The sequence below is a fragment of the Lytechinus variegatus genome, chromosome 16 (genome assembly GCF_018143015.1).
Source record: "Lytechinus variegatus isolate NC3 chromosome 16, Lvar_3.0, whole genome shotgun sequence".
Taxonomy (NCBI): domain Eukaryota; kingdom Metazoa; phylum Echinodermata; class Echinoidea; order Temnopleuroida; family Toxopneustidae; genus Lytechinus; species Lytechinus variegatus.
In genome coordinates this window covers 13139984-13284162 of record NC_054755.1, presented here as the reverse complement: position 1 = coordinate 13284162, position 144179 = coordinate 13139984, and the positions used below count along the sequence as shown (strand labels likewise).

The following is a 144179-nucleotide window of genomic DNA, read 5'->3' as shown; positions in this document are numbered from 1 at the left end:
GTGCCCTTCGTGTATTAAAAATGACAATTTTCAGGTCAGTACGTATATACTTACAACCTATATTAGCTCGCGCTCGTACAACATTAACCGGGTAATTTTTTGTGTGAATAAAATGACTGGATAAAAATGTATTTAAATTTCATCATTTATGGAACTACCTCCCGACAATCACGTTTTAAATTTGGGTCTTCGATCGAGGAGTCGAAAGTGGAAGTCAGGGGCAGATCCAAGATTTTCCAAGGGGGGGCACATTTTCCCGAGGAAAAATTTGACAAGCAACTAAGGTGGAAGTTGTCACCCTGTGTCATGCATAGGCTATTTGACGAAGCTGAATCCGAGTCACAAACAGGAGCTTATTTTGAGTTCATTCACTCGTTAATAGTTCATAAATATTAGATATTTCCCAAATATTAGCACATAAAACACGTGGCAAATCCTGCAGCCTTCTAACATTGTTACATTACAGAAAGTACAAATTTGTTCTTTGTTTTGATTTGTATATGAAAAATTGCAGAAATCGATTGAATGAATGAATAAATGGCTTCGAGGAATTAAACTACTTTATCATCGTATTTTTTTTCTTTTAATATGAATGTTTGGATAAGATTGCGTGAGATTGTATTGATCTATATGAAGCGAGTGAATGACAGACCAATGAAGGTCATGGTCGATTGCCACGGTAGAATATTCAGATCAATGTCAATGTTTTTATTTTATCCACTCGCAAGTTAAAGTAGTTATTCGTACTATGTGTGACAGTGACATCACACTTTATCGCACTTGCCAATATTCTTAAGATACGTTATAGCATCTCGACTGCCTATATTTTTTTTGTATTTGATTTTATTGTTTTTTTCTGCATTCATATCAGGCGCTTACGCAAGGGGGGGTTACAGGGTTTAAACCCCCTCATATTTTATTAACCTTTTTTTTTGCTTGTCAATTTTTTTTGTTACGAAATTCTAAAAAAACACCCCTTTCAAAAGTCCTGCGTACGCTATTATTTCATATCATTCGTTTTATAATAATACATTTTCCATAACATAACAAACACGATATATATGATTATAATGAAGTGGGAAAAAGAAAATGAGGGAAAATTAAGAAAAAAAGATGAGTAATGCGTTCCGTTATGTATATGTGTATTACCTTTATTAGTCCATTAAAGGAGAACGTTAATAGACTCCCCCCCCCCTCGGGCTCCATATAGCTGGCATCGCCCCATTAATATAGGCCTATTAGATTTGTTATCCCCACCCGGCTTCCAGTCGGCGAAGCTAGTACTTATAACAATTGTTTCTATTGGAGCTTTCCTTGAACAACATGATTATTGCGATGATTGTCGATTTGCAAAAAAAGTACAAAGCAATAAGGATAAAAATACATAGGCCTAACTTACCATGGTATAACCAATGAAAGATATATCTTTCATCGCAAAAAACATTTCTTTTGCGGACAAAACTTGTCGAGTGGTATTATAATTAAGGCAAATTGGGGGGGGCAGTTTAAAATTTTTCATAATCTGCTAAAAAGTATCTATGAAAAATTGTGCTTTACACTCATTTTCTTGCACACACAATCAAAAACAACAAAAGCATTTATCCCCGCCCTAGCAGTCCCAGACCGGCAATGAAAGACACTTGGCGTTCCATAGTCATCAACAGAAGATAACGATGGATGAATTGAAAGATGTTGAAATTGGGATAAGATAACAAGAGTAGTTAATCAATAACCCAGACCAGCACGATGGCCTGCAAAACATATATGGACTCTGGTAGTATGCGAAAAATCCTTAGGACAGCAGAAACAGCGACCGAGTCTGAAATTGCAAGGAATCTGACGAGAAAAATGCCGCACCTGGAGCAGCAGACGGATGTGTGCGTGATTGGAGCTGGAATCTCCGGGCTAGCGACGGCCAAATGTCTCCGCGAGGCTGGCTTCGATGTTGTCGTGTACGAAAGGACCGGAGAAGTCGGAGGGTTGTGGGTTTTCAGAGAAAATGACTATGGGGTAATGAGGTTTACTCATATGTGAGTATGCTGGAGAATGCAATGAAATGGCCAATCAATCTTAAATTTTGATATTTTTTGAGGCAGGGCAATTGTTATTGAATATTCCACATTTCCTTTTCAAATTTAAGTTAACTTTAAGTCAGCCCAAAAGAGAAGAGCCAATATATCCTACTAACATGCTAACATAAAAAATTAAAGACCTATCATGAAAAAAAAATTAGGCCTTAGGCTTATGCTATGGCATCCAATCTCATGGTGTGTCATAATTTTAAAGGAAACCGGCCAAAACCCAAGAAGTGAAGCAAGCTTCTTGGAAAAAGTGAAACAAGAACAATTTAAATCAAGTTTACTCAAAATCGGTTGTGAAATAAGCAAGTTATGGACATTTAAAAGGTCTTGTATTTCTATGGGTATCCTCAAAATGGCAAACATGCTTCAAAATGGCCGATTTTGTGGACAACCTTCAATTTGTTTTGTACCCAAATTTTCCCCTTTATTTTACATATTTCACATCATTTCCCCGTGAACTTGAAATATGTGGTGTGAATTATATTTTCCCCATGACATATGTTATGCCCAGAAGGAGGCAAGATGCAATTTGAAAGGTTTGGTAATGTGGAAAATCTGAAAAATTGTGTACAAAACAAATGGAGAGTTGTCCACAAAATCAGCTATTTTTTAAGCATGTTTGCCAATTTGAGGATCCCCATGGAAAAAAACAACAAGACCTTTTTAACGTCCATAACTTGCTTATTTCACAACCGATTTTGATGAAACTTAATTTAAATTGTTCCTCTCATTTTACTCTTTCCAATAAGATTGTTTATCTTTTGGGGTTTTGGTTTCCTTATAAGGCAATTCACATTTAATCTTTTAACATGAATGCAATCAATTAGACCTAGATATATCAAGAGTAAATTGACCAAAAAGCAAAGATTAAGTGCACTGTGGACTGGATCGATGCCTGAATAAGAGCTGTTAACATAAACTTGCATCATATTGGCAATCAGATGGACTGTTGAAAAGTGCAATTTTTCATTCAGGACTTGAATTATTCCAACAAGGCCATTTACATGTATTAGAGGCCATTTCTGTTTACTGGACTTTATGCCCCTTACATTGGCCTCAAGATTTAAAGGGGAAGTTCACCCTGAAGGAAATTGTTTCTTCTTGATTAGTCTTTAATTTTTGTGGTAAAAATAGAAAATATACTACTTACTTGGATGTTGAGACGTTAAGCAATATGCTAATGTGCCCCTCGTTGATTTTCTTATCTTTGGTAAGGTCTGTACTTTAGAGGATGGTTGTGCCAAAATTTTTCAAGTCCGGATTTATACTGATTTAGACTAGTTGCACTTACAACTGACTCAGGCAGGGAATTCCAAATATTGCAGCTCATCAATAAGAATTGAATTTTTGGCAAACGGCAGATCTGCATCTCTGCTTCCTTAGTTTCATGCTATGTCCTGTTGTACGGGAATCATGAATTCGTGCAAAGAACAGATCAGCATCAAAATTGTCTATCCCTCTCATAATCTTGAAGATCTCAGACCTTCATTACATAGTCCCATATGTAAATTTTCATGGCAACACCATTGAAGTCTACATGTGGGACTACAATATTTACCGAGAGTAAGTTCAAATCAACTAAATCAAAATAATTTCAAGGAATTATGGAAAAAAGATGGCCTTTTCATGGATTTAAAGATGTAAAATGTAAAATTTTAGCAATTTTTTTCTTTAATTTTTTTTTGCAGGAGCGTGATATTTTGTAAACGTATTGACCCAGGCCTAGTTTCACCATAGATTAATTAATAGCTACACAGCTATTGCATACGATGTTATGAAAAATCTACAATATATCATACATGCATTGTATTGAATTGATTTGAGCTCCTCAAGGAGAGCGATTCTGAGGAGCTCAAAAAAATAAGGAGAGTGATTTATTGAGCTCCACGAAATTATAAACGTGAAGGACTGAGATCTGGATAACTTCCTCCTTTTGTCTTCTGTATGCAAGGATTTGTAGTCCAAAGGCTTTCAACCTGTCCGGATATTCCAGATTTTGAAGATGAAAAAGTTGCATCCACCCTTTGCAAAGGGTGAAGGTTTTAGGAAAATCCAAAAATATTAAGAAAGTTATTAGGATTGTGAATTTTAGATTTGTGGTGTCATATGAGCTGCTGCCCCATATGTTATGCAATATAAAAAGCATAAGTCAAAATTTTGTAATGGTTCGTAATGACTTGTTTTTGTTTTCGTTTTTGAACGGGTGTAAAATGATATCTATTTATTATACAGTACTGAAGGTAGGGTGAAGGCCGTTTTCATTTTTTTTTCTGAGAAAATTACATTTCATTGATTTCTTACCATATGATATTGTAGTAAAGCTGCTCGCATTTGAGGTTGCAAATCAAATAATTAAAATTCTAATAACTCTTATCATTCTATGATGGATTCTTTTCAAACCTTTGGCAATATTTATAATAATTTTTCTGCTATTTTAGCTATCAACTTTTTGTCAGGGGGAACTTCCCCTTTAATATACCCAGCTTCTTTACCTTTCCTGTTTGTGATACATTTATAGACAAGTGATCTTGCCATTGAAAAAAAATATCGAAAGTTAAGGCTTCTTATCAGACGTACGTGTCAAATTGCATGATGGACTATGACTATGACAAGTCTCAACCAAGTCAATTTTGACCTCCTTTCATACAGTTGAAGTGCAATTATATCATCATTATTTGCTCTAAGTCATAGCCGTATGTAAATAGTTTAAGGTACCGTCCAAATCACTACCCTCTTGTTGGGTATTATCAGGTGAGCATTTTATGAACAAACAGTTGGTGATCTTTACCGACTGTTTGTTATAATCTACTGAAATCCTTGCATCTGATTCGTTCAGAGCAAATCTGTAAGTGAAAATCACTGATAAGATGTAGTGTGAAACATGCCCCTGATCATTTACAATGTATAAGAATATAGTTCTCACAAACTAATTATCTCGACATAGATAATAAAGTTTGGTAAGTGGGAAAACAGCAATTTAGATATGCGGCCTGCTTTATTTTTTGTTGATGCATCACCCAAATCTAAAGGTAGCTCACCAATTAGTATAAAAACATGTAAAAAACACTATTCTTTAAAAAAGTATACCTTTTCTGACAGGAAATTTGCTAAGGCTTCCAAGAATGGCATCAATAATTTGGTAGGGTTAACTGTTCACATATTATTACAAATGTTTGACCTTTTAGAATCCCTAATGAATTTCATTTTGAAAATCAATATTTGTTTCTCTATACCCATACCATTGCTCATCAAATTCTAAAACTCCCTTTCGGATAATTTATAACCTAAGGTGAGGTCTTTTTATTTTGCAAATATATTTTTTAAATATCCAAGCATGACATCTTTCACTGAGTTTTTACTATACATTTCTAACAAATCATTTTTTATTGATGATTCTCTGATATGTAGAGGTATGCTATTCAGCTGGTGAATCAGAACCAAACCCAAAACACTAGATATATTTTTCATCAACCCCATTACAAAGTGTGTATCGCTTCTGCCACCCCTCAACTACTCAAGGTTGTGTTCGAGTGCAGTGTCACTGATTTATGTGCATATTCATGCTATCAACCCTAGTTCATCATAATGATTTCCTCTATGATAATTTTTTTTATTCAAGGATTTTCAAGGGTTTCATAATTAATTATCAACCCTAGTTCATCATAATGATTTCCTCAAGGTGATAATTTTTTTTTATTATTCAAGGATTTTCAAGGGTTTCATAATTAATTATCATTAACTGATGAATTTTGAAGAGTGTTGGGTTATTATGGGCCAGGGCTCGCAAAAGTGAAAGTCAATACTGTTACCCACAGATGTGCAAGCCATCTCAGAAAACCATTGAGAAAATATTGCACAAAAACAATAACTGGATTACATGTATACAATCAATTGAATTAATGTTTTTCCCAGGCTAAGAATCTTTTTCACAAAATAATTCCCAAATTACGAATACATTTCTCATGAAACTGGAATGAGACCTTGATACCATATTTACGGTATATATTGTTTTTTCGAACATACGAGTATAGTTTAGTTTACTTATAATATTTCATTATACCGGTAATGTTATAATGTTTCGGGCGCGTCATGGTCTAGTGGTTCTGACTCTTGCCTTTCAAACTGAGGGTCGTGGGTTTGAATCCTAACCATGGCGTGTTTTCCTTCAGCAAGAAATTTATCCGCACTGTGCTCCACTTGACCCAGGTTAGGTGAATGGGTACCCGGCAGGAGTAATTCCTTGTACATGTATGTACTGAGCGCCTGTGATGGTAGCTCAAGCTAAGCCGGGGTAATAATAACAGCGCTTTGTATCCTCAGGCAATAGGCGCTTTATAACTACAGCTATTATTATTATTCTCTCTATCTCTCACTTTTGCCATGATGCAGAAATGTCTCAAAACAGAACTACTGCTTCTCAGACTTCCCTTTTCCAGATGAAACTCCTGAATTCCCTCATAATACCCAGATGGCCAAATACATAGGAGACTACACCCGTCACTTTAACATCAGTGAATGTATTAGGTATCACCGCAGAGTTACCAAACTTGACAGAGATGGTAAGAATGGAAAAATGGTTTAATTAAGGAAAGAAAATCTGTTTGCAATAAAGACTCCAAATTGTCAAATACAACAGTGGAATTTGAAAAAGAAATTTTATAAACCAATATATAGAGAGCTAGGAATCAAGCAAGTACCAATCAGAAATTGCCATTAAAGACAGCTTTGAAACGTAATTGATGTAATTTAATTGGGATGATGATGACAATGATCATCATGAGGATGAAAATGATGATATTAATAGTAATAATCATAATGGTAATAGTAATAATAATAATAATGCATAAAATTTGGTATTGAGCTTATTCCATATCTTAGATATTCAAGGTGTTTAGGAGCAAGTTAGAGAAAGAAAAGTAAGAACAAAAAATACATTATAGGTTCGAACTTAAACAGTGAATAGGCCTACATAAATCATTGTCAGTCAAACAGTAAGTTATTTTGGCTTTTGATATGGATTTTAGTGGGTTTGAATTTTAAATTCTTGACATGAGACTATTTTATTTCTTTCAAATATTCTATTCCATTGTAGGGGAAGGATGGCGTATTACCAGTTTTGCAGTAGAGGATGATGGGAAGGGTGGCGAGAAACTTGGACAAGAAGAAGTACTCGTCGCTAAATTTGTTGCAATAGCAACTGGGCATCATGCCAAACCAAGTTGGCCAAAGTTTGCTGGACAGGACAGTTTTAAAGGTCAGTTGTTCAGCTTTGTAGATATTGATTGTGATAGCTTAATTTTCAAGCTTTAAATATTTCATCCTGAAAATATACAGTACATGTAGGTCTGCATTATCTTAAGTTTGATTCAGGCCATGGTCTAATTCTGTGTTAAAATTATGACAGCCAAACATTTCAAAATAGCATTAACAGTATACTGTATGTTTCCTCTTGGCTCTTTCCTCACAATTTGCTATCCACATTTAAGCCACAACTTAAGATCAGAGATAGAGTCATGTGTACGGAATACGCCAACCTTTGTAATGTACATGTAGATTTATAACTTTGACTCATTGCATTCTCTCCTTATTTTTTGGCAAATGTCCTTTGATAATAATCTTTAAAAGAGTAAAGATCAACTTTGACCCATTGCATTCTCTCATTATTTTTGGCAAATGTCCATTGATAATAATCTTTAAAGGAGTAAAGATCAAGTATGAATAATATGTTTTTTATTGGATAATGATTGGTTATTAGTACTGTATTCATTTTATATGCTTATTAGTTGTATGTGTTTTGTTTTGTAAGATTTTCATGTTTGATTATATATCTTTAAAGCAATAAGAGACATTGTTACAGTGTATTAAGGGGAATGGCCCCTATTCTGAAGTGAGATTTAACTTAGACCACGGTCTAACTCTGTGCTAAAATTATGGGAGCCAAATGTTCAGAAATTCTGTTTATATTGTATATTTCTTATGTTTACTATTTTGTTTCCTTTTGCTTTGATAATGAAGAAAAATACTTCAGTTGCCATTCCCAGACAATTATGAACAATTTGGGTGTCATATGAGTTAATATATTGACTGTGTACTGTTACGGATTTGTGCTCCAATTGGCTCTCCATAGTTGAACCACAACTTTAAACCAGGGTTTCAGTCCAGAATAAGTGCCAATATGTTTTACTTTTCATGAGTAATGCACCATATTGAAACAGATGAAGATCAAGGTCAAGCTGTCATTATAAACTGATGTACATATTTTATTCATTTTATTGACTTTTTATCCAAATTTGGCATTAAAAAGGCGAGATCATTCACAGTGTGGCCTACAAAGATGCCATCACCAACGGAATGGTGGGGAAGAGAGCCCTCATTGTCGGGATTGGGAACAGTGCTGTGGATGCTGCTGTGGACCTGGCGACTGTCGGCAGGTACGTAAGAGAAGAGATAGCGTCGGTCCCAACATGTGGCCGTGCATACATACTACGTAAACAGTTGAGGGATTGAGTCTTGTCCAGGTATATGCAAGACAGTATAGTGATAACAATGAAGTGATGACACATTTCAGTGTCTTTTTTTCTAGTATACAGTAGCTCGCTGCTTGGCGAGGCATGATGAAAAACACACACAACTCAATTTGTTGGAATCGGTCCATGGGGGGGGGGGGCAAGATACCTGTATGACCTCATAAATGCATATTTAGCTCCATTGGAGTCAACATAGTTTTTTGCATGGTTTATAAACTAGTATGAACCAGTTATCGTCCATCATTTCATTCAAGAAATCGGAAGTAGGAGAGGGACAAACAAGTTTTTAGGTAAAACTACGCCCACATCAAGGTACGTTACAAGGTACACGTACATGTACGTTAGAACCAAGTGGATAATACATCATGACGAAAACCTCCGTTTGAGAACACTATACCCCAGTTTTTCTAAATCAATTCTCTTCTCCAAGTACAACAAAACTGTAAGTATCAAAACACCTGTTTCTTGACCTCGGTCTGAAGATAACGCAAAAGCCAGAGTGCGGTCCCGGCAAAGCATGCCGCCATTTTTTATTCACTTTCCTTATTTCGAGGTCGATTTTCTTCGTTCGAAATTGAAAATGGACTAACATTGAATTTCTGAATACAATATGCCTTTGAAAACGTGATTAAATATCGAATACAGTGATTTCATTCCAAATGTCCTACTACAGGCAGACAAGTCTTACGTAATAGCAGAGCTGTTGTTTATCATTTTGTCCCTGGCTCAATGCTCATAATCTGGCCTGTGGAGGTGAAATTAAGACAGCGGGGATTACCTGGCCAAGTGGAGTTGATCAGGCGGGTGTTTCATAAAGCTGTTCGTAAGTTAAGAGCGACTGGTGATCCTGTCTTGCGGTAAATGGTACACACCATTGGCGATGATCACCGGTCGTTTTTAAAGTCGCTCTTACGAACAGCTCTATGAAACGACCCCCAGGGCTTGGAAATGATTTCAAAGACAATTCGGGGTCTATTACCGCAGTTTGCAATCTGAACTGCGGTCTTTCTCCAAGTGGGGGCTTGACGTAATGTTAATTTCAACAGGGTTAATTATATTTCATGAGGTCATATATCGGGGCCCCCATGCAAAGATTCCCACAAAATTTGGGTTGTGGAGTCATTTTATCATGTTCTACCAAAATATGGTGTAAAAATGCTGAAATGCAAAATTTGAAAATTTATAACATATTTTTATCCCCAAGAGATGTATTCAAATGATTCTACAATGTGCATGGAAATTGCCATTTGTCATAAATTGATAATTATAGACACTTTCAATTACACCATTTTTTTTCATTAAAAAAAGGTGAACAAATAAAACTTTTCAATACAGAATTGACAACAGAATATTATGAGCTATTGATTTTTAGGCTCACTTGCTTCACTCACATTGTTCTTAAATAATGCACAAGGAAATCAGAATGTTTCATTTGCATCCAAATTAATTTGTTACCTCAAAATTCTTTACATAATGATCATAACAATTCCCTGTACTTTTAATAGTGTCTTGTTATCTCAGTCTTCGTACTTGGTTCTTCAAATAAACCGAAGTTCAATTCTAGTTTATGTCAATACTACAACTTCTTCAATGTTTGATTGTTTAAAGTGACATTGAAAGTTTGTGATTCTCATTTAATACATGTAGGTAAATGATTTCTGGATTTCAAGATTTATTCATTCCATTTGATAAAAATATATATACAAATTTACATTCAACTTTACAGATTAACATTTGCAAACAATCCAAGTTATGGAAGCACGATAAGGGCATTGAAAGAAAAAAATAAAAATAAATGGAATTGGGTCACTGCAAATGTTCAAAATGACTGGAATTAAGAATTTAAACAATAGGCATATTTTATGGTAAGTAACCATAAAACAATACAAAATAAACAAATTTAAATAATTTGTTGTAAACATATAAAAGTGTCAATTTTTTCTACATGAAATTGGACAATATCCTTTTGTAAACAAAGCAAAGCACAGTGAATTTTCAAGAAAACAAGGAATGCATGAATATAAATCATAATTAAAAAATATTTTGAAAAAACATGCATAATAGATGTTGATGTTGCTGGCCATCCATAGTTGTGATTGATCGGATCAATCGTAACTCTTTGTAAGACAGGCCCCTGGAGTGATAATGAGGAGCATTATCTATGTACACACTTTACAGCATTATTTTGCTATACTTCCGTGCTATTCTTCAACTCACTTCAGCTCTTATTTCTTTCTAATATAACTTTGAATTTTCCCCCTCTTCTCCTTTTTTCTAGGTGCAAGGAGGTTCATCTGAGTACGCGCTCAGGGGCATGGATCGTACCCAACTACCTGTTTGGTCGTCCCATCGACCATTACAGCTGTCGACTGGTACTCAAAATGCCTCTGACGATCATGAACTTTGTCTTTGAGACATTGGTGTCTCTTATACATGGGCATCCAAACATGTAAGTACCTAGGACGTCCAACTTTGGTATGGACAGGGTTTGGCCATGCAGGGTTAGATCCAGGGTTTTATAAAGGCATAAAGGAGTAAGCAAAGGCCCAAAGGAAATCTAAATGTCAAATTTGCAGTCCCAAATAAATGAATTTCTATGAAGTTGACGTTATGAACAAGCTGGAGCAGAGTATGAAGTTACAAATGCAGCTATCAATAAGTATGTTGACATTGTGTTGAAATGTACTTTGAAAGTATTTTGTGAAGAGAAATGCATTTATTGATTTACATGCAACTTTAGCTGATGTGATAAAAAGGGGAAAAACACTTGTCTTGCAATATTCCAGTCATTGCCATCAGTAATAATAATAATAATCCGCTTTTATAAAGCGCTTAATATATATCAGAACGACGTGTCTAAGCGCTTTACAGATACATGTGTATATTATTACACTGGTCATCGGATTCAAACAGTCATTCCCAAACACAATGTATGCTCATTCTCCACTCCCTCGCTAGGGAGTATTCCAGTCAGTCGCTGGTAAGGCGCACACAGTACTGGACAAGCTACAATGACTTTCACATCCTACCGGATACCCATTTAGCACCTGGGTTGAGAGTGGCAAAGTGTGGATTAACACCTTGCCAAAGGACACCAGACCGCGGTGGGATTCAAACACACGATCCTCTGTTCACAAGGCGAGTGTCAGAACCACTACACCACGGCTCTTCCACGGATTATTCTTTGATCATGGGGGAGGGGGGCATCTATTGGTGCGCCCCCCCCCCCACACAAAAGATAAACCTTTGCACTGATGCCCATGATTGCAGTCATTTGTAATGTTGGACACAATGCAAAATAATGTTTTTTTAATGGCTTGAGCATTAACTCTTCATGCGTTACGTTCGCATTATTGCACATCCGTAGGCGTGTTTCGTTCGCATTTTTGCACAACCACACATTTCCCATAGACGTCCCCTGTCCCATTGTTTTTCAAACAATTGCATGCCCCGGAGCGTGCCTAGCTACAATGTATAGCCTGGCGTTTGTGTATACCGTACATGTGTACCGATCGATCGCGCGTGCGACATTAGTTTAGCGTTCGACGGATTATCGCAGTTTACAAATTACAGAATCGTTGAGTTTTCCCAAAAAATCAATACATCCTGATCACAGCCAGGAAGTTCATTGAAAAAGGAGAGGATAAGATTAATAAAACCCTCCTCACAAACAATACCATGGCCAGGTTTATTGTTAGGAGTCTGTGACTCATGGCACAAATGTGAATGAGACCCTTTCAATGGAGTACAGTACCTTGACCAGGCAAAAATTTACTCTCTTTTATTTTCCACTATATATGGGCTATTTTTATCAGATTATCATGATTTTGGTATCAATACAAAGCTTATGTAATGAACAGTCCAAGTGGATAAATAAAAATCATGCCACTAACACAAGAACCAAAGTAAAAGGGGGGCTAAATTTTGTTGGAAGTATTAGGAGAAAGCATTTAGAAAATGTAATTTACTATACATTTTTCCATAATTTATCCAATAAATTTATATACGATAAGAAAGCCCAGGAAACACTCTACAAGTTTGCTACACAACATTTTCTTTCAAAATGATCAGATAAAAAGTTACGACACTCTAAATAACAGAGTGTATTATACTGCGTAGAGGGGATCACTGCTAAAATAATGCAACACAGGGGGTTTACAGGTGAACGCATGAAGAGTTAATTAGAGCAAACTTTTGATTTTACACACTAATTAGCATTTTTGATTAGCAATGAGTTTTTTTGCAGAATTTGACATTACCATTGTGTAGATTATGCCATGGGTATAACGCTCGTGCCAACTTTTGTCGGGATTGGTGGCAGAAATCTAAATCAGGCCCCCCCCTTGCTTCTTGGGCGTCGAAATAGCCCAATCTTTTTAGGGTTAAGATCGTCTAAACCCTACCAGAGAGGATAGAAGCAGGCCAGTGCAAACTGGAATGGGGCAAGTCCAAGAAAAGGTCACCCTAGAAGGCAAAATTTCATCTTTAATTTAAGAAGTTATCTTTGGTGGGGTAAGAAAGCCCAAATGTTGAATTTTAAAATTTCATTAAGAAAAATTTGATAATATGCATATTTATGCTAATTTGGGGCACCTAATTTGCATAATTGGTAAAATGGGCGTTACGTATGGGACAATTATAAAAACTCATAGAAAATAAAAAGAAAACTTGTGAGATTTAGTCATAGGTGGGACATGGACCCCCTAACATCTTATTACTTTTGGGGAAAAAAAAGTGGTGTCATCTAATTAATTATGCAAATTAGGTCTTGTCCAAGGATGGAATGTCCCATACGTAACATTTTGACGATGTTTTTTAAAGTTATTTCTCATAATACAATACTTATATCGTTGCTTCTCTGGGAAGTTCTAATTTATAAAGTATGAAAATGTTATACCCCAAAAAGTTTCAAAAATAGACTTTACCTTTTAATTAAAAGTTAATTAAAAAATTGTTACGTATGGGACAACATGTTATGTATGGGACATTTACACACAATGTCAATGGGGAGATTTGTGTACAAAGTGAATGGAGAAAAACAAATTTCAAGAGTGCTCTAAAAAGTGATTATTTACCTTTTCTTAAGTTTTTAAAGACTGATTTGTTATGAATACTGACTACTGAAAACAATTAAAGCAAAAAAATTGTGAAAATGGAAAAATATGAATAAAATGAAAAACAATAGAAATACATAAGAAATTCATGAAACCATGAAAAACAAGAAAAAAAAATATTGAAATGGCTAATTTCCTCTTCAGTCATATCAAATATGTCTCAATAGAACATTTTAAAAGACAGAAACTCTTTTGTTATTTCCATATTTTAAATTATTTCAATTTTTTTAATTATGGGGAAAATTGTGTACATTCTCTATGGGGACAAAATGTCCCATACGTAACTGTCCCATACGTAACATGTCATTAATTTGTTTAATTAGAGTCTGTAATTAGAGGGATTTGGCTTATGACATGAAACTTGTCTTAGATATACTAGAGTATTGTGACTTCTATCACACTAAGTTACAAGTTGTCAAATGAAATACTTTCAGAGAATTCTCAACTTGAAAAAAATGTTTCAAAAGTTGTCTTTTTTCTGCGTCCCATACGTAACAGCCCATCTTTTCTCTCTAAAAGGTCAAGGTCAAATGTCACAATTTTTTGCATGATTATTCTTCTCCTAGATGTCTACCATCATGAGGGTATTCAATCTAATCAAAGTCAATTAACACTATTTTTCAGGTCATTAAAGCCTCTGAAATGTCCCATATGTAACGCGCGCGAATTCTTGGACTTGCCCAATGATAGACCTTAGCAGCACTTCAGAGGGTCACCAATGAGCTATTTTTCTCCCCTCCCCTTTCTCCAGGTATGGCTTGAACCCTAAAATGAAGATCCTCCAGACGCAGCCTACAGTGAGTCCAGTGTTGTTGAACCACCTCCAGAGGAAACACATCATTGTCCATCCCAACATCTCAAAGATGGAGGAGAAGAGAGTCACCTTCATCGATGGCACTTCGGTTGAGGTCCGTCTCTTTATGCTGCTGATTGCCATGCAATCACAGTACTGCTTCATAAAGAAGAGTTACAACTATAATAGCTTTGCCATTTTATAATAATGATAATAGTCAATTTTTATATAGCGCTTTCCCAAGAAATGCTCAAAGCGCTTTACAGCATATTATCACTTCGGTCATCGGATTCATTTCAACACAGCACGGAAAGAGCAAAATTTCCAATCCCTGGGGAGCATCCCTTCCATTCATTACAGCCTCATTATGGAGCTGGCAAATTCAAACATACTATATCTTTTGCATCCTACCGGGTACCCATTTAGCACCTGGGTCGAGAGTGGCTAAGTGTGGATTAACGCCTTGCCAAAGGACGCTAGACCGCAGTGGGATTAGAACACACACGACCCTCTGTTTACAAGGCGAAAATTAGAACCACTGCACCACGGCTCATCCACTTCCTCTTCTATTGATTTTAACTGCCATGGGAACCTTGATTGTGATTGGCTGCTGAGTACTGTTACCATGGTAGTTGTCATGATGGGAAGTTACAATAGTTGTAAATTTTTATGAAACAAGCCTCAGTTGTTGATATGATCTTAGGCCTCAGTTGTTGATACGACCTTATTGCTTTTGCAAATGTGCAAAGGAAATGCCATATAATATGGTGAATAGAAACAATCAAAAAATTCAACATACATGTATAAAAAAGTAAATAATATATGTAACTTTATTCATTTACCGATCAAATACACCATGGGTGGATAGGTAAAGAGGGCAAAATATATTCAATTAATGCTTGGTGATAATTTGATATTATTGAAAATAATATTAAATGTTTGATAAATGTTTTATGATTATGGTGATATATCGCAGAAAAAACAATGTGACCCGAATATTTTCGATAATGAAAAGTTTATCACTATTCATTGACCACAAATGCAGCTCCGTATTGCTCTAAACCACCTCAGAATTTAGACAAATTGGTACATAAAAGCTCGCTTTTCATGGAGAAGCACCTATGATCGTGAAAGCCTTTCTTTCATTTTCCCCTTTCCTGCTCTCACAGAACCGCAGCCCATGTAATGAAGAGACTCGGTGATACATGTATATTGTGTTATCACAGATATTTTGATAGCAATAATTGAGTAACATTATATATATTCAATTGGTGATGTAATGATATGTCATTGATGAATGCAATTTCCCTGAAGTCATAACCTAAATGAGTATCAAAATCATGATGTAAACATTTTTACTGAAATATTTCATTGTCCATCAAATTTCTTTTTATCCCTTTCATTAATGTGTCTTTTTTCACCCTTATATTATGATGTATTCACAAGTTTGTTTTATTAGGGCATTACAGACAATTAAAAATGTACCAGTAACTCTTGAACTTTTTTCTTTCTGTAGGTTGACTCGGTCATATTTTGCACTGGTTATCATATTGACCTACCTTTCCTTAGCAACGACACCAGGTCACAGGTCACAGAGGACGGCAACAACGTCCTGAAGGTGAGACAGTATATGAGCTGTAGCGATTTTTAATTTTTGATTTTTTTTTCCCCTAATCTTCAATTTAGCAGAGTGCTGAAGTGTGTTGGGATAAATTTTCTTGTTGTGCATTTCATCATTTTTTAACCATATTTTTGTAGGACATGACAAATAAAAAACCGCCATGCACCAAAGTTGACATGGCCAGTCCAAGAAATGGCCAAATGAATGCCTAATACATGTAAGCCTAATTGAAATCCATGTACTCTGTAAATTGGCCCGGTTCATAAATGTGCGACGAATCCAATTTACACTGATTTAAACGGAACTAGGAGAACATGTAATATCTTGCATACATGTATATAGATCTTATTATATTATTTGAGACTTCTTAGTCATTTTCACACCGTCATATTTATCGCTACTCTGCTACATGTAAACATCCTTTGTTCTTTCTGCAGAGGTTTGTTTATAAGTATTATAGATATTAATTTCCATGATAATTCGCATTGTCCTTTCTACCTTTTTGTCAGGCTTTTATCATATCAGAATGGAGAAGAATAACATGTTATGCAGGGCCTGCTAAGAGAACAGTTCATAGGAACTGAAGTGGCAACCCTCAGTAATTTAAGATAATTGGTACATGATCTATATGGGGATATGGGGACGTTGTCGTCTAGTGGTTAAGACTCTCATCTTTCAGTCTGGGGACGTGGGTTTGATTCCCAGTCATGGCATGTTTTCTTTCAGCAAGAAAATTACCCACATTGCGCTGCACTCACCCCAGGTGACGTAAATGAGTACTGGCAGGAAGTAATTCCTCAAAAAGCTGTGAGCACCGGAATCGGTCGACTAGCTTCGCCTGGGTAATATAGGAGCGCCTTGAGCACCTAACAAGGTTGATGCGTGCGGTATATAAATCCTATTATCTATATTATTATTTAATCTCTACACGCAGCTTTACAAGAATGTGTTTTCTCCGAGCATTGGCCCCTCTCTTGCGTTCATTGGCTTCGTCCAGCCTGCATCCGGTGGTGTAATCAGTATGTCAGAGATCCAGGCAAGATGGTTCGCCGAGCTTTGTAAGAAGAAGGTCAAACTCCCACCAGAAGCAGAAATGAGACAAGACATCAAAATGGAAGAGGTACAGTATCATTATTTAAGGGGGAATTTCACCCTGACCAAAAGTTTGGTCTAAAATAATACCAGAAAAAATAATTTAAGAATATTAGCGATGTTTTGAGGAAAGTCCATCAAAGATTAAGAATGTCATTAGAATTTAATTTTTTTTTTATTTATGTCATGTACGAGCAGCTTCCCCATATGTTGTCTATTGTAAAATGCATAAATTTAAAGTTTTTAATGGTTCATAATGACTATGTTTTTTGACAGTTTTATTGACAGTTTTCAATCCCATTTTGCAAAAATTTACATCTTTTTGTGCATATTTTTAATAGAGAAACAAGTCATATTAATTTGATTTGATTTGCTCATAATGAGAATGTTTATTGCAAAATTTTATGTAAAAGTAAAAGTCAGGGGAGCATTTCATGAAAGGACTTGTCGGACGTTTTATCCCACATGTCCTTGTTTATATGACAGTTACCATTAGTAACAATGCTGTCCAACTTTGGCAAAAGGAAGCAAGTGACACCTCAATCACATTTGAGTTATTTTTGTTTCAGAAACCCCCTTTGTATGTTGCACGTTCAGGCAAAATTTAGGGAAGAAATAGTCGTTCTATGGAATGATATTGAAGAAAATATGCAGTTTAATTGCAAAGACGCCTATGGTAATGTCGAACACACATTGCTCATTTACAACAAATGATACATTTGTCACTTGCTTCCTTTTGCCAAAGTACAGCAGAATGCCTCTCAGTCAATCAAAATCAAGGAAAGTTGTCAATTGTTGATGAAATGCTCTCCAGATTGACCAATCATAGACTGCTGTGATTTGGAATTTAATTCATTCTGATTACTAATCAATGAATTTAAACTGAAGTATTCATACATGTTGTATCCTCCTTCAGAACTTTGAACCAGAATGTATGGAGAAGAGTAATAAGACTTTTTTCACCTTTTCTTTACATTTGTCTTGTTCATTTTTATTTCGTTAAAGGAGGAAAGTCAAAAGAGATACCACAAGTCTGCACGACACACCATCCAGAAGGATCCTATTCTCTATTGTGACAGTATCGCCCAGAAGTTTGGTGCTCAACCTGATCCATGGAGATACCCTACCCTAGCATGGAGGTATGTGTATGTTCATGGCCGAACCCTTGTAATTTGTGCATTTCATAATCATCGTCATCTTCGTGATCATTGTCATCGTCGTAATCACCATCATCATCATCCTCCTCATCGTCATCGTCGTCAGTTCGTCACCACCACCACTACCATCACTATCAGCATCATCGTCATCACCATCATCATCATAATCATCATCATGGTATTCATCATCATCCTCATCATGGTATTCACCATCATCACCACCACCATCAAAATCCTCATCATCACCACTTCCACCACCACAATCATCATCAACCTCATCATCATCATTTTTTTTACTATTGAAAAAAATATATGTACACATAAGGTAAAAGAATATGAAGAGCAAGATAAGAAATAAGAGAAATTCATCTCTGTTTCCCAAAGGCATATGAACTCTCACATGCCACTCTGGACGAAAGAAATTCATATTGCACAATGACCAAAGCATTATATACATGTAAGAATAATAACAATGATAATGATCATTATAGAGCAGAAACAAGTCAAATTGTCTTATTTGAGGCTCAGAAAATGAGATTTTTAATTTGAATATTTTAATTATTATACTAATGAGTAATAATGAATGATCGTTTCTTTTCCCTTCCTATGAATGAATGTTAACAACTCCTCAACCTACTAAAAAAAGATGAGATTGCAGTACAGTTGATAAGACTCCTGACAGACTTTGAACCATAAGGTCAAGGGGGCCGTTTCATAAAGTTAAGTTGTTCATAAGTTAAGAGCGACTTTAAGAATGACTGGTGAACCTTTCTTACGTGCCAAACCATCGGCAATGATTATACCATTTACCACAATAAAGGATCACCAGTCGTTCTTAAAGTCACTCTTAACTTAAAAACAGCTTTATGAAACACCACCAGGGTTAAAATCCAATTGCGCCACCCACGTCATTTGGCAAGACATTTACTTTTATTTGCCGTACTCTACCCAGGTTAAGGTAAATGGGAACTCAACAGGAATTTATTGTAGATACATGTACATGTATGCTAAAGCAGGGTGATGAATATGCAGCACTTCGAAATATTCTGTATGAAGTGCTACAAGTAGATATATGTTACATCTTGTTAGTTTATAATTATTTAATTGATCTTCCAGGCTACTATTCGGGACCTGCGGTCCAGCACAGTATCGTCTTCAGGGTCCAAACAAATGGTCCGATGCCGCATCAGAAGTAAGGAAGGTGTCGGTAACCGGACTAGCCCACTACAGTGTGCTGGCAGTTCTCGGACTTCTTATTTCAATGCTAGTATGGTTGATAACGGTCATAGTCTATTAGGGGGTTATTTAATGGGAACAAGATGGTATTTACGATGTAAAGGCCAGTGCTTGGCGATATTTTGATATCAGAATTATGCGATATCAAAGAAATGATTGAATACTCAATAATTGTTTTATGATTATGGTGATATATCATGCTAACAAAGATATGACCAAAATTGTTCATTATGAAAAGTGAATCACTATATATTGACCACAATGCTGCTTTGTGTTGCTTTAAACCAACTCAGAACTTCATAAGTTGGTACCCAAATGCCTGCTTTTTATGAACAAGTTAGGATTGATCCATTAAATCGTAACACTATGGAAATCCATCATTGTCATAATTTCTTTTAAAGGAAATTTGCAAAATGTCCTTTGTAAACAAAGGAGAACACACCAAATTGTCAAAAAAATCATTGAATTTATGGATATACATATACATATCTAGACATTTTTTGGAGCAAGCATGCATTTTTTATATGTTGACTTTGCTGGCTTTCCATAGTTGCGATTGATCAGATCAACCGCAACTCTTTCTAAGACGGGCCCGATATATATTCATACATTCACTGTTTTCTTGAAAATTCAGTATGCTTCTCTTTGTTTACAAAGGACTTTGTGCAAATATCCTGAATTTGAAAAATATGAAGTTTAATGGATTTCCGTAGAGTTGAGGTTGATTGGATCAATTATAACTCTGTAAGATGGGGCCCAGCACTGATAAAGGCCTGCCAAATCAAAGCCATTTAGGTCAAAGTAAAAATGTATGGCCCATATTCTGAAATCAGGTTTAACATGGGCCATGGTCTAAATCTGTGCCGACATGTTGGGAAAATGAAATTGTCAGTCTGAGAATTTTGTATACTTAGAGGGGCTCATGGCTACCTGTACAGGGAAATGAAGATTTGTTTACATTGCTGCATTTTCTCTATTAAAGAATGTAATTTATATTTAATTATATTTGAATCTGTAGTGTGCAATGGACTTTATTATTTTTTTGTTATTACAAGTACATGAACACATGTACATGGGTGTTTCATGTACACTCTTTATTCGTGAAATTTTTATCATATCAAATTTGAAATGTTCAAATGTACTTGCCAAATTTATGAATTATAATTACATTTGTAATTTCTTATTTGCTATATTTCTAGACTAGATATTTATAAATCCTTGTCAAATTTTTGTATTGATGTCTTCCATTGGTCAAGTTTTATTTTTTGTAAAAAGGATGTGAGTCTCATCTAAAAATGGAAGTATGAAGTGAACAAAAATGAGGATCAAATATCTATTTTCTTAATTTGTTGAGGTAGATTTGGATGCGTAAAAATGGTTTTATAGAGATTACAAAAGTTGCTCTTCCTCCCTCCCCTTCTCTTTCTTCCTTTACCTTCCCCTCCCCCCTCCCCCCCCCCTCTTGCTTACGCCCCCCTTTAGCTTTCACTTTCATCATGTATGCTATACAATTTTTATTTGGATAATGTATTTTTTTTAATTCATGTAAAATTCTAATTTATATATATATTTTATTGTTTTATTAATATATGTATCTCTATGATTCAAACCAAAGAATAAACAACTCTGAAGTCTGAATGTTTACGTTTATAAGTGTTTTATTTATAGGAAGGTGATGCAATGTGTTTACATAAAACAATATACATTATACATTTCATAAATCCTCACATTATACAATTTCTTACTTTCAAACGATAATATACATACATATACATCATCAATGGCATTAGTAGCAATGTCATAGAAGAGATACATTGGAACAGTGGCCGTTTTAAATGTAACGAGTGTGTATAATTTTTTCGAATGCCCAAGCACAATGACGCATGTATGTTTTATAAGATAATGATGTGCATCCCTGTTAATTGATAAACAACTCTGGGGGTGTTTCACAAAGATTTAAGTGCGACTTAGAGTCGCTCTTAATTTTGCCGCGTACTTGATATGCAACATCAATTGATCAATACACAAGACTGCACGTCCTCTTGGCATGATCTGACCAATGCCGTGATGTCTTTTATACTGCACGACACTGTTTAAGTGCAACTCTAAGCCATACTTTATCTTTGTGAAACAAAAGTCTCTTAGCGCTCTACAGTAATGCATCATAATTACCCTGGCCTAAGCAGCATTTCGAGGAAAAAATTCCTCCCACTAGCACATTTCATTTTAGCTACACTAAATGTCTGGTCATGTGATATACTCGGCCAATCTTTTTATTAGGATCCAAATCACTATGTCATAACGGTTCTAAACATAATTTATGCTTCAAAAATACAACTTCAAATGAGAACAGATCAACATTACGAAAATTTCCCGTTTGATTCTCGACCTCACTTCGGACTGCAAACTGCGGTTTCATACCCCGATTTGTGTTTGGAATATCTCAAACAACTTTTCCAACCCCGATAAACCTATCTTGGCCAGGTAATCCCCTTGTCTCGATTTCACCACCACGGGCCAGCTAAATGAGCGTTGAGCCAAGGACGAAATGATAAACAACAGCTGTGCTATTACGTAAGACTTGTCTGCCTGTAGAAGGATCTTCGGAATGAAATTATTGTATTCGATATTAATCACGTTTTCAAAGGCATATTACATTCAGACATCCAATACTAGTCCATTTTCAATTTCGAACGAAGAAAATCGACCTTGAAATAAGGAAAGTAAGCGAATGAAAATTACGGTATGCTTAGCATGCAAGGACCGCGATGCATGCATAGTTTCTGTCCGTCCAGCAAGAAAATGGGTTCACTCGCGCAATGATACAGTCTTAACGTTCGAAAAATAGAAGTAATGGCATACCAACATACAAAGTATAATAATCATGCTGCTGATATGCACAAAAATATGAAATCATTATTTTTTTTTACCCCAAAGTCTTATTCATAATTTAAATACAAACTATGCCTGTAACTATTTTTTAATCGCAAACGTATTATCTATGTATAGGCCTACACCTCAACTTTGAGAAAAGGACATTTATAGGCCTCACTACAGATATGATTGGCAAATGCACGTTCTTTAGAGGTGTAGAAAGGGGGTGGATGAAGAAAAATAAGTCTAGAAAGAAAAAAATTAGACAGCCAGACAGAGAGAAAGAAGGAAAGAAAGAAAGGAAGAAAGAAAGAAAGAAAGAAAGGAAGGAAGAGAGAGAGAGAAAGAAAGAAAGAAAGAAAGGAAGAGAGAGAGAGAGAGAAAGAAAGAAAGAAAGAAAGGAAGGAAGGAAGGAAAGGAAGAAAAACTTTCTATCAACGCGTGTATACATGGAACTCCATGCGCTCGCCGGAACACATTGCAATCCATCGTGTGTGGCCCCCTGCTGTGACCGTACGTAGATGCTGGGGTGAATTATCTTCGGACCGAGGTCAAGAAACAGGTGTTTCTATACTTAAATTTCATGCTTGAGGGAATAGGATTTGTATTACTGGGAGAAGAGATTTGATGATAAGGAAAAATGGGGTATACAGCTCTCAAACGCGAGATTTTCGTCATGAAGATGCAGATCTTGAGAATTGGGACCGTGTTATGATTCGAAAGTTGTACATGAAAACATGAATTTGGGGGTTGAATTTTCTAAACATGATTAAATCACAAAGATAGTACTAGTACTTAAATAATACTAGTCAGTATAATACTGGTATTTAGTGAGCAAAGTTGGCTATGTCACATATTCAGTGGGTCTAATGATGTATTTTGTATCATGCAGCTACATCTTTGCCTGCATACAGCAAGCCACCTCACTAAAAACCTGTGAAGCGTCTTTTACAGCGACTTTCCTGCATTCCATACTGTTCTGTCTGCGATGAATAAAGACGTTTGTAGGATAGCTGCAACTGATTTTCGGTAAGGTGCCGAATGGACGGGGCAATGTACTTGTATGACTCGACTTCATTTCCCAACATTTATGATTTGAATGACAGAAAATTAGAATTATGGAAATATATCCTGGGAATTTGCAACCAAATGAATGACAAGGAAAATAATACTATACGAATCAATAAATATACATGATAATAGACTCGAGGCCAGCAAGAAGAATATACATGTATGTGGAGTGAAAACAACATTCATTCAGTTAGTCTTTATGACTGCACATACAAGTACAGTTTAACTATATACATGCATGTCAAATTTGGACAACTTGGTAAATACCAACAAGGATGCTTAATACATGTTCCTCGGTCACATTTGCTCTATGGCGGCCGTACGGCGAGTAAAAAACAGCCGTTTTAACATCTTTGTACCAGCTACATATACATGTAGGCGGTTTGAATTAAAATTGACAGAACAGCTGTTTTTGACTCGCCGTAGAGTGAATGTGACCGAGGTATAATTAAGTACCAACAAGGATGCTTATTTGCATTGGAAAGATCATGCTTAGGGGCACACACTAAATCTTTGTGACCCCCCTGCCCGCTAATAACCATTAGGGAGTTGTCACTAGACGATCAGCCCCCCCCCACTTTTTTCCGAAACCGTGTACAAAAAATGACCATAGGATTGTGATTTTGTTGCATGGTCAGCCCCCCCCCCCCCACACTTTTGGCTCAGCCCCCTCACTTTGAAAACGATGCCGCGGCCCCTGCTGCAGGCTCGTGGAGCTAAAAAAAATCAAGGTTATTAATACTTCAACAAAGTTTTTGAAGTGCATCTACGTACATTTACATAAACTACAGGCTACATGTATGATATGCACTCTACAAGGACAATTCCCTGTCTTGTAATAACATAAAAAAGTAAAATTGATATTTAACAAATAAATATCAAATAAATACTGTGTCTTCACAAAGGTCAACTGGATAAAAAAGTTGTTCAATCCAAGGACAATTCCCTGTCTTGTAATAACATAAAAAAAGTAAAATTGATATTTAACAAATAAATATCAAATAAATACTGTGTCTTCACAAAGGTCAACTGGATAAAAAAGTTGTTAAATCCAAGGTAAAATAAATTAATGCTGAGTCGATACATATCCTCCGTTCAAAGTCAAAAGAAGGTCTATGTGTAATCAAGCTTTTGTCTAAAAACAGAAGCATGTCATTTTTTTTTAACATACATGTATTGTAGCAAACACTCGTACTCATTATCCATATACATGTAAATGTGCATACAACATAGCACATCACATTAATATTACACAAGATCAACATTAAATCACACGACAATGATAGTTTTGTGCAAGTCATAAAGTACAATAGAATACTATAGATATACATGTACACGAATTGTATTTTTTCATAATTCTATCAGTATTATTCACAAATTCTTGTCACATATATATACTGTATCATATACTCTTAATCTCAACAGTGTCTAAATAAATACATTGTGGTTTTTTGTTTGGCATGTGAGGAATACATATTTGAGATCATATATATGTATAATATTTGAAATGTACATGAACATGGTATGATATAATAATAGATATATATGAGCACCTAGTAGATACATGTCAATATATATTGTTTGTACAGTGCATGTAACATCACAATATCAATGTACATGCATCTTTGCTTTGGATACTTCTTGTTACGTTCAGAGCATTTCAGAAAATATAACAATTTACAACTCTGTGAATACACTACTGTACACAAATATTTAATATGATATTGTTTGATATGATACCATAATATGGTAAAATGTTCATTGAGTGCTTTTGTCAAATGGCGATGGGCTTTGTGGAGGTATGATTTATTGAGTTTTGATAATGGGTAAGGATTAATGCTTCATAAATTAGAACAATGTAGAGCCTCTACAAATATACAGTTGCATGTATTTATTGACAGCAGTATGTTGATGAGAAATTTCAAATACAAGCTTGAAAACCCCGAAACATTATGTTAGATGGATGTACATACATGTATACCCACAATGCACACTGATACATCTGCATGTACTTCAACTGATAAAACCATGCATTTAAATGTACAGAGAGAAAGTTTAAGAAGGTATATTTTGATACTGTTGTGATGTTTCTGATTGCTTTTAAACACTTCATGTTTACACCACACATGCACTAATAGCATGTAAAACCATGTGGCTCTGATTCAGAGTTGTGAAATTCCTGTAACAAGACAAATTTTGTGTCTATTTATATTTGAGTTAAGGCTCTCATATTCTTTAAAACACCATTAGACAATAAAGCCAAGTAATTAACATCTCTTCAAAAAAAAGTTTGGGTTTTTTTTAATGAAAATGGGCTAATCTGAACAATTCTTTCTTCATAATGTCAAAATTTGAATTTGTAAAGTTTAAACATGCCTGTTAAACAAAGGACAAGATACAAGAGTTTCTTTGACAACACTGGTTGGAGTTTCATCGAGATCAAATAGTGGGCAAATCTCATGCTTGGGTGAGCCCCGAACTTTGAAAATAGTTTTCTCTTTATTCTTTGAAGCTCTAATTTAATTTCTATATAAGGTCAATCAAGTAATTGTGTGGGTTATTGTGAATCAATTTTGGCAAGCTATATATCATTTTTTGAAGCTTATGTCATTCTTTAAGCTATATAAAAATTGTTGGTTTTGGGATGGCAGGTTGAGAAAACTCTTACCTGTGCTTTAATAAAAACAAGAAAACAATTATATAAACATCCATTGGTATGTACAGTAATACCAATTAGCTAGCAAACAAATGAATCATTCATATTTCAGATATATGTCCCCCCACACATTTTGGTTATGAAAAGCATTTATCCTTGAATGTACCCCCTCCTACTCACAACATATGCAGTCCCAGACATACAATATCATGTAAGCTAACCATAATAGTTGAAAAGCAGGTCTGTAGAGGAATTCTTTACACTGCAGTCCCAGTCATAGAAAGTCACGTTTGCTACCATAATAATCTAATAGTATGGCTATATTCTTCCTTACACTGATGTCCAAGTCATTAAAGAGTCATGTTGGCTATCAAACGCAATAGTAGGTCTATGGAGGAATTCCTAACACTGTAGCCCCACTGCATCTAAATGATGTTGGCCCATCAGGTAATCTTAAACATGAGTGTCTTCAGTCGAGGATGTGCCTCTTCTGTCCTTAATAACCGGATTACGCTCCTTTGCAAGGTCTAAAAGTCTCATCGTTTCCTGAACGTTACTAACATCCTCTTCCTCCGTGTCAGTCTGCGGTCCCATAGCTACAAATTTGTGCTGGGTTGCTTTGAGGGTGGGAGGGGAAGACGTGTCTTGGAGCAGACGGCTCTCCTCGTTTGTTTCCTCGTCGTCGTGATCAAACTTTTCTATCAAGGCATCTCCGACTATTAGACAATAAGATTAATAAGAAAATGGAAGATGCAACTTGATGGCTGGTGTTACCACAAAAGATAGTATTTATTTATTCATTCATTCATCCATTCATTCATTCATTCACTCACTCATTCATTCATTTATTTGTAGTTTTAATTTAACAGGGTAGCACTGTCAGTTTCTAACTGCTTTCTGCAACGGCCCTGTCCGCATGACATACAATTTATTATAATTAATATACAAATGTAATTGAATCAGTAATATTTACATAATCAATAACACAAGCACATATTCACATATACATGTATACATATCTATATATACTATTGTTCTCAATCAGTAAAAATACTGACACAGCTAGAAATCATTATAGCTATACACAAAATTGTACTAAGCACATGCATGAAATATGTATTTTAAGACGCTTGAAATTAATGTAATGTTACTGTAAGTCTTAATTTGAATATTTTGTATTTATCGACAATACATGTAAGTACTCATTAGCATTTGATTTTGGAAGGAAGTGACTTTGCCCCCCCCCCAACAAAAATATAATGCTGAGAGAACAGTTTCGAGAACAAAGGAAGCTACCCTGAGTAAATATGGTGTTACTATATATTTTTAAACAAAAATTTAGAAGACCAATTGTACTCTGGAAGAAAGAAGGTATATGAATGCATTCATATCTACTGTAGATACATGTATAACACAAATGAAAGAGAAACAAATTTAGAGTCAAGAGTTTGGAAATATAAGTATGAATCTGCTGATTGGATCAGGTGAGAGTTTTATAAACTGTTCATAAATTGCAAATGACTTCAAGCAGGACTGGTGACAGTTTCTGGTCATGAATGATATATCCCCATGTATAGCTTATTTAGCACCTAAAAACGTGTTAAAATCACGCTTCATCTTACAAAACAGCTTTATGAAACCCTCACCTGGTTTTCATTGTAATTTTTAATTGGACACCCATCATCATCACCATATTCACCATCAACATCATCATGTTAATTATCATCATCATCATCATCACCATCATCTTTATCATCACCACCATCATCATCACCATCATCATCATCGTCATCATCATCACCATTATCATCATCATCATCACCATCATCATCATCACCATCATCGCCATCATCATCGTCATTATCATCATCACCATCATCATCATATTCACCTTCATCATCATCAACGTCATTACCATATTCACAATAAACATCATCATGTTAATTATCATCATCGCCATCATCACCACCATCATTAGCATTATATTCACCTTCATCATAATATCTCCATCATCACCATCATCATCCTCATCACCATCCCCATCATCATCATCACCATCATCATCACCACCATCATCATCATCATCATCGCCATCATCGTCATCATCATCACCATCATTGCCATCATCATCAACGTCATCACCACCATCATCATCACTACTACCATCATCAACACCATATTCATCACCTTCATCATCACCATCATTGCCATCATCATCATCATCACCGTCCTCATCATCATCATCATCATCACCAGCATCATCATCACCATCATCATCATCATTACCATCATCATCACCATCACCATCATCATCACTATCATCATCATCACCATATTCATCACCTTCATCATCATCACCATCATTGCCATCATCATCATAACCATCCTCACCATCATCATCATTGCTATCATCATCATCACCATCACCATCATCACCATCACCAAATGAAATCCATCCAAACTGATTAACACTCACTATGTACAATTGTATCCATCTTCTCCTTAGGCTCCACCTTGTCTTCTTGTTTCTCTGCCGTCGGTGTATTCTCCTTCTTTTCCCCTTCCTCTGCAGTCGTCACCTTCGGATCGTCCGTGACTGGAGAACTCTCCGTTACACCCGGTATGACCGTGCCTTTCAGGGCTGGGGCCGTGTCGCGACCCCGTGTTGGATGCCTCCGCTGGCTGGTGCTCCGGCTGACGGATGGGAGGGATAAAGAGGAGGTGGCGTTAAAGGACAGTAAGTGGCAAATGGGGGAAAGTTACCAAAAGATTTTACCTATATCCTTTACCTGTAAAGTGCATATTATAAGCAGCCCCTTTAATAAATTCTTCTAATTAAAAAACAACATTATTTCAGTCTTAATTCTTTGATAGTTCATTCCAAACTATGGAAATAAACAAGCTTCACTTAACGTGGGGAAATGGACCCTTACAGAATTTGCTCATTGACTCGCACGTCCTAATCTGTACGTCCAGTGGCGGACCGTGATCTGAAGGAGACAATGATTGGAGGGGCACTGTATTGTCAGTGAACAATGATATGCCCCTCCAATGCTTTGTCTCCTCCAGGTCATGCTTTAATAAAAAATAAGGAGAAAACAAGGTTTGAGTTTGGGGTTCACTCAAGCATGAGATATAATAATAATAATAATAATAATAAAGGTATATTTACCCAGGGTAGCCACTTCAGTTCCGAAAACTGTTCTCCCAGCGGGCCCTGCTATTATTACCCGGCTAAGCTAGGCTACCTTCTCGGTGCACACAGCTTTTTTTGAGGAATTACTTCCTGCCGGTACCCATTTACCTCACCTGGGTCGAGTGCAGCACAATGTGGATAAATTTCTTGCTGAAGGAAATTACGCCATGGCTGGGATTCGAACCCATGACCCTCTGTTTCAAAGTCCGAAGACTAATCCACTGGGCCACAACGCTCCACTATACAGTGGAGCGTTATACAGTATACACTATACAGTATACATACTGTGTGATCTCAGTGAAACTTTCATGCAGTCCGAAAAGAGTAGTTTCCAAGAAACTGTTGTATCTTTCCTTTTATTCAACTTCATGACTTGAATTTTTTACAGTATGAAGAAGAATTTTTCTTTCAGATAAGCTATTTTTCAAATGTTTGGTTTTGGAGACTAAATTACTATTTTGGCTATTTACAGGGAACCTTACCTGGCAACTGATGGTGGTTTGGGGAAGTAGGTCACATATAGTTTATAAAGCAATAGAAATTGGGTACCTGATTCGTTTGGTGTTTTGCCTCCGTGTAAAGCCACGCCCTAGTTTGCACTCTTCATTGTCGACCACGTCCTCTGCCTCAGCCTCCGCATCTGCCTCGGCGATGCATTCTTCCGTGTGACGCAAGCTCCTGCGATTGTACTGGCTGTTGGAGCGAGCGATGCGGGAGGGTTCGGTGGAGCTGTTGGCGTTGAGGTCGGCCTGATCCTGGGGGCTGCCTGTGCTTCGACGGCTTGAGCGACGGGAGCTCTGTCGGCTGGAGCTACGCCGGGAGGTGATTGTGGCTACATGAGGGTGGATGATTGATTAAGTCATTTTTCTAACCTTACAGCGTGACTTCAATAAACATGAGTTAATTTAAAGGTCAAGTCCACCTCAGAAAAATGTTGATTTAAATCAATAGAGAAAAATCAGACAAGCACAATGCTGAAAATTTCATCAAAATCGGATGTAAAATAAGAAAGTTATGACATTTCAAAGTTTCGCTTATTTTCAACAAAATAGTTATATGAACGAGCCAGTTACATCCAAATGAGAGAGTCGATGACGTCACTCACTCACTATTTCTTTTGTTTTTTATTGTTTGAAATATACAATATTTCCATTTTTTACGAATTTGATGATTAGGACCTCATTGCCTGAAGCACAAAATGTTAAAATAATGGAATTCCACGTGTTCAGGGAGGAATGAAACTTCATTTCACATGACAATGACTAGAAAATAAAAATATTTCATATTTCATATAATAAAATACAAAAGAAATAGTGAGTGAGTGATGTCATCAACTCTCTCATTTGGATGTAACTGGCTCGTTCATATAACTATTTTGTTGAAAATAAGCGAAACTTTAAAATGCCATAACTTTCTTATTTTACATCCAATTTTGATGAAATTTTCAGTGTTATGCTTGTTGAATTTTCCTCTTTTTATTCAAATCAAGTTTTTGTTGGGGTGGACTTGTCCTTAATTTTACAAAATATAAACAAAATATTACTAGTGTTTTTGAGGAAAATGAAAAGAAGCCCTAGTCTATACACTCCACAAATTTTTAAGAGTAAAAAAAAATAAACATTTCCAAAAGAAGTTAAAAAAGCAGTACCTGAATTCAACATTGTGAATGACCTATCATTAAACTATAGCTTTAATTTTGATTCTTGTATGCTTTGTAATTGTCAACAATTCAAAATCAATTTTTTAAATGAGGGAAGCTATGTATACATTCTCTCAAGTGCTTTGCTAAATTTCTTGGGGGTAAACATAAGAAAATCTCAAGCCCATGAACCCCAGACCCATCCCAACCATACACAAGGTAATCATATGCTTACAAGTGCTTGTTTTAATAGTTTTCATAAGCCTACATTTACATACACAGAGGTTAACTCTTATGTGATTGAGAGAATTTGGATGGATGAGTTCAGTATGCAATGTGCAAAATGTTAACGTGGTTCCAGGACATTTGCTCCGGTGAACATCGCTCTAAAGGAAAATGTGAACATTATTGAAACTTAATTAACCCTATCTAGGCTGGGGTATTTTGGGAGTTCATATGGCCGAGGGGGGGGGCCTGGGAGCCTAAGATCTCGGCCGTCGACCGCGCGATCGCGCCGAAAATTGGCACGGGTGTTGCCTGGGACATCATCTACAAGATTGTATAGTAATTTATTTCATGCGAAACACTATTAAGTGATTATGCTAATTTATGCGTAATTAGTATGCGAAATCATACTTTTTCCTCTAACTCCCTAAATAAGGCTCCATATGTACTGATTTTTGATGTAGAAACTCTTTGTGGTGTTCTTAGTAAGTGTACATGAATAAAATTGTGATATGGAATCATTTTCTTATTTATTATATTGTTTTTTGCAATTTCTTATGTATTTTTTGTTTTTTCGACCTTTTGTTTTTCATCGTTTTTTCAATGAAATTTGTTGGGGACTCTTCTATGATCATAAAAAGCATAAAATAAATACATTTAGACCAGCAAAACTAAAAATAATCATACATTTATGAATTTTGGTTGAAAACACAATTTGCATTGACTTTGTACACGAAATCACGTTTTTGAGCAATTTTCGGTCTGACATGCACTTACATAATGTTGCGTAATCTCGGAACCACATACCCGAGTGACGCGAGATTGGTCTCAAAAGTTGCACAAGACTTGAAAGTAAAAAGTCATCGAGCGGCACGGTCAAAAAATTTCGCGCAGCGTAAATATCGTGGGATTCGTTGAGGGGAGGGGGCCTCGGAGGCCCCCCCCCCCCGGCCTAGATAGGGTTAAAAACCTAGCATCCAAAACTACATAAACCTTAATCCTAATCTTTACATTATTCTAAACCAAAAACTCTATTACAATCCTAACTCTAACACTATGCTCTCTGGAATATGAATACTAGAGCAAATATTGCAGGAGCAACTGACGTGTCACCGTTAAAGTAATATCATATTCTTTGTAAGACAATGCAATATTATCGGGATAATGATTCTCTCTGACTTATCATTCAAATTGTGCTTAATCTCAATCAGACATCGTGACTCGGTGATTCATTCATGATTTTTTTTTGTGAGTGTGAGTTGCTATGGAAACAGACCTTTTCTAGTTAGTCGTGAGATGATGGAGCTACGTTGCTGGAATGGTGACATGACCTGCATGCCTTCTACGCTCTCCACCCTTTCTCCGGCCAGTGCAACTAACTCGTCTGTGAAACGTACTTGATCTAAAGTGTTAACACAAACAATGAACAGATGGAGAGACGGACATGAAGGACAAACAGATAACACAAAGAAACATCATCAGAAGACAAAAACAACAAAAACAAACGCACAAACAATACAGGCAGCCAGTTATGGGGACAATGTATGGGCCACCAGACAAACAGATTGGCAGGCATGCAAACACATTTTTTTTTTATTGTACAAAGAATGTTTGATGTTAATCGTAGAGCATTTGAAAAGAATTTTTAAAAATTCATGTAGACACCAAGACGAAGTAAAAACAAAATGAATATGGAAACATTACAAAAACGTGTAATAATAAATATCCAGGTGAAGTGACAAATATATAAAGAAAGATTGTAATCATATTTCAACATTTACAGAATACGATAAAAAAAAGTAAACAATGAGTGCAAAACCATAAACAAGGCAATCAGAGAAGAGGTGGGCAGGAAATGAAGAAATAGAAAATGGAAGAAAAAAAGATTCACGAACATTCCACACATATATTACAAAGAAAGAAAGATGGGGAGGAAAATGACAGAACAAACAAATGGAGAGTGCATTTGATTAGTAATGCATATTTGTGTTTTCACCTTATAAAGACATGAATTGATTTCTATCAAATGTAACAATATACATATATTTCATTCAATCATATGATATTAAAATAACATAAATAATGACATTATGAAATGCAGGCATATTTGACTATGCATGAATGTTTGACTATAGATACATTCATGTACATTTTGTGTGATCTGAATGGACTGTATGACTAGTGACATTGTGCACTCTAATATTCTTTCTATTAGCCCTGAAACTACGAAAATATTAAGGCATGTACCTCAAACTGTCTTCGTAATTATCTTTAACTAGAAAAATACATGTATATACAGTTTTTTTAACACTAAATGAGGCAATTTAGTAAACCTTGTGAAAGATTAGCCTAGACTTGAATGTGTAATCTAATAAAGTTTACCACTACACAAAGGCCCGTATTCTGAAGTCAGGTTTAACTTAAACTCAGGTTTAAAGTTGTGGTTTAACTATGGACAGCCAATCGTTACATAATCACTGACAATAGAGATATCATACTTCAGCTCATTCTGCTATCAAATCATTCATAATTGTCTAGGAAGTATAAATAGATGATTGTCTTCACCATCGATGAACCAGGAAAGAGCACAGTGAAAAATTAGAAACATACAACTTACTAAAAATTTTGACACTTTTGGCTTCCCATAATTTTAGCACAGAGTTAGACCGTGGTCTAAGTTAAACCTGACTTCAGAATACGATCCTTAGAGTTCAAAGTGAATCATGTACCATGTGCTTTATACTGTATATAGTGTATCACATTCCTTGTCTTCACCATCCTCCATCCAAAAGAATAATGGAACATGCTTTTTTCGATTTTTTTTTTTTTACTTTATCTATTAAAGTGAAAACACCTTTTGATAGATAAATAGGTGTTTAGTAACACAAAGTCGTATAATATTAATAGCCTTAAAAACAGACATACTGAAGCTTTACGATATGCACTCATCAGTGTAAAATCAAAGAAAAGCTCATTGTAGTAAAAGCTTCAGCATGTTCATTTCTAAGGCTACTTTTTGATAACTCAAATGTTGCTAATACTCTCATTATAAAGATTACAAGGGACTGTATAAAAACGACCCATATCATATTGCAGAGTACTGTTTATCTATTAATGACCTCATAAGAACATTATATTCTTACCTCTGGGGACAAACATGTTGTCTCTAAGATGCCGTAACTCATTACACAACTCAATCATGTTGTCGGACATGCTCTTTGGCGACTGGCAGTGATGACCTCTCAACTTTTGACCTATGTACCTCTGCAGCATGACCTCCGAGTCGGTCTCACAGATCATGCGCAACATCTGAAAGACAATTTGAAAAAAATATATGCCCATGCAGATAACAGATAAATATGCAGGGTGCAATTTCTTATCAAAAGCTGAAATCTTTTGTTGGAAAGCAGCGCCCCTTTTCTTAAATCAGGAGTTACCTCATTGGAAAAACTTGAACATGGATGAGAGGCAGCTATATTTATTCAATTCTATATGCAGTTTTTTTGTAAATAAAGAGGCTTTAATAGGAGGAAATTATGATTTGTAAACAAATTTTCGGCATTATTCCTATTAAGTTGAAGATCCCATGCTCGATCTGTAATGAAAATCATGAGTCAGAAAAAAAAATGGAGCCAGTGGGATTCGAACCTGCCATCTATTACAGTTTGTTTATATTCCAATGAGGAGAGGAAAATGAAATCATTCTTTGCCCAAACATTACAATGATATACCTTACAATTACTGGTTTAAGTCTTTGGTGTAACACAATTATCAAGACTACAGAATATACAATAACATTCTTATACCAACTCTGAACCCATAGAAAGGGAGAATGGGAAGATTGAGGCTGATAAAACATTTTAGTAGAGACAGATTTTTCAAAGAGAAAGGGACACAGTGGTTGAAATATGAAAACCTATCAAATTATGTCAATTTCCATCCGCAGACACATGCCAGTCACAACTGATAACTTCTTTTTTCCCTCTCATTAACAATTTATTATAGTATATCACATTAGGAAAAAGTTCTGTTCTGTTGAAATATGAAAACCTATCACATTATGTCAATTTCCATCCGCAGACACATGCCAGTCACAACTGATAACTTCTTTTTTCCCTCTCATTAACGATTTATTATAGTATATCACATTAGGAAAAAGTTCTGTTTCTATAAGTTCATATGTAGATCATGCTTTCTTGAAGAGCTATGAGCACCGAAAGGTGTACACTTACACTTTTTTAGCAGCCGCTACTATTATTGTTATCTAATGGTGCTCCCTCTTCCCCCAATAAATATGAACGACCCCTATTAAATAAATATAGTTGGTAGGTATGCCATAATAGTCATAATAATTCATGTATCCATAGAACATCAAACAAAATAGCAAGCATACCTTGAATGCAATGAAAGGCTTCAGGAGGACATACAATGGTGTCTTGACAGAAGTTAGAAAATCTAAGAAACTCCAAAGTGCTACTCCACCTGAAATGAGAAAATCATAAATGATAAAAAAATGAAATTTAGAAAATTGTACCAGACCTAAATATTTCTAACACTTTACATTAGATACATTTTGTAGAACATGAATGTGTTAACTGTAACACTATATGAAACTTTATGTAAATGCCATCAATCACCAGTATTTTTTGTTTCTGTTTATACGCAAAATAAAACATCCAGACTTTAAGTTCTCAATTTACACCAATGAATTCAGTAATATTTCTGTATAATCATGCTTCAATGCTTTAACACTGTGAGATTACCCATCATGTGTGATCCAAGTTCCTTGACGACGGTTGCTATGCGATGCCATTCTCTGGCTAACTGTGACTGGAAACAGACCAACATAATCTTCAGACCTGCAAAAAAGAAAAAATATATACATACAGTTTATAATCATTGATGATATAACTTGTTACATGTTTAGTACTATTGAGCTCCTATTGCAATTTGATTTCATTTATTTTAAAGAGCTGCAATTTGCAATAAAATACCTCTTTGATGACCATGATATAATCATGATAATATATGGCATTTAGAAAGTGATTACTCTTGTTGCCTAATGGTGGTCTAGGGATCAGCCTGTTACCCATTACCAGGGGTGGTCACCTCTATTCAAGGAATGAATAGGGGTCCAACAGGGATCTATCTTTGGGCCAGACTTGTCTTGGCAAGTTACAGGATGTTTACACCTATTCAAGAAATATGGGTCCAACAGGGATCTACATTTGGGCAAGTCTTGGTAGGATACAGGGTGATTACACTTATTCAAGGAAGAAGGGTCTGACATGGATCTATGTTTGGGCCAGTCTTGGGTGGTTACCAGGGGTATTTGCCTCTATTCATGGAATAAATACCCATACACCTCACCCAAGAAGAGTGCAGCACAATGTTGATCTTTGAAATGAATTCATGCCATATCTGGGATTTGCCCCCATAACCCTTTGTTTTCAAGTCAAGAGTCAGAACCACTAGACCTCACGCACACCATTGATGCAAAGCAACAATGATGACCTGAAATGAACCGGTAAGACCTCAGCCTAAGAATATATCACAATGAATGTGTAAGCACATCCACTCACCCAGGTACCCAGCTTCATAAAGTGACTCCGGCACACATCCAGTTGAATCCCTGTAAGAAGCGCTTGTATGGCTGGGAAGGTCCGTCATAGAGGAATAGTTGTGCTTTGGGAGTCCACTGCCCCCTCCGGATGGCCTGGCTTGCTTCTGGGGTGGCAACAGGGCGTTGAGGATCATGGTCAGAGCAAAGGAGATGTCCGATGGTCTGATCTTTGGTGAATCTACACATAGGAGATAAATCAACCATGGTAGATTGATATCACACTGCGAGTAGAATTGCAGAAGTGTTTGTCAGACTTTGTGCCAGCAGAGGGATATTGATTGTTGGGTGCAGGAATACACATGTAACCATGCCAAATGCAACATATTGTAGGTATCAGTTGTCATGAGTCTAACCGTAATTCAACATTTCATATTTGATGGTGGCAGCAGTGGGATGTACATCATTTCTGACAAATTACATAATGCGATGAGAAATTTATTCCCCATGAACGAAACAGTCATAACCTTCAAAATTTTTCCTTTATGATGTTGCCGGTAGTGGTATGCACATCATTGCTGACCAGAATATATATATATATTCTATTCTAAGGTTGCAGGATTTGGATGCATATCATTGACAGCAATAAAATTACAATGCCATATGAACAAAGGTACCTTCTTCCAGCAACATTCAATGTCTATCAGTGGCAGCAGTGGGATTAACATGATTGTGAGCATGAATACAATACTGCTATTTAAAAACCAAGAATTTATTTCAACACCCAGATCATCCGACAAATTTATCGTCCTATATAATCAGGGAATAATTTTGCTCTACAAATTTTAATAGCATTTTTCACCGTAAGTAATGTACAGTCCTATGCAAAAATATGCTAAACAAAAGACTTTCTGCGTAGCAGTCTTTCAAAAATGTGGAGCAAATTGCAATGCAATACCAGGAAAATTATTCCCTGATAATTGTACTCACCAATTCTTCCACAACCAACCCTCAAGCATAAGGGTAGAACAAAGTAGAGTAGTATGGTTTCCGTTCGCTCTGCAGAGTTGAACATGGGTGTACCACCAAAAACCTGCTCCAATGTGTATAGGTCCTATTGGGCACATCAGCAAGAATTTATGAGATCATGTCAACCATTATATGAATATTTAAACAGATCAAGTCCTATTATTAATAAGATTTGCTTATTTGGATCATTTTTTTCCCCAATACTGATAACAATGGCATCCAAACCAAACCTCTTTCTCTGTAGAATAGAATAATTTCCTTAATAAATAGACTCAAAGGAAAATAAGGGTATCAAAATTATTGGACTTTTCATAAAGATGTATGTATAATAGTTTGTCGGGAACAAATTATGTGTAAGTCCAATGTCCAATTAAAACTGCAATGAAATTAAGCTTCTTGACTAATTCGGTCTACATGAAAAAAATGATTCAATCATAACCATAGGGTTCCTGGGAATTTCTAAAATATTTTGTTTTCCTAATCTTATCCCCTTTTCTCAATTTTACGGACTTCCATTAAATAAAAAGATGATTACAAAGATATGACACTTCTGAATCAAGTTTGCTTTTATCAATAAATATATATGCTTCTTTTGCATATTTAATTCATTATATTAATAATCAGGACCAGGCACACATAAGGTAAGTACATGATTGTATAATAAATATGATTGGCCTGCACATATCTCACAAAATGTAGTATTAGAGACAGCTATTTATTTTATAATACAGGTATCAAAATACAAATCCTTTTCGTTCTTCACACCAGATACGGATTCCAGTTTCTTTTTTCATGGAAAGTAGATTTGATATCCCATTCATATTTCAAAGAGTAATATGGCACAACATGTTATAAGATATGATTAAATATGATTAGAATAAACATTGGTAATGATCAATGCATGCTCGCAAGTTACAGAAAGCCTTTATTCCATTTCTGAAATATGTGGCTTTATACATGTAGATGAAATTTAGAGTTTAGGAAAAGGTAAAACAATGTTTCCTTCATAAAAATCACATCTACGTACAGGTGACAGAGGCGAAAAAAGGACATGGTATAAATTGTACCATTTATGTCTTACATCCATTCAACTTCTGCATAACATAGGTCGATTCCCCACCATGCATGCTCCTAATGCCAGTCCGCAATCTCAACATACCTTCATTAACATGCTAATTATATGCATCCAGCATGCATTTCACTACCAAAAAATAGTCATACACTTGCATACCAAATTGATCCTGTCACATGACCGATTAATTTCCCATGATTCATGCTTGCAGTCATACATGCTCGTTAATTTTTCAAATAATAAAAGAGATTATGAAATTATATGATATATAAAGAACATTCAATAAGATTGGTATGCTACTGGAACATCATTGAATTGTCAATGAGAAATGTTTCCCCTGAAAGAAAGAAAAATGCAGGAAACAATGTGAGTATAAAGTAAAAAAAAAAGAATGTTGCATTTCTTACAAAAGCCATGCTGGTCATTGGTTATAGAACCAATAATCTGAAAATGAGAGAAATAATTAATCTATTGTTACACAATTTATTTTACAGTGTATTAAACCTACAGATGAAGTACTCTTAAGGACCAAGAAACTAATGGTTTTTAGATTCAAATCATTAATCATGCTTAATTACAGATAGCAAGTGTTAAATTTGTCCTATTCATGCTGCTTCATAATAAAATGCAATTCAAAGAAAAGGGAATTTAACTAAAGAAACGTTCGCATGCTTGTTAGAATTCATTTCTCTCTAAAATATACCCCAGTGATCCAGAGATAAAACAAATAATACGCTGAAATAAGAATAAATGTAAAAAAAGTAAAGGCATCAAATGATTGATTGAAATCATGGAAAGCTCCGGCAAGCAGTTAAAACTAAAATGAATTATTTGTTGCTGCACTATAAGTTGTGCATGTCAGTGGAACAAGGATTGTTGATGATCGAGATGTCAGAGGCAAAACTTTAGGGCGTGTGACCCACATGCTGGGGAGACAAACGTAACTGTTAATAGTTGGTGTTCTTGTTTTCAACATAGTAGCAATATGGACAACAGCTTCAAACACAGGTTGCAGGCATTGATCAGGCTACGTTTAAAAGAAAAAAAATATGAGGGCTTGGCTCCTGGAAAATATGACGCATCAGATAATGTCTTCTCTCCTTCTTCTTTATATAATCCGAGCCTGTATTTAATTGGCGCTAAGATGCATTATATACCATACTTGGTACCAACATGCATAATGATACATTAGAAGGAAAGGCCATCTTTAAACTAAATTCTTCTTTTTTAAAGAAATATATGGGTTCTTGAATATTAATGCATCATGCAGTACTAAACTTTGTCAACCAAAATACCTAGAGATACAAAATATATCATGCTGGATGGGCACTTCATGTCACCAATGGAAGGCTTTTAAGGATGAATATAACGCATCATTAATTCATTTAAAAGACACAATATGAATTTTCTGCAAGCTATTTGATGGTTTGTCTTGATTTTTGAAGTTTTGCTAAATATAGCGCAGTTGTATGAAAAATGAATTCCAGACACAGATTCCAGGCAATTTCTAAATGTTAAAGTTGGATTTGTTAGAGGGAAGCAAGGAATGAAAAGGGTTCTGGCAGGTATCTATGTTTGGGCCAGTCTTGGTTTACCAGGAGTGATTACCCCTATTCAAAGAAAAGGGGTCCGACAGGGATCTATGTTTGGGCCAGTCTTGGGTGGCTACCCCTATTTAATGAATAAATAGGGGTCCAAAATGGATCTACACTTGGATCAGTCTTGGGTTAACAGGGGTGGTTCCCACTTTTCAAGGAATGAATAGGGGTCCAACAGGGATCTATGTTTGGGCCAGTCTTGGGTTACCAGGTGTGGTTCCCACTTTTCAAGGAATGAATAGGGGTCCAACAGGGATCTATATTTGGGCCATTCTTGGGTGGTTACCACGATTCAATGAATAAATAGGGATCCGACAGATTTACATTTGGGCCAGTCTTGGGTTACCAGGTGTGGTTCCCACTTTTCAAGGAAGGAAAAGGGTTCAACAGGGATCTATGTTTTGGCTAGTCTTGGGTGGTTACCCATATTCAAGGAATAAGGTCAGACAGGGATCAACATTTGGGCCAGGGGTGGTTCCACCTATTCAGGGAATAGCGTTCAAACAGTGATCTATACTTGGGCCAGTCTTGGGTTACCAGGAGCGGTTTCCTCTTTTCAAGGAATGAATAAGGGTCCAACAGGGATCTGTTTGGGCCAGACTTGGGTTACCAAGGGAGGTTCCCACTTTTCAAGGAATGAATAGGGGTCTGACAGGGTTTGGGCCAGTATTGGGTAGTTATCAGGGTTACCTAACCCTTTTCAAGGAATTGGGGTCCAACAGGGATCTATATTTGGGCCATTCTTGGGTGGTTACCAGCATGCAACCAATATTTGTAAGTGGGACTAAAAAAACAAACAAATAATACACCACTAGAGGTGAGAGTTCATTCCTGGCATTGTTACAGAAATGGTAATAGACTTTCAAAATATCATACAGTTATCATACCGAACCGAACCAACTCAAAAGAAGAGAAAGGTATCTGAAGTAGTATTGTTGCACGGAGCTAATTGACATAGCAAGAGAAAGACATTACCCTTGCACACGGACAGACACACAAACGAACGAACAGACAAAGAAACAAAACAATAGATGATGTCACTTGCCTTCGGTTTCATCCAGTATTGATGCTATGACACAGAATGAAGAGTGGGTTGAAAGAGACCATGGCGTGATCAGCACAAAGTGGTTTTGATTTTGTTTTTGTTTTATTAGACAAGGGAGAGGAATGAGGGGGACAAAGCAGTATGGTGGTAAAGCAATGGAGGGAAGAAAATCAGAAAGAGAAAAAGAGAAAGAAGGGAAAGGAAAGAGAGAGGGAGAATAAAGAGATAAAGATAGAGAAAGATATAGGTACAACTAAACCTCCCTTTTCCAAATTTCAAACTTTGTTGTCTGTGACGAACAATGAACCAAGTACTAAACATAAAAGTTGATGATGATAAATTATGCTTGAAATTGTCTTAATTTCTTTACACCTCCAGATTTTAAACAATGAAATAATCCAAATTAATCTATGGACAGTGATTTACCCCATTGTTAATGCAAATGAGGGAATTTAGAAGGATACACTTAATACCCAGCTCAAACTATGTATCAAAAATATTTTGCCTCTTGCTGATAATTGCAAACAGAAAAGCTTAAATTACTTTGTTTTTTCATAACATGATCTTCACATCACATGAAAGAAGACAATTTTGCATTCACATCACTTGAAAAAGGACGGTCAATTATTAGAACAGGTGCCTATTGATTAATATTCCATACTTTTTAATTTTATCTCCAACAGCTATATCTTCATTTATCAATCAAATTATATGTATTTTTCCTAGGATTTAGTTAAAAATTGTTCATTACAAAATCATCTAATTCATGATAAGAGAAAGTTTTGCTGTACCTCAGAGAGAAAGAGACAAGAAATGCAAGTAATTTATTCTCTAAATAATTCTTTCCTACTTGAAGCCTCATAAAAGCGATGGAAATTCTAAACATTGAGCTCAGATATTCTTTCCTTTCCTCATTTTTATTGCTTGTTTCTTCCTTCCCTAGTTCGTGTTTGTTCTGACCTTCCTACATGTCTGCAGTCTCTTAACCTCAAGCATGAAAATGGAAGACAGAACCCCAATATAATAACAATAATAGCTGGATTTACATAGCACCTTTTGCCAGAGGATACAAAGTGCTGCTTTTATTACCCCGGCTTTAGCTCCCACTACCTTTTTTTCAGTGGCACTCAGTGTCTTTAAACCTGCCAGGTACATATACCCATTCACCCCACCTTGGTAGAATGCAGCAAACTTTGGATAAATTTCTTGGTGAAGAAAAACATGCCATGGCTATGTATGTTCAAAAGGCAAGAGTCAGAACCACTGGATCATGATGGGCCCCACCAATAACAAAGGATTTAATGTGACTAAATTGCTTGAAAAATAATAACAATTTTCATATTTCAGCCCCAAACAATTTGATATAGAAAAAAGGAAATACCTATATGCTTCAAATATATTTGTAGAAAGCAGTTTCATGAATAACTCTGGAGTTCATAACCAAAAACTTGGTTTGGTAAATTTTGGAAAAAGGAATATACTGAGCTCAATTTTTTGTTAATTGACACCTACATGAACAAAGATAAAACGTTGTTAATGAAAGCAAAAAAAAATGAAAAATACATGAACTATTGCAGCAGTGTTTGCAACAAATAAGAATTTCAACATAACCTTTTTGGGAAAACATAAAAGAATGATTGCAAAAGAAACAATTAACTGAAAATAATTCAAACATAATCAAGAACTATGGGATGATGAAAACAATAAAATAAAAAACTAAATTAGGTGTTTTTTAATTTCATGAAGTATTGGTCACCACTAGTGAAAAATTGCTTGAGATCTATGTGTAGAAATTTATGGATTAAACCTATCAGCATGGTTTTCTTTTTTAATTAAAAAAAAGACATGAATACAGGAATAGGAGAACCGTTACCGGGGGTCCAACAGAAAGAAATATATTTTACAATTGAATGCAAGTTTTTGTACATGGTATGCTATAGACTTACAGTTATGCTAATTGAGCATGTCTTCTGTGTAACCTGGAACACTAAAATTTCATCACAAATAGTTCCAGGTGTCCAAGTCATCAGCAAAATTCCACTAAGTTAAATTCTCTTCTCTTTTTCTATCCAAGACAAAAATACTTCTGAAAACTCATTTCAGCATATTACAATGTAACTGCTTCTGTTTGTGTACATCACAAAACATATCACTAAAGATCAAAACACAAATATTTCATTCATATCTTTTTCAATTTCAATAAGATGGAACAAAATGTAATTGAACGTTGAAATAAGCTAACCTTGCAGCGTTTTGATATGTCACAGAACTGCCAAGAGAATCTACTTTACAAAAATCTACCCTGAAGAAAGAAATATATTTACCAATACTATGAAAAAAGTTTAATCACAGCTCATTTACAGTACAATAAAAAAATGTTTAATTACATAATTGTATGGTATAATGTAATCTACGCAGATGTGCTTTGGGTTTTAAAGAGTAAGTAAAGATACCTATATCCACAGTCATATAATATATTACTTCAAATGAGATGCCTACAGCCAAACTTTCATCCCCATTCTTGAATAAATATATAATACTGTATCTCTACTACAAGACTTTGTTAGAAACTTAGATCTGGAAATGCAATTTGTTGATAATTAAGAAATATAGCAGGAAGAAGCCAAAACACAGTTTTAAATACAGAATTAGAAATGCTTTAGTCTATTCAATTGTAACTTTAAAAGCGTGACACAATCATATCGGGGAGAATGGGATTTATTTTCAACCCCGTCACACCACCATTATCCCGCACACGGACGCATCCCTGTGAATGGCTCACTCACACCTAAAACAAAACACCCCCTATCAAGAAATAAAGATAACGATAGTTCAAAAATCATTTTTCACTGTCAATGGTCTTTACAGACAAGCATGATTCCTGACTCGCCCACATTTGCACATTAATCTTTATAACGCCGCCAATTTTGTTTTTATACATATATATTATATATAGAGAGTGAGATTGAATGTAATCATTATTTGCGTGATCATTATTCTACTTTTACTTTAAAATTGGACTGATAAATTCAGGATTTTCACTTTTCTGTTTTATCTATAAATAGTGGTGTTTTAAATGCCACTTTATCTAATTGCAGAAAAATGAAATTGACATTGAACTTGAAAACTATTTTCTGGAATTTTTTCACTACACCAGAAACAAATTGTTTGTAATAATGACAGCTTTGATTAATGTACTCAAATGCATATATTTTTATGTTTAATGATTCCAGATTGCTGAGAGAAATCAAACTGGATTAATCTTATCAGATCTATTCTCTGCTGATTATACAGGGTTTATTGCCCTAGGTCTGAATGAACCATGATACTACAACATAGCATACACACATATACACAAAGTCATTCACACTCACTGAGTTAACACACAATGATGTTGCCTACTGAATCTAAGCAGCAAGTGAAACGCACGTCAACAACCTGGTGCCAACCTTCATCTAGATTCATGTGCACTACAGCATTTTAAAAATTCCTTTTTTGGTTAAACACGGAGCAGATTAAAATAAGGAATTCTGGTGACTTTCACGTGACCTCGAGAAAGTCATGGGTGGATCACACGCTGGATGGGAGGTCAAATGACCTTGTTCTCACCTTCATGCAGTGCATTTGCATGGCGACGAGGCGAACCACGGAGGAGCAGAAGACCGGTGGAGGGGTGAAGCGGACCCCGCCCGAGGAGGCCACGTTGAGCAGCTGGAGACCATCAGCTCCTCCAGGAGCTGATCCATCGCAGAGCAGGAGAGCGAGGCAGATGTTGAGGAGGGACTGAGGTGGTAAGGAGAAACAAAAATAGGTTTAAAAAGTCCTACCTTAATTTGGCAAAATCAGACCTGTAAAAAAATTGTATTCTGTGATTTAAAAATGTATTTTTCCCCAAAAAAAGTGTATTTCATAATAAAATGTTTGGCGCACTCGCTCATTGCAGCGCTCAAGCTGCATACAAGCTAAAATGTGCACTGCTCTTGCAGATGAAAAAAAAACATGGAAACATATGTACATTATATCTCACCCTGGTTTTAACAAAATGATTGAAAAAAAAAACGAGCTACCTGAAATTGCATCTAATAACCATATTTGTGTAAGTTTTATGAAGTAGAGACATACAGATATGATTTTTCTCAATAAATTACAATTTTGTAAAAAAAAATTAAGTGAAAGCATTCATGATAATGGGCGATACCAATTTCAGGTGTGACCTATTGGTGTTGGTGTTAGGTCAAGTTTTAAATATGTATGACACCAAACATATAATGAAGATGGTAATGAAAAGTCACTCACTACGTTTTGAGCTATCAATAGGGGGATCTGGATCATTTGTTTTAACTCAGAATAGGATTTGGAGCTAGGCAGCACGATCCCCAAATGCTTCCAACACCAATATCAACACCGAACTTGAAATCACCCACTGATCACACGAATCATTAGAGCACCAGATCTTGTTTTACGCAATGGGATATGATTCTACACTTTACCTTTAGATGAGGGAGATGACTAATGATGCTCTGTCTAGTTAGTGTGATGTAGATACCTTTCAAGAAGTTAGCAGCCGATTCCCAGTCCATGTGGCGCTAAAATAGAAATTTAAGAAAAGTTCCATTGCGAGAATTAGTGATTGTAACCATTATTAGTCAACATAGTCAAAGACTGTTTATTGCAATGTAAGGTACCTTGTCGAAAGTCAGAGCTGCGTCTTTTGTGCGGGAATCCTACAAACGGCCTTTCATTTCCAATTCTCATACTTTGTCATAACCAATGGAAAATGCAAGAAAGCCAATATGTAAAGATGCATCGTGCCTTTATGGCAGGATTCCTGCTCAAAGACGTGGCACAGACTTTTAAGAAGGTGCCTAAACGAAATTGTCAGATGACAGATAGTCAGATTACAAATACATAGGGGAGCGTCAGCTTGAAATCCATATACCATCAATTTCATTCTCTTATGCATACGGCAAGCCTGTACATCATAACGATCTTGGATCTACGAACAAAAATGAGGGTGGGATAGTTTGGTTCATCTTTGTTCGGTAAAGTGCAAGCTGCATAGGCAAGTACAAACAAGTCATGCGTGCCGCTATAGCATGTACGGAGATTTACGAAAGTAATTTACGAAACTTGAATATACAAAATTTGCAGATTTTGTAGGCCACATTTCATCAACATTAGACATCTGACCAGTATACTTGGTTTTCATTGGCCGAGAAGCACAGGTGTCTATTACTATGGTGACTGTCCGATAATGAGAACTTGTCAGTGCTGACTAATGTTATGAACATTGCATGTTTCTTACATTTTCTAGTCATGGAATTTTGCAGTGTATTGACGGGGAAGAAAAATGTATTGGACATTATTCCCACGCAGTTATGAATGATTTGAGTGCCAAGTGAGTTGATGAATTGAGCCTGTACCATTGAGAAACAATCACACTGTAAATCACCAACACAGATAAGCACATGTGGGACGGTGTATCAACATTGCTTGGAAAAATACCAGACAATTTTCTTGAATACCACAATTATTTTTATAATTTCTCTGCAATTATACAATTTCTTCCTAAATAATTTGTCACAAGATTTTTATTCATGCAAATAAAACACTTTGGTAGTCATTTTATTGGTTTGTGTGCACAAACTCATTTTACAACTGGCATTAATCTTTAAACCTGCATAAGCTCAGAATACGGGCCAACGTGTGAACTCACCATGAGAGTGGGTTTCTTATGGATCTTCTGGAAGAGTTTGTCCAGTCTCTTCAAGAGGGTTATCAGGGCAGGGCGCAGATCTTGATTGGTCCAGTCAGTCAACGGTATCATCTTGGTGATATACCTGAGGTTGGCATAGCAGACAGTATTTGTTGTAGGTGATATTGATAAAGAGATTTTGAATAGAATACATGTAATCAACCACCCCAAAACCAACAATAAGTCGCCAAAAATTTATTTAAGATTTTTATTGAGTTTGTTACAGGACACCCTAAGCTTTATAATTATAAATAACAGGTCAAAATTGATCAATAACAACCCAAATATGTACATGATTACATGTAAGTCTAGGAAATTCAGTGAGAAGATCAAATAGAGAAAAAACACAGTTTTAAGTTCAGAGTTCACCCAAGCAAGAGAAATCTATATTAAAAATATTGGAGAAAAAAATAAGTTTTAGAATAAAAGCCATTCAATATCAATCAGATTTATATTTTTATCTATAACATCAAAAGAATACAAAAATAGCATCACTGATTCGAGGCAAAAGGTTCAATAAACTGAGTAAAAGGAACAGTTTATGAAAACTGGTCAGAATAATCTATTTGTAGAATAGAGGAGGAACCTAGGAATGAACAAGGCTTACCTTTGAAGGCCTTTGCATCCCATTGTCACAGGGTCATGCGGCGCAACCTTTAGTAGGGTCAGGGCAACCTCCGCAATACGCTGAAAAGAGAATAATAAAAAAATTAATTATATGTCCACTTATATAGCGCAGTTACTATGTGCATACAGCGCGTCCCAAAAAAAATGTCCCTCTGTCATAGGACTGGATTAATTCTAAAATGTGGAAGGATTGTCAAATAAATGTTCATGAGTAGAAAGCTCATTTCATGATCTAACTTCTATGAAAATTTCATTGGTCGCGCTTCAGCGGTTTTGAATACACACTCTGTTACGTAACAGTGGTGCATTTTAGCCCATTCCAAGTTTGCAGTATTGATGCATTTCTTCATTTGTCTATGGCATGTTAACCCCCATTCTTACATCCAGGATCTTAGCAGGGATATTTCCCTAATCATATCCAGGCTCATTAAATCATAAACTTGAGCATGTTCAGAAGGACAAGAAACATAAAAATTAAGTTTGTTTGATGATTGATAAGGGGAATCAGTGCACCAATTTTAAAGAAAAGTGACTGATGGATGGGTAAAATAAGCTGAAAAAAGGGGAATCCACAAGTTAATCACCCTTTGCGTAAAGGATTTTTACCATAGAAAATTTTGACTTTTTCTTTTAAAAAGTTACATTGAATTATTAAACTTGACCTCAGTAGCTTATTAACAAAAAAAATAAATTAAAACAAAGATGCAGTATTGTTGGAATTATGCATGAAACAGACATGACCTGTTGTCTCGATCATTGTGCATCTCCCGTTTTTCAAACATGAAATGTACTGTCAAATACTGTTTTCGCCCTTCTGAACATGCTCCAGGTTGTGATTTGACGAGCTTGGTTAGATCATGGAGATTTCCCTGGTCAGATCAGGGAATTCCTTGGTCAGAACAAGGAGATAGAGTTAATATCTCCTTGGTCAGAATGGTCAAAGGGGGTTGATATGCAAGAAAATGCAGAACACAGAGCATTGCTGCATGCATACAAACTTGGAATGGGCTGAAAAGCACCACTGTTACATAATAGGCTGTGTATTCAAAACCACTGAAGCGAGACGAATGAAATTTTTATAGAAGTTAGAACAAGAGATGGGCTTCCTATATTTATACATTTCATTGAGAATAATTTTTATTTTTGGAAGTTATTTAGCCGCATATCAGAGGGACATTTTTTTTGGGACGCGCTGTATACTCAACTGCGCTTTGATACTTGGTATTATTACCCCGGCTGTAGCTAAGCCACCATATCAATAGGCACTAAAGCGTTCGAGGAATAAATCCTACCGGGTACCCATTCACCCCACCTGGGTCGGGTGCAGCACAATGTAGATAAATTTCTTGCCGAAGGAAATTACGACATGACTGGGATTCGAACCAACGACTCTCTGTTTCAAAGTCCAGAGACTAATCTACTGGGCCACAACGCTCCAACAAAACATTTTTAAACTCGTAACTAACCATCCATGTCCATTATAAAGAGAGATCTCAGAGCTTTGCTTTCATGGAAAAAACTGCCAACAGACGACCCTCTATTTTTTCCTCCCTAAGTCTGGCTCCCACCTTTGCGTTTTAACATGCGTGCTGCTGCATGAGCCAAAAGCAGCAAAGGGCAGCCTAACGCAGCATATAACATAACAAAATATTTGCCTGCAATCACAGTTTTAATAAAAGCTTGTATAGAGTTGCATGCAGTAAAGGTAGGATACCAGCTAAAATACCTGACCTGCAATAAAGCTGATCGCCGTTGCTTGTATGGAATTCGGTGTTCAGTTGCAGATGTTTGAAAAAAGTTCACAAAGCTGAGCTAAAATGAAAGGTCTCTGCTTTAGTTTGTTTATTGACATCGTATAGTTTTGTTTCAATGTGTTGCCTTTGGCTGTGATTTTCTTCTTTCAATCAATATGCAGCTGTACACAACCCCAAAATGCAAAGGGGTGAGCTAAGCTTCACAGCTAACAAAAACTTCAATGAGGTCTAATAAAGGCTTCACCAAAACATACCATGTGGCATTTCTGGTCTAGGATCTCTGTCTGGCTGTGGGTCCTGGACTCGGCGACAGGTCTAAGTTCCTTGAGTCTGGCTAGTCCATGGCAGTAGAACTCGGAGACCACACTGAGTAGCATGTCCCTTGGCTTGCAGAACTCATTCATGGTTTCTGATTCCTCAGAATCGTCCTCATAACGGCGCTGGACGCGATCATCATTGTACCTGTATTTGGATGAATATAGAGTATTGGCTTGCTGAAAGACTCTATAAATTGAATGCTGTAAGTCAGCTCTAGCCAAAGCCGGGGTAATAATATCAACAATGCACCTCAGAACAGATTGTTTATAGATAGGTGGTGCTACATAAATGCCAATCATTACTATTATTATTATTATCATTTTTCAATGAAATAACAAGAAATATTCAGGAGCTTGTAAGTGTCATTCTTATTGTTCATTCATGTCTCCAATACCAGAAGATCTTTTCTTTCACTCCTGGATAAGAGCAGCATCTTTCTCAGGGAGACACACAAACAGCTTCAATTGCCATTTCTCACAATTTATTGCAGACCAACCAATGGGAAAAGTGGAAACCTGTTATGAAAAATGCATTTAGGGTCTTAGGTTATAGCCGAATTCCTGTATAACATGCTGCACATTGATGTGGACTATATATTCTTCTGATCAGGAGAGCATTTCATCAACATTTTTGCCCGACAAGTTGTCAGATCTGACAACTTTTTTCGATTTTGATTGGCCAAGAAGCACTGCTACTATGGTATTGTTGGATAGAGCGGGACTTGTGAGATGAAACATCCAAAAGTCCTTTCATGAAACACTCCCCAGATGACCACGTCACATTCCAGATATGTTCCATCGTCTTGGTTTACTCAAAGTCACACCGACTGTGTCATCTCTATCAATGCAACCCCACTTTGCCCATGTCAGCCTTTGCTGAAATATAAACCTTCCATTTCTGTTGTCAATTCAATATGGGAAAGTTCCATATGGGAAAATTCCCTCAGTATGGTAAAAGTAAAAAATGATGATGGATAACCAATGCTCTGTAGTTACCTGAACCTGAAGTCTTCCCTCATGTCTTCATCTCCTAGATCGATGTTGGAATTGTTGATGCCCGACTTGCGAGAGTTATGCTTGCGTACAGAGCTCTGCTGGGAGTTTGAAGAACTCTTGAAACTGGCGGCCACATTGGACGTATCGATCTTGCGGCTCGGTCCACTGGTACTCCTGGAAAAACATGAAGAAATCAATTCTCTGAAGTAATCATACGCTATTAATTTGGTCAAACAGCATGGCTGCACTGAAGAGAGTGATGTACATCAAGGTATTTTCAGATAATCCACTCTAATTGAAGAATTTGTGTTTTTTTTCTAAAATTGGCTATACATCATTTCCTTTCTTGTGACTGTGATTTAAATATGCAGTCAACATTGTTTTGCTAAAAACTGTGAGCCCTGAAGCAAGTTTACCCTTCCCCTTTAACTTGCTGCATGTTTTCACAACAGCATCCCATGTATCCCAATGTCCCAGGTACACCAGTCTAGTCAAGGACTGGTAAATATAAAGAGAACAGACAAAGAGTGAGATGCTTTCTGTCATAAGCCAGTTCGTCCACCGCTAAAAGTGGCTCAGAATTTGACCTAGGTACATGTACTAGCACACACTTACCTTGCCAGAGTTTCAGCTCCAGTGACGAGAGCCTTGATGGTGACCGCTAAGTTGGTGATGGCGGTGGTCTCTGTTTTGGCAGCGCTGGAGTTGTCTCTTCTCTTTGTCTGGTCCTTCAGGTGTTGAAGGTAGAGAGGTACTATAGCATCCAGGACACCCTGGAATAAAAAGGCAAATGGAAACAAATGCTATCATTTAGTGAAGGTGTTGCAGTGTAGTGGTTCAGTCACTTGATTACACCTATATCAATAATTTGTTTAGTGGATCAAGACACTGGTACCATAAGCAACAAAGAGGTCCACAAAAGCTGAACAACTATTTGATCATCACTGACTGTCATGTAACTTACCAGCATTTGGGCACTTCGGACAGATTCCGGAGCAAAGGCGACAACGACGACACACAACCTGATGGCTTCTGGGATGTTAAAGGTCGCCAGAGGGTCATTGTTGTAACAGAAGTCCTGCAACAGAATGATAAATATATAACAGATTAATCACCAAGCATATGTTGCCAATATGTTGCAATTATTCAGACATGTCCTCAGATTTTTTAATTTCCACCAGAACACTATTGTATTTCTTATCTTTACCTCAATAAATCTAGAAAATTAAATCAAATACTTTATTCTGTTTTTTAATAGAATTTTGATACAGGCAAAAAATTTGAGTACAACAAAGCATTAACCACCAAAATTGTATTTTTGCAAATAGAAGCCAATGCATCACAAACAATAACTCTTGTTATAATCCTTGAATGTTAACACATAAAATACTTTTTGGGTTATAAGCAGTTAATGATTGGATTAAACTGTAGCTTCTAGCTTCTACATTTCATTTTTGTACAGTAAGGAGATAATAATATACTCACTAAATTTAAACAACTCATTTTTTTTAGTTACTTACAAGTGTTTTGAGAGGTTTGTCACCATCAACAAGCTCCAGAAGGTCAAGAGTATCCTTGCTGTCCTTTTCCAATGAGAGAAGAAGCTTGAACAGAGCCTTTGCTGAGGCCTATCAAGAAAAATGAACAGCAATAAATTAAGGGTAGTCAGTGAACCAGTCATGAGTAATCTTCTCCCCCCCAAAAAAAAAAAAAAACAATTTTAAAGGTATCTGTTTATATTTTGATGATATCAATGTGGTTGCTGCACACTAAATGCAGTGGGTTGTATTCTGATAGTCATGGTTTAGTTAAACCTGGGAAAACTTAGACCAAATATTCATGAAGTACCAGTTGTCAACTTATTCATAAAATAGAAATTATTGTTATACTGCTGCAAAAAGTTGTCAAAAAGTAATCGAGTCACAAAATAGGAGGAATAGAAAAATATAGAAATAAAGTGGATTTTAATGAATTAGTAAGTACATGTATATTAAAATGTCACCAATACAGAAGAAATATTATGAAGCAAGCATTCCATAGATGTGTGGTTTAAAATTCTAGTTCAGACAGGCTTAAACCTAGGTTTAATTATCAGAATACTTCCCAATAAGTTTTATCATTATTGAGATAAATGATCTCATCACATTTGGTGGCAGCGGTGGGATGTAACAAAATATCATTAAAAGCAATATGTGCTTAGAGTTGTACATGCAACAAGTAGAGTGATATGGAAGGTTTATTCCTACCCCAACATTACCCTAACCTTCAGCTTGAGCTCAAGCTTCTTACCTTGAGAGGATTCGGTGCTTCCTCAGAGCCAACTTTCAAGATAGGAGCAGCACTTCCAAACAGTTGTAGGATGAATGGTTTCATGTGTAGGATGTAGAACTGACGGCAGACGTACTAAGAGAATAAAGACATAAATTTACCTGTTGGTTAGGAACATAGGTCTCCAGGTATGCAACATTAACAAACATAATTGATGAATGGTTGATCCAGATTAATTTACGTTTATCAGAGGCTAACATCAACACTTAAATAAACCCCATTTCGTTCATATAACACGCATGATTTGAATTGATCTTGACACAGAAACAATGTGACATAGAAAAACTGAAAACATTTTAAAATGAAAAGAGAAAACAGGAGTTATAGGATATACATATATAAAAATGAACACATAGCATTATCCACCCATTGTGCCTATTACAGAATATTATTCAGTAGTTAATGAAAGGATGTATGATTAATGCCATCTTTTTTTGGTTTCTTTTTCTTCATTTTAATGTTATGGTAGCATTGCATCATTGGAGAATGGTTCTACTATGAGAAACACTCATTAAAATGAATTATAAACCCCATTCAAACTTTTATGAACACTTACAACTTGTGCAAAAATACCATGCTGCATGCCAACAGAAACACAGGGTAACCTTTCTGCAGTGCTACAAAGAAAGACATCTACAAATCAATCGATTGAAAATCATGCAATGAAGGAAAATAGGAAGTAATAGAGCGTGATGGAAAAGTACAAAGTGGAAAGGCACCTTTATTCCAAAGGTCAATGCTCCTTTCTTTCTTGCAGGAATCCCACATTTATCTTTTATTCACTAAGTCTGATATTTATTAAACCATAGCCAAAACAATTAAGAATGAAGAATAGCCACAGTGATAGATGTTTAGTGCCTTAAAGTTTAAAGTGGGATTCGTGTTTAAAGATGCAGCATAGCCTGTTGGTAAGGTACCTAATTTTCCAATACATTATCAGACTAGAAACACTTCAACATAAATATACATTTATCAAAAAAAAGGCTTCAATTTGACCAACCACTCCCTAATTAGGAGCATGCATGCACTTACTCAGGTCTGATTTCCATAATTGTATAAATAACTAAAAGTTAAAATGCTACCTTTAGAACAGCATTCCAGTCAATTATAAAATCTTTATTTCCATGAATCAATATTTGATTATTAGAACAAAACACCTTTTTTATAAGCAATTTTGCAATATCTATGATTGCAGAAAAATAGAATTTAATCTAATCTAGAATTAGAACACAAAAAAAACACCTAAGGACATTTAAATTGCAAATAAGCTGCTTGAGAGGGCCTGTGTTATCCAAGATACATTTCTTTTTTCCTCTCTCTCTCTCTCTCTGTTTTCAAAATCAAGAAGCTTGAAAGTCTAAATACATGAATACTTTATTTAAAAATAAAAATACCAAGGCTTTGAACATATGTTTCACAACACATACTGCTTACATGCCACATACATGTAGAAAATGCCGTGCATCATGCAGAAAGAAAAGATATTTTGGGAAAAACAACTCTTTCTTCAATAGGTTCCTAACCAATCACTATATTTCTTTTTTTGTATCATATTTTTCTCAAATAGCAAGTGAATATATATGTACCTCTATACTCCTGCACACCAGGGGATTAGATTGGTGATGAGTGTAAATCCGAAGGATCGTTGGCATTATGTACTGGAACCTGAAAAAAAAATGCAAATATAATATTCATAACATTACCTATTAAAGCTTGTGTCTGTTATAATGTGATGTGAAATAAATGAAGGTGATATTATTATGATGACATATTTTCACTACATTATATGTATTGTTACTTTGAATACAATTATGGGAGAGGTGAACTTTTTTTCTGACATTACCAATCTAGACCCTATAAAACAAAAAGTAAAAAGGAAAAGGATATTTCATCTTACCCCTTTGTGGCAAAGATGTGTTTGAAGTGCCGAGAGATGTTGATGTAAGTCGACAGGCAAAGACGAAGGATGGAAATGTCTTCACAGTGAAGCAAGAGGGCGCCATTGATGACGTTGAGGAAGAGCTGGATGTCCCCACTCCATGGAAAGTCGGATGACATGTGATTGAATACAGTCTTCGTCATCTGCATAGCATTAAAACAAGTTTTGAAACGACTATCAATGATTTAAAGAATGTTTTGAAGAAAAGATTTATACATGTATGACGTTGATGGCGGAGTACCACATATTTCATTAATTAATTGATAAGAAATTAAAAAAATATGCATGGTTAACAAATATCAAGTTTCAGTCTTTACTTTTGTATAGAATACACTTATAACACTTGCATGAATTAGAAGTCAGAGTGATACAGACTTAATACTGCAAAAATTTGATTATCCATCATTTACTTTCATAAAATGTTTTAAAAATCTAAGGTATCAGAGGTGCCAGAACAAAGTCAATTCATTAATAATTATCATACTTTACATCTTTTTGATATCTATAAAAAAAAAATATGAAAGATGTTGTAGGGCACCTTGTCAAAAGTCTGAGGTTTGTCTAACTTTTCCAAAAGGATCCCATAGGCAGCTTTTTCACTCAAATTCTATCATTTCAACATAGACAAAACAATGTGGTATGTGGGATCGATAGCTGCTCTGAAAAGGTAAATAGTGACTTTACAGCTGGATCCCTGTTCAAAGGCATGTCAGAGTGACAAAAACTAGGCAAGAATAAACCTTCCATATCACACTATTTGTTGCATGTACAATTCTAAGCACATGGTATTTTACATCCCACCGCTGCCACCAGATGTGATGAGATCATGGATCCATGTAAAGCCTTGGATATCAGCACAGACATTGGTCATGTTCATTATGACAATAACAGTGATATTTGTGATATTTTTTACTTGAAAAGCTTGAAATCGAGATAAAAATGTTATCTTACCTTCACCCACATGAACTTGTGAAGGACATCTAGACCAAAAAGTTCCTGAAAAAAAATAAAAACGAAATGGCATCAATCATCCCCATCACCATAATTATGCTATAATCATCCCCATAATGAAAACGTCAGGATCACCATCATCACTTTAACCACCATAGTAATCATCAATAAAATATCGCTGTCATCATCATCAGCAGCATAATCGTCACCATCACCAACATCAATATTATCTTTGTCAGCACCATCACCATTAACACCCCTTCTCCTCATCATCATGACCATCATAATCTCAACAGTCTTCACGATAATCATCATCATCATCACCATCATTACCATCATAATCATCATCACCACCACCATCATTACCACCGCCACCATCATCATCATCATCACCATCATCAACACCATCAACATTATACACACCACTACCACCCCAACCACCACCGCCACCATCATCATCATCATCGCCATAACCACCACCATCATTATCAACACCACTACCACCACCACCACCATCATCATCATCATCACCATCATAATCATCATCCTCATCATGCCCCATTGACTCACCCTGCCCATCTGTTGAATAGAATAAAGCAAGAACTCTGCATCTAAGGCCTTCCTTGGGAAGGATGGCAGTCTGATCAGTTCATCATGGAGAAATGAAACATGGATATTCATCTGCAAAGGATAATATATAGCATACAATATTAATAGAACAACGTGATACCTACAAGCAATACATTCAAATTGTCTTATTCCAGTTTCTTATGATCCATGCACTATTTTAATTTATGCATCATACCAATATAAATAGCTTGGAAAAAGAAATTGCTTTAGATATTGGCAAATGTAAAAAAATCAGTTCCATTAGGTGCCAACATGTAAATGTTCTCAACCCTATGTGAGATGAAGAGAAACTTCAAATTTATAGCAAATAATAATACATGTTTATTGGATGCATTCAATATTGAAATGAAAAAAATACATACATTCATATGCATTGTAAGAACCCAATAAGATAGATTACATGGATCATGCACATATGGGTGTTTTGTATGTTTATCATTCATCATGATTGTTGAAAAAAAATTAACGAAACAAAATTAATTAGCCATTGAAAATCATATCAAGAAACCTTCATTTGTTATCAGTGCCCCTTTTCATGTACATTATTCTTGTAAAATTGCTAATACACCCATTTTTTCCAATTATTCTACTATTACTCACATTGTTCTTTGGTGTGCTCTGCAGTGTTGTCATTGAGAAGTAAACTCGTCCAAGCTCTGATAATTTCAACGTAAATGCCTAAAAGTAAAACAGATTATACTATGAGGAGAAACATACACATTGTAATATATCACTGACATTTTTAGTGTTTTTGCACAGTATTCTAAAGATTATAACAAAATTACCAAGAAAATACTGATATCTAAGCTAACACATGAATTGTAACAAGTTGAGAAATCTACATATAGTGCAATTTGGTAGAATAAGAAAGACCAGCAGATGGACATTTACAAATTATTGGACTATTCAGAATATAATCATCCTTTACAGTCAAATGGCTTTTAATGCAGGGACATCCCAATATTCAGTACATCATTATAATAATAATGATATATGTGATTTGCAATGCGCCAAATCCACTCGGCAGAGTGCCCAAGGCGCAGTGAAAGAAGAAAGAAATAACGAAAGAGAACAGGTACAAATATAATAGTAATAGATCCAGGAACAATTAAGAGTAAGAGACATTGAATAGACGAGTCTTAAGGTAACGTTTAAAAGTATCAATGGACGTGCATTCACGGATTGTCAGGGGAAGACCATTCCATAGAAGAGGGCCATAGAACATTGATACATTCAAGCTATATGTAGTCTGCAGGGACCCCTGGTTTTCGCAATTTGCAAAGTGCATAGTGCAGAATCTGAAGTAATAAGACTACATTAGCTTCACTCATGTACATGCACTGCATCGTTGACACAGACAGAAAGTTTTGAGTGTAGACTTCATGGTATATAAAGTGTCGAATTTGAGTCTGTACATGCAGACTACTTTCTTACAGTGTATATAAATTTGTATATACATGCAGATTCATTGGTGTTTCACATATATCAAGCCTCTGGAATATCAGAACATTTAAGTATCAAGGAATTAAATAACAGTGATTTCTACCTGTCGTTGGAGTTTCTCCAGGCCTAGTTGCTTGTCCATTTTCTTCAGGATGAGCTCAGGGCACTGCGATCGTCTGTAGGCATAGAAGTCTCTCACATAGGACTTTACATCCAGCATTTGATCTATGAAAGTAAAATGTAAAATCTTACTACTTGTTTCTAGGGGGACCTACATGTACACCATACAAATTCTTCAGGGAAAATCCTTTCGTCTATTATACATATATGACTACATCATAGGACATTTACTGTATCTTGTGGTGGCATGATGGCCCTTCCACATTCCAACTCCAAAACTCATCAACATATAACCAAAATGCCACTTTAAAGGAAGAAAATCCAATAGGATATAGTACGTCCCATGACAGCTAATACTTGTTTATAAAGTGCCTTTAATATCAGAAGTTCCTAAGTGCTCTACAGCAATGTGGCATAATTACCCTGGCTTTAGAAGAACAGCTTTTATGCACTTTGCATTTCAAGGAATAATTTCTTACAAGCCAGGTACCCATTTACCTCACCTGGATTGATTGCAGCACAATGTCGCAGATTTTTTTGTGAAGGAAAACACGCCATGGCTTTGAACTGAACCAATGTCCCTCAGACTGAAAGACAAGAATCATAACCAATAGACCACGATGCTCCCATGTTTAAGTTTAACATGATATTGCACCCTCCAAAGCATTTCAGTTTCAGATAAAGTACAAGATTTGATTGTTGAAGCGACACTCAGAATCAGCTTACCCGCCGCCCTCCCCAATTTTCTGGCACTTTTCATAGACATGAAAATGTATAAATGACTTTTTTAACTCTTCATGCGTTACGTTCGCATTATTGCACATCCGTAGGCGTGTTTCGTTCGCATTTTTGCACAAGCACACATTTCCCATAGACGTCCCCTGTCCCATTGTTTTTAGAACAATTGCATGCCCCGGAGCATGCCTAGCTACAATGTATAGCCTGGCGTTTGTGTATACCGTACATGCGTAGCGATCAATCAATGGCCCGTGCGACATTAGTTTAGCGTTCCACGGATTATCGCAGTTTACAAATTACAGAATCGTTGAGTTTTCCAAAAAAATCAGTACATCCTGATCACAGCCAGGAAGGTCATTGATAAGGAGAGGAGAAAATCAATAAAAACCCTTCTCAAAAACAATACCATTGCCAGGTTTATTGTTAGGAGTCTGTGACTCATGGCACGAATTTTGTTGGAAGTATTAGGAGAAAGCATTTAGAAAATGTAAATTACTATACATTTTTCGATAATCTATCCAATAAATTTATAAACGATAAGAAAGCCCAGGAAACACTCTACAAGTTTGCTACACAAAATTTTCTTCCAAAATGATCAGATAAAAAGTTACGGCACTCTAAATAACAGAGTGTATTATACTGCGTAGAGGGGATCACGCAAAAATAATGCAACACACAGGGGGTTTATTAGTGAACGCATGAAGAGTTAACAACCAAATCAGGCATTGCATCAAAATTGTAATCATCTCGGGGACCCCAAATCATTTCACACTTGATTGCTAATCTGCTTCTTAAAACAAGAAGTGTAAACTGATTTCCTACAGCTAAAGTTGATCTATCAATTGTAAACTTGCAACTGAAATTTGCAATTGATTGCAAATATTTTCTTGTAACACCCTCTAATATAAGGCTTTCTATTTTCTTACTTGTTTTCTTATCCACCAAGAAATGAGATCCATGCTGGGCTGGAGGAATGTTGAAAAATTCAAGACAGTCTTGTAAGATCTCCTCAAACTGCATGTCCTGAGGAATAAAGTAAAAGATAAAAGAAATCATTAGGCCAGTTCGTAGTTCCTTTCTGCGCTTGATCAAAAGATTCTACGCATGATCAGAAGCAGGTCATTTGCACAAAAGTGACATGGTGCTTTAAAATCTAATGAGATAAGCACCAACTTTGATGTCTTGATTATTCATATATTCTTTTGAATTGTCGTTTTCATTTACATCCACAAAAAACAACAATGCTTCCACGAATGACTGGTATTTCAGTTTGCAAAATTACATTGTGCAACATGCTAAGATATGCATTTAAAGTAGGAATGCAACAAATGCCTTCATTAAGTGTTCATTTGTGTGCTATTCTAGTCACCTGGTCTATTCAATTTCTTCATCCTGCTATGTAAGGCAAGCTTACGTAATATCTTGCTTTGAAATCTGCCTATCATGATGAAAGAAATGAAAGGTCATTTGACCAAAATTGTCCATGAAGTAACTACGAACTGGTCCATAGTAACATATACATCAAGGATGATGGACAGGAAAAAAAGTGATATATGATTTGTACAATTTGGTTTGAAAAACTGTTCCAACTTGGGAAAGTTTTCTACATAGGTATGGCTGACTCATAATGTATGCAAACTCAACTGCAAAGTCATTCTTGAACAAACATTTTCAGGATATTGCCCACCATAAAGACTCTCTGTACGTTTTTTTTTGTCTCAATTGCATAAAAAATCAAATCTGTCCTCAATTACAGACAATTTCATAACTCTAAATATATCAAAAGAGTACAAATTTCAGTAATTTTACTGTACAAATGAAGTAACACCTTACTTTAAACTGATCCATTACTGAATGATACAGCAAACAAATACATTACGATTCTCATTTATCTTATTATGATCTGCAATATCTAAGAAAAAATATGAAAAATGACCTTACCTCACTGATGGGGAGCTGTGTTGGAATATCACTCTCATTCGGACCATGAACAATCAGTTTCTGTTCAACAAAAGTCAAATAAAATAGATACATGTAAATCCATGTCAAATAATTTTAGTCAGGCTCCCATTTGAAACGTTCCTATCTGGCAAGACTATTTCAAGTCAACCTGGTCCATGAAAAAACAATTTTTTTTCATAATCATTAAATTGAATTTCATTACAAAAGTTCATGAGTGTGAAGAAAATAAAAATGTTCTCTCAATTCATCACACCATTGAGCTGACACTTTTAAGTGGCCCTAAACAATATACATAATTGGTAGAACAAAAAAGTGAATTGTTCAGTACAATGTTCACGGTAAAATGTCATGATTACACATGCATTACATTGTACTCTTGTTGAATGTCCTTTACATCAAATCATGTGGGAAAGGTAAATTTGACATATATCTGTACTGCATTTGTATGATCACTAGGTGACCTTAAAAACTTTCATCCTTTAAACTTTACTACAAGGGTTTTGTGTCTTGTGTGATCAAATTAAGAATAAACACATGAATTTTAAAAATTGTAATACCCACCTTTGCACATGGTACATTTGCTGTTATGAGGATGGTAGGCTGTAAGAGCAAATAAAAATTGAAAAGATACACACTTACATGACAGTCTGTTTATGACGTTTTAATTGTATCAATAATTTTGTTAATGCCTATGAAAATGCATCTTGAATAATGTCTCAATTGTTTTAATTCTTGTGCAATAAATGAATCATTCATGTAGAAGTACATCTTATGCATTCAATATAAATCCTCTTTGAACAATTGCAAAGATTTTTCATCAATTTAAATTTGTTGGATTAACAAAATAGTCTTACAATTATGGAACATCAATAAAAAATAACCATTGATTACCAAAAAAATAAGCAAACAGATGCGTTTGTGAAGCGCTGTGGCCCAGTTGATTAGTCTTGTGACTTTGAAACAGAGGGTTGTGGGTTCAAATCTCAGCCATGGCATAATTACCTTCAGCAAGAAATTTATCCACATTGTGGTGCACTCAACCCAGGTGAGGTGAATGGGTACCCGGCAGGATTAATTCCTTGAATACATGAGCGCTGAAAGGCAGCTCGAGCTTTAAAGCCGGGGTAATAATTATATTGAAAATGCGCCTCCGAATAGAATATTTCTAGTTAGATGGCGCTATATAAATTACTATTATCATTATTATCAAATGAAAGTAAATAATACTTACATCACACTGTTCTTTCTTCAGAGTTTGTTTGAGGTCTTTGAAAGACACACCCGACACATAAGGTAGAATATGCCAGATGACTGTTAGCGTGTTGGCAATGGCTTCATTGGCACCCTCGTGTGGTGCACGGCAGTGATAGATGATAAATCCGATCTGTTGTCGGGCAAGCAAAGATTAATACAATAGGTCTAACACAGGAAATTTACATTACCATGTCTATGAAGACAGTATAATGAAATAAAATCAAATTTTCTTTCACACTAATCACTGTATTCCTCTCATATGATTAGATCAATTAGAATTTGTTAATCATTAGTATTTTATTGTAAAGAATACTATCTGCCTACGGTAATACAAATATCATGAACTCTACATGTACATCGACTGAGATCCATAGATAAACTATATGCATTTATATTTTTTGGGACAAACCTGTATAAAATGTAGTCCTTATTAATATGTAATGCACCTTTGTAGAAAATAAATATCAATCCATATTTCCCATTGATGACCACTTTCAGATACATGTACATATTTAGTACTAGTATACAGGTGTAATAGATAAAATAACTGCCTTACTAATTATCCAATATAGAAATAATATAAAACAAATAATAAAATAATCAATAAATAAACAAATAAATAAATAAACATGAAGTAAAAATAAATTCTCAAGTCAAAACTCAACATACACAACTATTTTGCATATTCTAATGAAATTGAGTCTCAGAAAAAGTAAAGAAATCTGGGTTACGAAAAGGAAAATTCCAATCCTTCCTAATTACAAAAAAAGTATTCTAATCCATGATATCATCTGTACTCACCAGATAATTGAAGAGTGTATGAGCAGCCTGTGCAGGGATCTCATCGGTGTGACTAAACAGCTTCTTCATTAGCAGTATCAACTCCTCCTGTCAATATTAAGCATAAATTTTCGTGAAATTCTTTACTGTCATAAAAGCTCTAAGTGCGTATTAATAATAAGTCACCAAGGAAGGTTCTTTGTAAATAGCCCCCCCAAAAAACAATTTGGTCTCCAAAGAGCAAAAAATTTGCAAAATTGAAAGACGATTGTTCTTATTCATACAGTCAAAAAATGAAATTCTGAAGTTGAATAAAAGAGATGATACAATTACTTCTTTGACACCATTTTTAGGACTGCTTGAAAATCACTTAGATAAAACAGCATGCAAACCCCATGCTTCAGTGAATCCCAAATTTCAATCCTTGTTTTCTCCTTATTTTTGTTAAGCTCTCGCAGAAATTCTTCAGCATTCAATCAGGTGTTTGTGAGGATGATTGTTGATCAATTTCGAAGAGTAATATATCGTTTTAAAGCTTAGAATGTGACTCATCACGCTAATTAAAGATCTTCAAATTCATTTTGGGAGACTTATTGTTGGTGGGGGTGAGGGGGAGGGTGCAGGGGGGGTGAGGGGAGGGGGCTGGTCGCAACTACAACTCAACTGTTGGTTACCTGTTTATCCTTAGCTGTAATCTTCTCTAGGATGTATCTTAGGATGAGAGCAGGTTCCTCGACCAGGCATGTCCATATGATCTTGTGAGCAACTTCACCAACTGATAGAGAGATAAAATAATGCTGATATTTTATTTACATGTACACAGGGTAACCACTTCAGTTAGAAAACTGCTGTACAAGCAGGCCCTGCAAAACACAATGGTCCGTATTATGATAGCAGATTTAACTTAAACTCAGGTTTAAAGTTGTGGTTTAAGTATGGAGAGCCAAAAGTAACAAAACTGTTATTAAGTTGTATGTTTCTTATGTTTACTGTGCTCTTTCCTGATTCATTGATGATGAAGACTATCATCTATCTATACTTCCTAGACAATTATGAATGATTTGAGAGCCAAAATGAGCTGAAGTATGATATCTCTACTATTAGTAATTTATGTAACAATTAGCTATCCATACTTCAACCAAAACTTTAAACTCGAGTATAGGTTAAACCTGCTATCAGAATATTGGCCAATATGTTATTATTACCCTTCTCCAATCTAAATAATGATCACCTAGCAAGAAGGCAGAAGTTACCATTCTTATACATTGTAAGTCTTTGGTATGACTTTTCAAAGGATCGAACCCATGACCTCCTGTTCATGAGGCGGACGTTCTACCACTGAGCCACCGTGCCTAGATGTTTATAACACTTGTTTTTGTGGTTCTTATCTCTCTCTTTTTCAACAATGTAAACAAGTCTAAAAATGCACAATACATGTATTAAAGCTTGTGCAGAATACAAGAGTGTACGATACATATCTAGAGTAGATGTGGACATACCTGTACGAAAGAAATGAATGATACTAAGTGTTTCTTATGCGGTTACTTTCTATGTTCATCCTTATTAGGCCCCTGCAAACCAACTAACTTGGGCTTCTAAAACACCTTGATACACCCCTGTCTATTCCATTCTAAGAATTTACAGGAATTATCTCATTATCAAGCAAAACATTAATAAAACACTCTTTTTTAGTTCTGATAGGATTCATCCCTTGAATTAAATTTAAGGCATTGCAAGTAATCTTAATATTATGAATAATAATTCAAATACAACCAGCACCATCGATATTGTTGCTACTACTACTACTACTACTACTACTACTACTACTACTAATACTAATACTATTACTTATAATAATTATAATAATAATAAAATACCAATGATAATAATAATAATATTAACAAAATACCAATGATAATAATAATAATGATAATTACAATACTGACAATAGCAATAATAATAATGCAAAATAATCATAATACTACATATTACAACACCAATGCTCACAATACATGTACATGAAGTAAATACCATAATCAAATCATGATTATAATATTCGAGATTTCTATCCATCTTTAATATTCTGTTACCCATTCTTATCAAATATTTCAATAATTACAATTCATGTATGGCCATGAACGAAAAGTTGGCAACAAACTAACCTGAAACGCCCTCTAGATTGACCTCAGCATCGTCCAGTAGAGCGGTCAGATGCACCATGGATGAACAGATGGATGATGGGAAGAAAACACCGAACGTTGGCGGTGTGTGATGAGCTCTCTCCGTCACCATGGTCTCGTCCTCCGCTGATAGGTCAAAGGTTAAAATGTTAACATCACAGGGAAAGGGGGCTAAAAGCTTCAAATTTTGCAAGGCTCCAAATTCATACAAACACACACGGTTTGTAACAAAGTCAAAATTTTAAAAATCTTCAAGTTTCGAAAAAGCCCCAGGTTTTGAAAGGCTCCAACTCTGACAAATGTACATGTCCCAAGAAACAATACACATTTCCTATCGTGTCCAAAAAACTAAACGTTCCAATATCATTTTAATCATATTTTCTTTCTTAACATTTTGCAATAATGCAAATAATCCAACTAATACTGATTATTTTTCACTTGCTGATTTTAAAACTTAAAACCATCCTTTTTTAATGCGATAAATGATAACTTTCTGCAAAGCTGTATTGAAAAGGGGTTCAACACCACTCCATCCACAAACAAATGCCATAATCAACACGATTCTATACTCTATGAATTCTATACATGTATACATCACTCCTGAAAGTTCAAACATTTAACTTTTCAAGATTTTCCCTTTGTTTATGCAAGATTTCAAAATGAATTGAAATAACAAATTTTACTGTTCCCTAACAGAATAAAAATGCTCAAGCGTGAAACATTTACATTACACATAGTATTCAACTCATACTAAAAATGCACTATATTTAGTAATGCAGAATCGGTCTTATGTTAAAACTTACATGTAAAATTGTAAATACCTGTAAAATTTCAATAATGTTCTACAACTACTAGAATATTAGACTCAATTCATTCATTAACAGTATCACTAAGTTACAGAAATCAACACCAGAAATTGTATTATCATAGAACTGCAGTCTGTTTTGTTTCTGATCCACTCTCGGTATATTAGTAAGCACTCCATCAATTCAGTCTTGGGGTTGAATTCTTGGCCATTCTCCTGTATCAAACTCGTGCAGAAGCTTGCCCTAACAAGCACAGTTTACGGGTCAATAAAATGAAAGTAAAAAAAAATATGGGTGGACTTAAAAGCACATACAGTACAGCGGAATAATTTCTGCCGACAGCCAACAGGAACAACTAAAGCTTCTCTTTCATGATGACCAGTGGTTGTCCTTTAAAAGTCTATCAAACTGATTTAAATTACAGCTCAGAATTTAGATTTTAGAATTTATAATTTCAAGCAGAATATAGGTAAAGTAAGAAATAAGTAACTTTGTTACATGCTGAGTTGTGTGAGTTTTTTTTACATAATTTTGGAGGTTTCTTCACAGGAATGGGTGAAGATAAATCTTATTCTATTATTCTATAACTCACACATTTCATATGGCATTGTAATTTTATTTTAGTTCCAAAAATCAGTGAGAATTCTTTTGATTTAATTAGCACCCTTACACAAAACCACTAAACCACATTTGGTACTTGTCCAGACTCCTGTTCTTAAGACTGTGACATTACAAAAAATGTTTTTTCTCTCTCAAACTACATTTTCCGACCGATCAAATCTCATTATTTCGATAACTTATACCAGAATATTGAAATTGCCATTTATTCAAATTTCATAACACAAGGCCACAGATTATTGAGTACTTCAGAGAGGCTTTAGTCACGTTCAAGCATGGAGCTATCTTTCGATGCAAAAAATCAAGCAAACATAAGCAGTAGCAATTTTATTTTTCATTCCGGACAGCCATAGGGCAATTCTGTGCAATTCAATATTTGTCAATTCTTCCACTTACATGCATTTTGTTGAAATCGTTATATTTCGACAAATAAATATGGTTTGATATCTGAATTATAAATGTGATTCCTTAGATTTTGATTCAATACATTTCATATCTCTTTATATCTGGAAGCATTCATTCGCGAATTACATTTAATTGCAGCAAATAATTGGTAAAAAGGCTACAAATAGGTATTAGCATTCTATCAGGTGGTTATTTACTTGATTTTTTTCTAAATTTGATAACAGGAATTAAAAAAAAAACTGAATGAATGAATGAAAGACTTTATATAATTTAGCATGCAATGCACAGAATAGCCCTAAATCTAATTCATTTTCCTTTTCATTCTACTATTTACAGCCAGCTGCCTGTGCATGAATTTATGCTATGAAGTGCTGTGTGGGGATATGAATTTTTCAGAGGAAAAAAAAACTCTCATGAAATCATAACATACATTTACGATCAAGTAAAGAATTTCTGATACTTGCATTGAACAATTCTACATGTAGGAGTTTGACCCTACATCTTCTATTGATGATCATGACAAATTTCATTAACAACTTATTACACATCTGTCAAAAATATGGCTTATCTAAACAAAAAAAGGAGAAAAAATTCATACTCTGAATATTCTTCAAGTTGAGAGCTAACAATAATAACAAGACAATGCAACAGTGGCATTTCTTAAACATTTCAGGCAAGCATCTTGATGGTCCTATTACAGATTCTTGATTGGCATATAATGCTGCAGTTACTGAATGACATAATTTCCCACAATTTACATTCTCTCTGAAATAAAGAATGTGATTAGAGAAACGCTATTGTGTTAACTTCAAAGATAGAATTAACATTATAAAATTTTAGTCACATTCCTATTGTTATTTGATGAAAGTACACATTCTAGTAACCATCTCCACTAAGATGAAAACAATATGGTATCTCCAAGGTAAAAAAATAGAAAAGAAAGTAGTATGGAAGTCCAACTTAATATGGGCATTTAGGTTCTTGTAATTAATGCAACACATGAAATGCATTGTGGGACCAAATTCCGATATGGCAGTTACTACGCTCATTGGAATACTGTTGAATACTTTTGATCATTGTTCTGATGTATCTAATTTTACTTTTTTTTATTTCACTATTCAATATTCTTGTTAGAAAACATATTTTCAGATTTCTGTAATATTACAACGCATATGCATGAGTGGTATTAAGAGAGCAATGATGAGTATAAAGTGATTTCAAATAGAATGATACATATTTTGTTTAGGGGTGCTGCGACAATCTTTACAATTATGACACCAGATGTTATCATTGTTGAATCTGTGAAACCTATATATTCAACTTCATTGGGTTCTGATGTATATGTCAAAACAATACTTGTACTTTTCACATGATCAAGTTAAAATTGAGTAATACTGATACAAAATTGGAGTGATTAATAAATCATATTAAAAAATGCGAAATATATGTTTATTCTATACTCGTGTCACTATACATATGAACATCAGTCTACATATGTTTAAATGATACAAATGTAGATTATGCATACATTCTGAACAATTCATGAAGCTATATTGAATTTCTATACAGCATGCATGTAATATACACTGTAAAACTTGTATAATATGAAAAATACATATCAAATTTAAAAGGCTTCTTGAATTCTAAACTACATGATTTAAATCACACTGAATAAAGCTTTATATCAAGACTTTGAAGTCTTTAGGAATGAAGCAAAATTTTAATAATTCTGGAATGATTCTTACATAAGAATTATTTAAAGTGTTTTAAACACGTCAAATACCACTGGAAAGAAAAAAAAATTGAAATTGCACACACATATCTATATTAAAGAAACTTGCACCCCTGGGCAATTTAGCTACATGTAGCATGTGCCAACATTACTACTCAAATTTTTTTATATATCAAGAATCATCATTTCTTAATGGCACAAAATGATTTCTTGATAACATGAAATTAACTCTTTATATCAAGAACTCGTTGCCTGATATCAAGAATTCAATTTCTTGGTATCAAGAATTGAAATTCTTGATACCAATAAATCAATTTAAATGATATAAAAGTTTGCCGTTTTGTATATGATGAACATCAGCATACATACAGTCTAAATTGGCCAGATGTGGCTGACCCACAATCAAGTGTAGATATATTTAATATCATTTTGCTGACTGTAAACCAGACTATAAACTGCTTCACATAAAGATATTTTATACCTCGAGACACATTTGCTCTACGGCAGCCATACAGCGAGTCGAAAACAGCTGTTTCAACATTTTTTTTTGTAATAGCTACATGTACATATAGGTGGTTTGAATAAAAATGATTAAAACGGCAGTTATTTACTAGCTGTATGGCCGCCGTAGAGCAAATGTGACTGAGTAACATTCATATTTTTTTTTTTAACTCACAGTTTTGCCAAGCCTGCTATAACCCTATTTTCAACGACGCATTCAGTGAAATCTATAATATTAATTTGATTGGCAAAGTAGCGCTGCTAATAGCAACAACCAACGTAGGAGCCAGGGTGATGATTTGTACTTTATATCAAACGGGAAGGGTGTTAATGATTTTTCACTAAAAATCTGCCAAATTCTGGCTTCTGATTGGTCGAGAGCAATTTCATTAGTGAAATCGCACCGCCCTCATAAAGGTTTGACTAAAAAGTTGATTATTCTCTTTCCTGATTTCCTGCTTACAATTTATTAGAACTTTACAATGCCATATGAATTAGAAGCCATTCAAATACAGAAATTGTTCAAGAAACACAATTAAATGTGAAAATGGGTTTGGATGAGGTATTGTGTTCCATGAGAATGCATTTTGCAATATTTCAGAAACTGACTAAATGTTTAGTGTGCTACTATTGTATGTTTAATCAATTTGCCATCAATGTAATGGGAGACATGTTTGATATTTTTGTTTTTTTATCTGAGCCAAATACTACTTCTACTTCAAAAAGAGAATATGAGTCAACTAAGCTATATGCATGCTTAAAAACAGAGTGAATATAACTCAGACTTCATTAATTCATCCTCAGTTATAAGACTCTTAAAAGACTAGTGTTTTCATTAGTTCCACTGTATTCAAACACTCCTTTTCTTTTGAAAAAGTCTGGTAATTTCATAACTGATATTCAACGTTTAACAATATCAATAAATAGACACAACTATAAGATGATACAAAAAGATGGTAAAACATGATTGCTCAGCAATAAACAAAGACTGGTACAAGACAACTGATAACAATGTAAATTCAAGCTACCTGTGCTTGCTGATAGAGTACCACCAGACCAGAGGGATGCCCGGCGTATCGACAGATTCCTGCCACGATTCAGGTTGGCCGCGGCCTGCTGTGCTGGCGGGGCGATGGAAATGCGACGAGGGCCGACCGACACGCACACGGGCCCCGGTGTATCATCTGCTCATCAAAATGACGATGACGGCGACGTCGATGAGGATGATGAAGATGGGATATGGCATGATGAGGTGGTCGTGTGATGTGACAGTGAGAGTGAATTATGTTTTTTTTTACATTTGTTTAAAAGCAGAGTACAGCCCAGGGCATTAGCAGGCGGTGCAGCAACGAACGGACACAAGTTGCGTGGCACGTACATTAGGTGATGTGTAGTGTGGTGAAGGCGTGGCGTGGGCGTGACCACAGCATGTGTTGTGATAGGGGGAAGGAGAAAAAGGGAGGAAAACGGAAAAGGGAGAGGATGTGACAACACAAGGGTTTAGTTAGTGTGAGCTATTTACACAAAATGTGAGGTGTGTCTCTTTTCTTTCAGCATTTATACTCGGAAAGTTTCCTCAAAAAAATAAATGAAAACTGTCTACAAAAGATAAGGCATGCAGAAGAACAGTGACGAATTGAGAATTCATTTTTGGTTCTTTTTGGGTTCTTTTTTGAAATAAATAAAATGCATGATCAGATACAGATTACTTGAGATCTGCCTCACAGTTGAAGAATATGGAGTAAGTGTTAATTAGCGTGGAATGTGGTAGTTAGTTGGTGTTTTGCAAACTCAAATCCAATTCAGTAAGGATCACTCAAAATGATTCCAAACAAAACCTTTAATTGTTATTAATATCAAGAAAACCTTGCAAGATTTTTCAAATGTTTTTATTAGTTTACGTCAAAAAGATATTAAGATATTTTTGTTTAGATTATACTGAATAGTCAAAGTCGTGAATTATACATACAACGATAAGTGCAAACAGATAGATATTTTGAGAAATCAATGTAATTATTCACATCACTGTTATCAGGAAAGAAGTAAATCATTAGATACAAAAATTCATTATGAAAAACAAGAACGTTTAATTCAAATGAAGATTTTCTGGAGAAAAGTATTATTTGATATAATTAGATATGATATATGTCTTCCCAACTAAAAAGGCCATAATTGAACATACATAACTTTTTCTTTTAAGAAAAATCATTATTGTCTTCTTGTGCTTTCCTTAAAATAGTGATTTCAAATTTATTTTGTAACAAGAATCAAATCAAACAAAATTCTCATTCATGTGCATAAACTCAAAATAAAGCGATAAACAACAAGTTCTAATATCTAATATTTTCAATGTACTTTTTGCATGGCAGGGATACACAAATTGGCTCATAAGTACAGAGATTACAAAAATGATATAATCTACAAAGCTTTGTAGAAGTTATAAGAAATACAAAAGAATAGCTTTCTAGAAAAGCTTTCATTTTTTTTGAGTGAGCAAAAAATGGATTCTACTGGCTTCAAATTGTGATCAAAGAAATTTCTATCAGGCACTTGCTTTTGAGAAAAAATGAAAATCATAATCTACAAATATTCCGGTGAGAGAAAAGACAAAGAACTTGGTGCTTGGCTTTATAATGGGACAAGGAAAGTAAAGAAAGAAGGATAGGAAAGTTGCGACGTACCTTCGTCGTCTGACGTCACGTGGTGCGAAGGCTCGTAAGCGGCCTGCTGTATGACCGGGACGTTGATGAGATGGAACGTCTCGCGAGCCTTGCGTTTCTTTTCTTGCTCTCGTAGAAGCGTTTTCCGAACGTGCTCCCTGTGTTGGATTGTGCGGGAGACGGCCACTGCAGCAAATGAGCGCTGCAGTTGAATAGAAAGAGGAAGAAAAATGATTGAAACTGTTATCAAAAAGATGTCAATGATGTTAATATGTAAATGAAATGAAAGTCAGTGTCTTTAAACAAAAGAGTTGCTATCGATCCAATTGATCTAAACTAACCTGTTCGAAGCTCACTATCATAATCATATACATTATAAAGAAAGCATACATGTGACAAGCCCCCTCAAAACCAGCAATTAAAAGCCTCATAAGGCTATATATAAATAGCCAAAATAGTAATTTCGTTTTAAAAATTAGGAATAGACAATGCCAATGCCAATTTGAAAAGTAAATCTTAGATTCATACTCTCACAAATTTTGAGTGCACCCCAAACTTCAAACATTGTTTACTCCTTATGTTTTTGAAGCCCTTGCTTAGTTTCTTCTGCAGTCCATCACATACTTGTGTGGGCTATCATTGATGAATTTTAACAAGAAATCATTTAGAGCTTCTGATGTGCCTTGCTCAACAAATGTCTCAAAATTCATTTTGGGTTGCATATTTGGGTGGTAGGTCCCGTAATTATGCACTGTCCATTGTGGACAAAAAAGAGTAATTGAAGCTGAATAAGGACATCGTACAAGTTTCCTGTAGCAGAAAATAGGACAATGGTGGATTTCCATATCGTGAGGTTGACTGGATAGATCGCAACATTTTAAAAGACGGGGCCCAGCTCTTCAAAGTCACAATGATTTTCATACAGCATTGAATGGCAGACATTTTTTCTTCATTATCAACAAACATCATATATTTTTTCAAGAATATCATAATCTCATCATTTCATGCATTTGATACTTTTACTACATTGGTTTTGTTTTTTCTTTAATTCAATAGTACAATTGAGACAAACTATCAGAACACAAGTTAAACATGTTATCAAAAGGCATTTACCAATTGCTCAAAAAACACAAGCTACGAAATGGAATCAATAAGAATAAAAAGATATTAGTCAAATATTAGTCAAAGTTGTCTGACCATGTACGGTACAACGGTGTAATCCTAATACATCATGAAACAACACACATACATGTAAGTAAAAAAGGTTAGTTCTTCAATACATTTAAAATTAATAAGGTAAGTAAAATCAGGGGCCCATGTTACAAAGAGTTACGATTGATCCGATCAATCGCAACTATGGAAAGCCAGCAAAGCCAATGCATGTTTGCTCATAATTTGTTCTAGATACGAATGTATATCCATAAATTCATTGATTTCTTGACAGTTGGGTGTGTTCTCCTTTGTTTACAAAGGACTTTTCCCAGATTTCCTATAGAGAAAAGTTATGACACTGATGGATGTCCATAGAGTTTCGATTAATTGGATCAATTGTAACTCTTTGTAAGACGGGGCCCGGGTGTACGATTAAAGGGATACACAGCATACACGTAATCATGGAATGGAAGTTATATGTAGACAGAACAAATTATGGAAGTAAGACACAACAGGATTTCGGTCTCCACCTGACGGCGAATGTTGGAGGAGAATTTGACTGTGGTGGGCTGGGCATGACAATTACCAGCATACTCCCAAGGGACGGACAAACATAAGGGCCCAAATTCACAAAGGTGGTTTTGAAAACCCACGGTTGAATCCACGGTTTATGCAGATTTCCTGTATAAATTACGCTTAATTTAGCGCGTATCGGGCACGTGTATGAAAAATGACCAATCCTGATACGCGCTTTTGTCACAGTGCGCCAAATTGATGCCTGTTGCCGTGGTTATCAACGCTATTTCATTCATGAGTCCATTCTTCAAACAGTGGACTCATGAATAAAATATCGTATCTAACCATGGTAACAGGCGTCAATTTGGCGCACTCTAACAAAACGCGCATCAGGATTGGACATTTTTCATACACGCGCCCGATACGCGATAAATCAAGCATAATTCATACAGGAAATCTGCATAAACCATGGACTCAACCTTGGGTTTTCAAAACCACCTTTGTGAATTCGGGCCAAGGGGGTACGGACCTAATTACCTAATTGTTATCTTTGGATCAGGTCTGACTTACGACAATAGACTATATCAAATGAGAATGAACCCCATGGAGCAGTTAGCTTGTGTGAAAGCACAAACATCCAAGAATAAGATGAACAAAGGTTTGTGTAAAATTGGACAAACAATAAGTTATGAGCAGAGAAGATTAATGCTATACATGTATTTATGGAGATCCTCCCATTTGCAATGCAAACAAGATCCATGATTGTGCAATACTCTCCCCTTTAGACACTGAAAATATGCACCAAAACAACCCCTTTTCCTCATTCTGATGTTTGTACAAACCCATATTACATGTCCTCCCATTAAAAAATACCTTATCTTGCAATAGACTATATAAAAGAGATATAATTCAAAGGAAATACATCTAAGTACATGTACTAAAAGGAATAGAAAACTAATAAAGTTTGACATCCCAGATCTTGGTCACATTTATTGCCATTAAGAGGATCTGCACATCATTAGTGATCTCAATATTCAAATGCTTATAATATACAATCTTCTCATTCATTCAATCTCCCTCAAATTTCCTTTGATCTGTTCTGTTGATTTTTGTCTTTTTATATGAATTCGACTGGTTTCACGGGTTTCATTCTCCATTGAGGACACTACACACCACTCATTCTGATTACAAATCATTTCCCAAATATTATTATTCACTTTCCAATACAATTAGAAAGGAATCCGACCCAAATAAAAACTTGTTTTTAGAGGAAAAAGAAAAATCAGACAAGCTGATAGGTAAAAGTTTGAACAATATCGGACAAACAACAAGAAAGATATGAATTTTTTTTAGCTGTAAATATTGGTTATCACTGTACGCATGGAGACTTCAAATTGGCCGAATATATGTCATAGTGATGTAAGGCAAGGACTACTCTTCCATGTAATCCAAAACATAAAATGGCTAAAACATAATTTTTTTCAAAAATTTTACTTTAAATGGTACTTTTTATTTTATGAGGACATATAGGGGGAAGGGTACTTAAGAGTACCGAAAATCTCTGATGGCCTATCGGAAAGTTGTCCTTGCCCCTGGTCATAATTTACTTACCTAGTTGCCATTATGAAATCTACATAATAGGGATCTCAAATTTAAAACAGCCATAACGTTCTTATTGCTTGTTAGATTTCTTTCAAACTTTCACCATTCTGTTTTATTTATTTTCTTCTTTCCTACACAACATTCTATAACCAAGGCTGGATTCCCCTTTAAATTGTGTTTTTTTAGTTTTCGCCTAATAATTTGGGAAAACTCAATAATCCAATTGCGTATTCTGTAAAATTCCTATTACAATTGCACTGTATCATAAAAGTGAAAAAAAAACGGGGGTTTGTTTTACCAAACAAAACTTGCCTATATGTAGCTATATACTGATTCTGTTAAATGAAATTTTCCGCTTTTATTTAAAACCAAGAATGTGTAAAACAAATCATCTGTAGGGATGTGAAATCGTATCAAACTTTGTCTTCAACCATTTCAAAAATCATACAAAATGTAACAGCTGATAGGGGTGAAAACATCAACAATGATTCCCTATGTAATTTCAATTGAGAGTACTTACCACACAAAATACACAAGATGGTGTGGGTTCAAACATGCAAGATTAAGCAAATCGCATCACATTTTTTTTTCTATGTCATGATTCAAATATATTATATACCCATACAAAGTAGTTTTATCAAAGCTTTCTACTTACTGCCTTTCGAAAATTCCTTGCCTGAATTTCTTTACATTTTGCTGCTAACTTAATAATCATCAAAATGCCAGTGTTAATTCTATAGTCATCTATCATATGTAAATATGATCTACAACAGAATTGAAACACAGGTAGTATTAATACTGTTGCAAAATTTGAAATAATTGGTAGAAAAAGAAGTAATGTAAACACATGAATTATAAAGTATTTTATCTCAATATATAAGAAATAATATTTCTCTCTCAAATGTATTCAAACAATGTGCTTTATCCATCATAAAATATATAAGTGAGACAAAATCAAAATTGCTGTTGCGCAAAAAGATGAGCAAGAAAATAAAAATGTATGTGTTCCTTCTTAATATATTGAATCAAATTTATTGATAGAAATAAATTATTCCCACTTGCATGTGTGCATTCCATAAACTACATTGCTTGTTATATATATACATTTGAGGCCGAAAGTTTACATACACCTATGGAATTCAGTGAAATCCATTCACTTTCCAAACATTGTTAAATTTACTAAATCATCAGAAATATAAATACTACCATGAAGAATTTGGTATCAAATGAAAGAGCATATTGAGCTTTTCCACATGATTGGAATACCGTTCAGATCAAAGTATATTTCAGTTGGAATTTTCTTTGAAGAAAAAAAGTAATATTAATGCCATTGTATTCTATTGTTAGTTTTTATATTTTCAAACATGTCATAAAAATATATAAATGTCAAATCTATGATTTATATTACATTTTCTATCACGATATGTCACACTAAACAAAAATGTGTAATCTGATATGTTTGTTTTGAGAAGTAACTAGCACAAATATGAAATGTTTTTGTCAAGTTTTTATTTTTAATTCATCTAAAATATGAAAATTTGGGGGAAATATTTTCACATAAATATTTTTCAGCACCTGGTGACAAAGCAATGTGTTGAAGGGGCATGACATACTCATTAATTTGATATCAAATTTGTCATGATGGCACAAATATTTTATAAGATACAGTAAATCCTATGACGTTTGACAAATGTCAGCTTTTCTTTGAATTTCCTGGGTGTATGTAAACTTCTGGCCTCAACTGTATATATATATATATATATATATGTAACAAAAATATAAAATATATGTATATATTAAGACATTAAACATGGGAACGATGTGCCTAATGAATTATTACGAGAGAATGGTGGTATGACACAGTACATACGTGTAAATTGTGCATGAAGGTAACTGTGGATCATACTGAAGATGGATTAAGTGCGAGGGTAATCACACTTTTATATATGAAGGGGAACAACATTGTGCCACAGTATAATACGACATGTGGTTGTATACATAAATAGACCTATGTCATAGTAATACTTCTTAATCAAAGGGAATATTCCCAACCAGAAAACTTGCCCCTGGCCCGGCCAGGGCCTGTTCTAGAAAGGTTTATGATCAAATGCGACTCCCAAAAATCACATTGTGATTTTCAGCCAATCAAAAGCATACACTTTGGACTTGCATTTTGTGAGTTGCAAGTGAAGACAAAACTTTCCACGACTGGCGCCACTTCAGAACATAATACAGCTTTAGGAAGTATATTGTCCAAGCAAAGCTACTTGTGTAAATGCAATGTTCATCATTACCATTCAAACAGCACATAGTGTACTGAAAAGTTGCATGTTCAGAAAGAGAAACAGCAATTTGAAGAAATTTACATTGATATTTTCACTGTCTTGAGTCTTGAAAAATCTAAATGATTTCATATATATTTTCATCAAGGCAAGAACTGTTCAGGAAAAGCTGTTTTCTGACTGGTTCATGCATTAAAATATAGAAGACTTTGTTTGTCCATATTGCAAGGAAAAAATATTTATGACTTGAGCTGTTTAATGACAATCTTTTGTTCGATCAAGACACAAGAGTTGTCTGGACAAAAGACCCCCCACAAAATTCTATGTCTGAGAGAGTTAAGAATGGGTACTTACGCTTTCCTGCTCGGTAGAGACCTTTTCTTCCAGTTCAGAGTGAGCTACAGGCATCCATGGCGGATCAAGGACCGGGACGTTAGATACTCCAATGGTCGGTGAGGGTACGGTGAAATCTATGCTTGGTGGAGGCACCTAGATAATAAACATAAAAATAGGTCAGTTTGGAAGAGGCGTGGTGTAGTGGTTCTGACTCTCGTCCAACAAGAGGTTAGACAAAATGGCAAATATTTATTTACCTTACTTACTTACTTACTTACTTACTTACTTACTTACTTACTTACTTACTTACTTACTTACTTACTTACTTACTTACTTACATGTACCTACTTATTTACTTACTTTACTTACTTACTTACATATATACTTACTTACTTACTTACTTACTTACTTACTTACTTACTTACTTACTTACTTACTTACTTACTTACTTACTTACTTACTTACTTTCTTACTTACTTTACTTAGTATTATTTAAACAGGGTAGCCTGGTCAGTATTCACATACTGTCGCCTACTAACCAAATGGTTAGTAAAGGAGGATGATACATGTACCATGCGAGAAGAAAAGAAATAGAACTTATGCACAGCAGGTGTACACCAATCAGCAATCGTCAGTCTAGGCCACTAGAGAATTTTTAGGGCTGATGAACGTTTGTATAGACATACCTTGAACAAAATGGATGCTTTATCTTCCATCCGGGGCCAAACCTGGTGACGGAACCTCCAAAGAACACCAAATCGTTGGATTGCCTCGACTCTCTGGCCAGCGTCGGTGTGGTGCATCTCCCCTGCGATCAATTGGTTGACCGTCTCGGGAATCTTGACCGCACAGATGAGCACCAATGCAGCTAGGGTAACGATAATCAACAAACAACATCACACTTTTCATACCCAACACTGTAATTTTTTCTTAGCTCTATCATCATTATCACTGTCAATGTTGCTGATGTCATCATCATCACCATCATATTCATCATCACCATCATTATCATTATCATCATCATCTTCATCATCATCATAATCACCATCATCACCATCATCACCAATATCATCATCAACATCATCATCAACATCATCAACAACATCATCATCATCATCATCAACATCATCATCAATATCATCATCAACATCATCATCATTATAATCATCATCACCATCATCATCTTCATCACCAACACCAACACCATCACCCTCACCAACACCATCACCATCACCAACACCATCACCATCATCATTATCACCATCACCATCATCATTATCATCATCATCATCACCAACACCATCACCATTGCCATCAATATCACCATCATCATTATCATCACCATCACTACCATCATCATCAGTCCATCAATGCAAATTAATCATGACCATTCTTATTCATTTGGCATCACAATGACAACAAAACTTACCAGCCGATCCTGCTAATTGCTGACTGGTATCCAGAAGAAGCTCCCAAGCCAGGGGTAAGATGTTATCATAGAGCTCCTCACCAAGGATAGGAGCAGCTTTGGCAAGCAAAGAGAGAGGGGCGTGATACAGGTCCATGGCCTATGGTAGAGGGGGATTATAATCAAACATTTCAAATTGTAAATAAAAATTAAAATCATTTTAAATATGATTTCAGGAACAGTTATTCTGGATGACATTCACAATCAACAGGAACATCTTGAGATCAAATACAGTTTTCTATTAATATGCTAAACAGTCAAAGGAAGACCCAAAATGCTGGTTAATGTTGTTTCATCATACATTATAAAGGAAGAGGACATTGACAAGAATTCTGTTTCTGAATAAGACTCAAAATCAGTATGCAACTGAATGATGAACAAACAAATCCACACCATTTGTGATTGCCTTTGGACCACCCTAACTTGCAACATGCAGTAAGACATTTTAATATCTTGTGCATTTTTGCTGCCAAGTTTATGAAAATTGGACAAAACTTAAACAATTTTGGACCACAATCATTTACTAGAAAACAAAAAAAAATTCTAGTAATTATGTAAAAAGAAATGAACAATACTAACTACAAATATTACGAATTTCAACATTGAAATATATCATGATGCTTAATTTGTTTATTCGTTACTTCCATTAACAAAATAACTCCTTCAAAAGATGCATGACATTGAAAATTTCCAACTTTTCGAAACAAGATGAGGTCAGCTTACCTGCACTTTGAGATACTTCATGATGGGCGTGTCCTCCACATGAGGTCGTTCCAGGTCAAAGGGCAGGGTCATGGCGGAGTTGGCAACGGCCGAGTTGGTACGACTGGTAGTGTTGTGACGGAACATGCTGACCTGACGATCCAGCGTGGAAGAGGTGCTCTCCCTTCTCAACTCCCGGAAACTACGCAGGGTCGAGTGACCCTGGGTGCTTTCCTGCGATGAAAACAGAGACAATAAGCAAGGAGGATATGAATAGCAATGTGGCAATTCCAGGGGTCTTGATTTACAAAGGTAGCCTAAAGAATTTGTTCTGATTGTCGTTTGCAGCCTTCATGAATCTCCTATTGTCTTGTCCAAGGAGATATTGTAGGATAAGAATTGAAAAATTAGCTACGCAGTAATTCTGATGAAAGGTGAAATGAATGGCTTGGACTTTTTTTATGCTGGCTTGAGAAATGCATTCTGATATACAATATGATCACTGAAAAACTTTAAACAACAAGAAAGCATTTCGAGAAAGGACTTGTCAGATTTTTTTTTACCTAAAGGTTTGTTTCAACCGACAGTTATCAATATAGAAACATTACTTCTGAACCAAAAACCTGATGATCAGACAATAAATTTTGGTTAAAAGCTCCCAGAGCCAACATGTTTACCAGATAATAATAATCATAACAATAGGCCTTTATATAGCGCCATCTATCTAGAAACATTCTATTCTGAGGCGCGATGTTATCATCATTTTTACCCCGGCTTTAGCTCCAGCTGCCGTTCCGGGCTCATGCATTCAAGGAATTAATCCTATCGGGTACCCATTCATCTTACCTGGATCAAGTGCAGCACAATGTGGATAAATTTCTTGCTGAAGGAAATTACGCCATGGCTGGGATTAGAACCCCTGACCCTCTGTTTCAAAGTCAGAAGACTTATCCACTGGGCCACAACGCTCCACTATGGGGAGGTATGAAAGTCAGGTATGAATGTAGAAAACATTTATGATATGGCCAGCCAGCATTTCGCTTCCTGTTTGCTTCAAATGCACTCTATTCTCACCTTTCGTTTTGTTTTTGCTTCAAATCGTCTGACTTTCTCCTCCAACTCCTCGTCCCTGACCTTCGGAAACATCTCCTCCCCGTAGACCGCCCTCACCGCCTTCATCAGCCGGTAGCAGTTACGCTTCTGGCGCTCGAGGCAGTTGGGGTGGCAGCTGCGCTTGTGTTGACAGAGGAAGTTACTCTTACTGGCAATCTCCACAACAACCTGAGGAGATAAACAGCATGCATTCCAGACTTTGAAAAAGGCTAATACTTTGAAATGTTATTTCCATTCACGGTTCCAACTAAGTGTGCATATTCATTTAAAAATTAATCATATGGTTATCATAAAACTAGATATTAATAATTTGGGGGTGTCATTGAGAAGAAAAAAACATTAAAGGAGCAGATTCTTACAAAAATATCAATTCTGTCTTAGATTTTATTTAGTTTATTCAATTACGTGAATCCAGTTAAGTCTATCAAATTCTATTATAATCCATTCAATCTATATGCAGCATGTGAATATATATATATATATATATATATTTATATATAGAACGTACCCAGATGTATACTAATTTGAATTAGAGGAGCAAAGATTGTAGTTGAAAATTAAACAGTGTATACATTGGGGGTACCCGGAAAATACAGTCATTAAAATTTGTCAAAGCATTTCCATAAAGCAAAACTCATAAAATGCTTAAAAACAAACAAATGGAAGGCATTTAATTGGTAGTCTAAATGAAAACCTATACAAATGTTCAAGTCAAATTGCAGGATGAACTGTTTGAATATGAACACTATTTCATTTTTGTTTAGTCTTCACCCTAAATATGTTCTAGGATAACTCCACCAGGAGGAGAACTCCTCTGGTGCCTGCCAAATATGTCTTTGGATGGGAGTCTTAGATGCTTCCAAGAAATATATTTGTAAGAGATGTGCACTTTCAGAATCCTGCTAGATTTGTAACCAGGGAGGAATTTCCTCCAAAGGGAGCTATCCTAGTCTGCCTTAAATTATTCTTCAAGTACTCACCGGTATCCAGGGCATGTTCTTGGTAAAGTCTATGTCCTCCAGCCCGCCCCCATCAGGGGTCGAAACCACCTCCGAGAGATCCTGTTCTTGAGGGCTGACTTGGTCACTGAACACACTGCTTGTCTCACCGGTAGAGTCCTCATCGATAGAGATGGACGATACCTTACGCCCCTTGATGGATCCAGATCGTGCTAAACCTGTATAGTTTACAATCAATTGATGACTTAAATTGGCATTTTTTTAATCAAAATGTGATGTTCATGTTATCTTCTAACAATGGTTTAACTTTGCTTAATTGCATTCAGATTTCAGTTTTAGATTATTTAAGTAATTTCTAATAATTTATTTACATCAACTGATATCAGTGATTCTCTTCCAATGATATGGCAGGAAACCAATCCTTACACTTATTAGATTAAATTGTATGAATAGACTAAAGATAGATGAATCCAACTTCAAGCCACTGCAACTTAAGGCAGCCATAACTGGCTGGCTTTCAAAGAAATATAAAAGCATATTCCATGGGTATATGCCATGGGCCAGGTGCGGACAGCATACAAACCAAACTGGTCTATAGAGTTGAGTAAAGAGAGTCAATGACAAAGACTGCTAACAGTGTTTAAAACACCTTAACAAATTAATTTCCTTACAGTATCAAACCATTTATGCACATGCACGCTGTACAAGTAAGTGGATGATTCTAATAAGTAAGCACTCTTACCGTGTAAAGTATCTGGTCTGCTGCTGCTACGAAGCCTTCCCGTAGGTCTGGCGGTTGTATCCCTTCCCATTGGCGAGGTCGTGACCCCGTGACGTCGGAGGAGACCACCCCTGCTTGGTTTCCTGGCCTGCATGCCAACTGTCACAAGCAATGCCATGAACATGGGGAACAAAATTTTTAAATAAAAAAGGTTTGATTGAACATACACCGATCATTTCTCAATCATCATAGCTTTAATCCATGGTTGACAAGGGACCCATGGCAGAGGCAGTTACATGTTTAAACACAACTCAAGCATCAAGCACAAGTCCCGAATGCCCACAAAGCGCCAATTTCTTGCTGAAGGAAATTACGGCACAACTGGGAATCCATTCCATGACCCTCAGTTACAAAGTGCAGAGACTAATCCAGTGGGCCACACGGCTCCAGATGACTGACAGCTCAACACACGGTGAGATTCATCCGAGTGTCTCATTTTATAAAGATTGTTATAAAAACAAATAAACATTTCGTTTAAAAATATATATATCATCAGCCAAAGAGATTGAAGGATTTCAGTAGCTTTTAACTTTTATTGCAAATTTGTTACAAGAACAGCTTCATGTTACCTTTGATGCTGTGATGATTTAAAAAATTAACCATAGACCAAAACCAAAAGGTCAACACCACACTTCAAATCACCCAACATCACAACCAGCTCTGCCTAAATTTAAGAGTGGTGCCATACCTCTTCTTTCCTCTTGTTCCACATTGTTGAGCTCCGTGTTACTGCTGTGTTGTGAGTCATCATCCCCTCCACCTCTCTCTTTCTCCCTCTCTCCTATCTTCTCGATCCCTCCGAGAGCAAAGCTGATCTTCCTCTCACTTCCCCATGCTGAAAAAGTAAGAGATTACATGTAATGGTATCTAAAACATAAAAGCATGCATACTGGATCAAAAATGAATTGGTGCATGAATAATATTTACAAGAATATGCATGTATTCACCAACAAAAGAATTAAAAGAGGCAGGGGGGTGAAGGTTCACAAACTTGTTTGTATGTTTGTTTGTTGGCTGGTTTGTTTGTATGCTTGTTTACGTGTTTGTTTATTTATTTGTTTGTTTAATATGTTTAAGCATGACATTCAGTCATACTGAACTCTTTGTGAAACGCCTCTAAAGTCTTTATGAATGTGTGATATCAACTTTTAAGTCTCACTTTCTCCATTATTCCAGAAAGTCAAATGAAGCTGAAGAATTTCACCTTATAAACAGAAGTAAATTCAAATTATTGGGGCTAAATTGATGCTTCATGGTGGACAGTCAAGTATAATGTACATTTATTGTGGAGGTATTGTGGTGCAGTGGTTCAGTCACTTGACTCTCAAACAAAGGGTCAAGGGTTCAAATCCCACCCAGCGCCAATGTCCTTTGGCAAGGCACCTATCCACATTTGTCACGCTCCATCCAGGTGTGAAATGGGTGTCTGGTAGGATGTGAAAGTCAATGTGATTAGATTGGCATGTGTGCACCGATAAACAGTTGCCTTGTCAGGATACTCCCCAGGGAGTGGAGATGGTGCACTTTATGTTTGGAACAGTGATGGATCCTATGACCAGGGTAATAATAATTACCATGTAAAGCGCTTAGAAACCAAAGTATGAAGCGCTATTATTATCATTACATTCTTACTATAAAAGAAAATCACTTCATATCTACTACAGATATTACATGTAGAATATAAAGTCAAACCTGGGTCCTGGTTCATAAAGCTTTTTTTATCATTCTTTAAATTCATATGATTTCAAATGTCAAAGTATGTTTTGCTTTCATAGAATTTGAATGCTGGGAATGCTGCGACTTGGAATGGGGGACCTTTGTGGCGTCGGTAATTAAGTTTTTCAGCCCTATTCCTAGCAGTTCTCACGGGATTCATACCTATGATGATGATGAAGGTGGTGATGATAATGAAGATAATGATGAAGAATATTAATAACAATCGTAATAATAACCAGTTTTTATATAGCGCTTTTCCAAGAATGGCTCAAAGAGTTTTACAGCATATTACTACCCCGGTCATTGAATCATTTCAATCCCACATGAAAAATTGCACAATTTCCACTCCCTGGGGAGCATTCCTTGCAGCCTCATAACGGCGCTGGCAAATTCACACATACAATAACATTCACATCCTACTGGGTACCCATTTAGCACCTGGGTAGAGAGTGGCAAAGTGTGGCGAGTGGCAAAGAGTGGCGAGAATGGCAAAGCCTTGCCAAAGGAGGCTAGACCGCGGTGGGATTCGAACACACGACCCTCTGTTTACAAGGCAAGAGTCAGGACCACTACACTCTTGCAATATTATTATGATTATGGTGAAAATGACGCTGATAACATTCAATCTCAAAAAATTGTACTCACCAAGTGGGCTATCAACGCTCGGATTGACGCATATGCTATGCCTGGGATGCGGGGGACTGGACGTCGTGCTGGACCCACTGGCATTCCTAGTCGGTGGCTGAGGCGATGCGGGGGCCATGGTTACCGTTGGTATCTCCAGGAACTCAGAGTCTCTCGCACCTCTGTTCATCCCGCTCAGGCCTCCGCGGTCCATCTTCCGGGGCTTGGGAAGGCTCTGAAGTGTCTCCCTAAGGAAGGAAGTGATTTCCAGGAGGAGCTGGCAGGCGACCATCTTAAGAGCATGAGGACAGGCCGTTCCGACAGGGTTGACGGTGGCTGGGATAAAAGATAAGATCAAGGGGGGCGTTTCATGACTAAATTATCAGCTCCAACCGTGATTTTCCTAACAGTCAGAAACCAGTGCTTCTCAGCAAATCAAAACCAAGGATATCACTGAAATCGCTCCTAAAATTTCTTGAAAGTTTAATAGACATCTCCGAAGGGTTTTCAGAATCATCCACAGAGACAGTATTTTGCTCTGGGTCCTGTTTCATAAAGACTTGCTATAACAACAAATGCACAATTTCTATAACAAATTTACCATCAGCCAATCACATTGAAGGATTTTAGTAGCTTTTATTTCTAATTGCAAGCTTTCTATCATGACAAGTTTAATGAAACAGGCCCCTGGTCTTTGGATGCTGCCGAAAAAACCTTGGAATGTATATGTTTAGCGATCTCAAAAAGTACTCATTTCTGAGAAATGAGGGCCTAATACTAGTCATACCTTCATCTAGAAAGTCCTCTTCGTCATCTTCTCTTCGTAGTCTCTTCTTGAGTCCTTCGTCTCTCACCTTCCCAACCACATGGAGGACATTCTGAGATTCTTGCTTCTCGATCTCCTCCAGACGAGTCCCAATAGCCTGATAAGAAGTTTGAATAAAATCATCATCATCATTACCATCATCATCATCTTAAATAACCTTTGCAACGATATCCTCTACACAAAGATCAGGTGCAGCTCCGGTTCTGCCAGTAAATCATCAGCATTATCATCATCACCATCATCACTTCTATTATCATCATTATCACATTCATAACCATAATCATCATCATCAACCATATGCAGGATCTTCCTTCATCAATCATAAAATTATCACCTACTACTTTAAACCACATAGGTACCACCATCACCATCAAAGTCAATCATCATCACTACAATAGCAAAGTCCAAAGGGAAATTCAAATCAGCTTCATGAGCAATACCATCATTTCATCGTTATCATATCAACAAACATCACTCATTTGTCCCAAATATGTCGCTCGGGCCCTGCCCCCTGGCTCCTCACACATAGAAACGCATCCAATTGTGCCAGTTACCATAGTTACATCGATGCACAACAGAGAGATGTCTAAAACTCAGATATTCACCTCAGCCCACAAGTAGAACATCTTCGCCGCTGTCCTCTGCAGGGAGGCGTGTTTACGGTAGCAGGAAGACGTCCCCCTAGCACCAAACACATTGCTCAGGCCCCGCCCCCTGGCTCCTCGCACATTGAAGCGCATCCAATCGGGCCAGTCGCCATAGTTACATCGATGCACAAAGTGGCAGCATTCCAAGAACAGAGCTGCCCGCGCGACCACTGGTGCATGCTGGAATAAAACAAAAGATTTGAAATGAAACGGGGATATGCTCAATCTGTATCATGTATTTTCCCTCCACACAATACATGAGTACAAGTATCTCCATTTATTTACATTTACATGCAAGCTACTGCACTCTTTGCATTGTTCGCCATGTGCACTGATGTCAGAAACAAAGAGAATTAAATCTCCAATCAAATTTCCAAGCAAAAGTTTTATAAAAGGACAAAAAAAATAATGCAGAAAATTCTTGAAAAATAAGACTAATCAGGAGGAATCGATTTATACAAGGCTGGTATTTCGTCTCTGTTCGTAAAGAAATATCTTTTCTTTTTCCTTTTTTTAAAGATCATGAAACTTTATGGCCCGAATTCACAAACGTGGTTTTGAAAACCTACGGTTGAATCCATGGTTTATGCAGATTTCAGCGCGCTTTTGTGACAGTGCGCCAAATTGACGCCTGTTGCCATGGTTATCCACGCTATATTATTCATGAGTCCACTCTTCAAACAGTGAACTCATGAATAAAATAGCGTATCTAACAATGGCAATAGGCGTCAATTTGGTGCACTGTGACAAAAGCCCGCATCAGCATTGGACATTTTTTTTATACACACACCCGATACGCGCTGAAATAAGAGTAATTTATACAGGGAATTTGCATAAACCATCGATTCAACCGTGGGTTTTTAAAACCACCTTTGTGAATTCGGACCTAGGAGTACCATCCCGCCCCCCCCCCATATCTACACTGTATACTCCAGTGACTGACTAGGATACCCACCAGATCTAGAGCAGCAGCCAGGAACTCGGCATCAGGAACGTTGCCAGGGTTACAGCAATCCATGAGGAAGGTCAGACGCTTCATCCCAGAGGCAACGGCTACCTTATTGACCGGTCTTTTCTCCCTCTCTCCCGTCATGTCAACGGAATCAGAGGCATCCTCCTCTTCTTCTATTGATTTTGGGGTCTCGCATTCTATTCAAGAAAATTAAACCAGAGAGTCTTCTTAACTAAAGTCACTGAATTTTCAGTATAATGTTGACTATTAGATGTTGATGTGTTGATGTTGGGACAATTCGACTATTGGTGAATCTTCTGCAATTAGTGTCATCCTCAAAAACATAATAATAATCATCATTATTTAGAATTTCTTCCACATGTATATTATCATCTTTTGCATCTTTAAGAATTTTAAGATAATTTTCTACAAGTCATCATGGAATAAAAAGGAAGTTTTTTTCAATTTACTCACCACCAGGATTATCAAAACTATCCTCAACATCATAAATATTATCATCAATATCATCTTCCTCATCAAGATTTTTATTTTTTGTTACCATCTTCATTATTGACATGGTGAGCATCATATTCATCATCTTCATCGTAATCTTCATTATTATATCCAGCATTATCAATATCATCATTACTATCACACGAATCATCATCTTAACTATGTTCCTCCTCCTCATCATCATTACCTTCATCATCATCATCATCACTGCCACTACATCATCACCACCACCACTACATCATCATCATCATCACCACCACTACATCATCATCATTAACATCATCATCACCATCATCAGTTTCATCATCATTACCATCATCATCATCATTACCATCATAAGCCACCATAACAATCATCAAAATCATCATCATCAGAATCATCCACCATCACCACCACCAACTCAACTATCATCATCATCATCATCTTCATCTTCATCATCATCTTCAGCATCATCATCATCTTCATCTTCATCATCATCTTCATCATCATCATCTGCATCATTATCTTCACCACCAACACCATCACCATTACCACTCCCACCAACGCGTGTCCTACCAACACATGTCCCACTATTACCATCACCCAGCATCTCCACCACCAAAGAAACCAATCAAACCCTCCTCACCATCTCTGTCCTCGGACGTTGGATCTCTCTTGCTCTTCTTCCTGAACTTGATAAAGAACGGATGATCCTCCATCTTCTTCCTTCCTCCCATGTGGATGTTTCCATGGGCCTCCTAGCAAGAGCATTGAATTTAATGGAAAACCATAAAGACAGGTAATACATTCATACTCAACTGTAAAATACTTTATTAATCATGATCATTTCATTAGATGATGATTGATACAAACACTTTACAAACATACAGATGTTGATTACTTTTGCATGTCAATAATAAATAAAACAAACGTGGAAGTGTTGCATGTTGATCAATAATTGGAAAAAGTATTATCAACACCTGTTGCTCACAAACATATTGTACAGTATGCATATTTACATTTCACCTTTGGCGTGTTAAACTGCCGGCATAATCATAAAACACAACTTTTTGCTACAAAAGTATCGTTACTATACTAAGTGGAATCATTGATTCATTTTAAGTAAACAATATTAGAGACAAAGGGATATTATGAATGAATGCTGCTGTCCTTTATGAGAAAAAAAAATGGTTTATGCATTCACTTTCAAAAACTTTGGAGTCTCAAAATACAAGTAGTCTACTTACATCCAGAGTTTAGATTCTATTCTTATGGTTCTTAAAAAAAAAAAAAAAATTTATGATCTTGGACTCACTTTTTTGGTCCTGCCCGGCGTGTCCTGGGGTTGGGGTGTCGACAGCTCTGGCGAGCCTTCCTCCCCGGGTATGATGCTTGACCGGATGGCCCTGTTACGCCAGGTTGTCACTGCTTGGGCTGCGGCATTGAAAGGTCCAATATGTCATTAGCAGTCAAGTGATGTAGTCTTTGAGGTGTTTGGTCTTTTCGTGCGATTATACATCACACAGATTACATGCCAATATTCACGCACACACATGTACAGTTGTATTTCCAAATTCGCAATCAATTTTTTGTATATCATCATGTCAGTGCAAGAATGCCCTTTACACCACACTCCCGGGCACTGCATGCATGCCAGATACCCTTTATAACAGCATGCATAAGTGCATTGCGTAAGAGCATTTCTGCACCGATGCAGTGTGCGAAAATGTATTGCTATTAGCATTCTTGCACAGACATGACAATATAAAGTCATCATTTTAGCCATTGCTTCCTTTTAGTACCAAGTGAATATTGGGAAACTTAAAAGTAATCAAGTTATAAACAGTTGAAATAATGAAGTTACAAATGCATATCTCAGTGACTCAGTGTGCCAAAGTCCAGCTTTGTGACAGTTTTATCTGCACTGACTATGAAACTTAATTAGTACTGTTACTGAAGAAAGAGATTCAAAGACCAATCATTAGATTGCCCTGATACCATTTAATTATAATATCCTGAATAGAGACTACAAGTACAGTACTTACTGGTGGATGTATCATAAAGCTGTTCGTAAGTTAAGAGCGACTTTAAGAACGACTGGCGATCCTTCCTTGTGGTGAAGGGTAGATTCATTGGCGATGGTTTAGAGCGTAAAAAGGATCACCAGTCGTTCTTAAAGTCGCTCTTAACTTACAAACACCTTTATGAAACGGACCCCTAGACCAATAATCATAGCCATGGAGATTGTACATATTACATGATAACACTCATAATATGTCAAATACCATGCAAATTACATCTACATAAATAATTATTTACTAGATACGTGATAGACTATATAAATGGTGATACTTTTAAAAGATCAAATGTGTAATACATCACGGAAAGCAATTTTCTTTTTGGCAACCCAAAGTCCTCCGACTCTCTATGAACGAGGACCATAAAAGGTGGTTGTAATAAAAACAGGAATATTAAAGAAACAAATTGATGGAGGATTATAAAAGAAAATTATGCAATGAAGATAATAGAAATGGAATTTTTTCTGCCAGTTTCTGGGAAAATGGACATGATTTCATGTTCATGTGCATTGAGTGCACAACACAGTCATTACTTCATACATACAGTCATATTCTAGTATGTACTCGTCATGAACCACAGGGAAAAAGGAATTATGGGATTTGCATCACACATTCAAACATCCTTTTGCTATAAATTTCTAATGTGGCAAATTTTTACCAAATCATCAATCATCATTATTTTTCTGCATTTATTATAACAAGCTTCACACTGAAGCATTTTATTTTAACATTCAAGAATCCTTCTTTTTTTGCTAGCAGCTGCTATACAGAAATCGTAGTCATGGTAGCAATGATTACTGTAATAGCAGCTTGTATATAAAAGTACTTCGGAAATTTAATATGAACACAAAACCAATTACTGAAGTGTGGATTCAAATTCATTTGAAATTTATTACACTTTTTTTATTTTCAAATTTAACAATTTCTCAATTTTCATTATAAGAGTCATGAATGCACATCACAAAGTGATTATGTTTTGAAGACTGTTTTCAATATAACCTTGTATATATATTTTGAAAGCTTATTACATCTCACAGACTATCTACAGATTATTTGTTGTATTTTGATTTAATACTTTTTAATACGCACATGTGTAACACTACACCAGCAGAAGCTTAAGCAATAGAAGGCAAACATGTGTTGCTTTTTGCCAAATATATCCACATGTGCACAGACACAAATAAGCAGGATTTTAACTGCGACCCAAATGTAAACAAAAAAATACGTCCATTGAATTGCCACAAACAAGAATAGTTTAGCTTATTGCTGATGATATTTTTCAGCCAAACTGCACATGCTAGAATTTTACCAACACAACGGCCTGATGATGCCGCATGCGTGCGTTTATGATAGGAAAGCAATTCATGAATTTGTTTGCTTTTAGATTTGTTTTACACAGCTGCAACAGTGCAAATAACCACATCATTTCTTAGAGAGACAGGATAATTGCAAGATATTCATTAGATAACGTGTGTTTAGAAGTGCGAAGATGGTCACACTAGTATTTAAAGTGCAATTCTGTGTCCCAAATTTGGATCCTGCTTAAGTGTGTCAGCGAGATTCCTACACATCATGATCTATCATTGTTTCATCCCTTCTACCTTAAGTTGAATGCCTACATTACATTTGGTGAACTTGAAAATAAGCCATAGTTTAACAGGAAACTGACCTACATGTACCCAAATCTACATGTATGTACATACAACTGTATTTCCTTCAGTTTCGTAGGGAATTATTCTATCTCAATTTATGAGAAAATATAGGCCTATGGAATATTCCTTATCCATTTAGGACAACATGGTATATTAACTTGTAATATATACATGTATAATGTACATGTAGTCAACTTTTCTTTTTTCTGCATTCATATTTTCCATGGATATCTATAATGGTGCTTTCAACAGAAGTACTTGATGCAAAGATTGGGGAATGTGGACGAGTACACAAAATAAAGATGAAAATTGCTGCATGGGAAATAAATCTTTGAAGCCATTATCTTTTGGACATGTGTGAGGTACTGGTACATGTAATTCATGAAATCCTAAATAAAATGTCTGGACCCCAATTTTCACGATATACATTGAATTTTATATTGATGGTGAGCAGTACAGTGTATGTAATGACCACCAAATAAAATTATAGTCCAAGGATGAAAAATGTGTTTCCATATAACTATGAAAGATATGGATATATGCCAACAACAAATTAATGGTACTGTTTTACTTGCATACCATATTTAAAATCATAAATATTGTGTACATGGAAAATATGTTATACAGAATTTGAATAATGTGAGTTATGATTCATAGTTTGTCAATGAAGTGAGGTTAGAGTATATAGGAAAACAACTTCCAAGTGCACAAATACTTAAAATCCAATGAAATGAATGAAGCCTATTAGTTGAAGAGATTAATATGGTGAATAAGCATTTGTGAATGCTTCCAAAATACAAGAAAATACCCATGCTCGAGTTATTATGCAAATAGAGGATGAAGAAATCATAAAAAAACAAAAAGCACACGTTGAATGGACACTGTTTGATTAATGATGAGTATGAAAAAAAATAATAAACTGAGAAATAACAGAGCAAACAAAGATGCCAAAGATCAGAAGAGTAAAAACTGAGAAAAGTGTCACTAAAGAGGGAGGCAGACAGACTCCATCACGGAGCGCCAAAATTGTGTTATTTCGCAGAGAAAGTCATTCCGAGAAATAAAAAACCACACCAAAGATCAGAGGACGATTAGAAGATCGATAAAAGGCACCACAATTAGGAAATCTTGCTCAAAGTAAAGACAAGAGTCAGAGGTGTTTAGAAGAGTTTTTTGGGAGAGTTCTTACGGGATGAAACTTTACCTTTGAGATACGCTCGTGATCGTACGCCATGTACGTTACCTTTTGGGATACATAAAACATTCACAGGGATGATGCAAAATTAATGCAATGAGGTGGGAGAGAAAAAAAAAGAAGGATTTGCAATCAATTGAAAGAGAAATAAATCATTCATGGGAGTTACTACAAATCAATTGAGGGAGAAAAATAACAAGCAAAAATACTCCAAGGAACTAATCTTTGTCCTTCTACTAAGAAATAAAAGAAAGAAATAATAAACTCTTTAAGCTAATAGGAGGGGAAGGACAATCCTATCTTTTATATGGACGGATAGGTCAAGATTCCGAAGAGTATCACTGCTGATTCAAACAACTTTGGTTTTAAAAAGTTTGTTCAAACAACCTTGGTGAAAGAGGTCAACATTCATGTACATGTATGTTTCATGCAGAAAATAATTGGATCTCTTTCAAGTTTACACCTTCTGAAGGGTAATAACGGATACTCTGCGTAAGGGAATTAATATAATACAAAAGAATGTCATGGCTGTCCACCTCTCACACATATAAGCATTTCTCTTAGGAAAGTGTTTCTACAAAATATTTCTGAAGAACTCTTTAGTGTAATGAATCAAATAATAGAAAAAGTAGTAGAATACTGCTTGTACTACTGCCACATCATGTCTCTTACAGTTGGTCGAAAAGTATACTGTCTGTCTATCAAGTTTTATATGATTTCCTCTATCTTTTTGTCCCTCTGACTTAATCTAATCTTCATATTCTGCACACCCAGTTCTCTTGGCTTATTATTTCAAATCTTAAATGTTGGATGCAAAGAATATATGTATTTTTTTTGTAAATTTGTCAGAGCTATATCATATCGCAAACAGGCAATGGATGCTCCCTTGGGAGTGGAAAATGTGCACTGCCAACAATAGTTTAAATGACAAACAATAATTGGGATATTGATATGCTGGCGGTGGCCTGAGGATCATCTTAAATTACTTTGTGGACAATATATACTTACTTTAAGGATATACCACACATCTCCCTTAAAAGGGGTCAAATGGGCAGCTATTGTTGTTATCGTCATATTACAGTCATAAACATTCATCATTGACCACTAGATTATATCACCCAAACTCATTTTCCGAAAATGTATCAAAAGCCGTTGTGCCTCCTGACAAACACACTCCTTAAAATGCAATATTTTCAATGACACCTTAGGTGATTTGCAAGTTTGGTGTTGGTGTTAGTGTTGGCATTGTGGACATGTCTAATCTACATGTAACTCCAACACTGATTATGTAGGTGTTTTCTGAACAATCAATCACATCACTGAAAGCTAAACAAGAAGTGAGATCAGTCACTACACCAGGGTCATTTTAGTTCAGTGCTGTGTCTGGTGTAAAAATAGGCCTAACACTCACACCGGTTGTCAACACTGAATGTGATATCAGCCCATGTACAGGAGGCCTGTCACTGAAAACTGCTAACTACATGTAACAATTTACAGAAAGTTACAGTAATCTTCAGACAATCATTTCTATTCCAATAATAAATATTGAAAAAAACATAAAGTTTGACTTACCAAACTGGAAGACACTGAAGCGCCGCTTTCCAGCCCCGTCCCCCATATCGTCATCCAAGGTGGATTCGTTGTGGGGGTACTTCTTGCCGAAAAGCGACCGTCGGAGTCGTGTACCTGGACTGACGTTACCAGATTCCATCCCCTGGTCTTTACCGATCATGGACGCCGGGTTGGCCTTGTCGCTGTCCTGTTTACAGATGTTGCCATCACTAGGTAAAAAAAATTGAAAGGAGACAGTGACAAAAGGGAAGTTGACAACTAACTGAAATGTGAAAAATTAATATAAAACAAATAAATAAATAATAATATAGGATTTGTATAGCGCACATATCCACCTCGTTACTTGCTCAAGGCGCTCCTATATTACCCCGACTATGCTAGTCCACCGATTCCAGGGCTTTCAGTTTTTTGAGGACTTACACCCTGCCGGTATCCATTTACCAAAGCAAAACATCTATTATAGTAAATCATATATAATAATAATAGTGTCTTCATATTTTTCTTTTTATATCAAGTATTTCTTTATGATTCATGTGAGTTTTCCAGTTCATTTAACTGTAAAATGCAGTTTTCTGTATGAGAGGTAGTGAAATACAAATGACAAATAATTAAAGTAAATGTAAAAATAAAGGAAAGAAATAAGGAATAGACTATGAATTATTGAATAAAGGGTAAAATCATAAACAGCTTGATAACATATAGGAAATAGATCCTATGCATACATGGACGTACATGTACAATTCTTTCTAAGAAACATTCAAATATTAAGAATAATACATTGATACAAAAAACTAATAAAAGAATATAAATAAATTAAATCATAAATTGATAAAAGTAATAAAACAATAAATGCAAATGGATTAAAACACAAATTGTCAAAATTAAAAAAAAAAACATAAAAGACTGAAGAATGTGAGTAAATGTAATTCATTTTACCAATCTAGCTAGTGTTAGTTTTTACCGGTGACACAATACTTGCTCCGGGCTTTATTTCGTCTAAGATATAGGCCCGTATTCTGAAGTCGGGTTTAACTTAAACTCAGGTTTAAAGTTGTGGTTTAAGTATGGATAGCCATTTGTAACATAAATCACTAACAGTAGAGATGTCATATTTCATCTCATTTGGCTCTGAAATCATTCATAATTGTCTAGGAAATATAACTAGAGGATTGTCTTCACCATCAATGAATCAGGAAAGAGCACAGTAAACATAAGAAATATACAACTTAATAAAAAATTTGACACTTTTGGCTTCCCATACTTTTAGCACAGAGTTAGACCATGGTCTAAATTAAACCTGACTTCAGAATATGGGCCATAGAGTTAGGGTTCCAATACAGTGTTACCTTAGCTTTAGGGTTACATGTAGGTATAGTATTAAACCCAGGGTCGAAGTTTAATTAATGTGTGGGATTCGCAACAGAGCAATTGCTGCCGGAGCAAATGTCATGGACCTGTTTTTACCTGTCTGTTTTGGGTTTATTTTTCTCGCTGAAATCCTTCTGCCCCTTTCCAGCTGAATCGATCAATCCACTCAACGCAACACGTCTGAACACCCCTCCATGAGCCTCACGAACATAATGAAGCAACTGACGGACATCACTATACAGGTTCTGTAGGGGGAAAAGATGTTCGATTGGAAATAGTAAGTCAATATTCTACTAGAATTTCACACGTATAATTCAACACTGATAGATCGAAAACAACATAGAAAACTGTAGAGAAGGAGAGAAATACATGTACATGTACCTCCGGATTGGAAGAGTTGGATTGAGGCCAGGGGTTGTGCTAGAGACCGCCAAAAATGGAAAGAAAGTATGGAGGCCTTATGTGCCACAGGGCATAAATGAGGATAGTAGTAATAGTTAATTCAACACCAAAACTTACAGGTGGTAATTAGGACCAAAATTAATAACATTTTAAAAATTCATTATGCCAAAGAGTAATCAAATTCTTGATTTTCATTCTAATTCATTGGATTGAAACTTGATATTGTAGGTTATTTTCAGTGAATTATCATGAAGAGGCTGATTACTGCAGAAAATGAATAAGTAGCAATCTTAGAGGTGTGACTTTCTTGAAGTGTGTTTAACTCAGAAAACCAGCTGGAGAGTATTAAGAAAATTGAAAGCTCACCTCATTTTCGGGAGTAGCCAGTTCTTCTTTGGAGGATGCCAGCCGAGACACCAGAGCCTTGAAGATGCACCCCACGATGGTCCCTTCTACACCCCTAACACCGGTTCCTGCTACCCCACTACCAAAGTTGGTAGCAAAGCCGCCCCTGGTCATTCCCTCCGGATTATTGGCAGATGATGCCCCTGTTGTGTAAGACATAAACATCTTTGATTCTCAATTTTGTATGTTTCCTTTTACTTACTTTACTTTTATCCAACGATGCTCGTAGGACTATGCCTGTTCATCGATCCAAGGGAATAAACAGAATGCTTCACACTATCAGTTTCAATTAGTTGTATGTGGCAAGTAGTAGCATGTGGCAAGTAGTTGCACATGGCAAGTACATGTAGCTGCATGTGGCAAGATATAAAGTCTATTACTCAAAGTCGTAAACAAAAGCAACATCCTTCCAGTGACTATAAAACCAATTCTTCAAGGGGAATGAAACCTTTGGAACAAATAGGCTTGGGGAGAAACAGAAAAATAAAAGAATAAGAATAAAGAAAGTTTGAGAAAAATCGGACAAATAATGAGAAAGTTATGAGCATTTTAGTATTGCAATCACTAATGCTATGGAGATCCTCCCATTGGCGATGCGACAAGGATGTGTGATGTCACTGATGAACAACTTTCCCTTTGGTGGACTATAAAATACCCTCAAAATGTCTCTTTTTGCTTTTTCTTATGATGATACAAACTCTCTATCCATGATGTATTCTTAAAAAAATATGTATTACATGCCCTCATGTAGAAAGAACACATGATCTATGGATAGATGTGATAAAAGAGGCAATTCAAGTGAAATATATACTAAAGTAATGGGGAGAGTTGTTCACAAGTGACATCACACATCTTTGTCGTTATTTGTCCGATTTTTCTCAAACTTTCATTGATCTGTTTCTTTGATTTTTCTGTTTTCACACAAGCTATCTTGTTCCAATGGTTTCATTCTCCTTTAAAGGAACTTAGAGAAGGTTCTGAAAGCTCATTTTCTGGTAGACTGTTCCAAGAACTAATAATAACTCGATTTGAAAAGAAGAACTTCCTAACATCAAGCCTTGCATACTGCTTCTCAAGTTTCTGGGAATGGCCTCTAGTCCTCCCTTCCTTACTTCGTACAAGTAGATCTATGCTAGTGTCATAGATGCCTTGCATAAACTACATCTATCATATCTCCTCTTCTACTTGACCACTTCTACCACCCTTACACACCACACTACCATCTTCCACTACTTCACCCACCACACCCACCATCACATCAACTTACTCTCTCCCAGTCGAATGATTGCCGGTCGTGATGTGTCCTCGCAGAAGCCCAGCAGTGCGTGCATGAAGTCCAGTATACTCTCCAGCGGGTGGGCCGAGATGATGTAACGAAGGTACCGTCGGAACTGAGAAGAATCTATCTTGTACATCCGGTTCAGGCAGTGCTGCCCAAGATTCCGGAGCCGATCACCTGGAATGGATGATACAAAGAATAGGCAATGAATGATAGGGATTGTGATGAATAAACCAAGTTGAAGGTAGCATTTGAATGGGTGGTAATCATAATGTGATGATGATGACGGTTGTGAGTGATAATGATGATGGCAAGATGTTGATAAATTGATGATGATGATGATGGTGGTAGTGGTGGTGGTGAGGATGGTGATGATGGTAAGGAGAAAGAGGGGGAGGATGAGGACAAGGAGGAGGAGGAGGAGGATGATGAGGAGGATGATGATGATGATGATGATGATGATGATGATGATGGCAATGTTGATGATAAATTGATAATACTGATGATGATGATGATGATGATAATAAAAATGATGATGGTGATGATGATGATGATGACGATAACGATGATGAGGAGAAAGAATAGGAGGGGGATGAGGAGGATGATGATGATGATGATGATGATGAAAACGATGATGAGGAGAAAGAATAGGAGGGGGAGGACAAGGAGGAGGATGATGATGATGATGATGTTGATGATGCTGACAATAACAGTTTAGACAATGATAATGATGAAGCTGACGGTACTGATCATGAACATGACCACTATAAGATAACAATGATATAAGATCAAAGTGACAAAAGAGATGATAATGATGAGAATTTGATAAGGCATATCATACTTATATTCTGACAGGAAATGAAATTGAATCAAAATTAATGTCAATTGTGAGACCATCCATGAAAAGACACATTCAACTCATGTACCTTTCCATAACACCAGGGCAAAAATACAATTAATTATTAATCAATGTGTATTCTCAAAAGTAAAAAAAAGACCATCTTGAACCTAGTTCTTTTTTTTCACACTGTAAAAAAGTATTGGGTAAAATTTTAACCAGCATTAGGGTAATTGTATGTCCAACCACTTTGGGGCAGTGTTTTACCCAATGCAGGAAGCATATTGTCCAGTAAGGTAAAAAAAAAAATAAGCAGCAATTACTTTAGAAAAGGCAAAATTTCCATCACACTGGATAAACAAAAATACCCAATAGAAATGCCCAATGTTGGTTGGAAACATAATGACCCTCATAGAGCATTTTTATTTTAGAGTGTATTCAGCCATTAATTTATGCAAGCATTACTCTACTTTTAAGCGCACATTGCTCTCCCCTCGAGAAAATTTTATGAGCTATACACTCCATGGTCATCAAAGAAGATTAACGAAGAAATGACCATGGTATTTTGTAGAGCTTCATTCTAATCAACTTGGAACTAATTACCACGATTAAAATTACCTCAGGGTATCTACATGTACATGTATGAATTATACACTGGACATGCAAACAATAAGTACGCCAACTGCAGATAAATGTATGACACAATTTCCAAGCTAATCAATCTAAATGGTACACCCCCAAGTACGATAAGCTGATATTCAGCATTTTTTTCACATTCTCTTACTTTCATCTTCCATAATCATGACAAAAATAAAAAGGAGTACTTGTTAAAGTCTTGGATAGTTCATGAGGACATACATGCATATATTTCCATTCACGAGATAGCACATTCAATGTCAATGCATTCACATTTAATGTTGCAGCATTATTCTCTGGATAAATTGCCATGTGATTTAAATGATTTGGTGGTTAACTTTTATTCCAATGTTTCAATTGGGATAATCATACTCAGAATAACATGTACAAAAATCCATATACATGATCATAATCAATGGTTCAATCAACTTTCAACATTTGATCTCCATCTTTCCTTTCTACAGTGTATGAGAAATATGCAAAGAGCATCAACTGTTTTTTGGCAATTATTTAAAGTCAATAACAACACAGTTAGCTACAGAGATGATTTCTGGTTCATTTATCCCTTTCCCTTATTTTAATCCTCCTTTGTCATTTTCTTCTTCTCTACATTGCTTCTCTTCTTCATATTTCTTGTTCACTTTACCTTTCACTGCCTTTTTCCTTTCTCATGTTTGTATATAGATGGATGAAAATAGACTTTTCTCCCTCCTTCTACCCTAAACATATATTTTTGTTCTTGTTCTTATACCTGTGAATGCACTTTACCCATAATCACCCTTCATACGTACATGCTTTTCATTTAAAACCAAATTTTACTTGGTTTCATTTGACATTTTGTCCTTGAACTTCTACTGTTGCATGTATTCCTTTCTGCAATGAATAAATTTGTTTATATCATTTATATTCACGTTTTACAGTAATTTTCTTCCAGTTTTATATAAACTTAATAACAGAAATAATAGTTTAGTTTCAATGATTATTTAATTGAATTCAATTTCAATTTAAAAAATAAGAAAACAAGATTAGATATGTTCTTGAATTGAACTGAATTGATCAAATCAACTTCAATTCGCTTTACTCTAATTACATTAAATCAAAGTACAATGAATTAAATTGAATTGGTTTACAATGAATTGGATTGAAATGAATGTAACTGGATAAAAAAAAAGTGAATTGGATTGAATGGAACTGATGCATTGAAATTGAATTGGATTGAAATGAATGTAGCTGAATCAGAACAAATTGAATGGAATGAAACAAATGTACTGAACAAGAGGGAACAGAACCGAACTGAATTAAACTAAAAAAAAAAAACCTTTCATCAGTGCACAAGCAGGAGCATAAAAGTACATTATAATACAGTACATAGTCCAAATGATATACTAATTGACTCAACTGTCATAATATTTTGAGTTACCATCCTATCTCCCCTTGTTGATACAATCCCAAGCCAGAGTTGATTGTTGTTTCAATCAACACACTGAGGTCTGTGCGCAGACACTATCAAAACAAATATAAGTAAATGGGACAATATATATTAGTCTGCTATATATATTAGTTTTGGGACCATCCTCGCAGTTTACAGGACTTGGTTGTCAGATATTAGGTAAACAATGCATACCTCCATTGAAGTTACCACATTTTATTAAACAGGGATGTTAAACAGATAAACTACATGTAAATCACATTGTAGATTATGTACATGTAGGCCCAGATATACTGTACATGCACATGTACACTGTATAGCTGTATGGTACAATTTACTCGTACACTTGGTAATATATATATATATATATACATGCTCATTTCTGATTTATAATTACTGGGTTGTTTTTTGTTTTGGGGTTTTTTTGGTGGACTCCTGTCCTTATTTTCTCTACAATGTAATATTCATAAACATTTCTCTCTTAATTTTACATCTTTCTTCAGATATTTTTCATTATTCTCCTCCTCCTTTTCCTTATGTCCCTCCTTCTCCTCTTCTTCTTTTCTTCCTCATCCTCCTTGTTATTATATCTTTCTCTATTTTCTCTTCATTCCACGTCCCTTCTCTTTTCTCCTCTTTCTCTTTCCTTCTCTTTCTCCTTCTTCATCTTTGTCTATATTTACTTCAGATAAGTTTATCCACATGCATAGGTTCATCTACTGCAGATATGAATATACTGGAACACATTATATATATAAAGCATCATATTCACACACATCTTCAACATCATATGCAACATATTGTAAGTGCTCTTGTAAATTGCTTTTGTTGAAATGCAGATTAGAATAAGACACTGGCTTATAGATGGGGGCTGGGGGACTATTTACACCCCCCCCCCCTTAACAGAGGGTTTAACAGAGGTGTGCCCCCTCTTTTAAAAGTAACGCGGTACATCTATATTTATTTTGATCCATTCATTTGGATCTTGCTGAAATGCTGGCCGGGCTGCAGGTATCCTGGGGCCAGGCTGCATGCAAGTCAATCGCAAACTTCTCTGCTGCACGAATAGCTATTTTTATTCCGAAGTCCCAGGTAGTCTACACCAACGAATGTAGCAAAGGCTAAATTTGTTCTAGCTCTTTACTTGAAAGAAATTTACTGGCCCTCTTTCCTTGGGTAAGACGTGCATGTAGCATATATTTGCTAGTGGCAAATCGTCATTTTCGCTGTCAAAACACGACGAAGACGACGACATCTTATCCGCCATCGTAGATTCTACAACGAATAAAAAATAAACGCGAACGAGGTTACATGCATTGTACACGCTTGCGCGCGTTCGCGGAAGTCCTTAACACATGGGGTGAATGGCGGAATTTCCAGTCGAATCAATGGTACGATTTCGCATATTATTATTTTGATTTTGAGGTCAGGAGCAGAATTTAGCGATGGCAACATGTTGCATGTATTCACTCATAATATTTTACATATTATCATGTCCAAGAACCGTGGTTGCATTTGCCGCCCCACGGAAATGAAAAACTAGAGACATTTTCCTTGTCCATCCCACAGTCTTATATAACATGAGATATATTGTACAGGACACTTTGACAATTTTAGCTACATGTACCTATAATTTTAGCATATAGTAAAACCATGGCTTAATTACAGTTAAGTCAAAATATGGGCAATATTGGAATCGTATTTGAATGCAACCTTTTATAAAAATGGGCCCTAATAGGGTTTTAATGATAAAAATAATGAGGCATAATCTACTGCAAATTATCGGATTGCACAGCTCATACATAATAACACCCCTAAATGCTTTGAAAACATGATTGCTAACAATGTTTGATTAATGCAATTAAATACAGTCATTAGCCTTAAAGGGGAATCCAACCCAAATAAAAACTTTTTTTTATAAGGAAAAGAAGAATCAGACAAGTTGATAGGTGAAAGTTTGAACAATATTGGACAAACGAAAAGAAAGATATGAATTTTTTAAAGTTGTAAATACTGGTAATCACTATACCCATGGAGATTTCAAATTGGCCGCATATGGGATGTCATAGTGATGTAAGGCAAGGACTACTCTTCCATGTACTCCAATACATATTATGGCTTAAATGTCATTTTTCCCAAAAGTTTTATTTCAAATTATATTTTTCTTTCATGAGGACATAAAACAATATACTACATGGGTTATATTTAGATTACTGCCCCAGGGGAATGGGTACTTAGGAGAAAACCACAAATCCCTGATAATAAAGTACATGGCCTATGGGAAAGTTGTCCTTGCCTCTTGTCATAATTTACTTACCCAGTTGCCAATTTGAAATCTACATAGTATTACTGATCTCAATTTTAAAGCAGCTATAACTTTCTTATTGCTTGTCCAATTTCTTTCAAACTTTCACCATTCTGTTTAATTTATTTTTCTCCTTCCCAACACAACATTTTATGGCCAAGGCTGGATTCCCCTTTAAATTAGATGACGATGACCATCGCAAGAACTATATACTTAATGGTAGTGGCAATGGTGATGAACCCTCTTGGCTCACTTAATCTGTCACTTTCGATATCTCAGCCAATTAATCTCTGACATACGCCCATCACTGTGTCTGCCATTACCATCATCACGGATCATGGAGACTTACAATATCATTGCATGTCGCTAGAATTAGCGATGAGAACTGAGTATATGAGAAATAACAAATCTTGTTTTTTCTTTACTAAAGAATTGAATGAATTTTATTTTGATTTGTGGAATTAATAATGAAATGAAAACCTGCGAGTTGGTTTATCACTCATACATGTAGATTGCACAGTGTTTTATAGAAACATTTTCATTAGTGGTACTATTCGGTTATATTCTGATGGTAATATAATTTTTTCAAATCATTTGTCTTTTGGATTTTCTATTCATCTGCGCAGAATAATATTGTACAAACAAAATAAATTAAACAATTATTCATTAATTAAATACTTTCATAAAGTTATTAAAATCCCTTTAATGGATAGTTTATGACGTTTCTATGATGTTCTCTTCAAAGTGTGCCTTATTTAATGTTAAGCCATTACTCAATATCGCATGAACATCAAGAGCCAGCGCTGCTCTTTGTTTGACACTGATTCCAACTTTAACCATTTGTAATTTCATGTTCATTTTGATTGACATTTACTTCTAGAAATAAAATAAATTTAAAAAAACAAATCTTGATGATATTGCCATGTTTTGCTTTCTATGGGAAAGTAACCGAGGGGAAATAACCAAGGATAAAGGATTTTCATCTAACTGTACTGCTAGGTCAGTGTTTATCCGACCAGGGAGTACACTGCCAAGAGGATAAACCTGATACGTCCCTTTAAATGGAGAGGATGGCATCGGAGACAGATGGGAGTGTTTACCAGTCCCTTGTGTCACCATAGTACCACAGCTGAAATACCTCGTCAATCCATCCTAGTGGCGCGTTGCGACAGGATTATCATACAATACGCTTAGCGCAATCTCGGAGGCATATTCAAACAATTACAGAGGAATGACGAGTGCCAGCTAGTTAAAGTTAAGTGAATGAATGAACTGTGACAGGGGATGGAGGCATAATGTAGAATGGTTGGTGGGTTGATAATTTATGGTTTGAAAAGGTAAGGAGTGACTATCATTCTATGTACTAATGAAGTAATGGATTGTGGTGATAGCTTTTTAACAGATCAATTAGAAAGGAATAAATTTTGACGATTTATTACAAAGCTGGGTCATATACTAATTCTAAATAGAAAGTAATAATGAATAATAGCGCTTTTCCCATAATAAATTACAGTCGGATATTTTTGTGGAGTATTTTACAATTGGGAACATACCCTGTAAATGCATGAAATTAACAAAAGTTGCTTTCATGTCTGTTTTAGGTTGCCAACGTACAGATTTTCAATGATTTAAAATGTGTAGGCCTAAATATTCACTCAACTCACATGACACAAGACTACATTTGTGAATTGTTTACAATTGCAATCCTCTTGTATGCCGATATACAGAATTTGTATTTTGCAAATCGCTTGAATAGCTTCAATAAGAGACAAAAATATTTAGTAATGAGAAATGAATGTGTTCATGGCATTTTCACATCAATTTTGTATATATCCATTAACAAAATTATAAACTGTAAAAGATTCCCTTTGCATACATGGATGACTCCACATTATTAATGGCAGACGTACTGTCGTCCGCTCACTGTAAGATATCATGGACTATTTCCCTCAAGAGCTGGTTTCCCATTGATAGATCCATTAACACCTAATGGATCAAGTCATTATGACAGGATTACCATGAGATATGATGCTATCAGGCAACATGTACAAGTAATACATAAATTATCAAACAGTCAATATTATAATGGTAGTACGGGCATTTTTACAGGTTTTTTACAGAAAAGTCAACAGTGGAATTATGTATAGTACTGAAAATTTCACAGGTAATATTGAAAGTATAGAAGAGTCAATAGTAGAATGTGTATAGTATTATAATAATGGTGGCAGAGGTGGGATGTGTTAATTGATTGAATACTGTAATCTTAGGTACATTAAGTCTTTGTACACAGAACATCTTCCAGTAGACAAATACTACAAAATAAAGCATGTATATCCTCTTTCATTACATCTGTTTGAATATACATGTCTTAGACTTACAGTAAAATATACAGTTATTATTATTATTATCATTATTACTATCATTATCATTACAGGATTTCATGCAGTTATATGCGGGAGTGTAAAAATCAAGGAAATAGAAATATTAAAATAGGAAAACAATCTAAGGGTAATTTCTTTAATATTAAATGGTAAAACAAAAGTTAAATAAAAAAATGAATAAAGTTATCTTATCTTAAAAATTGGCTTCAACTACATTTATTAGAGATGTAAACTGAAAGTAGGCAATTTAAAAAATATTTGGAAAATACAGATTTCCGTGACAATTTTTAAAAAGATATAGAATAAAGAAAGTAAAGAAAATAACATTACTAAACAATAAATACAAACTGAACTACAATACTTAGGGAGAATGGGCAGCCCAAAGTAATTTAAGAGAAAATGATACGTCATCTTTGAGATCGAGCTGCTTTGATGTTGGCAAGTAGAAAACCATTTTCCCATCTAAGAAAAACATATTACATATTCTGCATACTCTCCCGCTGTGCACAGCCTTCCAACTTGACGATAATAAGCCCCACCAAGCCTGCATCACTTCCTTTTCCCTCTTTCCTTCTATATCTCTCTCTCTCTCTCATTTTTCCAAAAGCAGCATCTTACGATGCTGAAGCCTTCATCATCTTTAAGTCGCAAATTCCTCGTCTGGCCCTGCCAATTTATATGTTAATTTATCCGCAGAATGCAGCCCCAATACTGGGTGCATGCATGTAGCTAAGGAGAGGGCTGCTTGCAGTCCCCTGCATAAAATGCAATCTTTGCAGACTTCTTGCTGTTGGGGTACACACAAAAACACACACACTTAACACACCCCCATTGCCCAAAGTGTGGGTGAGTGGTGTGTGTATAATATGCATGGATCGTGTGTATGTGTGCTGTACCATTGCAAGTACATGCAATAGCATGTTTTAGTGTATTTTTGCAGATGGAAGAATACTTTCAGTTTTTTTCAGTTGGGCATGTTTATTGCATTTTAATTACAGTTCACATACTAGTATCACAAGAATACATATAACTTGATTGATCATCTGAACAAAAACAATTCATCTGTTGAACACTCTTGAACTATATAAAATACATTTTTAGTAGACCACACTTTTGCCAATGCCAAATGAAATAAGATAAATTTTAGTGTAACCAATCACTTACAATTAGCTTCATAGAAATGAAAAATTACAAAATTAATCATTACTTTCTATCTCTTGATTGTCCTTTTTTTCTTGGTTTGTTTCACACACACACACTCATCAACACATTTTCTATTTAACTGATTTGTTTTTACTTCAATCTCTGTTTCACTATTTTTTCCTTGCTCTCTGCCAAACGTTTTTCTCTGTTCTGTTCTCTTTAATCTTTTATTCTTCATATTCTGGTTCTAATTCTTCCTTCTTGTTCTCCTCTTTTCCCCCTTTTCTTCTTCTCTTCTCCCTCCTCCTTCCCTTCTTTTCTTCTTCTTCTTCTTCTTCAGTTTCTTCTTCTCCTTCTCCTTCTTCTTCTTCTCCTTCTTCTTCTTCTTCTCCTTCTTCTTCTTCACTACCCATTCTATCAAAATGATAACAAATAATTATTACTATATCAGGTTTTCATTTCATCAAACTTGTTTTAATAATAAATAATAACTGTTAAAAGCTACTAAAATCCTTAAATCTGATTGGCTGATGGTAAATTTGTTATAGAAAATGTGCATTTGTTATTATTATAAGTCTTTATGAAACAGGGCCCTGATTTTTATATATATTCAAGAATTTTAATATGTATAGTTAGTGTTGATGTATACTGAAATATTTCCTTCTATTATTTTTGTTCCACTTGCAAACACATCTCTAGCATGAAGAGAAAAAATAACGGCTCCCTGTGCATAGCATATCCTCATTGCCCCATGTGTTACCTACTTCAATATTGCCTCTTTCTTTCTTTTGACAACCATGTCAATTGTCAAAATAAAATAAAGTTTGGTTGCAAAAAAATATGCTCAAATTTGGACATACTGTTTTTTTTTATGAATGAATGAAAATTAAACTCTGAAGGACCATATACATGGATTTTGTTCGCAATCAAGATATTAATAAAACTGTCGGTAACACAAATCAGACAGGCTTTCCATTGAAAATATCAATTAGTTAACGCTAAACCACAATGGCTCATAAATACTGCAGCTCTTGATTAATAATCATCAGTGCGCTTTAATCGCACTTACATACGGCCTTGATTAATGAATCTGTGCTGGTATCGCTGGTGCACAACGGGAAAGGCACAATGAGATATGCATCATGCCTCACTGGGCATTGCTATGGACGAATCAATTTTATTGATGAACATGGTTTGTAGTTGTTCGGTCGGGTAATGGCTCTAATGGAATCTGAATCTATAGAAACAGCTGTAAAATCTGTATTCTACTATTAAATTCTGAGTGTGTTTTTCTTAATTCATTTCAATCATTACAATGCTTAGTATAATGCTGGTTAATCTAGCCCTTTCTAATACATTCCCTCCTTTTTTAGATACATGTAATTGTGTTTTTTAACATAATTTGTAGGTTTTTGTAAGGTTTTCTATTATCTTTCCTATTTCTCTATTGTTGATATTAATATGCTGGCCTTGATTTTTCCTGTTAATAATAAATCAAGTGTTTTATTCTATTTTTGTACTTTATCCTCCCTCTCTCTTTCTATCTCTCCCTCTCATACACAGTCTTCTCGTTCTCTCTCCCTCTCTCATTTTCCTGCCACGAAAGCATGTATATCCGTACGTGTTTATATACATATTTGAATACCCTTGAATCATACCCTTGTTTCAGGACATGATATACCTAAAAATTTATTTATGAATTTCCTGTTAAACTAGTTTCCTTGCCAAATGCAATATATGATACAAGCTTTTCAACATATTATACAATGTGAGATTATTCTTGACTATTTGTAAAATGTAACAAATTAAGCAGGCAATTATTCACAATTTCATAACACATGTTCTTAATTCCAATTTTCATACCAGCTGGAATTTGAAAAAATGAATATATAAACAAAAACATTAAATGAATAAACAAATAAATAAAGAAGTAAATGAATGAATAATCAAATAAATAAATGAATAAGTACCATACATAAATATACATGTATATGTAAATATATGAAACTAGTTGCAAATAAACAGATATTTAAATGAATTAACAAATAGATAAAGAAATTGAAGCATGCACGTATAGTGTCTTACCTTGTTGACCCCTGACCCCTTCGCCACATCCATGCTGACATCCAAATGCCCTGAAGACCTGGATGAGGGTCTGCATCACCAGGTTGTGGACCGTCATGTCTTCCATCCCTTTAGCAGCGGCTTCAGCATCCCCGTCCTTGACACCTGTCTTAACCTTTGGTAGGAGGAAGGAACATCAAGATATGGTACATTCACCCTTTTCTAAATCTTAATACTTTCTATTAGGTCTTAGCCCACATGGACTAGACCAGTTGAAGGTTGGCTATACTGGTAGTAGAACAGGGCCATAGTAGAATAGGGCCACATAACACAAAGGTTAACCATCAATGCTAAATGAAATGGCCTATCAAGATCATCGTTGCATGTGCATTTTACTCCGTAGACTGACTAGGGACCAATCAGAATGGGTCTTTCAAATAAGCGATTAAGAGCTAACCTTTGTATTACAGGGTCCAAGAGAATACAAAGTACTCTGCTTTGTGCAACAGTCCCCTGGTCTGGTTAGGGGGGAGTGGTGTTACTAGGTGAAAGATCAATGTTCAAACTTCATGTAGGCCTACTTTTTTCTTAACATGTTAGTTCAGGGGCCTGTTTCACAAAGAGCTACAACTGTAATAACTTTGCCATTATGGCAACTACCATGGTAACATGGCTCAGCAGCCAATCACAATCAAGGTTTCCATGGAATTTACCATTGCTGCAGATCTTCATGACTCAGACCACGGGAGGCAGATTTAGAGCTGGAAGGTTAGAATGCAATCTTCCTTGGTTTGATGAGCATTCAAAAGAGGAAAGTATCATCAAGACTCATGCATGAGAGATCCTACACACATTTGTATTATTAGAACCTACATTACAATCTTGTGTATGAATGATTGGTTGGTTGTCGTTCCAGAATGAATTTTCTCATCCCACAGAGCATTTGTTATCTGAGGAAATAGATAGATAGGGCTCTATTTTTCAAGAAATCTACAGGACATCTGCTAAAAAATTTCAGGTTTAGGTATTAGGAGAATAAGATTAACTTTAGTCATGGGCCAAGAGTAAGCGTTTTGACTACTCTGTCTGACTTCTAGCTATTTCAATCGTCAACTACCCTCTCCCTATCCTAACCCATTGTTTTTAGCTCCCCTGCGAAGATTTCCTATCTCTTAGATGTTTTCAAGATTAGAATCTAAACTACACCAGTCGGCAGTCTTTTTGCAATGTCTTGGTCTTAAGAAAGTTCCCCCTTTTAAACACTGAGAGCTGCAATCAACCAGGGAGTTGTGAGGAAACTCATACAAATTGTACAATTGATAGAGGAAATGGGCCAAAAGATGTTTTTGTATGAAATAAAGCAAACAGGGTGGGTCTAGGAATGGCATCCCCATCCCCCCCCCCCCTTGATCAACAGCAAATCCACCTGGCAACATGCATATAAATGTTTACTTCTATGTGGCCTGGTTTCACAGAAAGGCATGCATCATGGTCCTAAATTAAGGGCCATGTGTTAATCCCATGTATGTCAGATCGGTTTGGTGTCAAAGATACATGCGCTTGTGTATGTCGGAATGCTCGATGCACATGGTCTGATTGATTATCCATCCCAAACCTGAAGTAATTCATTGTTAAGTGTCACATGGGCAGATGCAGCAAGGGGTCAGCTAAGAATGTCATGTTCCATCAATATCTGCACTGGACATTGTTTATCATACATGTTTAGGTAGGTACTTAACACACTCTAAACAAGCTTTGATTGTGGTTTGGATGATTTAGGCATAAAGATAAGAGTTCAAGTTGAGGTTGAATTTTAGAGCTGGACAATGAGGGGACATTTTAATAATTTCACACTGAGGAATTGGTTCCCATTTTTTTTGTTGGGGAGCAGGTTTATGAAGTAGTGGGTGCCTTCACATGAACATGAATAAGTTATGGCTACCTCACTCCCATTTTGCTTAATCTGTTTTCCGTCAAGATTATTCCTTTGAATTTCATAGGCAATCCTCCACGCAATTTTGATTCATTCCTCAGTAGTTTTCAATTTTGCAAATAAATATCAGAGGATTCATATGTTGTGTAGTCTTTACATTTACATAAGATTGTATTTTGTAACCAGCCATCCCTAATTTGACAGCAGTTATCATTCTGTTTTATTAATGTCTAGTCATCATCCTATAATTCTATTTGTATCAAGAAATTTAATTATTTTTTAGAGGAAAGGTTCATGTTTTGCTACTTTTTAACAAAATCATTACTGTATGACTGTATAAGGAGTAGTGAATTCAGTGTGTTACAATTCAAGTTGGCCTGTATTACAAGACTACACGGCTCAGAATGATGCATTATGGGGACTGAACCTGACCAGAACTGAGTAGTTCTGGGGGGTGTTTCACAAAGATTTAAGTATGACTTAGAGTCGCACTTAGATGTCTAGTTGGGAGCAGTATAAAAGGCATGACATCATTGGTCAGATCATGCCAAGATGACGCGCACTACTGCGTATTGATCAATAAGATTACGCGTTGCATATCATGTACGCGTCGACATTTAAGTGCGACTTAAGTCATACTTAAATCTTTGTGAAACACCCCCCAGGACATGAGATGGCTGCTGGTTCCTATCTTCTTTTAAGAGAGTGGGTAATACCTGATCTCAGAGAAAGAGTGTATGTATGCATCCTCTCTCCTCCTTGAGAAATGGAGCGAAATCTGTCCACTCTTCACACAGATGTATATAACACATTCTACCGGTGAAAAGGGGAAGCGAGTCTATATAAGATAAAGGTGAAGCATTGTAGTGCAGAAACTACTACTTAAAAACAAGGCACCTGCGATCTACAATACCGGTGCGGGGTAACATAAGATCGGGAAGTACAATTCAATATAACATGTACCAACATAACCAGCACGTGTCACTGTGTTCCAAGCGAAAGGGTGGGGACTGAATCGAAATATGGTTCCTTTTTTTGTATTAATGATAGATCATTCTAAATAAGGCTAGCGTTAAAGAAGTATGTATTTACATAGTGTATGAGAGGCTCATATTGTTCAACACATGTATAAATGAAAAGATGAAATATACAAATATACATCCATCATCTACGAGATCTTTCACACTTTTTCGCTTGAGAACAAAATGACAGGTGCGTGAGACGTGTGTGGAAGAAAATTAACCGTCATAGGACATCAATGACTTTGTACGATTTTCTATAAATACATAACATAACATTACATTACGATACATTGTGATGTCATTTATCACTTTCTGGTGAGAGTTTTTTTTTTCATTAAAAACCGGTTGCAACGGCAAGCAGTAAATGTATGGGATATCAACACTCAAATTTATTTTGAGTGTTGATTAGAGTCATTAAGTGCAATATCTGTTTAAATGGATTATATTTAACCCAGAAACTGTCACTCTTTTTGGCTTTTTTATGTCATATGCACAGTCTCCTAAATTTGATAACATGTCACATGCAGGGCTTTAATGTTTTGGTGTATACAAGAGCAGATCGAGATGAATTGTAAAACATACATAAACCTGCACGTGATTTAGTTGGAGAATTTTTATTGCCACTGCTTTTTTAAAATTCCATGTTCATTTCATGACACTCAGAAAAGTGATAAAAGACATCTTCAAGATCCTGTAACACAATGTGTAGTAATCGATCATAGAGTTCTTGTTTTAAATCAATTGCATTGATCAGGCATGAGCAATCGATCATAAAAATTAACTCTGCAATCAATTGCCAGAGTTTGTGTTACAGGACCGGGTCAAACAGAACAATCCTCACGCATTTTGTTATGCCTACACCAAGCTAAATAGAAGCATGACAACTTACATGCAATTACAGGAATAGGTGAAGAATTTTAAAAGATCAAACCAGTTTGCAAGAGGCAAATCAATCGAAAATGCATCTGATGGCTATATGGACGCCATCTTGGAATTTTCAGTTGAATCCAAATTGATGGTGAAATTCTAGTAACTGGAACGAAAGATGCATCCATAAAGATGTAATTATCAGCATTCTGGATATATAAGAGTAACTTTCAGGAAGGTTATACAGATTAAGGAGTAATTCCATTCAGAATAATGCAACATTCTCTGAACATGATGCGCAATAATTCTGATAAAAAAATTTTAATTTCTCGCCTTTCCATTTATTGTCACTTCAAATCGATGAGGGTTGCAATGTCAAATACTGGAAATCCTAGCTGTTTGTTTCTTAATAGGTTTCATAACCCAAAGATGTCTACAACTCATTATTTTTATTTTATGCAGAACCTAATGCAGGGTTTTCATTAAGGATTTGATGGGGCAAGGTAATTTTTTTTTAATAGGACAGTTAAAGGAAAGGAAAGGCAGTGCCCACTTAATAAAGGGGGCATTCAAGGCCATTAAAAGAGGGCATTAATAGAAAAATGTACTTTTCAAGGGGTTATATAAATACACTGGATTATTGCAGGGCACTTACTTTGGTCTTCAAATGTTATGGAAGGAAATCAATGCCATTTGTGAGGGCATCGGAAGCCATGGTCTTGTTTGATTTGAACCCTGCTTATGCTTAATCTAGACCCTAAACTGTTTGCCTTCAAATCAAATTTCCTCCCAGCAAATGGGCAAAACTTAAATTGTGAAAAAGGGTTAATAAATGGGAAGAAGCAAATATTACGCCATTAGGTGGCACAGGTTTTAACACAAAAGGGACATTTAAAACTGGTGGGTACTCTGTTTACAACAGATCCATAAATATTAGATAGAAAATTATTCTGCAAAAGATACCCACACAAAAAATTCAAAGGGTCTAACAATGGGAGAATAAGAGGTAATTTGTTGAAAATAACACTATTAACCAATAAAAAAAATAATAATTTCGCAATAATTCCAAACGCAACACATTTTCTAAGGGTAAGCGAACATTTGGAGGACCACAGGATTAACCAGGACAATTTGGAGACTCGATCTGGGGTTTGATTAGGGACAATAAAAAGTCGACTAAACAAAGTGTGCAGAACTACATAATATAGCTGAAGCGAGACTAAGAAATTTGCAAGTGAAGGGATCGAAGCACTAACTGTAGCACAGTACAAGACTAGAAAATCTACTGATCTCCATGGGCAAAGAAGAAAACCCATATAAACAATCGGGTTGGAAAGATATTCCCGTCATCATTTGAGTAATTCCTGAGTCCAGCTTGAGTCAAACAAAACTAAAACTTTTGCATGTGAGGGGGAAGCACCAAAGGTAGCAGATCGAGAGATCTTTTGGGGGCGAGGGAGGACAAATCTAAACAAAGGATAGGACGCTGAAGTCCTTGGATCATTTGAGTGGGGATTTTTCTTGTTTCTTTAAGTCCAACTTGGGTCATGCACTGGACAGAATGCGTGTGAATCCTCTGGGCTATACCTTCTCGCCTTCTACCTTGATCACGGGTATCTTGGGCTGTTGCGGACTGGATCTTTCACCTTTCTTGATGACGCTGAACTCCAAGAGGGTGTCGATGATGTTCAGGGCCACGTCGCAAACACGGGCACTGGTCTCTTTGGTAACAATCGTATGAAGGGCTTTCACTATCACCGAGAAATTCAGGTGCCCATTTTCCTAGAGAAAGAAAAAACAGTCATGAGATATAAATTTCCTTTAAAGATACATTATTTGTATTCCTAATCAAATGGTTCTTGATAAAAACATAAATATTGAAAGGAAAAATAACATTATTAATATTATGTGATTTTTCATAGCCACATGGATGTATACTTATACATACATTTAATTTCATGACAACAATTTGCGTTGTTCATCAAATAAGGTACCTTGTCAAACTCAGCCGCTTCTTTTGTGCCAGAATCCCTCAAGTGATCTTTCATTACCAATTCTCACACTTCATTATTGAAAAAAACAATGGAGAATGCAGGAAAACCGTCATGAAAGGGCACATTGTGCAGGTACAGCTGGATTCCTGCTAAAAGATGGAGCCTCACAGACTTTTGACAAGGTACCTAAGCTCAATGATTGAAATATTATCTTTACCTGGATATAGTAAGTCGATCCTGGTGCCTCAGCCACTTCCTGCTCTTCCTGTGTTGTGTAGTTCACAAAGGTATCAGATGCGCTACGGGGCAACATGGATGCAGGGATGTTCAGAGAGGTCTTCTGGCTTCCTTGGCATTCGCTTCCTGAAGATGGGCAGTTGTCAGCAGGTTTAAATGGATTCTTGGTGGTGTCCCTCGGCGGGGGCACCAACAAGGCACACGTTTCCGTCGGTTCCTCAATGTCATGATCATCATCAGACGGTGGCGGGTAATCAGGGTTAGAGTGTGGATTATTGTTGTTGTTGTGGGTCGTTGTCATCTCCCAGTCACTCAAATCCTCCATTTCATCCTGAATGACTACTGCTTTAACAAGCTTTGGTTGCTCCCTTTTGGGTGGGGATAGCTTAGGAGGTGAGCAAAACGGAGGAGGGGTGATTGGAGGGGGCCCTGTCAATGGTAAAGGAGGTGGCTTTGCACTTGGTGATAATGGAAGAGGAGGAATAGTCAACTTTGGCAGGGTTTTGGTTTCACAGTCCGACTGAATCATTGTTCCATTAGACAGTCTCTTTGGTGGCTCTATAATGGTGGCCATTTGTGGTTCTAAATCGGCACTGTTCCAGTCCGGAACTTGCAAAACTTGTGCATTTGGTCCATGTAGCTGCATTGGTTTCCGGTCCTGAATGCCACCTGCTTCTTTGATCAACCTCTTGGCATGAACAGCTGGGGCTGATCCATGTCCAGCAGGAGCTGGTGGTAAAGGAGAGGAGGAGGGAGATCCAGGTGTGACGGTTGTCACAAACCTTGGAGAAGGAGACCGAGGCAGTGCCGATGCCTTGGATCTAGGATTGGACACCATTACAGGAGCTTTGAGGGTAGGATTTGGTAAAGAGTTGATCCCTGGAGATGATGATGGAGGTGGCAAGACCGACGTTCGCTGCCTATCATAGCTGGCTGTCAGCATTGTAGGAGAATTTGCCAGAGTTTGTTTTGCAGGAAGTTCAAGAGGTTTGGTAATATCCAGAGTTGCAGCAGAAGCTGTGAATGCAATGTTACTTTGCAGAGGCTTGAGCAAGGATTCTGTCAGTTCATTCTCATTTGAATTGCAGTTTGGGGAATTGTCTTGGTTATGTTCACCCACCTTCAACAATGAAGGAAGAGTTTTCAGGTGGATGACTTTAATTTTGAACTCAAGTGGTTCTCTTCTAGGAATGGTAAAGCTAGGATTCTTGACTACTTCATCAGGGGACGGAATGAGAGGTTTGGTATCACCTGTACTTTCCTCATGCTTTGAATCATCACTGGAATTGCTCATCTTGACCTCCTCTATTTCTTCTAATTTGGGCACAAGAGCACTACCAGCTTTTGAGGGTCTGGCAACCTTCCTGTACTTTCCAGCACGGATCATGTCATGGGGCCCTTTTCTTTCACCACTGTTTTTTCTTTCCAGGGAATTCTTTCTATCTAGAATGTTCCTCTTGGGTGGAGGATTTGTAGGTGGACACTGCTCCTCTAACTTAATCTTCTTAGGTGAACCTTGAAAGGGATGAGCTTCTCTAGGACGCGCTTCAGAAACCCTGTATCCTTGACCAAGGGTTGATCCCATGTAAGCAGCTGGCACAGAGAATTTCTTAGGTGGAGGACCTGGGGCTGGGTTGAAAAGTGACACAGTAATCTGTGGTATTGGAGAGGAATTACTCCTTTGCCGTACCCTTTCTGCAGCGATGGTCTCATCAGCTATCTGTCGCAACCTTGTCAGGATGTATGTGAGAGCCCAATGGACCCCATCTTCTGACCAATGAGGGCTGAAAAGACATCGGAGAACAGCAACATCAAAGAGCGTCGCAGAGCACACATCATTAAGTCTCTGAGGAAACCGCCGTCTGGGCATGTCAGGAGGCGGAGAAGGAGGGGAAGGAAACACTCCTTTTGAAGGATCATCATAAGTTTCATCTTCAATTCTGCTGCTGCTGTTGCTTCCTGACAATTCAAGAGACTGTGGCCGTGACTTTCTTGTTGGCGGTGGTGTGAAATCTACCGGAGTACACTTCGGAGCCATCTTCATTTGAATATTAGGTTCTGAGTCCTTTCTATTTTGCATGGCACGGAGACCATCTTGAAGCTGGGCATAATTAAATCCTGAAGATACCTTGAGATTCCCGCAGCTACAAGCCTGGTTTCCGGTGACAGGAGTGTTGCACATCTCACAGAATATCTCCAAGCTTACAGAAGGCACATCAGCAGGAGTGCTTAATCGGCTCACTTCTGAAATGTCTGCTAAAGGAACTATCGGACGTTGCTGCTCTTCCTTCGGTTCCTCCTTTTTCTCCTCAACATGTTCCTTCTCTTCATCTTTCTTCTCTTCCTTGACCTCTTCAATAACTTCCTCTTTCTTTTCCTCAACCTCATCAATCTTATTCTCTAGCTTTGGTGCCACCTTGTTCATAACAGGACTCACTTTCTTTGGATGATGCCTTCTGCCCACCCTGATAATGCGCCTCGGCTTCACCAATCCTGACATGCTCTGTATATCAGGTTGCTTGTGGTCCCACAAGGCACGCCAGAGCTTCACTCCACTCTCCAACCTGAAAGTCAGGTCCGATTCCTTGATGCTGTAAACCAGTGGAGCAAAGAGGTACACGAACAGCTGCAATGTGGTAAGCGGGTGCTCAAGAGCTAGGTGGCTGCTGGTGTCACTCTGGTTATCCTCATTAATTGGTTCTTGGGCACACTCATCTGGAGCATCCAGGAGAACCCAGTGCAAGGTGTACAGGAGCTTGGTTTCCCCGACTCCTAGCTTGTCCGCGTGCCCTAACTTGGCTCGGTTGGTGAGAAGAGCTGCGCAGCAATGCATCAGGTGGGGAAGGGCCGCCTGTATAAGCTGCCATCTTGGAATACTGGCTATGGCATCAGAGAGACTTGGCGACAGGCCGTGCACTTTGTTTTCCACAAGAACTCGCTCAAAAGACTGTAAAGAAAGGGAAATGAAATATAACTCAGACAATATGAGGCAATGTTATATGTACATAAGAGAAGGGTACTTGCATGGCAGAAGCAATAGATACAGAACATATGAATGTTATCAAGAGAGAAAGCGGGAGCGAAATATAGAGAAAAAAAAGAATCTGTGAGTCCCCCAAAAAGGGAGAGATAGCAAAATGTGACAGACATTGATAATAAATAAAACAGGAAAACAGAAAAAATGCATGGAAAGACTTAATGACAGAATAGTGAAGTAATTATATAGGGAATTTATAGACAAATGAAATAAAGAAAATGTAAAAAAGAGAGTGAAAACACAGAGAGAAGACTGTATGTCAGACAAGGAAAAAAAGGTAGAATCATACAGATGAAGAAAGACAAGGAAATGTAAAAGAAAAGCATAAAACAAGTATCATACAAGATCTAACATCAACAAAATGACAATTTGAGAGAGAAAAAAAAACACAGGAGGAGAACAGATACATGTAGCTCTAGTGAAAAGGCAAGGAAAGAAGATCAATTAATGGAAGAGATAGTGCTCAAGAGGGAAGAATCTTTTGGACAATGCTACGGCAGATGAAACCTAACATAAAGAGGGAGAGAAAAAGGCTCAAACAAAAAAAGGAGATGGAGAAGAGAAGGGAAACAACTGCATGAGACAAAGGAAGAAAAAGACAACTTGGTAAATTTACAAAAGAAAAGGAAAGCTGCAAGCACAATAACAGAAAAGGAATTGGCCCTAATAAAACAGAGGTATTAATTTGGCAATATATATATATAGGAGACACAGTTCTAAAGAGCAGATTCAATGATCTTAACCCTATGATATTTTATAGACATGCATTTATAACTGATTGCCATTTTTACTCGATTTTCTATTGTGTCAAAATTATTTCATTGTTCATTGTTGTTATCAGCGAATAAATTATACAATAAGTAGTTTTAAAATTAGTAACTCTTCCCTTTTGATAATTTAAAATATTTTAGTTTGATTCATATTATCATTCAAGTAACAATATTTGTTTATTTATGTTACTAAGTATTGTTATCTTTGATTTATATTTTGACTCTATTTTCATGTATGATTTGATGATTTATGTTGTTCTTAATGTTTTCATCAGGTCATTGATGAAAAACAGATTTATACTGATCTTTTTACCTGATTAAATATGTTCTAATAAATAAATAAATAAAGATTAAACATGAGGGGGGTTATAGTCAAAGAGAAATAGAAAAGGACAGATGAAGGGGAAGAGAGTGCAAAAACAAGACAACACAAAAAGAGAAAGAGAAAGGAAAAAGTCATGACAAGCAACGGCAGAAAGAGAAAAGATGCGCAGTGTGAAATGCAACACATTGCATCATATTATACATGTACATGACACAGGTCTTGCAAAATTTTCCTCCCAGAGCGATAAATCATGGCATGGTGGGGTGATTCGGGATATCATTAAATATTCAGACAAGTGTAGACGTAGACGTACTGTGTGCGCTCCGCTGGAGGCGTGATCGAAATGCCATGAACGTTGGTTTCCCTGCACACTGTACAACTCTAGCTCAAAGATACAATATCTGAATATGGAGTACTCTTCCCCAACAATATACATGTACATGTAAGGTATATAAACTCCATCCAATACACACCTGGGGCTATATTGATATACGATGTGTTCTTACACAGAATTATGTTGTCTCTTGGGGATTTGAATGCTTTTTCCATCTCTGATTTTATAATACAGCCAAATCTATAAAGTTGCTTCTAAAAGCAAGAGTTTCCTGGTTTAATTAAAGGTCAAGTCCAGCTCAGAAAAATGTTGATTTGAATCAATAGAGAAAAATCAGACAAGCACAATGCTGAAAATTTCATCAAAATCGGATGTAAAATTAGAAAGTTATGACATTTGAAAGTTTCGCTTATTTTTTCACAAAATAGTTATATGAATGAGTTAGTTACATTCAAATGAGTCGATGATGTCACTCACTCACTATTTCTTTTTTTTATTGTTTGGATTATACAATATTTCAATTTTTACGAATTTGACAATTAGGACCTCCTTGCCTGAACCACAAAATGTTAAAATAATGGAATTCCACGTGTTCAGGGAGGAATGAAACTTCATTTCACATGATAATGACGAGAAAATCAAAATATTTCATATAATAAAATACAAAAGAAATAGTGAGTGATGTCATCAGTTCCCTCATTTGCATACCGACCGAGATTTGCATATAACTGTATTGTGAAATGAAGCGAAACTTTAAAATGTCATAACTTTATACATCCGATTTTGATGAAATTCTCAGCGTTATGCTTGTTCGATTTTTCTCTTTTTATTCAAATCAAGTTTTTGTTGGGGTAGACTTGTCCTTTCATCATTCAATATTAATATAGGTTTTGACGTTGATATGCTTGTTGTAGAAAACAATCGAACTGAACAAAAGAATCATACGCGACTTCATTTTCAACCAACCCAAAGCGAGCATTTGAGACCTGCGATTGATATTTTTTAGCATCAGAATCAGTAGATTAGCTTTAAAGAGAAATTCCAGTAGTTGCAGTAAACACTGATAATGACTGATTTCATGAGAAAGTCTGTAAAACAAGGCATAATTGTCAGTATATCATCGAGGATCTAGATCTGGTACAGTTACATTAACTGAACTTTGTGAATCTTGAAATCTACGCTGAAAATGTTCCTACCGAAGATCTCCAACACAGATAAGCGCACATGGGACTATGTATAATTATTGCTTAGAGCATCTTAGAGCGTCGGGCTCGACGCTCTACCCGAATCTTGTGCTTATTTGCTGATTTCTCAGCAATTACACAATTTCTTCCGGAATCCTTTGGCACATGCATTTTATTTATACAAACAGACACTTTGGTGGTCATTTCATTGGATTCTGTACAAAGTCATTTTGATATTGTTACCAAAACTAGCATTTACCTTTAATAGCCAGGGTAATATGTACACTGTAGGAGCGCCTTGAGCATCTTACAAGGTGGATTATTCAAACAAAACTACTTCTGCAACAGGCCAGCATTCATGCACATGTATTGCTTTAACGCATTAATGTAAACATGTTTCATTATTGAAGAGTACTTTTGAGATAATTATGATTAATGTCAACATGCTGCCTGATAAAAGTAAAATAAAGTAAACTTTAAATGTCAGTATTTTAAATAATCAAGGGCTTATCAATCCAAAGGGAGCATTTGAGACCTGCGATTGATTAGCTTTAATAGCCAGGGTAATATGGGAGCACCTTGAACACTTTACAAGGCAGATATGTGTGTGCTATACAGTCAAATGCCCTATTCAAACAAAACTAATTCTGCAACAGGCCAATGTATACAGTGTACATGTACTGCTTTATCACATTAATGCAAACATGTCCCATTATTGAAGAGCACTTTTGAGATAATTACATGTATGATTAATGTGAACATGCTTGTACAGTATGATAAAAATGTCAACATTTTAATCACAATCTAAAGTGCAATTTCAACACTTCCTGAATCAGAAAGTCAATATATGTTACAAACGAAAGACAATATCTTGATTGAGTTTAAATTGATAATTTTTTTTCAGATCAATAGGCAGGGGTGATATCAATATAAACTCTAAAAATATTTTAACACCAACAAACTTTCAAATTATCATACATGTTATCCACATGGTTTGATTTGCTATATTATTTTACTTTTATTTTCCATAACATATTTTTCATATAATTTTTTTATTATGGTGCTGTTTTATTTATCATAATAAATGGATTTCTATCAATCATGAATAAAACCAACCAACTAAATAAAAATCCAAAATGTGACAAAAAGAGAAAGATACTTGTAATATGTATTTTTATTCTTAGTTTATCATCATTCCACTGAAAAAAAAATGTTAATGTTATTATAGGGACTAAGTAATTGGATTATAAATATTATTAATAGAATGGAAAATAATATTTGGAAGCTGCTTGCATATGACATCACAAATGAAAAAAATTATATTAAATTTCCAACTAACATTTCTAATCTTTGATGAATTTTTTCCAAAGCGTCACCAAGTTTTTTTTACTATTTACCTTTATTTTTTTCAAAAAAAAAACCTTTTCATAAGGGTGAACTTTCCCTTGAAATTCATTGCATGGCCATGTAATAGTAAATTCATTCAAAGCCCCCAAATTAAGCCCTGAAATTAAAATGCCTAAAGAATCATTTTGTCTGTAAACAAAGTAGTTTTTTATATATAAGCAACTACATGTAAAGCAATCAACAAGAACCATTACAGTGTTTCTTGTTTTGTTCTTGTACAGAAGTTTACAAAAGAACCATTTCATGACAGTCAATAAAAGTAAACTGATAATAACTGTTAACTATGAATGGTACCATGATTTGTTTCAAAGCCTTCATCCAATTTGAACATAATCATATGCCACAAACAAGAAATAAACAAATTATTTCCATTTAAACATAAAAGTAATATTACCCGTTAAAGTGAATGATGCATTAAATAGTTACAAGCCTATTATCCTATAAATTTTGGAGTAATTTATACTCATCAATAGATATAAGCCTTTTCATTAATGCTTCAATTCATGTTGGGATGTTATGGTGTTATTATTAATCACCATTTAATTAGCAACACTAAGGGCCTGTAATGCCACAAATGTTGAATGGATTTGCAAGGTCTGACCTTCTGGGTTGCAAGATGACAATTCAATTTGCATGGGATAATGTTGATCGACAGCTAAAATGGTATCGCTATGCCCTCGCATTGCAGACTCGTCAACTTTTAAAAAACACGGTCAATGCAATAACATTGAGATAGTCTGTGTTAAAGCAGATGCGGCGTTCTCCAAAATATGTTGAGAGAAGCGAATACTACCATTTCAGCTCAACATGGAAGACTTTCCTGACCTTAAATTCATAATGAATTAAACTTAGGATAATGTTGATCTATTGCAGTGCCATGCCCTAGCATTGCAGACTCCACAAGTTTAAAAACATGCTAAAACGCCATATAGTTTGTCGAGCAGAAACAGCATTATGTTTAGAGAAAAGATATGTCAGTAAATATGGATAAACACAGAAGATTCTTTCAAGCTTATACATTTTCTTTAAAATCGACTCTCATGAATATTAAAAAGAAATGTTTATTTATATTGCTACACCTTTGCATAGCATAATTTTCCACCTTAAAAAACATACATGATCATCAAATAATATAATTGAGATGTAGTCTGCAAAAAAGATGATTTACTATTATTTGTTTAAATAGAACAAGAAGGGATTGGCATATTTTCTGCTAATAATAGCAATATTTCAGAAGCTTTTATAGACTCTTTTTAGGGCAAGGTGAATGCAACAACTACAAGTAAATGATTTGAATTTATAAATGGAGACAAATCACACAAGCATAACACTGTAAGTTTCATTAAATCAGAAGTAAAAAATGAAGGCTATTCATACTCCTAAAGAATTAATTTAAATAGAACTATTTTCAATGTAATTTAGAAGAATCATTAAGCTGATCCTTAACCTTTAACTGAAACTCCTACTGCAATAGGCATTTTATGGTTGGGGTCACAATAATTGCTTATGAATTTATTACTGAGAGAATGGTAGTCGTACATCGTACATACACATGTCACTCTAGCTAACACATGTATGTGTTCATACGTTGCTTGCTTAAGAAGATATGAACTTGGCACAAATGGTAAACACATGATGAATACTACAGATGTCTAATGATTTTAACATCAATGAAATGTTGAAGGTCATAAAACAATTACACAAACGACATCCCTGGAAATATTTATAATATATATTGTGAAAGAAATGGATGAAGAGAACAATGGTAGGCATAGCTTAAATCAAGGTTCCCCAGAGCTATCTACCCTTTGGAAAAATTGGTGATGCTGAAAAATGTCTCTGCCGGGAATCGAACCCGGGCACCCAGCTTTGAACAACGGTGCCTTAACCCCATAACCACAAAGACGGGTTAGTGGCTAGGGCGACCCCGATCCGATTGACCGTCAGATAGATTTTTGACAGTATACCAATTATAATTTCCTTTGTCGGGTGAAGGTGGGTTTTGAACAATGCCTCAGCTGGATCAAAGCTATTGCTTTGATCCAGCTTTGATACAGTACACGTATGGGAGAAAGTATTCAAATACATGTGTGAAGTTATACATGTACAACAGCTATGGCAACTCTTATATTTTGCTGTGGCATAACTTTATACAGATCTAGCTAGATTGTGGAACCCAATTGAAAATGAGGTATGCGTACTTTGAACAATATTCACTATTAAAATGCATTGATAATAATATACCATGTTTATTTTACAATTACAAAAGATACCTTGAAGTACAAAGCAAAATTATTAATTGAAAAAAAATTTAGTGGCTCCTAATCATTTAGATAGAAATTTTGACCAGGTAGAAATTTTTAACATGAAATTTCATAAAATAATGAAATACCAATAGTAACTCAAAACTCATCATAAAAACATTAATGAAAACTATATTTTATGAATCATTAACAAATTGTGAAATTATGGCTGTTAAAGTTACAAATTGAATTTAGATAGATTTCTAATTTAGCTGAGGCTATGAACACACAAAATACATAGGCGCAAATATTCACTACTGAATGATATGTGCAGTAGGCCTATAAGCTAAAACAACAACAACATGTAAGTAATTGAGAAATGTTTGAAGATACTTAAATTGCACATTTGCAGGAAATTCCAGAAAACGGTTTCAACAGTTCACAAGACAGGTGTATTCTTAAAAAATATTGTTAGGTTTTTTTTCTCTCTCTCTTTGTACATGAACATCGATTTTAAGCAATATTTTTATATTCTACTCACCACACAGCTGGCCTCGTAGATTCTTGTTAACTTGGGCCGGATAAAAGGGCTTTAATGAAAAGAAATCAAAACGGAAACTAATTAACTAAACTGTTAATAATTATTTGCTTTCATAAATAGTTCAATAAATTGTGGTGGACTTGCAGTTTAATAGTGTGATTCATGTCATTTAGAAGAAAAATTCAAGCATGATACACTTGTTTTTTGTCCAATTACATGTATGTTGATAAAAAGAATGGAAAGAAAACTTGACAATATTGAAAGGAACTTGTAGTGAGTTCATCTGCATATTCTAATATTGACATCTTTACACTCTCACTACCATCATCATCTGCCATTATCTTCTTCAACTAGTTCATCATCATCATCGACATCATTATCATCACCATCATCAACTTCATAATCCTCATCTTCATCGTTATCATCATTATCATCATCATCATCATCACCATCATCATTTTCATCACCATTTTTATAATCACCATATCATTGTCCTCCATGAACTCATCATCAACTTAATCATCATCAACAGCAGCAGCAGCATTACCATCAAACAATATCAAAATCTTCTTCCTTAATCATCATCATCTTCATCACCACACTATTATCAACATCTTTCCCATCCTCCACCAGTCATCATCACTACCACCCTCATTCTCATCACCATCTTCATCACCTACATCATCATAATCATCATCATCACTAGCACCATCATCATCAACATCATCTTTAATCATCATCATCAACAACCTCATCATCATCATCATCATCACTGCATCATCACCAACTTCATCACCATGATCGTCATCATTATCATAATCACTATCATCATCACCATCATCATCATCACCATCATTGAATTGAATTGAATTTATTACCAAATATATTACTGTCAGGTACAATTACAAGGAATAGTACATCACATATAAACAAAACATTTGGTAATTGGAGCTAACATAATAGCAAGATGCTAATCGAGGTTAGCCCTAAATAATGTCATCATAGTTTAAACAATAAATTTAACTAAATCTCAATATTGTACAACAAATTCAATACTAATTCTACTTTACTGTTGCAGAAAGTTTTGATTATTTTCAGTGAACATATTTACATTATTTACAAGAAAAAAATCTTAATTATTCACAAAATCTTTACATAGAATTATTTGTTTTCAGGCAGTATTTAACCATATCAAATTAATTATAATCTTCAAGTAGCATTAATTTCAACGATTTGCTAAATGTCTTAATACCATCCTTCTCATCATAACCATATCATCCTCCTAGTACTCACCATCATCGTTACCATCATCAACTTAATCAACATAATCATCATGACCATCAATTTATTATCATCATCTTTAAGTTATCATCTTCATCATCATCCTCAGCATTACCATACCATCAACCATCATTAACTTCATTTTCAAGGATAGGCCTATCACTCACCACCATCCTAGCTCATCATCATCAGTATAATTATCATCATCATCATCCCTCCCTCCTCTTCCTTCCCTAGCTTTTTATGTTCTCATCTTGCTCTTCATCTTCCTAGTTCTAACTCTTTTTATACTTGACACCCTCCTTTTCCTCTCCCCCACGTCCTTCTCTCCTGTCCTCATCTAGTTTCCACACTCTCCATTCCTCTTATTCCCCTCCTTATCTTCATTCCTTTCCACCCTTTCTCTTAATTCTGTTCATTTGAAATGTAAAGATAACATTCCCAACACGAACATAACAACATGCAGGATTTAATGTTACTCGCAACTCACCTCGTTTGCCTCCACAGAAATATCTGAATAGGCAGTGGAATCTGCCTTGCCAGATCTTTGGGATCTTCGCCGGACTTCTTTCGTTTCACCATCTTTCTGTCCTAAAAAAGAAACCCAACTCAACAGAGGATTATTCCTTGACTTCTGTTCTGATGGAAAAACATCTCCGTCAATCCCTTCGTGTTACTGTTGGCAAAATCATGATAAAAACCTTGCTTATTAAGTCTGTAGCCGACGACAAACACAGGGCGGAGTCCATCCAAAAGACTGCAGTGCCGTTGCAGTGTAATATTCCCCGGAATCCTCCCAAAGCTTTGGAGTGGGAATGCGCTACATGCCCGTTCTCCCTTTTATACCGGTGTCTTTGCAACAGAAAACGATCCTTTCAAGATTCCCCGACTGCGCTGATACGGCGGCAGTGCAGCAGGATAATGAAAACAACTTGGGTCATCGCATCAGCTGATTTTAGGAATAATGCGCATGCTCTGAATAACTGACCGTCTCGACTCTTGAGTATTTTTGTTTTGTTTTTTCCTTCTTCTTTTTATCCCGACCAACTTTATAAAAATGACAATCAGTATAGTAGTTGAATTCCCTTCATACTCTGTCGAAAAAAAGACTTTGTATGGAGTAAATTTCGACGTGACAGTGTGGATGATTTCCCATTTCACAGAGGTCTGGGGGAGGGGGGTCTAGGAAGGGTGAAGGTTAGGGCTGTATTATGGTCATAAAATGCCCTTCATATCCATTCTTTATTATTAAATTAAAAAAAATTATTGATCCTTCATTTTAAGTTAGTTACATTCATTCAATTTCTTTTTTTTCTTCTAAATTTGTTCCATCAAGAGGGAATTTTATCGGCTCAAATTATTCACAAAAAAATGAAATGAAACAAAAAAATAACACCCCTCCCTACACCCAAACAAATTTCAAATGAAGATTCGAACAATGCACACTTAACGATATCACAGCTGTCTGTATATGCTGTGAAATATATACTATTATCTGTCTATATCATTATGGCTCCAAATTAATATCATTACTGTTTCCACTATTATGTCTAAAGCAACCGATGTAGACCTCAACTTTTATTGAAGATACCAGTGGCGTAACTACGGGGGGCATGGGGGCCACGTGCCCCCCCCCCCCATCGGCTGACAAAAAAACGGAGAAAAAGAGGGAGAAAGGAAGAGAAACGAAGTGGGAAAGAAGAACTTATTGATCATTATAATGCTATATTATAATTATGTTATGTTATATTGCGTAAGAAACATTTTTATCATAACTTTACGAAACACAATTTTCCCAGGGCCTATGTCTTCGCTGTTCCTGAAGCTTGCATTGTCTGTTTAATGAGATATATAATCCTATCTTACTAAAACCTCCCGTTTTCAAGTCAATATACACCAAATATATTTCCTCGCACTTCGAGTTATTATTGCTTCATGTAGTGACATAATTATGCTTCTTTTTCATGACTACTTAAAGGTCATTGCCCCATGTTAATTAAGGTCTTAATATAAAACATTTCCTGTCCGTGAATACGTTCGCATTAGTGGATTCGTGACATAATGTCTGCTCTCCATGAATACGGATCAGTCCTTAAAATGTCGCTTTTTATAAATATCGAAAATTTCAGGTTAAGATTTGATGTTGACGCCGCCGCCGTCGGAAAAGCGGCGCCTATAGTCTCACTCTGCTATGCAGGTGAGACAAAAAATATGAGCAGTGAAGAATTCAGGATGTTATCAATGTGGGAAACTATGACATTAAAACAGGCGGTTCCACTCAAGTTGTCAAGAAATTCCACAATTATTGTAGCAACAACAAATCCAGCAATTTAAGCAAACAAAACAAGAAAAAAGAAAGTGCCCTACAAAATTTTTCATAAATCCAGGTGACATTCTAAATGACTGTAAAGTCATGTCATAATGAGGCCGCAGAACTTGGGGACAAGTGGGGGTTTCAACTCCCAATTTGTTATTTAATTAAATGTGTCAGACAAAAATGTTTCTTAAAAATATCATCCACTGTCAGCCCCCCCCCAATCACTTTCAAAATCGTTTCTTCCGCGGCCCCTGAATCAGTGGACCATTCATGGGCACCCCCCCCCCCCCCTCCCATCAACCGCTGCAAAACACTTTCCCATTTTTTATCCTATATATACGAAATCAAACAATTTTATTGTGGATCGAATGAAACTAGAAACACAAAGCTGTCGTAGATGGGGCTATAACAGATCAATCAATGGAGGGCATGAACTGAGACAGAAACATCTTTTTTCTTCCTTCAATGTCCCCCATGACACCCTCCACATCTTTTTCTTCCTCTTCTTCTTTCTTCTTTGCGTCCTCGTCTTTCTTCCTTCTTATCTTCCTCCAGTTGTTTCATTTTTTTGTTATCCTCCTTCTTCTTCATCATCTCTCTCTCTCTTCTATCCTACTTTTTCCTTTCCATTTCATGAGGAAACCCCACTCCCTTTTTCCTATTTCTTGCCCTCACTTGCTCATTTGCCTCTCCCCTCCCTCTTTCTTTCTTTTTCTTTCTTTCTTTCTTTCTTTCATCCTTTCTTTCTTTCTTTCCTTCCTTCCTTTCACTGTTGCCCTATCGTCCCTCCTTGTCTATTGCATCATATGTCTGAGGTATAGGCTAATCCTGAAGAATAGTCATCTGGCTCAAACATTTTTGAGCCAAATAGCAAATCTATTTACATACCTCATCTAACACAGAAAGTTAACAATATTCATTAAATAAAAACATCACTATCTAGAGCAAATACCCAGATTTATTCATAACCTGATTTCGGCATAAACAAATTTCTAAAAAGATATATCAATAAATATGGAAAAAAACATCAGCATAAAACATTACTTCCAAACTGGAATGTACAATGATTTAAAATGAAAAATGACATCACAAGAGTATACATCATGATACAGTATCACCATAAAAATTGATGAATATAATACATGTTTGATGCAATACAACGTGCAAGTTGGATTTTTTTTAAATAAATGTCTTTCATGATTTTGAAATCACTAATAAAGTAACTAATATACATAAATTAGTATTTTACTACCCTTGCAAATTAAAAAAAAAATGCTTCTTCTTCTTTCTTGTTCTTATTCCTCCTCTTCTTCTTCTTTTACTTCTTCTCCTTTGTTTCTTCTTCTACTTCGTCATCGATTTCTCCTTTATCATTCTTCTTCCTCTCTTTCCTCTTCTTTCTCTTCTTTACTTTTAGTTTATTTGAGTGAAAATTTTATTGTAAGCTACCTCACACCCTCTTTTGATAATGTTGTCATCTTCCTACAATTAAAAAAGGTCCTTTTAGTACTTATCTCACAAATTTAGTGATTTGATATTTGAAGAAAAAATGCTTAAGATGTGGTTTACATTTAAAATGGAAAAAAGACAAATATTTCACTTTAATTGGGCACCTGACCAAAATAGATCTTCATGTAAAATCACAAAATGGTGAAAATATATCCAAAAGAATGCGTTTATTTTGTATCCTCCACAACATAACTGCTTTAAGACATGCGCATAAAATGAATTGGAATAATGAAAGGCACCTTGTGGGGGGGGATCGACCAAAATGCGAAATTGGCTTCAATACATGTATGAATTATTTTTTAGTATTTTTCAATGCTTCACGGATACAGATGAAAGCATCATGATATGTTGAGAACGATACAAAGGCCTCAATTGTAAATGAAATACAAGACTTTTTCTTTTGGTTGTCAACATTTCATTCCGCTTGAAACCCCCCTCTTCCCTTTTAAAAATCCTGCGTATGCCACTGGCTCAAGAAGAACAAAAACTGAGTGAGAACACTGCTTAAAAGAGCACAATGTTTTACCCAAACTTAGAATAGCCTTTAATACACGTGGAAACCCATTTCAGTGTTTTTCTAATGCTTTAAGGCCTCCGCACACCTTACGACCCGACCGGTCGTTTACTGGCTTGCGACTGAGTGAGTGGAGAGGAGTCGCAAGGCAGTCATAAGCCTCGACACCGCACACCTTGCAATCCGATCTGCGACTCACGCATGCGCTTTTTGCTTTTTGGCATAGCATCTGAGAAATTGCGCTTACTACTGCGTATGCGCGTTGTTTATCATAATACACGTTATGCGACTCTGCTGTCTGATTGGCTGGAGGTTGGATTGAGCTTGCGATCCAGTCATAAGGATTCAACATGTCAAATCCTTACGATTTTCCTTGTGACTTGTCTCTGACCAGTCTGCGACTGTGAACCTGACAAGCGCTGTGACGTCACATTTCTCCTCACTCAGTAGCAAGCCAGTCGGCGACCAGTAAGGTGTGCGGTGGCCTTTACTGATACAGCAAAAATCATCATAAAATACTGAGAAAGTTAAGAAGGTCTCAGTTGCAACAGAAGTATGTGTACGTGAGCCAATGATGATTTTGTTAACATAAATTCAAGTAACATAAAACCTGAGTAAGGACACTATTGAAATGTCAAAATGAAAATGAAATATCAAAATGATGTAATCAGTATAAATACTCCGCCACAGAATTAAAAAAGATATTAAAAAAATAAAAGCAGAGTTAGTCGGTGTAATATACAGATTTAGATTCAATCGCTAAAAACAATACATCCTTGAGAAAGGCAATGAATGAACATTTTTAAATGGAAACACTTTAGGCATTATTGGTACCCATGTGTGAATGTGTTAGAAAAATACATTCTAGTCATATAATTTGATTAAAAAAGAAATGATTGTGACATGGAGAAGGGGAGTTGAAGGGTTGGGTTGAGGATAGAGGATAAACTGAATCAGGCAAAGTGAAGGGAGGTGGTAAGGACGAGTGTGAGCTGAATCCGGCCACCCCATTTGCAGGGAAGAAAAGCCGGATCTCCATGTCAAACTTTGGATCGATGATGAAGATGGCAATGTGTAACAATAAATGATATGCACGTACATGTGTAATGTAGCTGCAAATGAGGACCCCTTGGTAGACCAGCAGCACCATGATTGATGCTGCCGAGTTGGCCCATTCTCTTGTTTTCATTTGTCAATTTCACATGTATCATCTTATATGTATTGTTATTCGTTTTAAACGAAAATAAATCCAATTGAATTATAAAAAATGCAAAGAATGTTTTGAGTTGTTTTTTTTTGTATTTTGAATATTTTTTTTATAGTAATATGCAAACCATTATATAGGGTCCAATCTGCAATACATAAGTTTTAAAGAGAAAAGCAGAAATACAATTGATTCTACTGGCCGCTGCTCATATAAGCCATCTCAAGTCACACATTCATAAGATAGCTGTGATATTCATATCTTAAATATATACAAGTGGTACTTAGTGTTTCCTAAATAACTAACTAGACTTTTATATATATTGTGGCATCTATCTAGAAATAATCTATTTGCACAATTTTATTTCCCCAGCTTTAGCACGAGCTGCCTTCCAGTGCACAGTGCAATCAAGGAATTAATCATGCCAGGTACCCCAATCATAATACCTGGGTTGAGTGCAGCACAATGTGAGTAAAAACATGCCATGGCTGGGATTCAAACCCACAACCCTCTGAACAAAAGATGAGAGTCCAAACCACTATACCACGATGTGCCCAAAATACAAGTAACAGAAAATGGTCCTTATAAAAGTCAGCTCCAAGATATAAATAATCATATTAAAAATGATCGAGGCTTTGTAAAGACAAGAGTTGCTGTCCATCACCAAACAATACACTGGCCAATGGAAGTTGCAGTTGCATGCACATATTGTTCAACTTTTCACATACAGGGATTTGAAAATTCTCTGCTATAACAACCAATCAGGATCAATGACTGATAATCTGCGATTCATTGCAAATACTCGTGCTACAGGATCCAGTGCACGTAACACAAAGCGTAGCAATTGAATGTTGACTACACAAAATGACAAATGGATTCCAGCATCAAAATCATTTGATTTTATCGGGGCATTTCTTGGAAGCGTTTCATGAAGGCGCCAGCTTGTTCTGAGCAAATGAGATGCAAGGATCTCAGTAGCTTATAACAGTGGTCAGTAAAAATCACTGATTATTTGTTTATGAAATGCTCCCCCGATTCTCATCTGTAGAACTTGTCAAGGCATCCCTGTGGAGTGTTCAATGAAGAATCTAATCTCTACTGAGCCAATCAGATACATGTAGCAAGGAATTCAGTAGCCTCTCACAGTAGTCATGGAAAAATCACTGATTACCGGTATCTGTTTTATGAAATGCTCTCCGGTTCTTATCTGTAGAACTTGTTAAGTGTCTCTGCGGAGTGTTTCATTAAGCATTTAATGACTTCTAAGCCTATCGGAGGCAAGAATTTCAGTAAATTATCACAATAGTCAGGGAAAATCACTGATTATTTGTTTCATGACACTCTCCCCTATTCTCATCTGTAGAACTTGTTCTCTGCGGAGTGTTTCATTAAGCATCTAATGACTTCTGAGCCAATCGGATACAAGAATTTTAGTAGCTTATAACAGTAGTCAGGGAGAATCACTGGTTATTTGTTCCATGAAACTCTCCCCTATACTCATCTGTGGAACTTGTTGATGAGTCTATGCAGAGCGTTTCATTAAGCATCTAATTTGTTCGGAGTCAGATGCAACGATTTTGGTGAATAGCTTATCAAAGTAGTCAGGGAAAACGACAATTGGTTCATAAAAGGTTCCTCTGTTCTCGTCTGTTGAACTTGTTGAGGTGTCTCTGTGGAGTGTTTCATGGAGCAGCCAGTTTGTTCTCAGCCAATCAGATGCAGGGATTTCAGATTATCACAGTAGTAAGGGAAAATCACCAACAAGACGGTTCATGAAAGGCTCCCCGATCTCATCTATCGAGCCTGTCAAGGCGTCGCCTCCTGAGCTCTTCAGCCGAAATGCCAGACGCATGCATCCCGTTCTGGCGGTTGGGTGGGGGCGGGGCAGCATTGTCTCTGGACAGATCAGGGTAGAGGTGGGGTGTGTGGTCTTCTGAGGGTGGGGCAGAAGGCATTGCTCTGCCTCCCTCTGGTGGACTGGGATATCCTGACGAGCCTGGGTGAGAGATGGAGAAAGGAGAGATATTTATTTATATTTGGTTTCTTCAAATGGCTGACATCCAAAGATTCAGTATCTCTCTACTACTACCTCTTTGAATTTTGCAAAGATGCATTTTAGCCCTTGGCTACTGTTCATGTTAATCATCGTATAAAACCAATATCAATATTGCTACATGCCAATAGCTGGGATTGTGAATATGTACATGCTTACATACATGCAGATCCTGACTTCAAAACTATTGTCTACTTCATCCTAATCATTGTAATTCCCAACAAAGTTTTGCTCCTTATCATAATATTAAATTATACCAACGACACCAATATCATCCCCATCCGTCGACCACCAACACAAACAACAGAAATTCTACTTTCATCCATTTCCTCCTCCTCCTCATCATCATCATCATCATCACCACCACCACCATCATCATCATCATAATCAACATCACCATCATCATCATTATCATCGTCATCATTATTACATTCATCATAATCATCACCATCATCATCATCACCATCATTATCATTTCCATTATCATAATCATCATCATCACCATCATTAGCATCATTATCATAACCATCATCATCATCATTATCATCATTATAATCATCTTAACCTTCACCATCACCATCACCATCATCAACATCATTGTCATCATCATCACAATCCCCAAATCACTATCAGGATGTTTGGTAAGGGGCATACCGTCTCACTAATAACCAGTCTCTAATTTAAGTATTCTAGCTAAAATGCCAAGTATTCTAGGTCATTCAACTCACCATTATTCATACTCTGCCTCATTGCAGTTCTCATCTGTTCCTCTTCACTCAAACCACCGGTATAATCGTCTGGCTGGTAATTGGGCAGCGTGGGTGAAGCACCTGTACCCCCGGAGCTGGATCCCGTGCTACTGTCATAGGGGTAATCAGTAGGGCTTGGTCTGGACCGGGCTGCACCTGACCCAGATCCCGTGGAATAGCCACGCCCAGCATAGGATTGGTTTGATCTTGAGGTTGGAGCCTCGTCCCTGAGACCGGTAGCGGCTGTCCTAGGCTGGTACCGCGGTCCCTGGCCTGCATCACCAGAGAGGACTGTGAATAGAAAAAAAGGACGTCAAGAGGGTCAATCAGTTGAAACAGTTAATTTTTCTTACCATTTGTCGGAAGTACATGTACCCCTTGGCATGCTGCCATCATTAATTCACAATGAATAACACACATATATATCTCACAGAGCTGCAATTCATCTCGCAAATTAAGAGTTAATTACTGTTCTCCAAGCGGGCCCTGCTATTATTATTACCCGGCTAAGCTAAGCTACCGATTCAGGTGCACACAGCTTTTTGAGGAATCACTTCCTGCCGGTACCCATTTACCTCACTTGGGTTGAGTGCAGCAAAGTGCTTCTTGCTGAAGGAAAACACGCCATGGCTAGGATTCGAACTCACGACCCTCTGTTTGAAAGGCAAAAGTCAGAACCACTAGACCATGACGCGCCCACGTGAATAAAAAAAAAACTTTGATTTTTACAAAATCTCACCTGATGCGAACAGACTCCAGAGGGCATCCATAAGAATCTTAAGGGGCCCTTTCACATACGCCATGCCAACCAGAATACCAGCCAGATGACCTGTGAAGGAGGCCCTTGGAACAATGAGTTGGATCAATATCAATTCAACCCAGCATGCCCAGCGAGAAGGTACACTGAACATTCCCATGATCCTCTGGTTTTGGACAGGTGTGTAGTACGTTGTTAGGACTTTGAGAGCAAAGAGCACTCCTGAAATCAAATGTTATTCACAAAATAAGTCTGTTAATTAAAATTTATATCATTTTTAAACAAGGGAAGATCAAATCATAGATATTGCAATGGAATGATAACTGTACATGCAGCGCAGGACACTGGAAACGGTCCGACGGTCCCAAAGCATTAACAATTTCTGTCGGGCCAGGAACTTTTAAGAAATAGCCAGGTTTACTGGTCCTACATAACCAGTAAAAATATATCAAACTGAAACAAGTGATGTTTTCTCCTCTTTTGTAAATTATAATGGCTCTATAAATTTAAGAAATGGCTTTCACGAATTATGTTGTGTGTTTGAGTTTGTACTGATTTTTTTTAGGGGGAAATAAAAGCAATAAAAGACAGTAAAATAATCTTGAGTTTTCTTTATATTTTTATTTATTTTGGGGGAACAGTAAATATTAGGTTCGGACAGTAAACAACTTATGGAAAAACTTGGTATCTACTGGTCCGACATGAACAGGTTGGACCAGTAGAATAAAAGGGGTTAGTGTGGATCCCTGGTACATGAACAACCTAGAGAAGGAGTTGTACCCTGTTATTAGCTTTATACATTACTTAATTATTTATTACTAGATTATATGAATATATTTGCCCTAAAAAACCTGGAGGATTTGAAATTAAAAGGCATTTTACACTTACCGGATATATTTTGTGATTAACAAGAAAAGTCACAATAGGGTTTTTTTCAACATAAGACCTATACCATTTGATGGAATAGACTGAAAATTTCAAAAAATAATCTGTAATATTCTGATAGATGTTCAAAGAGCCAAGAGAAGATGTTCTGCCATTCAGAAAACATTTAAAGGGGAAGTTCACCCTGACAAAATGTTTGTTGTAAAAATACCAGAAAAATAATAAAAAATATTGCTGAAGGTTTGAGAAAATCCATTAAAGGATTAAAAAGTTATCATAATTTGATTTGTGACGTCATATGCGAACAGCATTCCTATATAGCAAATGGTAAAAAAGTCACTGAAATGTCATTTTCTCACAAAAATTGAAAATGTTTTTTGCTATACCTTGTGTATATCAGTGGACGAATCATTTCACACCCAATCATGAATAGAAAATAAAAATAAATCACAAGGAACCATTAGAAAAAAATGAAATTCATGCATTTTATATTATTCATATTACATAACATATGGGGTAGCTGCTTGTTTGTGACATCGCAAATCCAAAATTTGAAATTCTAAAAACTTTCCTAATCTTTAGCAGATTTTCCTCGAACTTTCACCAATATTTGTTATTATTTTTTCTGCTATTTTTACAACAAAGTTTTCTTTATTAGGGTGAACTTTCCCTTTAATGGCTAAGTGGATCCTTGATCACAAGTTTTCACCCGTCTGTAATTCTTGGTGATTTCGTACTCACCTGAGAAGCCAGCAGCACAGGAGACGATGTGGGAGCTATCCTCCAGAAGTTCCGCTATCCCCACGTTGAGCGCCACTAAGAGACCGTTGGTCAGGACACAGAACATCACGATGAGGTACGCGAAGTACGGAGAGCCGAACTTCCTCTCTAGGGTGATACCCTTCCAGATGAAGGACACCATGTTGTAGTAGAGATGCCAGTCATCGAGGTGGAACCACGCTGCAAGAAAGAGGCGGGGCCAATCCCCCTTGTACCAGACGTGGGCGGAGCTGACGCAGATGTTGCTGATGGATGGTGACCTAATGGCAGACTGAATGGTTTGAAAAAAAAAAGCATCAGAATTATATGTGACAACAGGGGTGGTGCCATGGTGTATTTTCATATCAAGTGTGGCAAGAATTTGGAAAGAGTACAAGGCGACATAACTTTTTTCTTCATGAAAAGGTAGGGACGTTGTATCATTTTCCAACCGAGCTTGCTCTGAAGGCTTTTTTTTTCTTCATTTGCTCTATTTTTAATTTCTTATCTTATTTTCATTTATTTTATAACTTGACAAAAATAAAAGCCAGTCACCTAATTGTTACTATCTCTCCTAAGTACTGTCTACAGTACATGTGATCATCCACAACTTAAAATAAATCAGCAGCCAAAATATGAGCTATCTGGATTAGGCTTTTAAAAAATATCTTCTTCAAACCTACCATGTCAAAATATGTAGTGGAAAAATTCAACCAAGTAAGAAACAGAAGTATTTCAATATGAATGCTAGGTTTGTGAGAAAAGATAAGTTTCACTTATAAAAATTAAGGCTCTATGAAGTAGAACTCAGAAATTCAATGGTACAACTATTTTTGTTTTCCAAGTTCAATGTCATATTAGGCCTTTTCTACCATTCCATGACAGAAGGAACTACATGTAACTCTGTGGGATGAGTTGCTTAGAACATGAGGAAAATAATGTGGAAACATACATGTATAGTGTTAATTTCTGTTGAAACAAATATTAGAAATTGGTGGCTATGTAACTCTGATTCCTTTAGCATCATGTAGAGCATATACACTATGTACAGAAAATATCCAATCAAGAAATAAAGTCAAATTTTGAAGAAAAAAAAATAATTTGCTTCATTTTGACATGAGACAGCTGAACTCATGTGCCTTTCATTGCTTTGTTCAGTGAATAATGTAATCTTTCAGGTTGTGATCATTTCAGCCATTTAATTTTCATAAACTTTCATACCTTGATATATGGATTGAGAACACGGAGGAATATGAGGACATTTGCAGCAATCGTTGCCATGGTAACAGGAGGGATTCTATTGAATCCAACCCGATAAAGCTGATGGAATAGAAGCAGGAGACCGAGACCTTGCTGCCGTCCCATCCCTCTTCTCCGCGGTTGAAACATCTTGAATTATTAAAAATTGACCCTAGAATGAAAGGGGACATTACAACGAAAATATGAAAGTTGAAACAAAATTATCAACACTTACTGAGACACTCAAAACGTAATTGTAAAATAACATTACAAAGAGTAAAAAAATATCATCATCAAAACCTGTAGTGTATTCTAGCTTTGCATTTGTTCTGTGATTCATGACTCAAATATTGTTATTAAAATATTCTTTCATTTTCATCCAATGTGATTTCCAATTGTTAAACTTAATTCAAACAAGTGCATGACCTTGATTTTATTTTTGGTACTACTAGTAATTTTTAGTTGTTGTAATTATAAATAAACATAACTGAACATCATTAGAGCCACTGGTTCACTGCTAACACCCTGCCTGTGGGGAATCTAGAGGTAGGACCGTAGGACTATGGTATGCCAATGTTGTACAGAGCACAAACTTTAAAAAATCATTAAAATATCACTTTTGTGACCAAAATTACTAATTTCCATACAGTTGCAATTTATTTTTCACTAGTAATTGGGAATATTTTTTTCATTCACCAGAGCGCTCAAAAACTTGAATTTTGGGCATATATATGTGTACGCCCTCTATTGGTGGAAAGTAACATGGCAAGAAAATTTTCATTTTTTGGTCTCTATTTTTAATTAAGAAAAAAAGGATTTAAAGAATCAAATTTAAATAAGCGCCAAGTTGTATGAATAATAGATGTAATGGAAACTGTCAGTGTAAAAAAATCAAGCATTTGCCCCAAAGAAAAAGAGAAAATAAGCCAAACATTGCCACCCTTATTTTGCCACACATGGAGATATAACTGAGAACAAGGTTATATTATAACCTTGTTCATTGAATGAGTGATTAGAGCCTATGTCTATGTGACATGTCAAGAGGTAAATTACAGATGTCTAATTTCTCAGAACCCAGGCCAGAGTTGTTCCATGACTGAGTCAAGTGCTTGATGCCCCCCCCCAAAAAAAAACTAAGTGGCACGCAGTAGATTATACCTAGGGAAACCTTGGGAAGTTTCTGAATGTAGGCACTTTATGCCTCTGTATTCAGTTCTAAGTTTTTCCTCCTCAAGATGGCTGGCTCACTTCCGGGAACAGGGCTACCTCGAACTTAGTCAGCTGGCAGCCGTCTGTTTTGAGGAGTGTTTTAACATTTTTTTTATTCTCCTCGTACACAGACGGCTCGCTATCGTTCGGCCACCATGGCATTAGGGGACTTGCAATGCAAAATCCCCCCATCGGGGCTCTTCAATTTTTGTCTTTAATGAATAAAAAATTTGAAAATTAATGCAACCAAAATGCAAATTAATATTCCCTCTTGGCATTAATTGCCAAAAAACGGAGAAAAATCAAGTTAAAAGGAAAAAAAACAGTGACTTACCACGGCTGTCGTGCAAATTCACTTCCCCGTTTATCCGATCTTAAGTACATTAACATATGCATATGGCCATTGAGTCCCCTGTACAGATCGCGCTAGAACTTCGGTCTCTGTATTTGGTGAGTGAAGCCAACGGAGTTCAGCTGAACAACCAACATTAACAGAGACCGAAGCTTTTTAGTTTTGGTCTACCTCGAACTAAGACTAAGTTAACGATGCTGATGTGCCTCTTCATTTCCCATTTCCCTGAATAAATAATAATAAATCAATCTCACAACTTACCAACCTCTAAGCTTTGCAAATTTTAAGTCCAATCGACCAGAAGTCGAGTACAACAAGCCGTGGCCGTTGTCGCTTTTGCCTTTGCACTCCAATGGCGCTGCACTGCTGCCTTTCTCCCCAAGCTCCCCCTGTGACAGCGAGTAAAGTTACGGTAGACAACCTCGAGCCAGCCTCGGCTCTAAATTTTCCAGGATAGGTTTCGTATTTTAACTAACTGGATCTAAAATTCTCAAGAATTTTACTTCGGGAAGCTCGGGTACTGTATCACAAAGGCTTGCACAAAGCACATTACACACGTCAGTGTAGTTTTGCTTCAAAATTCTTAAATCTGATGCAACTCCACTGCCAGGATTTTTGACAAGTCACAGATCTTTGTTATGAATCCTTATTACACGTGTACTTCCGGGTTACGCAATCCAGGGGAGATCCACCAGATATCAGTGAAGATGTTTTGTTGTTGTTTTATATGTATTTTTCGGTGTTTTTTCGTTTTTTTTTTAAAGGGACGAGGTTTGGGGATGGTGTCAAGATGTTTATGATTGGAGCCGGGGATGAGGATTTGAAGTAAATAATGAAAAGAATGAAGGTGACATCATTTTAACAGTAGTCCATGTAGTACCCAGACGATTTCTTCCCATTAGTTCATGTGCACCCCGCCCCCGTACCGCCCCTGTCCCTATATGTTTATCAAAATTTGCAAGGTGTCTCAAGTTGGTGAAACAACCCCATTAATTTTCACAACCATGAAAAAAAATCTTGATGAAATGTAATATTGTTTTCTGATGACCATGTCAAAATATATCACAAATTAAATTTTAAGCATTTAAAAATTTCTCACATGCATGTATAAGTAACATGATTATTATTTATAACAAATATTTCATTGCACTACATGAATAAGGGAACTTAAATTTCACGGGGCCAAATAGGATTTTTTTTAATTTCAACTGGATGATTTGGGATAATATCACCAGTTCCCCTTCTTCCATAATTGAAAGGAACGATTATTGTGTACCCTTTTAAAAAAAAAATATTCTACTACTTGTACTGTATGATTGCGCCGGTATATATTTTTTTCATTTCATTTATATTGCAATGACCTATTTTTATATAAATGAATGACAAATTCAATAAACAAAATACACAACATGCTGCCACCTAATTTCTGTACCTTTTTCTCATTACCGGAAATGAGAAAATGTTTCTGGTATCCCAAATTCAGATATGCATGTACCCCCCCCCCCTCATCTGTTTGCAAGTCTCACTCCCTTACCCCAAACTCCTCAAAATTTCCCGCAAAGTAGAGATCAGCCCTTGTTATTGTTTAATGCTTACCCCCCCCCTGAACATTAAGATAGATTGGAGGGAGGGGGGGTTACCCCTTAATTGCCTCTATGAGGGTAAAGCCATCCCATCCCATAATGCTTCTAGCTGCTAGCTACTGTAATTCCCATCCTTCCCTCTTCTTATGCCTCCCCCCTCTATCCTCCTCCTCTTCATCCCTGCCCCCCTCTCCCCCCCCCCTCTCTGTCTCTCTCCCTCCCTATCTCCATTCTCCAACATGCCCAACAAACTCTCATCCCATGACTACCATTCAATACTTGATTCCTTTCAATTTCATTCTTTTTGATTATTGCATCATGTTTGCTAGGTCCATGATTGCATTGACCAAAATAAATATTGGTCAATACAATCAAACGTACACAGGGCCCTGAGAATTTTTTTTTTGCTCGGGGAGCTGATGTAAATTTGAAAAGCAAAAAAAAAGGGGGGGTTCAACTACAAAATGAAGGTGGTTTCGGTCCAAGAAATCTGACAAGCAAACGGAAAAAAGGTGGGGGGTTCCTACAAACTGGTGTTCATTTTGGTAAAATTTCTGCCATTTAATTTTTACCAGATATACAGGGGGTGCTGCTAATGGAAAAGAACACACGCAGCACCCTGAGGGCTGTGATCATACATGTACAATCAGTCGCTGAGCGTTCTGTTGCAGAGCCCTGGACACGTGTCAGATCTTGGGACTGAAATTCCCAGTCTGGTAATAGATTTGGTTCTGTTTGAAACGAAAATAGTTACCACTTGCAATAATCACACAATCATTCAATATCTATATAAACATAAATTTAATTCAGAGCGACCAGCTCTATAAATGTACATATAGTTAAAGAAATTGAATAATCAGAATTAAATCATGAATCACATGCATATCAACATAACATCAAACTGTATTCAGCAGTTAACATCAGCATGAATTAACCTATACTGAATATGTTGCAATATGTATCTAATGAGAGTGATTTATTTATATTTAATCAAGGCCTAATAATTTGGCATCCAAACGTGACAATATTTTTGGTTATTAATTCCACCAATTAAGTTTCAACAAAAGAGGGTTTATACTTGGATGAATACCTACACTGGACCGTAGTATATCTAATCTGGTTATAATTTATATAGTTCAGAATAAGGACCCCTTCGACATCGTCAATGACTATCGTTGGTCCGATGAATATAGTCGTCTAAGAGCGAGCTGCGGTGGCTTCGACGACGCGAAGTAAAGCGAGCGAACTCTCAACGAAAAGCCAGTCCAGAATCGCGGACGAAATGAGGGCTGAGAGCCACAGTACGAAGATTGCTACGATGAATCACTAGTCACGAACTCTGAGTTCGAGGATGAAGTACGAGCCCAGCTCGTCCCTAAAGAGAGTAAATAAATAACCATCTCCTAATAGACAAGGTCCAGTAATAACACTATAACTCTTCACAAGTCAGTTACGATACTAGCTTGAATTCACTGAACTACTTACGGAAAATAATGTAAAAACAAACTACGGTATCTTTTATCCCTAAATAGCAAAAGGAAATCTCTCTTCTCCTATAAGAATACTTCTCAGTTCAATGAATATTTACATCAACTATATCATATACAACATCAATAAACTGATCCTGGCTATTACTCTTGTTCAGTTCACAAGCCATATATCACATAACTATCAGTTTAAAATATATGGGAATCGTCATTGTCATTGAGCGTATAAACCAACAATTCTTCCATAATAAAATGTCTCATTTAGTAACATTTAATTACTTCATCTTTATATCATTACTTCATGTTTAGTTGGTTTCACAAAGTTTTCATTTATGAAATATGATTTACTATACAATACAACAAAGCATTTAATATTCTTTGCACTTTAGTGTTCAATACTCCAACATTAATCATAAGCAAAATAATTACTGAATTTCTGTTTTCTTTGAAAACACTAAGTTTTGCTTTTAATTACAATAATTAATTATACCAATAAAATAGTGAACTTACAGTTCTTTGGAACAGTCGTGCCTGGTGAGATGAGGGCAGATGTGGTGGCTTTACCTGGCCTGTGCTGCCTGGATCCAGCCTGCCAACGATGGGGATTAAGACTCCGCTGTGCCTGCACTACACAGCCTGCAACATACACCCAAAGTAATGGCCTACGAGAACCACACCCTCACACTCTGAGTTAAGACCAAATGTGGAAGGGTCTTCCTCTCCCGAGAATCAAACGATTTCTGATTTGCTTTTACTCAAACACCACTCCATCTTGACTCTCACAAAGACAAAGTCATTAACATTCTCAATATTCCTCTGCTTTACTCTTCCACGCTGAACATATCCAATTAAAACTACTTAACTATCCAAGCTTTAATTTCACCTATTCAAAACTCCCATCTCAAACATTCTCAACAATCTTTTCCTCTCATACATAAAAACAAACATCTATAGAATTTTAGAGACCCATTGAACTTAACAAAATATATCAAGTTAAATGACCCAATGCTCATGACCTAAGCTTGTCAAGAAGTCAAAGTAAAATTCTAATCCTTACACCCCAGCGGGTTTGATCACTTACTTAAAGATACAGTTGATTGACTCTGGGGCTATGACAAGAGTCAACCACCCAAATTCCTTTTATTATATACAAGCTGAATGGTTACTAGGGGTTAACACTAAATAGACTTACAGTCGCATTGTGACAACACGGACGCCTTCTAAACACAGCAATCCGAATGAAAAAAAATTGGGCTGAAAGACGAAAGTGTGTTGCTTTTTATTTAATAAATTGCATTTTAACAAATGTTCTTGTATATCAGCTTACCTTGCATGAAAAATAAAGGTTTATAATATTATATTCTCAATGCACTGTTTCACACACACATCA

The 144179-nt window shown here is 36.0% G+C and overlaps 3 protein-coding genes across 8 annotated transcripts; 1 reads left to right on the top strand and 2 right to left on the bottom strand.

The window, feature by feature from the left end:
- The first annotated feature begins 1630 nt into the window (after positions 1 to 1630).
- LOC121429885 (flavin-containing monooxygenase 5-like) lies at positions 1631 to 20280 on the top strand. The gene is made up of 10 exons (XM_041627141.1): positions 1631 to 2030; positions 6471 to 6640; positions 7174 to 7335; positions 8386 to 8512; positions 10887 to 11057; positions 14474 to 14630; positions 16032 to 16133; positions 17071 to 17256; positions 18234 to 18367; positions 19502 to 20280. Exons 1-10 carry the CDS (start codon positions 1747 to 1749, stop codon positions 19680 to 19682), a joined length of 1674 nt encoding a protein of 557 aa, XP_041483075.1. The 5' UTR covers positions 1631 to 1746; the 3' UTR covers positions 19683 to 20280.
- A 4182-nt stretch (positions 20281 to 24462) lies between these two features.
- On the bottom strand, positions 24463 to 127056 carry LOC121430407 (protein unc-80 homolog). Of its 5 annotated transcripts, none has more exons than XM_041627692.1 (58): positions 126663 to 127056; positions 124892 to 124940; positions 115031 to 117997; positions 114407 to 114601; positions 109019 to 109172; positions 98190 to 98378; positions 96884 to 97065; positions 96212 to 96360; positions 94748 to 94956; positions 93185 to 93223; positions 89566 to 89684; positions 88897 to 89008; positions 87762 to 87955; positions 86765 to 86986; positions 86121 to 86256; positions 85355 to 85669; positions 83682 to 83828; positions 82955 to 83092; positions 82234 to 82430; positions 81215 to 81421; positions 80162 to 80374; positions 79400 to 79538; positions 78657 to 78838; positions 77989 to 78123; positions 72104 to 72284; positions 70451 to 70606; positions 65343 to 65486; positions 63855 to 63955; positions 63202 to 63288; positions 62378 to 62530; positions 61708 to 61746; positions 61126 to 61185; positions 60111 to 60207; positions 58430 to 58551; positions 57484 to 57561; positions 56824 to 56934; positions 56254 to 56298; positions 55261 to 55445; positions 54950 to 55028; positions 53325 to 53438; positions 52556 to 52663; positions 52000 to 52113; positions 51651 to 51808; positions 51036 to 51209; positions 49977 to 50184; positions 47949 to 48028; positions 47303 to 47426; positions 46077 to 46172; positions 45196 to 45369; positions 37833 to 37956; positions 36865 to 37083; positions 36046 to 36141; positions 35676 to 35764; positions 34426 to 34591; positions 32559 to 32684; positions 29968 to 30250; positions 28699 to 28916; positions 24463 to 26938 (listed from the first exon to the last, which is right to left on the bottom strand). In XM_041627692.1, exons 1-58 carry the CDS (start codon positions 126752 to 126754, stop codon positions 26676 to 26678), a joined length of 11253 nt encoding a protein of 3750 aa, XP_041483626.1. In that variant the 5' UTR covers positions 126755 to 127056; the 3' UTR covers positions 24463 to 26675. The 5 variants fall into 5 exon arrangements, with proteins under 5 accessions (XP_041483626.1, XP_041483627.1, XP_041483629.1 ...); XM_041627693.1 differs by having other exon boundaries at positions 114422 to 114601; XM_041627695.1 differs by lacking the exon at positions 70451 to 70606.
- A 3959-nt stretch (positions 127057 to 131015) lies between these two features.
- On the bottom strand, positions 131016 to 140379 carry LOC121429702 (rhomboid-related protein 4-like). 2 transcript variants are annotated; one of them, XM_041626872.1, is made up of 6 exons: positions 140223 to 140379; positions 138141 to 138330; positions 136902 to 137211; positions 135258 to 135497; positions 134498 to 134809; positions 131016 to 133703 (listed from the first exon to the last, which is right to left on the bottom strand). In XM_041626872.1, the coding sequence occupies exons 2-6, from the start codon at positions 138306 to 138308 to the stop codon at positions 133507 to 133509; spliced, it is 1227 nt and encodes a 408-aa protein (XP_041482806.1). In that variant the 5' UTR covers positions 138309 to 138330; positions 140223 to 140379; the 3' UTR covers positions 131016 to 133506. The 2 variants fall into 2 exon arrangements, with proteins under 2 accessions (XP_041482806.1, XP_041482805.1); XM_041626871.1 differs by having other exon boundaries at positions 131016 to 133712; positions 140223 to 140378.
- Positions 140380 to 144179: the final 3800 nt, after the last annotated feature.

Coding starts and splice junctions, on each gene's coding strand:
- LOC121429702 (XM_041626871.1), bottom strand. CDS start 138,308: ATGTTTCAACCGCGGAGAAGAGGGATGGGACGGCAGCAAGGTCTCGGT. Junction 137,212..138,140: donor TTCTCAATCCATATATCAAG/GTATGAAAGTTT, acceptor CAAACCATTCAG/TCTGCCATTAGGTCACCATC. Junction 134,810..135,257: donor CTGGAGTCTGTTCGCATCAG/GTGAGATTTTGT, acceptor TTCTATTCACAG/TCCTCTCTGGTGATGCAGGC.
- LOC121429885 (XM_041627141.1), top strand. CDS start 1,747: ATGGCCTGCAAAACATATATGGACTCTGGTAGTATGCGAAAAATCCTT. Junction 2,031..6,470: donor GTAATGAGGTTTACTCATAT/GTGAGTATGCTG, acceptor GCCATGATGCAG/AAATGTCTCAAAACAGAACT. Junction 18,368..19,501: donor TACCCTACCCTAGCATGGAG/GTATGTGTATGT, acceptor TTGATCTTCCAG/GCTACTATTCGGGACCTGCG.
- LOC121430407 (XM_041627692.1), bottom strand. CDS start 126,754: ATGGTGAAACGAAAGAAGTCCGGCGAAGATCCCAAAGATCTGGCAAGG. Junction 89,009..89,565: donor CGCCGGGCAGGACCAAAAAA/GTGAGTCCAAGA, acceptor TGCTCTTGCTAG/GAGGCCCATGGAAACATCCA. Junction 26,939..28,698: donor GATGGATACAATTGTACATA/GTGAGTGTTAAT, acceptor ATTGTCTAATAG/TCGGAGATGCCTTGATAGAA.